General features: G+C 42.7%; 8 protein-coding genes and 1 long non-coding RNA gene across 13 annotated transcripts in view; 6 read left to right on the top strand and 3 right to left on the bottom strand.

Annotated features, from left to right (window-relative positions):
* The first annotated feature begins 10,684 nt into the window (after positions 1-10,684).
* itga1 (integrin, alpha 1) lies at positions 10,685-47,483 on the top strand. Its single transcript, XM_084035338.1, has 30 exons — positions 10,685-10,901; positions 23,284-23,404; positions 25,634-25,743; positions 28,166-28,254; positions 30,511-30,625; positions 33,008-33,135; positions 33,670-33,818; positions 34,256-34,406; positions 34,624-34,798; positions 35,487-35,560; positions 36,781-36,928; positions 37,486-37,631; positions 37,972-38,118; positions 38,224-38,475; positions 38,690-38,820; positions 39,311-39,486; positions 39,581-39,732; positions 41,139-41,249; positions 42,351-42,427; positions 42,573-42,699; positions 42,792-42,869; positions 42,973-43,049; positions 43,181-43,270; positions 43,822-43,924; positions 44,032-44,148; positions 44,223-44,321; positions 44,438-44,542; positions 44,625-44,720; positions 44,814-44,927; positions 45,416-47,483. Exons 1-30 carry the CDS (start codon positions 10,865-10,867, stop codon positions 45,470-45,472), a joined length of 3,552 nt encoding a protein of 1,183 aa, XP_083891464.1. The 5' UTR covers positions 10,685-10,864; the 3' UTR covers positions 45,473-47,483.
* Positions 47,484-48,545: 1,062 nt separating this feature from the next.
* On the top strand, positions 48,546-56,256 carry kcmf1 (potassium channel modulatory factor 1). The gene is made up of 7 exons (XM_084034775.1): positions 48,546-48,731; positions 50,491-50,658; positions 50,857-50,996; positions 52,955-53,056; positions 53,168-53,351; positions 54,151-54,445; positions 55,464-56,256. Exons 1-7 carry the CDS (start codon positions 48,716-48,718, stop codon positions 55,726-55,728), a joined length of 1,170 nt encoding a protein of 389 aa, XP_083890901.1. The 5' UTR covers positions 48,546-48,715; the 3' UTR covers positions 55,729-56,256.
* Positions 56,257-57,976: 1,720 nt separating this feature from the next.
* LOC311030157 lies at positions 57,977-59,887 on the bottom strand. Its single transcript, XR_014598946.1, has 2 exons — positions 59,656-59,887; positions 57,977-59,590 (listed from the first exon to the last, which is right to left on the bottom strand). It is a non-coding gene; the product is annotated as an uncharacterized lncRNA (long non-coding RNA).
* An 83-nt stretch (positions 59,888-59,970) lies between these two features.
* Positions 59,971-72,561, bottom strand: ntrk2b (neurotrophic tyrosine kinase, receptor, type 2b). The gene is made up of 16 exons (XM_084035762.1): positions 72,348-72,561; positions 70,465-70,539; positions 70,257-70,328; positions 70,108-70,176; positions 69,856-70,007; positions 69,557-69,693; positions 68,473-68,605; positions 67,683-68,024; positions 67,348-67,376; positions 66,677-66,776; positions 66,005-66,193; positions 65,469-65,599; positions 65,207-65,379; positions 64,287-64,527; positions 61,875-62,033; positions 59,971-61,016 (listed from the first exon to the last, which is right to left on the bottom strand). Exons 1-16 carry the CDS (start codon positions 72,542-72,544, stop codon positions 60,831-60,833), a joined length of 2,385 nt encoding a protein of 794 aa, XP_083891888.1. The 5' UTR covers positions 72,545-72,561; the 3' UTR covers positions 59,971-60,830.
* Positions 72,562-76,748: 4,187 nt separating this feature from the next.
* Positions 76,749-89,014, top strand: hnrpkl (heterogeneous nuclear ribonucleoprotein K, like). Of its 5 annotated transcripts, XM_084035632.1 has the most exons (16): positions 76,749-76,941; positions 77,622-77,670; positions 78,492-78,601; positions 79,263-79,360; positions 79,464-79,520; positions 80,362-80,405; positions 81,693-81,765; positions 82,507-82,620; positions 82,716-82,844; positions 83,010-83,317; positions 83,663-83,716; positions 83,983-84,035; positions 86,620-86,652; positions 86,786-86,853; positions 86,965-87,134; positions 87,898-89,014. In XM_084035632.1, the coding sequence occupies exons 3-16, from the start codon at positions 78,541-78,543 to the stop codon at positions 87,926-87,928; spliced, it is 1,293 nt and encodes a 430-aa protein (XP_083891758.1). In that variant the 5' UTR covers positions 76,749-76,941; positions 77,622-77,670; positions 78,492-78,540; the 3' UTR covers positions 87,929-89,014. The 5 variants fall into 5 exon arrangements, with proteins under 5 accessions (XP_083891758.1, XP_083891757.1, XP_083891760.1 ...); XM_084035631.1 differs by lacking the exon at positions 77,622-77,670 and having other exon boundaries at positions 76,749-76,937; positions 78,495-78,601; XM_084035634.1 differs by lacking the exons at positions 77,622-77,670; positions 86,620-86,652 and adding an exon at positions 85,071-85,083 and having other exon boundaries at positions 76,751-76,937; positions 83,983-84,022.
* A 163-nt stretch (positions 89,015-89,177) lies between these two features.
* Positions 89,178-99,512, top strand: LOC311030085 (guanine nucleotide-binding protein G(q) subunit alpha-like). Its single transcript, XM_084035635.1, has 8 exons — positions 89,178-89,556; positions 89,684-89,840; positions 92,736-92,920; positions 95,097-95,251; positions 95,547-95,675; positions 96,634-96,763; positions 97,307-97,460; positions 98,038-99,512. The coding sequence occupies exons 2-8, from the start codon at positions 89,705-89,707 to the stop codon at positions 98,226-98,228; spliced, it is 1,080 nt and encodes a 359-aa protein (XP_083891761.1). The 5' UTR covers positions 89,178-89,556; positions 89,684-89,704; the 3' UTR covers positions 98,229-99,512.
* A 1,651-nt stretch (positions 99,513-101,163) lies between these two features.
* Positions 101,164-108,141, top strand: LOC311030086 (guanine nucleotide-binding protein subunit alpha-14-like). The gene is made up of 7 exons (XM_084035636.1): positions 101,164-101,430; positions 103,909-104,093; positions 105,670-105,824; positions 105,961-106,089; positions 106,371-106,500; positions 106,587-106,740; positions 107,388-108,141. The coding sequence occupies exons 1-7, from the start codon at positions 101,310-101,312 to the stop codon at positions 107,576-107,578; spliced, it is 1,065 nt and encodes a 354-aa protein (XP_083891762.1). The 5' UTR covers positions 101,164-101,309; the 3' UTR covers positions 107,579-108,141.
* A 559-nt stretch (positions 108,142-108,700) lies between these two features.
* On the top strand, positions 108,701-118,746 carry prune2 (prune homolog 2 with BCH domain). Its single transcript, XM_084035637.1, has 11 exons — positions 108,701-108,985; positions 110,616-110,682; positions 110,775-110,975; positions 111,454-111,630; positions 113,532-113,634; positions 115,100-115,231; positions 115,338-115,424; positions 117,230-117,328; positions 117,442-117,480; positions 117,921-117,974; positions 118,101-118,746. Exons 2-11 carry the CDS (start codon positions 110,628-110,630, stop codon positions 118,126-118,128), a joined length of 975 nt encoding a protein of 324 aa, XP_083891763.1. The 5' UTR covers positions 108,701-108,985; positions 110,616-110,627; the 3' UTR covers positions 118,129-118,746.
* A 9,173-nt stretch (positions 118,747-127,919) lies between these two features.
* pcsk5a (proprotein convertase subtilisin/kexin type 5a) overlaps positions 127,920-129,718 on the bottom strand; it is a 24,469-nt gene continuing 22,670 nt past the window's right edge. The window contains exons 36-37 of the mRNA XM_084035622.1: positions 129,546-129,718; positions 127,920-128,731 (exon numbers count right to left, since the gene is read on the bottom strand). The exon at positions 129,546-129,718 is cut by the window's right edge and continues 47 nt beyond it. Of these exons, the coding sequence (XP_083891748.1) occupies positions 128,253-128,731; positions 129,546-129,718 (652 nt within the window). The 3' untranslated portion in view covers positions 127,920-128,252. The remainder of the gene's footprint in view (positions 128,732-129,545) is intronic.

Raw genomic sequence — 129,718 nt, 5'->3', positions numbered from 1 at the left:
TGGAGATTTCTTCTCCAAGTAAGCTGAGGATTTGTGTTGGTTGTTGTGGAGATGTGATATTCTGAATGGAAGCTGCAGCGAAACCACGTCTGTAAGACCTTTAGTCAGCTATCTTTTGCGACTGCGTATCGTGATGCTTTTGCATTGTTAGCCTTCGAGCTAACCTGGCTAACGTAAATCATTTTATTTTTCTGAAATTAAGGCACATCAGAGAATTTGACAGTGTTGATTATCTTCAAATATTCCAAAAATAAATGTCAAAAATGCAGCGAATATTCAGGAATAGCTGTAAAAAAAAAAAAAAAGTTAAGTTGTTTAAGTAAAAATATCCAACGATTTATTTTCATTGGTCGATGTGGAGCCAATTCCAGTTGATTTACTTAGTTTAACCATAATTGCATCATAGTTTAATATAAAATCTTTATTTGTTAAATAACGTATGAAGCTATCAAATAAATACTTTGAATTTTAATAGAGTATAAAGCAGCATGCAATGGAAACACTATTTTAGTACAGTTGGTTATATTTGACCGCTCTCCAAATGTCGTTATGAACATAAACACAAACTGGTTAAATAATCACCACTTAGTTTATCCTTGAACTCCTCCGAGACAAATCATGAAACATCACACACGGACTCCCAGTAACAAACCGTGTCTCCTCTGGCATGAAGGAGCCCGTAAGCGTGGCCCTAAAAATTCCTTGTAGAGATAATTCTCCAGACGGTCGGAAATATGCTGCGTGTAAACAACCATCTCCAGCAGCATCACGGCCGAGACGGTCGCCCGTCTCTGACCATCTAGGTAGAATACTTGCACGCCGTCCAAGATGCGAAATCATCCCGGCATCTGGCCTGGAATAAATCTAATTCATCGCCTCTCGCTTGAGTCTGTGTACAGAAGTAAAACAGTATAGACGTGTTTAATATTGTAGTTCCAGCTGAATCAGACAAACATTAATTATAGTTAACTCCAATAAAATGTTTATAAAAAGCAACCACATCTTTTGAAATGCAAATTTCCGACCAGACGTAAATCCTTTTTGACATATCAGCTCCTCTGCTACCCCTCTGACACTATTAATAAAGCTTTGGGTTCCTGTGACGCCTACCAGAGATATATGGTTTCAAATGCCCCCCCTCGACAAAACATCTGTATTTTTCCACTTGGTGCATTTTTTCTCACTGATCCTGCAGTTCTGGTCCTGACAAGAGGCCTAAATGACTCCCCGGAGCCTTAAAGCAGGCCACACACCCATGTTGGAGCCATTTCCTGTCTCTGGAGTGGGCAAAGGGTTGACCCGCAGTGCCCCCTCGATATAAAAGCAAGAAAACGCTGGCGTACACACACATGTGCACGCTGCTTTTTAAGACGACACCCCCACAGAGAGAACGGCAGGGAGTCACTTACATTGCACTGCAGTAAGTGAATTACAGAACCTCTCAATTGGACGCTGCGCCACATCTCACTGGAGAATAATGGCAGAGAAAATACAATTATATTTAATAGCTTGTGATATTCAGAAAGCCCCAGTGAATGCACGAGGGCTGAGAAAAGGCAGGATGGCAGATTTCAGGGGGATTGCACTGTATGAGGAGAAGGTCGAAAAATGAAGATCAATTTTCTCGCAGCTTGTTAGAATAATAAGAAACAAGATAGGAAAATAGACCAAAGTGTATGGAAATAATTGTAGAATAAAAGGTCACATCTGCAGATTTCTCTTCGGGGCCGGCGGGGAACAGAAGCTCGGTGGCGATTCCTTCCAAGGACGCCGGCCTGGAGGGCCAGGTGGGATGAATAAAGGCTGAACGCCACCGACGGCAAGAATGCAAACAAGAAAGAGAGTGAAATACAAAAGAACGACGAGGTGAAAGAAAGAAAGCAGCAAAAATAAAGTCTTTCAACATTCGCTCCGACTCGCCACAATTACGGGAAGTGTTTTGCCTTCGCCCCATTTACAGTGACGTGAATAATAAACATAACAGAGAGGTAATATCCACAGTTTATAACGCAAAAGGTCCTTTTAGTTTTAGTCTTTAGTCGTCATCTCAGAAAAAAACAGTTTTTATTATTTATAGTTGAATTATCACCTGAATCTGCAGCTCTGCTTGGCTCTATGGAGCTTTATTGTGAGTTTCAGCTCATTTTTGTTCTCATAGTGGAGCGTTTAACAGCCAAAGAGACTTCCTTCAGGAGTGGGTTGAGACCAAAAACGGAGCTAAAAGAGAGCGAATACCAGATTTGAGTTCTGATTAATACATACCAGATCCGGTAAGGCTGCAAAAACATGCAGTGATGCATTTTATCGTTTCTGAATTTCATTTAAAAAAATGAGGAAAATGAAGATGAATGAAGATTTCTAAAAAAACACCAAAGAAATGTGTGTTTATGGGGTTATATCGGTTCATGGGAACCCTCACTTTGTAATTTAGAAACCAAAAGTAATGATTATATTACGCAAACCAAAAAATGAAAATGTTCTTTTTTTCTATTTAGCCTCCACATGTCGTGTGATCCTCCCTTTCCTCTGTTCCCCCTGCTAGATTTCTGCAGGAAGCCTTTAACAATGGAACCCCTCAAGAGGATCTCAAACCCAGCTGTAAGAAACTACACACACACACACACACACACACACGTGTGACCTCGTTTATATACACACACATCTGCAACACGCAGCCATCCAGTAACTCTCTGTGGTTTGGATGATAGAAGACCAACATTATTCAGCGAGGAGACGTCTGATTAACGAGCAGCAACAGCTGATGGACCGGCAGCCTGCTGACCTCATACAGCCAACATTTGGTTTATTTGCTCAGCAGGAGTGATGGAGTAGTTAACGCCCCCCTTACTAAATGCATTTACTCAAACACTTCGAGGTGCTTGTTCTTCATGTGAGAAGTTGATTTTTACATGTACATATAATCTATTATACCAACTTATATCATCTCCAGCTTGACCAACACTTCCACATTAATGCATCAGTAAATATAGTTCATTAGAAGTATAAAGTTTATACAAATGTATTGCAATTTCATGATAATACCTCTTACTTCTTCAACACATTCATATTTCTACTGTTAATGAAGCGAAAAGATCTGGTTTCTCTTCTCAACCACTGAAAACGATGTAAAAGTGCCTCAAGTGTTGAAAACGCCCTCCTCCACCGCCGATTTAGCCCGTACAAGCTAATAATCCTGACCAGATGACTCCTGGTGCTGTTGTGGTCAGAGGCCAATCAGTGTTCAACCCCCGAAAAGAGGTGGAATTGTGGTTGAAAAAGTCAACGTGAACATGATGAGGAGGCGTGGAGACCTTCTGATCTTAATCATCGTCTCGTTACTCGGAGGGGAGGTCGACCGCGGCGGGGTCAACCGCCTACGAGCAGACACGTACTCGATATCCCCACCGAGCAGGAGATCTGACCCCCCGACGGCCCCCCGAACACAGCGTCCAGGTCCTCCTCAGCCCCTGAATTTCATATTCACCACAGGGGATCCCCAAAAACTAAATCTGTCAGAAATTAACCTCCTCGCAGTTATGACACGGGTATCCACAAACAAAAGGTTAACAGTTAAAGGCCTCGGCCTCTAGTTTAATAAAACCGTCTCTGATGTTTTTGCTCAGACGGTAACAGAATCTCCCGTTCACCGTTCTGTGCTGATACATGTGGTGCGGCTGTGTGTTATGAATATTTGGCTGACAGTGTTCAGCTTTACCGCCTGTGACGGCCGACAGGTAAACACGTCCCGTCTGTAATAAAAGTCAGGAGCCTTAAACGGCCCCACCTTAAAGAATCTAAACCATCACTATGATATTATACTGAAACCATATGAGGGGAAATACCGTAAACGTGCTGTTGAGTAACAGAAAGTACACATGTTACTATATATAATACAGGGTCGCCATGAAGTTGGAATCATTTGCAAATGTCTATTATAGCGCCAAACAAATGCATGAATTCATTTCTGGGTGATTGTGACACATAATGTAATCAAACCTGGTCAAACGTGATTACTGATGCATTTAAATAGGAAGAAACAGAGGATTGTGTCTGAAAACAAAGTATTCTTATTATAATATAATAATAATATATAAGTGTTTTTTCCTGGTTAAATATATTCTAAATAAATCAAAAATAAATATTGCATGTTATACATACTTTATAATCCTGCTGCCTACAAAACTGAAACATATAAAGCCGTTTCCTTTTTTTTTTCCAGAGCCACGTGGATTATTACCCCGGAGCTGCACGATCGGTGAATATTATTTGTTTGAACTGGAAGCTTCTGGATTTGAACGATGCACTTGAAATGTAAAACACCAATATGTAGCGTCTGTGCATTTTATGACAATAAGAGTTATTGGCCGCTGTAATCTTTCCTCCTCTCCCTATTGTTCTTTCTAGACGATGACTCCGATATGTCCTCTGTCCTTTGGCGTCATCGCCCTCAAACTAGAGGCCCGTCTTTAAATCACCATCTCTGACTCACGGTAAGTGTGTCGCTGCCAACTGAGCTGTAAATGTTGGTCATCAAAAGAGTGTGGACGAGGAAGTACAGGTGTTTCTAATAATATCCACAATGGCTCAATGCCAAATCCTGAAACTGAAGCAGCTAAATGGGATTCAGCAGTAACTGTATTTGTTCCACCTGTGCCTTCCCTACTGTGACATGTCAACACGTCTCCCATGAAAAAGGCTCTTTAAAGTCGAGCTGAAATGAAAGAAATGCCCCTTTTTAATGCATTTGTATATCGAAAACCAAATATCAAATTCCTTGTGCAACATCCGGCTCAATATTTGTAAAAGAGGAAGAAAAAAGTAAGTGTTTCACACGGTTCATTATGCTGAAGTCTCTGAAACATAGACTGAGCTTTGTCTCCATTTAGTAAATCATGGAAACGTCTGAAGGCTGGTAGGTGGACCACAGTGGATGACGTTAATGGTGGGGGTGGGGGGGGTCCCATGCATGCAGAACCCCCGTGCTAAATTGTGAACATAACTTCAGGAATCAATGTTGCGTGACGTCTCCTCCCGTGTCTCACCACGTTGTCGTGTCGCGTGTCACGCCACAGATCCCAGCGGAACACGATATCCTCCAATCACAGCGGACATTTCAAGAATGTCAACGCACCACATGCTGGGAGCAACTGCTCGTATCTGCACATGCGTACACGTCTATGAATAGCCCGTATGCTTGTCAAAAAGAGTAAAGCCGCTACAGAAACTTTATTTTGAAGGGGAAATTGGTGAGAAACTGCCTGCAGGGAGTGACTACAGTCCAGTATTTGGCACACATCACTCTCTAAACAATCCCTTCCAGTGAGCGAAGCCCCACCAAACTTCCTGTACACTGACACCAGGGTCTGGGGACAAAACCCCCATTCCTGTCATTGTTAGGGAGTCATACTCGTACGTAGAGAAAAACCCAGAAACATAATGGGCTCCGACGTTTGACTCAACTTCCACAACAATGCTGCTTCGTGTTGAGAACACAGGAAGAAATAAGAATCTATAGTCATGCTAGAGAGTCTGACACAGCCTCGCTTTGAGCTAAATGCTAATATTAGCAACACGCTCACGATGGCGAGGATAACATGCCGATGTTAAGCACATACTGGATCATCAGTGGATGCCATTAGTTTAAAAGTTATTACATTTCATCTCAGGGGGTCATGGATGTGTGCACCGAATTCAATTTAAAATTTCACTCAAAGCCGACAGCTGTCAGCCAAATGGAGGAATTAAAAAGTACGTGTCATCCTCTGGGGACAATGAATGGCCTAAGTGTGTGCCAAGACATTGGGGAGATTTTTTTTAACTCAATCAGTTTGCAGCCAAATTGCACGTTTCAACATCAGCAGCAAAAGTGTTAGAGGACATGAATGGATGTCGAGGTCTGCAGAAGATAGACCACGCCAAAGTCATGAGACGGCATCCTCTGGGGGACATGAACGTCCATACCAGATTTGGTCAATCCATCCAATAGAGACTTTCACTAATAGACAAACATGTCAACCTCATGGTGATGTCAGATCAGTAGGATGCATCCTCTGGGAACCATGAATGTTTGCACAAAAGTGGATTGTTATCCATTAATTATTACAGTTATGACCAATATGGTCAACCAATGTATTCCATGTGAAATATAAATGTATTCTTAGCGACATGGGGAAGAAATTTGGGGATTTTGATGTCAGAGGTTCCCGGTGAGTAACCGACACTTTGCCTCGGTGTTGACAGAGTCCAGGGGTCGGGACCCCGTGCTTGTCAGCAACGCAGATAGGGGAGATGGAAAACCCAGAAAGTAGGAGCCTGAAAAGAGCTCTAATTGCTGTCCACATGTGTCGGACTGTTGTTTTTGCCGGGGGGGAGGACTTTGAAGATAGTGTGCTAATTTCTACTCACATGTTCCCTTCAGAGTCTGAATTGTCTAAAAAGAAGAAAACATTTTTTGAGCATTTCTTGACCAGTAATTCACGCCCCCTTGTAATTTTCCACTTCATTGGTTTTGGAAAAACAGTTTTTATAGAAAAATGCACAAATGTTTATAGTTTAAGATGTGGTAACGTTGTGGCTGCGTTAGAATTAATATTAAAAAAAGCATAGTGTACCATGAGCTCTAATGGTCCGAGACTGGGGCGATGTTTAATTTCCAGGAAATAAAACAGAGAACCACATATTACATTGGTTTTCATTTTTTAAATTTGTATTATTATTATGAGGCATGTTTGTTGAAAGCCGTCCAAACATTTTGCAACGGTCAGAAGCAAAGAATAAATGAAAGAAGGAATCTTGAACCCAGTGAACAAGAAACAATTAGGATCATAGGAGGACGGGGGGACTTTAAGATATTTCCATTCACCCTCCCTGGTCTGGTTAATGTTGGAGTTTTCAAATGTTGTTCTCGTCAAAGAGGAATCAGTGAGGATGGATCTGCTTTCTTTCACACCGAGCTGGCGGTTCTAGTTTCCCTGAAGTTCCTCCCCAGCGGCGTTGCTAAGTCATGCTCGCTAACGGGGCTCAGCGCAATCTTATCTTAAACACGTCCATTGCCTTCGCTGTTAGTTGGAGAACAATGATCAGAAGCAAAAAAGTCACACTTCCTATCTAATTCTGTAGCCAATGAGCTGCTGCAACCGCCCAGCTGTCGACTGAAGAAACTTCCCCTTTAAATTTCTATTATGATTGTCCACTAATTTCCTTTATTCTAACAGCCGAATCCTCAGTAGATAAAAATACATTTATCATTTATACATTTAGCAAACAACCTTAATTTTGGAATCTGCTCCTCTGGAGGAGTCCGTGAAAACCAAACTGCCCGAGGTTGATGATGATGTCAGAGGTTATCTCAGCCTGAGCTCGCAAAGTAAGGATTTATAGCAGAAATCCTCCTTTTACAAAACTGGCCTTGTTAAAGTTGAACACCAGACTTCACCAGACAGGAAGGGTCTAATGAAACGTAGAGGAAATATGGGATGCAGGGTTATGAAGCGTCCTGTTTTTGCCAGATTTTTTACTTATTTATAATTTTCTTAAAGCTGCATTAATAGATGCTGTAGGACAGTTGAGGGGCGCAGCAGAACAAGCTGTAAACACATCACATTTTAGTGCTTATGTTTTTTTTTTTGCAAACAGCTGCCAATTCATGATGATGTCATAATATTGGCAAATCTTCGGTCCTCTCTTGTGAGGAAATCGCTGGAGTTAAGGGTTAATTTGTGACGAATATAGTCTCAGATTTCCAGGGATGGAATGAGAAACAGAGAATACCATACAGAGTATGTTTACTGTGAGCTGTCATCTACCTTTACACACAAGCACCGTCCTCTTGTGTACATTACAGATTCCTTAGATGCTCACTGTTAATAGCCTTCGCTGGAGGGAGGGGGGGTTGTTATTATCTACCGCTCCACTTTAGCATGACCCAATGATGGACTGCAAGTAAATATCGTGCGGCAGACTATATGCACCGAGCTAATTTCCTTCACTTAAGGGGATTTGCTGAGTCTGGGATGCACAGTTTGTCTTGATTACAGCACATAATGCGGCTCAGGAACGCCACCGCGATCGGAGAACGTTTATCAGAGCATCGGTTCAAAGAATGTGAAATTGAATGAAGATGCCTTTTTTGATTCATTCGGGAGCCGGAGAGCCTCGTGTCCTGTACGCCCCCTAATGCTCCCTTCCTGTCTGCATGCATACAGGCGGTTAAAGGGGCAGAAAACACATTACAATAGACTTCCATGGCTAATAGAGGAATATAGTATGTCAGGATGAAAGGAAGAGGAGGAAACCGTGAAAACGCAGAGACTCTATACATTATCACGAGGGAGAAAAGGCATGCGAGTGGGCCCGAGGTGTGTCGGGAGGATGAGGAAAGGGGGAGATGGGTGGGGAAGGGTATGTTATAGTGAGGAAATGCATGAACTAATCATTCTTCCTGCGTCTCAGGCAGATATGCATGAAGACAGGAAGGACTCCCGTAACAGGGAGTTCCTGAGACCCCGTCTGATGCAGACGTGTTGTCTCTCTGTGAGGCAGGACAGGATATACTGCATGGATAGTAAATGGCTCATTCATACTGATGGAATGATCTGCGTGTTTGGGATACTTTAATGTATACAACATGATATTTACACCGGATACAGGCTTGTTTGAGTGGGCGTACTGTTACGTAACAAGACATTTAAAAAGCTACATCTCTGTAGTTTGTAGATGGTGGTTGCTGAGTAATCGCTAGGGTGTTGCAGCATATTTAAAGTTTAAACCAGTGGATATAAGGTGATTATTTCATGGGCAAAAAAAGTCAAATCTGCAAATTGTTCTTTAGCTTTTTAAAAATGTTTTTAATTATTTTTCTTCCAACCATTGTTTTAGAAAAGCCCTCTGAGTAACTAATACATAGGCCAACCAAACATGGACGTCTAACATGTTCCTTCCTCGTTTCCAACAAACAGGCGAGGTCGGTTTTTCTTTTTAAAAGCATGATTACAATTTATTATTGTAACCATGACGCATGAGGTCCCCTTTTTAACCCAAACCACCATCTTTCCTTTAACGAGGGAAGTCGTTTCTGTGCCTAAACCTAAACCAAACCCTAATGAACTGATTTATTTCTCAACAGTGATTTGTAGCAGCGTTTCGAAGGCACAGAAAACCTTTTTTTATTTTTTATTAACTGCATACGTGGCACGAAGCAGCACCGACTAAACATCCCATCATGTACACACTGGTGGCTCAGGATGACCTAATGAAAAAGCATGAGTCAGCATGTGTGCAGATAGCAAGGAAGTCACATGGTCACAGGTGACATCACATGTAATATAAACAGAATCATGTAGAATACATCCAGCACCCTATTTAAAGAGATACACGTATTCTTTCTCCCTAGATAAAGAGTTATGATTGGTAGAAACGGTAGATTTAGCAAGTTTCATCTATTGATTATACTATTTGGGAGGGAAATACTCGCAAATACCGGTGGATGTTGGAGGTAATTGCAAGAAACCGCATCATCACACTAAGAGTGGTGTTTTTTTTACTGCCTCCTGTAGTTTGATGTGTTGTAAACCTGTCATCAGAGGATTTATATGTTCTACTTGTGAACTATTTCCATAAACGAGTGCGAAATCGCCGGGCTTTAGATAATTTTACAGCTCTATTAAAGGGTGATGGAAAAGGACTGTGAAAACGCTGCCCGGACACAGTTACTCTGTCGGATAACACTGTTTGTAATTAGGGAGATCTGCCCCCTCCTCCCTTTGCACCTTCCTATAATAATCCTGTAATAATCTGACTGGGATTATTCTCTCCTCTCCAGCTGTGGAACTCTGGAATTGGCAGCACTTATAAGACAATTTATAATCCTGCACGTCTTTGTTATGATATAAATCGTGAGCGACTGAGTTATGGACACAAAATGCATCACTCGTTTGCTTCTTTCCCCCTGAAAGCTCTGATTTTCATGTTTTAAATTGTTGTTTTAAGTTTTGGTGTCTGTTAAACAAGGCTATTAAATAAACTGTATTTATATAAGTATAACCAAACCAATGGGATATTCATCTTCTATGACATCATAAATAGTTGCAATAGTATAAATTGTGCATATCCTTATATGGTACTTAAATGATCAGCTGGCAGATGAGGAACATCTTTAAACTTGTGGTGATTTATGTCTAATGCAGAATAGTGACCCTTTCAACACAAAACCCCAGCTGGTAAATGAGAGTGGACTCTCTGGGAAAATACTTTTATTAATGTGATTATGAGAGAGGAAAGACCAACAATGTGGAGGCTACAGCTCTTATATAGTCACGTTAAAGTGTTACGATTTCAACCATGTGTTTTACCCCTCACTAACTCCCTGATACAATCACAACATGCCTTTAATGCTGCTCTAATACATAGAATATAACACCGGGGTGAGTGTCTGTGTTCTGCTCCAGCTGTTTCATGGCTGTCAGCTTGTATTCCGGTCTCCAGACATCACCGCGCTGCTGCTACTTGACTGGTAAGATTTTCCCATGGCCTGGCAGAGCCAGCAGCTTCTGAGGTCCTGTGCATGGGTGAACTCCTCACAACGCTCCCACCCCGCCTCCCGCCTCCCTCCCCCCTCCTCATTCTCCTCCTCCCTGCGTCTGCTCAGCAGAGAGGAGACGCGCAAAGCAACGCAGCTCATCCTGAGAGTCACTTTGAGAGCGGGACGTCAGACAGACAGTCAGACAGTGGATGCCGCAGCGCATGAGATGACTTGTGGACTCCTTTTAGCCATTTAGCGACTGGACTCCTCTTGTTTATCCGAGCAGCGAGTGCGTGAGAGGGAGGGAAAAGTGGAATAACTGCAGGACAGCTGTAGCGCGCCGGGATGCTTCATTTCACTTTGACCACAGCGGCAGTTGTTGGTGAGTAATAACCTCCAAACATGCATCTATCCGATGAGATAATGAGTGACAGCCGCCTTTTCTTTTGCCAACCGCGTTACGGTCTCCTTTGCGCATCCTTTGCGCATCCATTGCGCACACGCCGGACAGCAGCACCTCGCATCGTGCACTCTTGCATAATTGACCACCGAGCGACTAAAAGCATCCATTAGCGTCGCGCCCGTTAAAAGGTGGTGGCACCACAGTGTCCTCGTAAAACGGGCCCCTTAAATACGTTTAAGGCGCCCAGCTGTTCTTTATTGCGACTGATGGAAAACCGCGGAGCCTTAATTGTTTCTACGTGCACGGCCACAGCGACGTCGCCTCGTATAAGTGAGATCAATCAGCCAAAATTACCGTAAAATCCCGCGACGCTAATTTGATGTTGCGCATGGCAGCGTTTACGCACCAGAGGAGTGACGGGGCTGACTGGGGGATTACTTCGGGGGTGTTTTTTTTAAATTTTATTTTTTTAAAGTCATGTTTCTGCAGAAACTGATGATTTTATAAAGCATGAGTCACGTGGGATTGTGTCAGCAGGAGTTATATGAAGAATAAAACCCTCGAAAGAATCATGGATGAATATGCAGAAGGGTTGGATTCTCACGAATTAACTTCTGGGTCCAAGTTGTTCAAACATGATGGAAAGTTCCGGCATAGTTGAGCCCTCACTGAGAGAGAGAGAGAGAGAGAGAGAGAGAGAGAGAGAGAGAGAGGGAGAGAGTGTGTGTGTGTGTGAGAGAGAGAGAGAGCGAATCAAACAGTGCAAGTTCTCTCTCTTTAATTCAGATTCCTGGCTTACCTTGCATGTGATGCTGGCTTGTGATGTTCATTAGAGAATTGAGTTAGACACATGGAGACGTGTGTGTGTGTGTGTGTGTGTGTGTGTGTGTGTGTGTGTGTGTGTGTGTGTGATTAGTGGAACACATTTAAATCATTACAATCACATCATGGAAGTCAGGTTTACTTACTTTAGTCTCCCATGTCCCATCATGCACTCTGGTCCACTAATGGTGCCGGAGTCAGACGAGCTGTCGGAGAATGACCTCAGCTGGGTGACGCCGGTCTAGGAGAGCTATCTGGTGTGGGTCCGTGGACCGGGGGAGATCCCGTGTTGTGCTATCAGAGCTGCCTCAGAGGCCCACATGTGGTTATTGTAGAGGCAGCATTTAATCTCTATAAATTCCTAACAGAGATGGGGCTACAGGTGGTTTGAGTTTGGCGCTGGAGGAGGAGGAGGAGGAGGAGGAGGAGGAGGAGGAGAGGGGCATCTGGCTTCAATCAGAGCGGAGGGACCGAGCTTACTAAGGACGTGAACACCTACGCCGGAGACTTCAGGGCTAATAGTTATTTTAGTTATCCATTCATCTGTTGTTTTGCTGAGATTATTCATTAATTGGGTAGTTTATGATGTGTTTTTTTTAAAAGTGTGGGGGAAAAATGCCCATTTCATCTCCCCAGAGCCCGAGATGATGTCGGATAAAACAAGCGTTTCGTTTCTCTGGGGAGCTCTGATGGGCATTTTTCTTTCACACGTTTGCTTACATTTCAATGACTTCATGGTAATCAAACACTTTCTCCAAGAAAAAGTTGTATTTTAGAAAGTTGATCTGGTTCTTTGCTTGATTTACGACTAAAACAACACATTTCTTATAAACATTATCGTCGATTAGAGTTGCAAGCAGGATTGTTTTTATTGTAATCCGCTTGATTAATCAATGAATCATTTAGGATGATGTTAGTCAGGGTTTCATAAAAGATAACCAGCGCAAGTTCCTGTAAAACCCAAGATGATATTAGACATTAATTCCCAAACCCAAAGATATTTGGTTTACTGTCATATGACTAAAAACATGACCTATGACCTTTTCTGTCTTATTAATGAACTGATACGCGTTCACACACGATGAGATGTTGGTTTGTCTGGTTTGACACACAGCCTTTAGACATCTTGGAGTTCTTTAACGCTGCAGATTCAGACGGCTTGTCCTCACATCGAGGGAACACGGTGTCTATATTCTGGCTAACGTCTGCTGCAAAGATGAGGCCGACGATGAGAGGAGCGGTTTGTTGAACGCTAACTGATTTAGATTCCTCAACATTCCTTCAAGGAACTCCTGCAGTTTCTCACATCTCAGATTTGGCAATTTGTGTATTTTCAGGAGCTCGTGCGCTGCGTTCCACGACCGTAGTCGACGGTTAATTCATTGAAGGGCTGTAAGGTCAAGGCATGTAAGTCTTCTCCCGAGTTAAATTTATGAGTCTGAGCAGTGAACTCGGCCATCTCCGTCATTAGCAATATGTCTCCTCCTCCTCCTCTGGTTATCATGTGAATCATAAACGGTCTGCAGGCAGATTCACTGGACTGGTATGTAATCACCATCCGACTGTGACGTGAGTTTATTGTGCATCTTTAATAGGTTTTATTATAGCATCCTTATTTTTATGTGATGACTTAAGTGTAACTATTATCTGAAGCCAGTGAACATTGGGTTTATTGTCTCGATGGCTGCATGATGAACCCGTCTGTCACCCTCTTCAACTAAAACACTCTCTCTGGGACGGATAGGCACGGCCTTTTGGACAGAAAATGAACGGGACTTTGCATTTTATACCTTCAGCAAGGAAGCAAGAATAAATAAGCAGAATGAAGTCGTTTTCTCTCGATGACAAACACTCTTGTTTCCTGTCAGAGGAACATCATGTGCTCTCTTGCAGCACAGCAGCATCCTGCCCAGTTGAAGATATGCTTTACGAGCTTGATGATAAAACTACCAAGAAGTCACAAAACGCCGTCCTTACTTAAATCTCTTAAATGTTTGGCGGGTCGTGCTTAGCGCTATATGCGATGTGGTCGAGGTTCTCACACTTCCTATAAATAAGAATGTGTGCATACTAACACTTAGCTCACGGTTTACATTTCCAGTTAGTGTGAGATAATCTGTGGCTGTGATAAACGGACTCACAGCGATGAGGTCACCTGTCTCACCTCCGGCCCGGAAGAACACAGCGAGTCCCTAAAGATTGTAGATGATAGTGACTCCGTGAACGCACCTGCAGAACTGAGACTCTTGGCTAAATTTTTATTTTAATTTTAAGGCAGATCACCATTTAATCTGAAATGCTTAACTTCATTTAGCATCACATGCTCGTGCTTCTGGAGTGCAGGCGGAGGCGACTGATGTCGGGAGTGACAGGAAGTTTCATTCTGTGGGTAAACAACAAAAAAAAAGAAAAGCAGAAGAGCATAAAACTCCTCGTTTGAGGTTCAAAGATTCACCCTCAAGCCTGCAAAACCACAAAGGCCACCCGCGTGACTCTGTTTCATACTCGCTACAGATGTGCAGCTGCTGTCTCTGTGGCCACAACGAAACTATGTTCAAGGTGAAGCTGATGTGTGAGATCCAACAACCAGTGGTGTTTGGTTTTAATGGTATTCAAATTAACCACTTAGCCTTAGTTTTACAGACTTCTGTCTCTCTTTAGCCTAATTTCTGCATAAATTTAGACTTCAGTTGGTTAATTAGGTATGTAAAAGCCACTTTAACAGCGATCTGTGATTGGCAAACAGAGAAAAGGCAAATTAAAGCTCTTGCTTGCAGGTTGAATGTGCTATGAAACATAAAAATAAACCACAGACAAAGAATAAATAGACCTTCCTTCCACTCACTCTTCCTAAAAGCAAACCAGAAGCGATGCATTCTCCACGGTCGGGCCATCTTGGAGTCATCATGCAGCTGCTGACGGATAAACAAAGGTGGACGCGGTCGACGTTAGCCTTGTCTCGTTTGAAGCTTTGCAGGTTTACATAATTCTGCCCCCAAAACCAGTTAAAGCTGGGATACCTAAACCCATTAAAGGCTTACTGGTTGCAGTTTGACACTCAAGGTCTTTGTGAACTTCACTTATCCACGGATCTTTAAAAACAACACTGTCATCAGGCCAAAATAATCATTTTGGTTTATCGATGCAACAATTTTCTTTCCATAAACTCACTGGTTTACAGATTTGCTAATGCGACCAGACCCTTTCTATAATTTGAAAATGAATAATCTCTTATTTGTGTATTAGGGCCGTCAGGGAAACGCACTCGGTTTGGGTTCTGCCACAGAACTGAGTCATCGTTGAATCACTATTTTCTGTCTGCTGCCGTCACTGCAGACGAGGAAGTGAGAGGGAAATAAAAAGGAAACTGGAGGTTGCCAAGGTGACGCTTGTGCCAAACCTGAAGGAGCACAAGTCTTCTAGCAGTCTTCTCATTCATGAAAACTGTGTAGAATATAGTGATGTGTGAATAGTGAGCAGTTAACATGCTGAAATCTGTATTTCACCAGCAGGGATCTTCCTATAAGTGGGGCCCCTAAGCTCAAAAATAAACACGATAGTGAGATAAAGTGGTGAATAATCCCCCGGCTTCACCCGACAACGTACACACACTTTGCAAAAGAAACCGATATCTGTCAGAAAAGAGCTTCAAATAAACGATAATGGAAGGTGCGACGCTGCATGTCGTTTCAGCTTTCATGGGTCTTAACCCCTGAGGGAAGGTCAAACCACACACAGACACACTCACACATGTGTAAACACACGGAGGCATTCTGTGTGTGTTTCACGCTTCCATCACTTGTCACATCTTTTCCTCACTGTTGCAATTTACGCCTTTTTTTTTTTCGGGAGCCTCGTCTGAAACCAGTTGCGAGGAAATATTGGAAGATTTGTCAGAAACTTAGACCTTCGTTCGATCAAATCACGTTCTCAAATATGAATTTCTATCAGAAGCAGTTCCATCTTCCTGCAAACACAGAGTATCACATGTTTATATGAGTTCATGTCTGTTTCTTCAGGCTGCCACACTGTCATGTCTGCAGATTTTTTGTGCCGAGGTATTTATTGGTCATGTGACCTCTGGCACCGCACAGTTGTTGTGAGGCATCGGGGGCAAAGAGGAGGAGGAGGAGGAGGAGGCAAAGGGGAGAGTGTAACTGAGGTCTTCGGGAGAGGAGAGCCGCCAGGGAGACGATAGGGAGTCGGAGGGGGAGGTCCACTTCAGAGAATCTGTGGAGGGAGGAGATTGCATTATCTACAGTTTGAGCGAAAACAAGGAGTGAAAAGTGCAGAGGTTAAAGAGAGCAACAAGCGCCGCTTCTGTTTTTCAAACGGAGAAGACGGTTAGTCATCTCTGCCACGTCTTTTCTTTTTTTTTTGTCACCAAATTTGTCGGCGCCTCCCAAAACATTCACTCTGACTCACAGGAGCTTTTTGTGATCCGCCACCTCTATAGTTAAGTTGTTGTTGTGTTGGATAAATGCAACTTGTTTGGGTTGGCAACGCAGTTTTATAAGGTTCTCCTCCTTTGATATTGAGGGAGGAAAGTCATGCTGGACCGATGGAGAACCATGTCTACTCTTAGACTCCTTTTATTTCTTGGCTATAACTTTTGTTTTGGGTGTAGTTTGCGATAAAGTGATATTGTTTTTGTTAAACAGGATTTAGGCCTGCCTCGAGTGATTTCCTGGTTTTTGCCATTGTGTGCCGACCCAACACCCCGTAACTTCTCGCCAGGAGAAACACATAAGGAATACTCGTGCACACATACTTGTACTCCTCCGGGATGCCCTCTACCTGCTAAGTGCTGATAGCCTTAGATCCTGGATGGATGTCTTTCTGCGTGTGCAACCAGAGCAGTGTTGCATCTGTGCACCAGGCCTATCCACACCCCCCCCCCCCCCCCCCCCCCCCCTCCCCTGTTACTCTCCCAGGCCTGAGCTATCCATCAAACTGGCATCGTACAGGGAGCAGTGGAGCTGTGGCGTCTGCCTGGGGCAACGTTCACATTAAGCTCTCCAACGAGAGGCCGACACGAGCGTCACCGCCGGTCCTGATGCTCGTCTCCCAAACAGTCATGTTTCACTGTTACAGTCTGCTGCCACTTACTGATCCTTCTTCTACTCTGACTCATGTAGGAGCATCAGACTTTAACATTTGGGATCTATACTAGACTTCAACACTTTAATATCGAAAAAAAAGACAATTTTTTTTCTGTAGATGTAAGAATATATGATATTGATAGGAGGTCCATGTCATCAGATAATCCATATTTAATGACTCATATTGGAAATTGCAACAAAAACGATTGATCGTGAAAGAAGACGTGAATATATACACATACAAGCAGAAGATGATTTATTCATTTCTAGCCTGGGGAAGGGAACTCGTTTTTGTTCGTTTTTTTAGAAGTATAGAAGTGTAGTTTGAGATTGGAGGACGGGATTCTGAGAAAAAGGTGCAATTAAAAGTCCGTCCGCTGCTTCAGCACCACGGACAGTGGCATGGATTAATCGATAACCAAGCAACCCATCTCGCCTGCACTCTCTCTGCTACTTGTTACTATAGAATCATCTATTTGTGGTTATTACCTGCAAGAGGAAGACACATTTTTCTTTGGAAAATACTCAAGTAAGAGTAGGAAGGTCCAATATCAAATGTTCACAAAACTTCATGATGTTTTCCTTTACTGTTCTCGAGCAGCCTTGAAAAAAAACAAACCCCAGTGGCGAACCCAAACATCAAGGGGAGTGGTGACCCTCGAACACATCTGCGTGTTTGACATAGCGAGGGAGTGTGACGACAGGAGTCGGATTCACCCCTTCTGAGGTCACGTCCATGCAAATGGGGGTTTCTCTTTCTTTGAGCTTCAGCTTGAGTTTTTCACCTCTAAAAATGCAAAAAAAAAACCCACATTTTTTTAGCTGATTTATTTCCCCCATAGATGTCAGTTTATTTTCCCCACATTTCTGACAGAAAGCAGTGAGCAGTGGATGATGGCATGTTTAAGAATGTCGAGGTGCAGCTGGACTGTGAGCTTAGATAATGAAACAGTCGTGTGTTGTGTGCTCACACCTGCTCACTGGAATACCTTCTCCATCAGCAGTCAGAACATATGTTGTACATGTATATATACAATACATATGTTGGATTACATGTTACAGCGGGGTGTGCTCTCCAAATAACACTGTGTTGCGAATCCGAAGCATGTTATTGTTCCTCTTTTATCCTTTTCTTTGTTCGACAAGTGATATATTTACAAAACATCCCAGCTAACAATCAGATTAATCTGCGGCCGAGATCCACTCCAAACAAACATTTCAACACCTTTTTAAAGGATTTAAGAAAACGCTCCCTCCCTGCTTCCAGTCTTTATACCAAGCTAGGCCTCACTTCTTTCCAAAGAAAGCAAATAAGTGCTGAATTAGTTCTTTTAAAAGCAACATATTTTCCAGAAATGCCCCATCAGCATGACAGAATGAAGAAAAACAACACGAGCACAAAGCAAATTCCCTATAAATGAAGCGCATCGATCCAGGTGATGGAGCTGGAAGCACTCCCTGCATTCTTCTACCGCTAATTAAACTTTAAGCAATAAAAGTGGAGAGTACGGGTCAATGATTGTCGGTCTGTTAAGTAGGAGTCTGGCTAAGCCTCAGTATCATTTATTATGAACACACTAATCATAATTGTACTGTAAATGTGTATTACAGTTGTAGAGCTTATTTATTAAACAAAGTGTGTTATTTCAAATGAGACATAATTAGTGTATTATTATGTAGAAATTGGTACATAGATGTTTGATAACTGGCAACAAACTACTACTTCCTGTTCATTGGATTCACATTTGTTTTCTTTAAAGGTTTCTATTTTCCTCCACAGACGTTGGAAAAAACAAATAAGCGTGGGAGTTTGAAGAGTTGAAGGAAGGTTGTAGGATTTGAGGCGTGGCGTGATTATTTTTGCACGTTGCATATTGATTCAGGAGGAAGGTCATCCTTTGACCCGTGGGTGTGTGTATTTTTAGTTCATTTCTAGAGGTGTTTGATCTATCCCAGAACCCCCCCTCCCATCCCAGCTGCTCCATGTGCATTAAAACCGTTTCGTTTAACAGAATTAACAGACGTGTGTGTGTGTGTGTGTGTGTGTGTGTGTGTGTGTGTGTGTGTGTGTGTGTGATACGGTTAAGAGAGTGCAGTGTACCGAGTGACTTTGGAGGGGGATGAAAGCTTTGACAACCGTCCAGGGGGATGATGTCATCCGTGGGGTCTCCACTTTTAAGCCCGCATGTTTTCTGCAACAAAAAAAAAAGAAAAAAAAATCTCCAGAGGATACATCTGGAAGTTTCAGAGATGGAATCCGACACCGTCGAGCCGACGTGTTCAGTCAATGAATGAAAGGGTGCATGAGGAGCGGAACGGGAGGTGGGGACAAGGATGAATGGAAGGAGGAAATAGTAGAGAGATGGATGACGCTCTGGAGGGACGGAGGGATGGGAGAGTGAGTGAATGAATGGGTGGAGGAGAGGAAGCAGACTTTTAATGGCGTGGCTCTATGGGAAGGTCTTAAATATCTCAGCAGCCATTGGACAGACCGGCTGACGAGACATTCTGAACAAATGTTCATGTTCCCCAGCACATCATTGTTGCAGACAGTCATGGTCCCCAGAGGATGAAACCTACTGCCTTTACCTCCAGCAGGTCAAAGTGTTTTACTCGTGGAATTTGATTGATCGACTTTTGGGATCAGATGACATTCATGTTCATCTAACATCTTTGGCGATCCCCTGCCTTTTTATCCAACAGCATCATCAGATCGGATACTTTTCCTTCCTATTTATCCTTCAGTCTCAACTGTAATTTGTGTTTCGTGCTGAATTATATGTTAACTTAACGCTCAAATAAGATGGCAAGCACAGCAAACATCACAACTGCTAAACTCTTAACTAATAAACAAAACACCACACTTGGGACCCGTAGAAATATGTGGATTTAGGTCTACGATCTGAAATTTAGGCGTGACAAATATTCATGAATTTGTGAAATGGGGCCTCCAGCCTGTTAACTTTGTCATGTTGAGCATGTTAGCGAGCATTTAGGTTAAAGCAACACTGTACAGCCTTACAGAGCCTTTATTATAGCTGCAGACCCACAGTCATGTTTCTAGCTTCTCCTATTCGCCTTCATCGTCCTCTGCCTACAGACATTAGCACTAAATCTTGGAATTTGGCCTTTTACATTCCCCCGTGCATATGAAGACATAAACACGCCTACATTCATGACCCCTTGTGTCCACTGGCACAAACACACACACACACACACACACACACACACACACACACACACACACACACACACACACACACACACACACACACACACACACACCACATAAGAAATAAGCAGCAACTGAGAAAACCGCCATTTGAGGAAATTGTTAAAATCTGCCTGAAGTTCAGCTCATGGTTGATAAGCATCCTTTAATGGTTACAGAGGATGATAATGTTGAAGTGCAAAATGAAAGAAACAAGAAATTGGCTGAAACATCGACAGTCAGAGGAGGGTAATGGAAAAGTAAGAAGCTGAGAACGAAGAAAACATTCATAAAGAAAAAAGAACAAAGGGGGAAATATGGAAATATTTCAGTTTTATAACCTGAAGTATTTCAGTTTTATAACCTGCCCACGGCCATGCCAGGGTATGAAGTCTCTCTCCTTCGCCAGTAGAGTCTGTTGTGAACCACCAGCCCATGGTGCAGGAAGGTCCAGGTCCCACCCAAAAACCCTTCAGGCTCTGTCCCCCTTAAAGGGTTGGACATCAGTCCATCATTAAAACACATTAGTTCTTTCACCCAGTGAACTGTTTGCTTTCTTTAATTTGAGAGTATTTAATTTAAGTGCCTGTCTTGGATTAACTTAACAACTGTTTCTTACTACGGCTGATTAAGGTGGAGTTTCACGGTCACTCATCGACTCCGTTGCCTGGAGGTGCTGATTTGCGTTGAGCTCTTAAAGCTGATTATATGGCTGGACGTGTTACGGATGAGCAGGTGCCAGTCGGCCGTGTGTGTGTGTTCGGCTGAACGAGGCGTCGGGGCCCACAGGTGCTGATTTGGGGTCATTTTAATAGGCGGGTTTGATGTTTCGCAGGCCAACAGGTGCTGGTCTGGGATCCCCTGGTCTCCTGGCTGTATCAGATCTGACAGTGGATACCTGGTTTGATGTCTTGCAGAATTGAATTTCAGAAACGCTGAAATGAGAGTCGTTTTTCTTTGTTTTTTGAGAGCTGTAGCCGAGAGGGCAGCGAGGTTTTTTTATTGTGTGTTGGTGTGGCTGACGGACTGCCAAGAGCAATCGGGACCACATGGGGCTTGACCGAAAACAGATATTGGCCGCTAGTTGCCGTCTCAAGGCTGTGATATTTCAGCCAATTTAGATTTGAAACTTCTGGTGAGAAGAAAAATGAGATTTAACTTATGATAAACAATGACATACACGGAATGTGTTTTATCTGCCGAAGTGCCTTTAACTTGCATTCTTTGATAGCCAGCAGGGGGCGACACCTCTGGTTGCAAAAAGAAGTCTGTTTTTAAAGAAGTATGAGGAAATGACCCTGTTTCGCACTCTTTAAGTCTTCAACATAGCATGATGTTCATCAGTGAATTATGGTCCAGTAATTGAGCGAAAGAAACCACATACAAATAAAAACACCAGGGTTGATTTTAAGTTTATGAACATTAATATATAGTCCATGCAATTTGTTTTGGCAGCAACGGAACAGAAGTCAATTAAAGTTCTCACAGTTCCATCCAGTAGTTGTTGTGATATTTCGGTCTGGATCAAAGTGCTGGACATGCTGCCATGCTGCTAGCATGACTGTAAAAACCTCCCCCTGCTCTGCTCACCATGTGTAATAGAGCACAGAACCCTCCAGACAGTGACGGACAGCTTTATACGCCGATACCTCGGAGGCTCACGAGGCCATTTCCATCCGCAAAGGGAGAAGTCAGTCCCCTTATTGGTTTTCCAGGGGCAGATGTTAGCCCGGCTCGCAAAAAATAGCCGGTTGCGTAACTCGCTGGTTTTGATTTTGAGCCGGGGCAGAGCCAAGGGGGACACCGAATACAGAAAAAAAAGGAGATTGCTGTACACAAAAAGAATGTCGGCTGACGGAGGACGTTCATGTGTAATTTACAGGCCGGCGTGTGATAAATGGTAAAAGCCTGCGTGGCCCAAAGCCATGTTAAATCAGCTAAATGAGCTGGGTGTGTGTGTGTGTGTGTGGGTGTGCACCTGTGGATTGGAGGGGATGTCTATATAATCAGGTTAATAGGAACAGGAAATGGAGCTTCTCTGAGAGATGGAGAGGGGCAACAGAGGAAGTAGAGAAATGAGCGAGGGAGAGACCAGGGGGATAATATTTCTTGGCTGGGATTCCAGTATATGACTCTGCACGTCTGGTTCTCTTTCTCCGTCCGTCTTTGCCAGAGCCTAACGGGGGGGGAAAAAAGAGAAGTCTGAAACATGACGGGATGATGACGGGCCGCAGTGTGTTTTTATAAGTCCTGTTTAGAAGAAAGTGGTGAGAGGCGTCACGGTCCCGATTGCATTGACAGTCATTCATGCACATACACGTTAGCAATGCCTGTATTCTACCAAGCGTGTCCCGCTAACATGAGAAAACACCACCGAAGTGTTTAAAATCCATCCTGACATGTTGGGCATCAAGTTGCTGAGATATTTCACTCAAATCACAAACCCAGAGGAAAAGTTAGTGGATCACAAAAGCAGTTAAGATTCATCCTCCAGGGACAATTTCATAGCAATCCGTATAATACGCAGTGACATATTTTGTGTCTAAAAAAAAAAAGTCTAATTACTTTGGTCTCCAGATAGCAGCTCTCTCTGTTTCTCCCTTTCCTTCTGTCAGACACATTAGCTCCGTAGCATCGTCATCAAACAAATAGCTGCTTTATATTTGTGTCTCCGTGTATGTGGTCCCTTTCGTCTACTCCTCTGCATTCCCTCAATTGAATACATTAGACTTGAGGAATTCTCTGGCACGGTGCGTATAAAGAGTGTCATTGTAGGGAAGGCACAATGAGACATGGATGGATTCATACATCGAGCCTCTGTGATATAAAGTCTGCTCGGCGACGGACGCAGTGAGAGAGGAAGCCATTGTCCCTGGACTCGGACCAGAGTGCTTCACACTGATGGTAGAAATTCCTCTGGTGTCCTCCGAAATGACTCCGTGTGTGTGTGATATGTTCACAGTTCATCCATCATATAGTAGAGTATATCTCATCAGAATTATATAAATATTGTGACAAAATGACCAAGATGTTGATTATTTATCTTATTTATGAAGTTCTTCTATTACTTGTTTAATCCGGTTTGACTTCAGTCTTATTTCAGGACTGGATTATTTATGATTCCGTTAGATTATTTATTCTAAACTCTCTGCGGAGATCAGTGCAGTAGCCAATGGGAAGTCTCTGGTATTCTGTGTGACCTTTGCCCACCCCTTCCTTCCCGCAGCGCTGCTGTCCTGCGTGCTGACCTTCAACGTGGACCAGAAGAACGGCCTGTCCTTCGACGGCCCGCTGGACGACATGTTCGGCTACACCGTCCAGCAGTTTGAGAACAGCGAGGGGAAGTGGTGAGTGTCATCAGCGCCGTCGTTTTAACCGTTTCCTCTGACGGATGATTGGTTCGACACCATGTTCGTAACTCAATTGAATGCAGATTAAACACGATCTTAAACAGAGTGAAATAAAATTGTGATCTCTATCACTCAGTTATCATCTCTTATGTATCTAAATGATGAATGTAGTACCATTTTAATGTCTTGGGTTTTATGGGTGATCTGTCTTTGACATTAAACACCTCAGGCAGATGTTTGGACCCACAAATTGCATTTCTATCCAGCAGTTTTATTTTTATGTGCATTTTAATTTGCAACCCAAATGGAATGGAAATAAAAAAAAAAGAATTGTTGCCGCAATGGAAGCGAATTGCAACAAAATGGATTAAGCCCCTGAATCATGATGTATGAAGCATGTGAAATTCCTTTTATTACATTATTCTCTTCCCTCTGTGCTGGTTTTAATGGCACCTAACCGGAGAATAGCGCCACCAACTGTTCTGTTTCTTTAATTATATTTTCTTTTTAAAGATCTTCTGGAAATTCAATGAATATTCGAGCTGCATTTGGATGCAAACCCATCTACGCCGTGCAGAGGAAGTTGTCTAACGAGCAATATCGACTCTTTTCTGGTGGTCCTCGTTATTGTTTTTTCAGAAAACTCCCTGAGGATTGTTTTGGTAGAGGCCGGGCCAAAAAAACCCAGTTCATGCGTACAAACATTCAGTTTTAATTCAAATCCTCAACATTAAGAAAAGCGTAAAAAAGCCCTTTATTAACCTGTAAAACTAAGTGAAGGGGAGCGCTCCCCAGCTGCAGCTGTAATGAGGCTCCTTGCCTTTACTGTTGGAGCCGTAAACCTCCCACCAGAGTATCACATAGAGCCTGTAAACACACCGGAGCCAAGCATCCGTGGCTCCTTGCTAGAACCCTCTTTTTTTAAACCTTGTTAAACGCTGTTCGAGTGTGGTTAACGGCTCCGTGTCTACATCTCTCAAGCTTTTTATTACCCAACATGCTTCTCTCTCTCAACCTGTTGCGACGACCAACGTATCGATCTTATGGAGCTCACGTGAGATCACCTCCGATAATCCACTCCCGAAACGTGACTCTCGAGATATCGCCGTCTTCTTTTGTTCCGGTTCAGAGGGACGTGTTGAGGTCTGAGCGATAAGGGCGCCCAACGACATGGGTAAAGCAGTTAACGATCCGTGGCGTGAACGAGAACAGATGTAAGAAATGAAGAGATGAAACAATGAGGGAGAAAGTTTGCAGGAAACGAGGAGAGGGGGCAATAAAAGTGATGTTGTGTTGCATCCGTGTGGGGGAACGTAAAAGGATGGCGATCCTGAGTTGATGCAACACGCCAGTTGCTACGACTGATTAGTCACAGATGTCCCCCCCTTAGCTCCTCGGTGCACCTCAGCAGCGTTGAAAGGTGGATCAACCACACAGAGAAAATGTGTTACATGTGGCGGGCGGTTCAGAGAGAGGCAACCACATATCACAAAATTGCCATGTTGTCGTTGAGTGCTGCCCAAAAGAAAACCCCTTCTAAAAACAATCAACTTGTAACTTCTAAATGCAGAGACTCCTATCGATTATCCTGGCATCAACCAAACATCGGCCAAGCAGGAAATCTAATCCTGTAGTCAAAGGTTTAAATATCATACATCATAAATAATCAATAACGTTGTGGTGTTTCTCGTAGACGAGTCGTTCCACTCTGTGTCTCCTTTTAGATGACCAAGGGCCCATTAGAGTCCAGGAATGTTAATAAGGCTGAGTGTTTTTTTTAGGTTTACTGACGGAGCGACACGACATGTTGTGAAACTCACACATGAACACAGAACATACATGTCAGACACACACGAAAACTCTACTTTATAATAAACAATGTACCGATCTGCAACGCGTCAAGCATCAGCATATAACGAGGTGATAATAAGGTTGTTGTTTTTCTATTCCAGCATAGTTTCATACCATCGTTTCTGTGATATCAGTATGAAAGCCACAGATTCATTAGCCAATTATAATAATAGGCTATAACAGCTTTATCAGCCAATCTGAACCCTCTGTTTATGTTTAAGCGCAATTAAGGGCAAATCCAAAGTCACCGCTTATTTTCTGCACTAACATTTTGAATTGCGCTTGTTATCCTAGTTGTAAAACTGTGACGCTGGCGTGCGGTTGGATTTTCCAAACCAACCAATCCCGACCCTCCGTCTTTATTTCTCCCTTCAGGGTTCTGATTGGATCGCCGCTGTCGGGCCAGCCGGCCAAACGCACGGGAGACGTCTACAAGTGTCCGGTGGGAACGGGGAACAACACGTGTGTCAAACTGGATCTTCCTAGTAAGAACACACACTGTACTGTAGTGTGTGTGTGTGTGTGTGTGTGTGCTTCTTTTCTCACTTTCAATCTAACGTCTTCGGGTTTTTGGACAAAACAGCATTTTGAGGACGTCACCTCGGGCTTCAAAATAATCACGAGGCTCTGTGACGATATTGTGTGTCTGAGTCTCGATCTGACCGGGTCTCACAGGGAGGATGTTTGGCCCATCGGAACAGGAAGACAGTCAATAAACAAGGTTTTTTAACCAATTATATCTTGATTAAACAGATAAACGCAGCCTAGCTCCCCGTCTGCAGAGTCCTCTACGAAGAGTTTGGACTGAGAGCCGGTGGATTTCAACACAGCTGTTCACTCCTCAGATATCAAGTTACAGGAGTTTCCTGCAGTTGGTAAATTATTGGGTGATAATTTCCAGTCAGGGGCTGGAATGATATGAATCACCAGAGAGATAGTGCTTTGTTTGTTTGTTTGTTTTTATCTCGGATGAGCTGAAATCTCACAAACTCAAGTTCAGTCTGGAAAACATCCAACTGGGAATCGATTGAGCAACTACATGATGACATCAACGACGATGCTGTATTTTTTTTTTATCTGAAGTAAGACTTAGTTATTTACCTTAGATGAGGAAAGGGTTCGTCAGTCCCGCGGGAGTCACTCCCTGCAGAGTCACGGCGGACTTCGCCCCAGTCTGTCTCCGTACAACATATGCCAAACCACAATGAGCAAAGTTACATTTGTGCGGTGTCGATGTTGTAATCGTTAACCGCGCTTCTGTCCGAAATCTAACGGCGGTCATGCCGGCACCATTATGTGTGATGAAGTATGTGGATGTCTGCTAAACAGCACTGCAATAACTTTGCTTGGAAAATTGAATCCAAATGGCAAACAGTAAACAGAAACGGTTGGCTGCGCTCACAATGGCAAATTATAGCTGATGTCTCAATATGCTGACGATGTAACTGTAACATATCGAGTAAAACATATGCAATATTTTATCCATGTAGTGTATTTATAATATGTTTTTCTAGTTGTGAAAAGACTTCGGAGCATTAATATGAAAGCAAACAACTATTTTCTATATATTAAATATGCGTCTCATTGGCTAGCTCCTATCTGCCGCTCTGCACTCCAGAATAATGCACATAATATTATTACATCATCAGTAGCGATGCATTAATGTTTAATGTTGCCGCTCGTAAAAAAGTACTTTATGTACTGCTGGTTGCTCATCTTCTCTATAACCTATAATAATACATCAGAATGTACTTGTTTAACTTGTTTAATTGTACTTGCTGCGAAGTAACAAGCGAAGGAAGCAATTAAATAAAGGTATTGGAAGAAATTTGGACCTCAAATTGTGCTGCTTTTGTACTTGAGGTATCCTTGCTGAACAGCTACCACTTAACTTGTTTCTGTCTGTCTGTCTTTCAACAAATGTACTTATTGTAAGTCGCTTTGGACAAATGCTAAATGCACGTAATGTAAATGTACATGGAATGTTATGTACTTGAGTAAATGTACTCACACACATTCCACCACTGGTAATTCATAGCCGCCACTTAGTAAATAGTAGCTTTTCATTGATTTCCAAGAGGTCACTGCAGACGGAGACACATTGTGTGAAGTCTTGATTTGTTCTGATGGCTATCTGGGGTTCAAAGTTCACCGGGGACAAAGCGTGCATTCTCCTCCACAGATCCAACGCTGCTTTCAGTCGCACGAGGATGGATGGATGGATGGATGGATAGATAATGAGTTTCATGCATAAGAGATGCAACATGTAGCATAATAAGATCATTTAATTACGTGTTTTCTTCTGAGGTGTTTTCTAGCGTGAAGACAGGAAATAGGAGGTCTATAGGGAGAAGTCAGGCATCTGTATTCACACAGCGATGAAGAATAGGGCCAAACTTAAGCAATTAAAGGTCGTTCCGCCACATTACTAACACTGTTTCAAGTCGGTTCACAGGACGTCACATTGCTGGCTTTTAATGAGAATCAGAGATGGTTAAATATCTAAATTCCCTCACGGGGGATTGGTAAAGAGTTAGATTCTGGAGTTTGTGAGAATATATGCGGGGTGAAGAATAAAAGTCAAACACATCCAGGGCATTCCAACGTTGGTTTGTCATAACATGTTAATTTTAGCCACATGTTGTGATTGCTTCAGGATTCAAAACATTTTGGTTTCGGGGCGATGCATCCTTTTATTAATTGCTATAAGCTGCACGCGGAGGTAAAGGAATGGAACATGCTATATTTAACCACACGCCAGCGGGTTTTACTACAGCTCCTTGTGGTTGAAGTGAGGGAGGAGGGCGAGCAGCTCTCTTCCTATGGGAAAATACAGAAGAGGAATTTGTCCAGCTGTTCTTGCTCTCAGTTTGTCTCACTGTCTATTTTTTTTTTTTTTTTTTTTAGAAAATACAACAGTTCCCAACGTACATGAAGTGAAGGAGAACATGACCATGGGAACCACGCTGGTGACCAATCCCAACGGAGGGTTTCTGGTAAGGGGGAGGTGGCTCTTCATAGTATAGAAAACTGCTCTGTAGTCAGTTTTCCATACTGAACACCAAGACTGAACTTTGCATATTTCCTGCAAGAAACTGGGCAGCAAGTGTATGTTCACTAGACCTTTGGTCTCTATGGAAACATGTGGGCTTGACTCTCCCATGTTGCTCAGCTAGACTTCATGTCCTGGGAATGTAACGCTGTGAATCCACTGTAGAAATGCAGAAATGTAGGCTGTGTGTGAGTGTGGAGGGGGTTTTCTGGTTGGGAAATCCACTCAGATTGTGTTTGTGCACGGTTGTAGAGTCTGAAAATGATGGAAACAATTGATTATTGGTCAATACATACTTATTCCTGCAACTTATTTGGTCCGAACAAATAAAATGTTGGACTGTGAGGGCAGAAGTGTAACTCTTAACACTCTTAAAACATTTGATAATATACATCAAAGGTCTGACACGTGGATTCATTTCTTGCTTTAGTGCTTTTATTTTGAAGGCTGGTGTTTATCTAATGATATTCCCATCAGCCTTACTTATACACTGCAAAAATGGAATTTCAAGAAAGTAAAAAAAGCCTTGTATCAAGAAAATAAGTCTTATTTTTTGTCCAAAAAGAATATTAATCTTGTCAAGCAAGTTTTGCATTAGAAAAAATATCTCATTTTAAGAAAGTATGCCTTACTTTTTCTTGATAAGATATTCCAGCTAATTTTGAGCTAGAATGAACCAGAAAAAAGAGTATAAAAATGTTTTACGATCAAACCCAGCGGGGCACCAAGATTATTTGCCTTATTTTAAGAGTAAGACCATTTGCACAACATCTCAATTCAAGAATGCCATGAAACAAGGACAAAAGTTTTTATTATTAATATTTTCATTTTCATTACAGGACAGTTGCTTGGTGAGATTGAAAACCATATGGGATATTATGCTGCAAACCAGCTGCAACATGATGTTTAGTTGCTATGCTGCTACAATAACTGATGTATTATTATTTTGATAGTGAGGTTCAAATCAAAACTGGCTTTTCAATCTGTTTGATTATGATGGATCTGGAATGCAGAAGTGCCCTTTTTTTTTTGGATGTTGAATTGAGCAATTGTATTGCAAAGTTAATAAAAAAAATTAACTGGGGCGGTCGGTGGCGCAGTGGATAAGGCAGCCGCCCCATGTACGGAGGCTCAGCCGGTGGCGCAGTGGATAAGGCAGCCGCCCCATGTACGGAGATCAGTGGTTCGACTCCCGGCCCGGCAATCTCCTTCGCGAATGTCTTCCCCCTCTATCTCCCCTTTCCACACTGTCTCTCTCATAATACAAATAAAAAAGGCTTGCATGGCACTCCAGCCATAAAAAAAAAAAAAAAATTAACTGAGAAAGTTTCAAGTCAAGTATCTTGATTTAAGACATCACTTTTATATTTGTTATGCTGTTTTAAGAAATTATGTCTTATTTTAACTACTTTTATGCTCATTATCAATCCCAGATTAAGGTGTAATTTCTTAAATTAGTAAAGAGACTTAAATTCTAATTTTGAGTAATTTAATCTTGAATTAGTGTTTTTTTCATTGCTTGTTTTAGAAGAATTTGGATTAGTTTAAGATTTTCTGTCTAGTTTAAAGTCTCATTTTAGTCTTTCGGAGCTAAGAAATTTGGGCTTATTTTAAGAATTGCTTGTCAAGCAAAAAAAGCTTACCCCATTGGCAGATTTTTCTGCTTGATACAAGATAATTTGATTGAATATGAGAATATTTTACTTCTTTCTAGAAGGGCTGTTTTTGCAGTGTAGTTTGTGTTAATTGCTAATTAGCTGATATTGCTATGCATGTTAGCATTTAGCTCCGATGTGGAGCCTCATAGAGCTTCCAGCTAGTCGAACCCTCAACTCCAGTATTCCTCCCATTGAAGCACCGAGGTCGTGGAGTTTGAAGGGAAATCTGAGGAAATGAGGCTGAAAGATCAATAGATGTTAATCAGTTTTCCAGTTATTGTTTGGTCATTTTAAAGCTCGACTGCCTCGCAGGCTCAGTTTCTCCTCTTCCCTCCTCTCTCTTTTTCTCTGGAGGAGTAAAGTCTGTCGCGGTTTTTAATCGTCTCTGCGTAATCCTCCGTTTGAGTAGTTCTTTCCTCTTGGTTCACCCATGACCTCATGCTAGTGGAAAGCTAACCAGGCTACTTTCTCCAGCCACCAGCGTCTCTGTTTGTTTGAATCTGTGTGTGTGTGTGTGTGTGTGTGTGTGTGTCTGTCCACAGGCCTGTGGTCCTCAGTACGGCTACATGTGTGGGCAGCAGCAGTTCATCTCGGGGGTCTGTGCCAACGTCAGCGATTCCTTCCAGATCCTCAACTCTGTGGCTCCGACCGTGCAAGGTAACGCAGACACACGGCAACATCCACACAGCAACATCTATACAGCAACATCTATACAGCAACATCTATACAGCAACATCTATACAGCAACATCTACACAGCAACATCCACACAGCAACATCCACACAGCAACATCTATACAGCAACATCTACACAGCAACATCTATACATCCACACAGCAACATCCACACAGCAACATCTACACAGCAACATCCACACAGCAACTTCCACACAGCAACATCTATACAGCAACTTCCACACAGCAACATGCACACAGCAACATCTATACAGCAACATCTACACAGCAACATCCACACAGCAACATCCACACAGCAACTTCCACACAGCAACATCTATACATCTACACAGCAACATCCACACAGCAACATCTATACAGCAACATCTATACATCTACACAGCAACATCCACACAGCAACATCTATACAGCAACATCTATACAGCAACATCTACACAGCAACATCCACACAGCAACATCCACACAGCAACATCTATACATCTACACAGCAACATCCACACAGCAACATCTATACAGCAACATCTATACAGCAACGTCTACACAACAACATCTATACATCTACACAGCAACATCTATACAGCAACGTCTATACATCTACACAGCAACATCTACACAACAACATCTATACATCTACACAGCAACATCTATACAGCAACATCTACACAGCAACATCTACACAGCAACATCTACACAGCAACATCTACACAACAACATCTACACAGCAACATCTACACAACAACATCTACACAGCAACATCTACACAGCAACATCTATACAGCAACTTCCACACAGCAACATCTACACAGCAACATCTATACAGCAACATCTACACAGCAACATCTACACAGCAACATCCACACAGCAACATCTACACAGCAACATCTATACAGCAACTTCCACACAGCAACTTCCACACAGCAACATCTACACAACAACATCTATACAGCAACATCTACACAGCAACATCTACACAGCAACATCCACACAGCAACATCTACACAGCAACATCTACACAGCAACATCTATACAGCAACATCTACACAGCAACATCTACACAGCAACATCTATACAGCAACTTCCACACAGCAACATCTACACAACAACATCTATACAGCAACATCTACACAGCAACATCTACACAGCAACATCTACACAGCAACATCTATACAGCAACATCTACACAGCAACATCTACACAGCAACATCTATACAGCAACTTCCACACAGCAACATCTACACAGCAACATCTACACAGCAACATCTACACAGCAACATCTACACAACAACATCTATACATCTACACAGCAACATCTATACAGCAACATCTACACAGCAACATCTACACAACAACATCTATACATCTACACAGCAACATCTATACAGCAACATCTACACAGCAACATCTACACAACAACATCTATACATCTACACAGCAACATCTACACAGCAACATCTATACAGCAACTTCCACACAGCAACATCTATACAGCAACATCTACACAGCAACATCTACCGGCCGGCGTCTCCGGGAGAGGAGATTATAATCTGCTCATCTCAGTCGTGCCACCCAAAGACGCTGACATCAAACTCACCCTCCCTCGGCGAGGAGGGAGATAAGAGCTTTCTTCCCTAATGTAAACTTGCCCCCGCTCCTCTCTGGTCCCTGTTGCCGCGTTGCATGCCCAAGTTAGGAGACAGTTTACGGCCGTCACTCTGCTTCTCAGGAAGGAAACGGCCCAGAAATATCCACAGAGTAAACAGTCTACAGAAATGTTCTCCATTTTCACTTTCTCTGATTATTTCAGTATCGCAAACAAATACATGCAGACTGATCATATATACTGTTTATAATATTACATCTTAAATTAAAGAAGAACATATAACATCTGATGGATTGTAACAGATTGTGTTTTTTTCTGTACATAAGTGGTATAACATGTTAATTTGTGATCTTCAGATATCACCTAAAAGTATTAAATAAAAAATAAATATATATATATATATATTTAATATTTCCATTAAATGTTCTGTTCTGTTGATAAACTTCAGATTGAACCTGTGGGGGTCACGACCCCAAGCTTGGGGACCGGCCCCCGCTGCTTTACATTATTACATTTTCATCCAGAGCTACTGTTTGTGTCTCTCCTGTGGGCACAAACAAACAGGAAGTGGACTGCATGAGTTACGTAATCTAATTTCTTTCTTTGGAGGCCAGACGGTCCCGTCTTTGGAAAAGTTCAAAGATATAAAAAAAAAAAAAAAATAAAACGGATAATTTGTATAACATGAGACGTCAAAAGCCAAACTTTCCAATTAGATTAACTGTAATTTCTGGCTTTGTTCCAGAGTGTGGGAAGGAGCTGGACATCGTGATCGTTCTGGACGGGTCTAACAGTATCTACCCCTGGTCCAGCATCATTGATTTTCTGAGGCGTTTCATCGAGAACATCGAGATCGGACCGAAACTCTCACAGGTCAGTCACGTGAATAATAAGTTGCTCTTTGTCTACGGAGAGTTAAACATGAGGTTGTGGAATCAAACACGGAGGGATAAATTGGGTTATATAACATTAGACTGACACAGAAAAAGGATGAATGAAGGACTACATGTTTCACATTATATTTGATGGCTTAATTATTGACTTAAATTATGGAATTTTCCGACGTTGAAGCCTCTACAGTAATTTTAGCCTCTGTCTTAGTAAGTTATACCTCGAGTATATTTCTGTCTTGGATCGCTGCTGGATCGGGCGGTTCCGTTTTTATTATGGTTGCATTGATCTGGCCTGGAGCTTGTGGAGTTTTCCAGAGGGGAGACGCTTGGAAAAGTCACATCTTCCATGGCTGCTGGAGTCCTCTGCCTTCTGTATAAGGAACATTGTGTCACATGAAACCCACCAACCACATCCTCTGCAGACTGTCTGGGGAGGGAGGAACGGAAAAATGACTGTTAATGTAGGATAACGTTTATAAGAACGTGTGTGTGTGTGTGTGTGTGTGTTTTCCAGGTGGGCATAGTGTCCTACGGTGAGAATGTGACTCACCGCGTCAACCTGAGCCAGTTCGACAACACTCGCAATCTGCTGGAATTCGTAGAAGAGCTTCCTCAGCAGACCGGCTACAAGACCATGACCTTCCTGGGCATCGACACCGCCAGGTACTCGCCATTCGCCCGCCCGCTACATCATGAGGTCATCCCCGTCTGGCCGGGTTCAATCGCCACGTGAATGTGACCACGTTCCCTTCAAGTCGGCCGGAAAAAATGAACTCAAACAGGCTCCTTAGCTTTGAAGCCTTCCTATTGGTCAGACGTGTCATTCACTGTGCTGTTATTGGTCAGATTTCTCCTCACTATCCAGCAGAAGTTCTCTGATTGGTCCAACATGTGTCTGGTCTCGTGGCTCCAGACAGACACCACAAATTCTGATGGGTCATTTACAGCTAGTAGCGTAACCCCCCCCCAATCTGTGACCAAACCGTTGGTGGTGGAGTTGCATTGTGGGTAATGCGATCGCTAACATGCATGCTTTCAGCAGCTGCTCCATGAAGTTGTGTTCTTTTAACTGAATTAAAAAAACGTTTTGCACCGATCAGGGAAGAAGCCTTCACGCCGGAGCGCGGTGCTCGACCCGGGGTGAAGAAGGTCATGGTGATTGTGACTGACGGAGAGTCACATGACTCGTACAATCTGGACAAGGTCATCAAAGCCTGCGACGACGATGACATCGAGAGGTTCGGCATTGCTGTGGGTACAACCTGCCGTTGTTTTCACAGAATATAATAACGCGTGTCGAGGAAGTGAACGCTTTGTTCTAACAATAAGCAGAAAAGTTTCTTTGTTATTCATGAAAAGTGACATAAAGCTCAAATTCAATCAAGGGAAGGTGTTGATCAACCAGTTAGTTTCTCAGTGATACTTTTTAAAGCCCTGATGTGTTTTAATGATTCCTTGTTGTTTCCAGGTTTTAGGAGACTACAACCGACAGAACAAGAACGCAGAGGAAGTGCAGAAGTTCATCCGGGAGATTGCGTCCATCTCCAGTGAGCCGCTACAAGACCACTTCTTCAACGTGTCCGACGAGGTCGCCTTGTTGACCATCGTGGATTCTCTGGGAAGCAAGATTTTTGCCCTGGAAGGTAAATATTGTCCCCGTAAACCAGAAAACAAGCGTATTAATCACGTGAGCCGAGAGTTAGATCACAAGATTGATGCCAGCGAGTCTGGTTCTGTATCCAAAGTATTTAAAAACACATCACAGCATCTTCTATCGCCGTTATGTACGTGCAATATCTGACTATATAACTGTCAATTTGTACAATAATTCCTAAGTGCACTATCATCTTAAGATCCTACTACCTCAATACTACAGAATACTTCTAACAGCAAATACACAAACGGACCATATAGGGATGTTTTTTATATGCATACATTCTACATACATAACTTATTTGGTGTCATTATATAATTATTTATCATCATTATTTATCATTTATTTATTATTTGACTACTCTTACAGAGAAATTTCAATTTCCTGAGGGATTAAAAAAGTATTCTGATTTTAAATAAATGAAGTAATGGAGTTATTTCTATTCTACGCACTGCTTTGAGAAACATAATTTTTATTTATTTTTATTTACCGTGGCATGAGAGTTGTGTCAACCTTTTCATTTAACTACGAATTACATTCCCCACTATTCCTCTAAAGAGACAAATGCTCTCTCAATCATACAATTACTCATGAACGTCACAAACACTAACAACATTTCATCATGTGCTGTTTGTTTCTAGATTAAAAGATTAAAAATGTTCCTTTTCCGTCCTCAGCTACAACCGGAAAGTTCACCTCCTCCTTTGAGATGGAGATGTCCCAAGCCGGGTTCAGTGCACACACTTCCAAAGTAAGTGAATATACAAATACCATATAAGTAAGAGGCACTGTAAAAAGAGCGAATACCAGACGAGTGCATCAGATCTTCAGATCACAAAGTTCACGTGTCTGCAGGCGTTTGGCTTGAAAAGGGAACTGTTTATTTTATGTGCTTGCGTGCAAACCGGGATGTGTTGGCGTGGAATGCGCGCTCAACTAATGAACCCGTCCAGACACAAAGCCGCAGTGTTATCGCCGGTGCATCTCCAACCCGCCGGAGATTCACGCGGTCACCAGAAGGTCCCAGACAGAGGCGCTCACTGTCCTCTGCAGACTCCAGGCCGGTCGGATGCGATCGTGCGAGGCGGTCAGAGAGTCGATCAAAGGCAGAAACACCAGGAGCGTTGAATGCACAAGAGGCGGCGAGGGAGGTTGAATCACATGTTTGTTCACTACTGTAAGAACAACACGCTTGCTTTTACACCCCTGGCTCACTCATTAGGTATTTCCTACATCTATTTAAAGACACACTCCACTCTTACGCCCCTCTTCCTGCTTCTGACTCCCGTTTTTCTTGGATTCTTGTGTACACTGTCTCCGCCGCGGCTGCAGGGCCTCATTCAACCACTCCAACGCACTTCATTGTGACTAACCACACATGCAATGCCCTGTGAGAACCCCTCCCCTTCCTATTAGCTCACTCTGTTTCCTGCAGACAAAAATCAAAGATTGAATGACCTGTTAACCTTCTTTTTTTTTTAATGGCTTAATTGTTTAGTTCGTTAATGACATAGTGAAGGTACTTCACTTCCAAGGCGTTTCTTCAACATGCACGATTAATTTGGGAATGCAGAAGTAATGAATGCTTATTGATTTCCTGGAATCATTTATCAAAAATAGTTGATGATTCATTTTCTATTGATTGATTAAGTGAATACGTTTTTCAGCGCCAAACAAATGTTATGAATTCATTCATCTCACCTGGTAATTGTGACTGACTGGTAATGTGATAATTGGACCGGGTCAAAAGTGATTACTGATGCATTTTAATAGGAATAAACAGAGGATTGTGTCTGGAAACAAAGTATTTAATACTTAATAAGAATCCATTCTTCCAGAGCAGAACCTTTTCTTGGCATTTAGTTTTTCTTCCACCACCATAATATCATTTAATTGTACAACACTCGCTAACAGGAGTCTTCCAATGTCATATCTTGCTCTTCCTCGTATCTCCCCTGCTGTCTCTGGTAGGACGGCGTGTTACTGGGAGCAGTGGGAGCGTACGACTGGAACGGGACAGTGGTCATGCACATGGCTGGAGGAACAATCGTTCCGGGGATGACCCAGTTCTACGACCCGGAGACCGAGGCCGGGTACGAAGGGCTTGCCGGCTACCTCGGTGAGTTCACTCATAACATCTTGTTGTTTTTGTGCAGAGATAAAGAGATCTGGGAATAAATCTGTCAAGAGGTGAACAGCTGCAGAATAAATACAGTCTGCATGGAGGAGTAGATGAGATATGTCATTAGTATTACCCCGACAGCAGATGCTGTCCCTCTCTCTGTCACATAAATAATATACACAGGCTTCTCCCTCCGCGCTGCTGCCTTTTAAGGCTCCCAGAGCAACGGCAGCATCTTACTACCAAGTTATTTAATCAACAAGTCATTACAAAAAGCACTGGAGGGTCCAGGCTCGCGTACTGTAAACCCAGCTGGCACATGCTCACACGTAGCGGTGCGACTGGCCTCGCTGCATACGTAGCCTTTATGTGTGACTCTATGTCTTTGTGTTCCTGCCAGTTCCCTGTTAGGTTTTATAGTTTCCTCCACACAGCGAGACAACCGACTGAAGAAGCATGTAAAAATATCCTTCAAAGAGAGTCGGGCTTGTTTTTCTCAGGATGATGTTGTTTACGTGTACTGTGCATGGGTTTCTACTTGCGTGTGTCTGCAGGCTATGACGTTCAGTCGGCGTCCACGCCGGATGGAGTGCTGTACATCACCGGCGCCCCGCGGTACAACCACACCGGCCGGGTCGTCATCTATCGGCTGAATGAAGGGAACAACATAGTCGTCTCACAGATACTGAAAGGAGATCAGGTGAGTCGGTTTGGGGTTTCGGGGGAGCCTCCGCCCCTCTGTGGGGAACTTTACAGGGTTACAGCAGCAAAAGGGGATCAAATATCAAAAGCATCAGCAGATGCAAAATACAGGATACAATAATGGATTATGTACGCAGTATAAAACAAATTAACAAAAAAACAGACCTCTTTTAATCAATCAGATTAGATGAGATGAGACTCACATGTTAGAGGAGTACAGAGAGGGTGAAAGGTATAAAAAAACTCCTGTGGCCTCGATGTGCAAAGAACAACTTGGACAAAACACAAATAAAATATCGTAGAATGTTTTGTGAAATGTGGCTTTTTGTGTTTTGCAGATTGGTTCCTACTTTGGCAGCGTCCTGCAGACTGTCGACGTGGATGGAGACTCCTTCACGGATCTGCTGTTGGTTGGAGCGCCAATGTACATGGGCACAGACAGAGATGAGCAGGGACAAGTCTACGTCTACAAACTCAACACAACAGTACAGAACATTATTATAAATTTTTTTTTAAAAGGAAGAAAAATGATTGTGCATTTGTGTGTCTTTGATTCAGTCTCACTGATTGTTGTCGTCTGTGTTTACTAGGGCGGACAGTTCCAGCACGAGTTCACGTTAAAGCCCGTCAATCAGTCCTGCTGCACCGCCCACTCCGCCAGCTGCACCAATAAAAATTCGCCGTGCGGCGCCCGGTTCGGTACGGCCATCGCGGCGGTGTCCGACATGAACCTCGACGGGTTTAACGACGTGGCCATCGGCGCACCTCTCGAGAACGACCACCGGGGGGCCGTCTACATCTATCACGGCGACAAGACGTCGCTGAAAGAGAAATTTGTACAGGTGAGAACTCACTAAACCAAATACCAAAGGACCTGGACTTGCTGGTGAATGTCACATTTCCCATAAATGTGGCCTTTGTGGCCCCGTGGGTCATGTGAACTTTGCCCTCGCCTCCTCCGTGTTGACTTCCTGTCAGACTCACGTAAAGGCCGGGTTGAAATAAACCAGAATATTATCTGAATGTGCTCTAATCGGTTCTGGGTTCTCTCTTCAGCGTATCCCTGCCGGTGGGGACGGAGTAAAAGTGAAATTCTTCGGTCAGTCCATTCACGGAGTCATGGATCTTAATGGAGACGGAATCACCGATGTTACCATCGGCGGTCTGGGAGGAGCTTCGCTGTTCTGGTGAGACGATCTAAATATCCCCTCCTCAATCTCCACCCGTGTCCCCGGAGACTTCCTCTTACATCTTACATTGATCGGGGTTTAGACAGCTGCACGCGTCCCACTGGGCTCGTGGGCTTGAGACCAACAACTTCCTAATGATCTCCTTGTTTTTGTTGTTGGACTTGAACCTTGAACGTTTTTGAAACATCAGCCCACATCATGATTTAACTTCCCAGACAGACCTTCTCCCACAGTTTCTCCTGGCGGAGGCTCAGCTAAGCTGTGTGAAAACTCCATCTCCCCAGTGGCTTCCAGTTTAAATAGGATTTGGCAGCGGACGCCCCGGTCTTCCTGGACTGTTGGCTGTGTTTTTAGAAAAGCTCAACGGTTGGACGGAGAGACTCGAGGCCAAGTTTCTTGTTCCTTCCTTTGAGAAAGTCGATGATTGCGGGACACATATTGCACGTACGACCATTTTCAGGTTTGCATGTCCGTCTCATTTCACCAGGTCCAGAGATGTTGCAGAGCTCCGCGCCAACGTGACCTTTAACCCCGTCAAAATCAACCTGCAGCAGACTCAGAATCAGTGCGAACACGGCGGACGCAAGTCTGCATGCGTGACCACCGAGGTGTGTTTCGTCTACAGCGTCAAATCTGACAAAAAGGACGCGAACGCCGCCGCCGGTGAGCCAATCAGACGTTCCGTTCGTTTTTACGTCTCGGCCTCCTCACTGCCAACGTGTTTGTGTTTCATCGTTTTTCCTGTTGTGTCCCGCAGATATCCGCTACAATCTGACTCTCGATGCTCTGCGTGCGAAAGCCAGGGCTTCATTTATCAACTCGGACGATAAAAGCGATCGTCGGATTTCAAGGAGCTTCTCCATCAGAGACCGAGAGAGAAAATGTCTGCGAGAAACCTTCATGATGTCGGCAAGTTCTCTGATCTTTATGACGTACATGTGGTGTTAGTTATGCTCTAACATGTATGAAATCAACCCCAGATCTATATTTTGAACCACGTATCTACAAGACGGAGTAATCGCATCAACTGTTCATTCATGAATTATACATTCTCAGCCTGTAAATGGGGTTTTTGAGCCAGAAATGAGACGGGACAAGGCTGCGAGAAGTCAGGAAGACATCGGTTGTAACATGAACCAGACCGGATCAAAGCATGCCGAGGTCGGCCCCCGTGCTGCTCCCAGTGATAAATTATCTGGAGGCGCTCGGAGGGATGGGGAGAGGAGGAGACAAAGGAAACAAGAGGATGAATAAATGTGACAGGTCATGGGAGATTTCTACGAGTGGCCTAACGAGCACATTTGCATCCTTCGTGCAGCAGCGTGTACTACAGTACCATGTGACATTTAAAGCCGTGCGCGCCAAGTGTCTCGTTCCAGGCGTTCACCGCGGCAATGGATTTCTCTGATTAGCCGCCTCGGGGCGAGAGAAAGAGGAACCAATCAGCGGAAAACAGCTGTCGTCGCTGTGTGAATAGCTTCTCTATTCTAGGGCGCCAGTTTGTGCAGAGAAATTCCCACATCGGGAATATTTGTCGATCTCACCTGAATCCAAATGATATCACAAATGACCAAAACTGTGTGCTCAATGCCTCCTTTACATGTCAGTATCTGCCGAGGTCCAATCAGACATGTGTCTGACTAAAGTCGCGGCATGCTTATCCCCCTTTTCAGGCTGAATCGCAGTTTGGCACAGCTTCAACAAAGACTACATGAAAAGACAGTACGTGCGATACTGAAGCCATTCCTTCAAAATCGTCGTCTTTGGGTCGTTTAAAAGACTCTGCACCTCCACACAGGTTTTTCCAGTTATTCTGGTGGATTAGAGTTGATTTAAGCCATGCCAGCGGCGCGGTTCTAAAGGGGGACCGCCGGTCTCCGGGTCCACCTCTCTGATCCAGACTAAAAGGTTTTCTGTCGTGTACGGACTGCCGGACGAGGTGATTAAACACGCCGACGCTGGTGATCCTCTTCTGTGGTTTTTGAGAGGAACAACTATTGGATGGGTTTATTATAGACATCCATGTCTCCAGCAGGATGATTATAACATTACACCTGATAATGTTGGAATTGTTGGCGCCCGGTGCTCTGTTTAATCTAATTCTGTCTGTCTGCTGATATATTTAATATAAGTGGGAGATATTGCCTGTCTGAAAACTCTCATCACAATTCAGACATTGACGTTAACTTTTTCTTTCTGACTTGCTTGTTGCTCATATTTAATCTTAATGTCCCGAGTCAGGGGAATCATCCAAGTATGTGGGTGGATCATTGATCATCCTCTTCATCCACCTTCAACTCTGTCCTCTTCTCCAGGCCCGGCTTGACTTCCGAGACCCTCTCATGGTGTCCTTGGAGTTCGGACTCGCCAACGAAGACCAAGGTCCCGTCCTGGACGAAAGCCTTCCCAGATCCATCAATAAGACGGTACGACAGTTAACACTTAAAAATAGGAAGTGCCAAATCACAGTCAGCAGAACATTCACAGAGTCAACAGACGGGAAGGATTTGAACCCTCGTCTAAAACGTCTTCCGTCTTTATAATCTGAAGCAAAGTGTTCCCGTCTACATCAGCATCTGTAACAGCTGACTGGCATCCTTCAGTGTTTCCTCCAGACTGCATTAGCGTTTCAACACCAGCAGTCTTCCCACACTCCCACATGCATAGTTGTTCTAACGGGAGGATAATTGTAGCCATGAGTGATGCGTCCCGATAAAGAGGGGAACCATTACGTGAGAGAGTAACAGAGACTGCCTGGGTGTGTGAAACGGAACAGCCAAGGCAACACTTCCAAACACCGGAGCGTACCTGAAGTATTTACGAGGCTGTGATGTCATCATAGTAGCGATGCACGCTGCAGCGAGGAAGCGTTATAAGGACCTCTCCTGTTATTGTTATTGAAAGGAAGAGAAGCGACACACACACACACACACACGAACAGAAAGCGGAAAGTCATCAAACGGAAGTTTTTCTCTTGACGTTGTGCTGCATGTGATATTTTCTCGTCCCGTCTTGGGAGAGCAGACGCCGCCGGTCCAGTGGGAGAGCTTTGAGAATGGGAAACAAATTCAACTGTGACCTGCAAGCATTCTGGGAGAAAAAGGGAAAGGAAGTGAAAGGTCATCTCGGTGCGAGACGTTTGATCCGCGGTGCAAACAAATACGCAGAAACGACGGCCGCCTCGGACTCTCGTTCCTCTGCTCGTCATCGTTGTTCCAGTATTTTAAGAACCGCTTCCAACATGTATTTCATGCTTATGAAGATACTCTGCACTGAGTATTTATTTGTGTGTTGATTTCCCCCCCAAGAAAGAAGTTCAACTAACAAATCTTTGAATGACAAATTCTGCTTCTCCCTCATTGAAAAATAGAAAATCGATTAAATATGTTTTACCATCATTTCTTAAGTACATCGTATCTATGGGGATTCCGACTATACAACATAAATGATGCTGTGATGGTGGTCAGCGGATGCATTTAATGAAGAACACAGGTCAGATAATAGAAACGTGTGTTTCCGTGTTGCAGATTCCCCTGGTGGACTGTGGAAGCGATGAGAAGTGCATCGCTGACCTCTCCCTCAAAGCCCAGCCTAGTGTCAAAAAGTAAGTTGGCATCAAAGTGTATTTCCAAAGGCTGTTTAAACAGTTATTCTTATGTAGCAGCAAACCCTACCAGTGCATGACTGCCCCCCTGTGGGCGGAGATGTGCATCGCAGCATTGCTGAGCGTTTTCATTTGCTTCCCCCAGGATGTTGATCAAAGCAAACAAGGACAAGATCGACGTGAACATCAACGTCCGAAACAGCAAAGACAACGCCTACAACACTAAAGTCATCCTCAGCTTCACACCGAACATCAACTACGTCAAAGTAGAGGTGGGGTGTCTGGTGTCCCTCCGTGTGCGTTGTTGTCGTGTGTGTGCGTGGATTGAGATGTGCGTGATGACGTTTGGTTTTTATCTCGCCAGCCGGAGATGGCGTGCACTCTGAATCACACCAAGGTGGAGTGTGCTGTGGGGTATCCCTTCTTGGGAAGAAACGTAGAGGTTAGTTTCATACATTCATCAGGCTACATGCCACCTGTACTATATATTTATTATTATTAGTTATAGTTTTACTTGCTGATTGAAGAGGTGATGTCATCCACAGGAAAATTTCAAAGTGAAATTTGAAGTGAATCCCGAACATGTCAAGGAGGTTATTCAGATCAATGTGACTGCTACAAGGTGAGTCAGTTTTTTTAATATATATATATCTATATCTATATATAGATATAGATATATATATAGAAGTTGTTTGAAAAAAGCTGTTTCTGTTGGTGGAACTATAAAAACATTGAATAATTTGTTTCCCACAGTGACAGTGAAGAGCTGGCTTCGACCCTCCATGACAACGCAGTACAAATCTCCATCCCTGTGAAGTATGAAGCTGGCCTCATCTTCACAGTGTGAGTAGCCGCTCTCCTTACTCATATAGATATATATATATCTATATGATATAAAGTTGGAGTATTTTGTTTTCAGACACAATCCTCTGTTTATTCCTATTTAAATGCACCAGTAATAACTCATGAATCCATGCGTAACACGTCGTAAATAGTCTCTATAGTTCATTTGTGTCGGAGATGTTTCTAATAACATTAATCATAACCCTCTCTGATAAATGCATGTGATGGTCATTATTAATATTATTAGTTAAATGTGTGTTTGAGGGGTAAATGGATGTATGTTCTGCTATTCAGGACTCCAAACACAGAGTTCAAAGAGAGGGAACATTAAACTGGATATAAAAACGTTGACTCCTGATGCACGATGACGTTCTGTATCTGCTGGATGTGTAAAGACACAACTGCTGTCTAACAGGTTGATATTATGTCAGTGTTTGTTGTGCTGCCGGAGAACCAGTCGGTGCAGGTTTAATTAAGTCATTAGGGACGGCTTAAGAGTTTAATATTTCATATGTAAACAATCAGATCTAATATCTGTGTTTGTCTTTCAGGCGTCCCGTGGACGAGCACGTCGTAGTGAAAGAGGGCGAACAGTATGCCAGTGTGTTCAACGAGACCTGGATGATCGGAGAGGAGGTCAACATCAGCTACACGGTAACACAGAGGCTGTCTGGGGATTTCTTTGTTCGGTCGTCCACGGCGACGCTACGGCGTATTAATAAAATGGACGCCTCTTCTCTGTTTCCCTCACGTCTCTGCAGGTGGAGAGGTCGAGTGCCATGCCGTCTCCACTTCTAGACCTCACGGTGATGTATCCTCACCTGTCTCCTCGGAAGAACAATCTACTGTACCTGACGCACATCGCCACGAGCCCGCAGGTGTGTAAACAACACACACACACACACACACATCTAAACGGACCCACCTTCACACCTCTCTCCTCTCTTTCCAGGTGGAATGTGACGCCGAGTCTTGGATCAACCCTCATAAAATCAACCCGAATGTTACAAATCCCAATCCAAAGAAAGAAACGCTCAGTGTCTTCCTGCTGGTGAGTGATGTTGCCTCGAGACTGCCGACCCCCAAAGCCAGATTACTAGTGAGACCAGCATTATTTAACTTTAGGGAAATACCATCCTCACCCTCCATCCTTGATTCGCCCCGCAGAGCTGTGAAAACCTCCACTGTGCCTCGTTTAAATGCTCCATCCCCGAGGCCTCGCTCAGCCAGGTCAACGTCACATTCAGAGTGTGGAAACCTACGTTCATCAAGGTGGGTTCTAACGTCATACGTGGGTGCTGATTGGTTGATTTGGTTTGTCGACGGGAGAGCAAACAGCAGCTTTGTCTTCCAGGGCGAGTTCTCCAGCCTGTACATGCTGGTGAACGCCACGCTGGGCATCATAAACACGGACCTGTATGAGCTGAGCAGGAGCGACACCACCAGAAGTGTGAGTCACTGCATCAGTCAATGCTTGTGTGTGTGTGTTCTGCGTGTCCCAGTAGATTAACTCCATGTGTGTGTGTGTGTGTTTGCCACTCAGGTGAAGATCCAGGTCTCGAAGGAGACCTTAGGAGGGATCCCCATTTGGATCATCATCATCAGCATCCTGATAGGACTGCTGATCTTAGCGCTTGTGATCTTCGCTCTCTGGAAGGTAATATATGTAATAGTTATATATATTATTTATTAGCGTTAGAATATGACTTTAAAGGAGTAGTTCAACATTTTGGGAAGCGATATGATTTTGCTTTCGTGTCAAAAGAAAGATATAAAGATTGATGCCACTTTCACGTCTGTGTGTTTTAGCTTAGCTTAGCATCAAGACTGGAAACAGCTCATCTAACACTGGTTGATTAACTGCTTTCATCTCGTTTAATCCACACCAAAATTCAATTCATCGGTTTTTGAAGGGTTGTGAGCTGAATGAATGGTGATGCCGAGACTCCTGTCACCGCTCCCTCTGCCTCATAACAACATTCAGAGACTGTTCAAATAAATAACCCCATAAAACAAGCATCCAAGTCAACTAGCTGCTGGCTGTGGCTTCATACATCACAGACGGTTCTAAGAGTGGCGACGGGATAATAACTGTCAGCAACAATAGACGGTAAACATTCACATCTGAGTTTTGTGCTCCTCCAGATGGGCTTCTTCAAGAGGAAATCCCGGGACTACTCAAAGGAGGACATGATGGACTGAGGTTTCCAGACGTCCAGCAGCCATCAGGTCACACGGCGTGACAGGCAGACTTTTAAAAACAGCCAAGGAGACGCTGTGAGACCCAAAGACACCTCAGAGCTACGACTCCTTACCATTCAGCGTTTCCTGTTCAGGCCCGGCTCCAATACTGTTTGCAAATACTTCCCAACCCTTCGATGCCTCCGCCGGGGGAAATTCAGACGTCCTCATACACAGAGACACTTCAATAGACACTTTATTCTAACTGTATAAAGTTAGGAGTATTTGGAAATACTATTTGTTGTAGATCAGCTTCGTGAGTTCAAGAAGAGGAGCCGGGGAGGAGGAAGCAACCATCACTTACCAGGGCATCTGTTGGCACATAGCATATATATATAAGACATATATATGTACAGCAGTTTTATAAAAACCAAAAAACATAAGAGCTACAATGGCTGCACTCCAGCTTTAGAGGGGAAATGTACTCAGGTTTTTCTGTGTGAAGATCCAAAGTTGCTAAATCACCTCACACACACTTTCTGTGTCATCACATCAACGACGTCCTCGGGTCTGTTCGCTTCCCGAGACGAACTATATGTGAACTTTGCTCGTGTGGAAGCAGCCTGTCTGAGAAAGCCTAGTTTAATGAAACACTGTACATTTTTTTTTTTTTTTTTTTTTAGCATTTTTGGTGTTTTTTCTTTAACGAGGCACATCCTTCATTTTTCAGATCGTTGGCTAAAGACACTGACCTGAACGCCACATTTCTTTTTAAGCAAAGTTGCAGTCTGTATGCTTTTATTTTTTTAATACATTATTACACTACATTACTTAATGAACCAAAAAAAAAAAAACCCCAACTCTGTTAAATGTTTGGAATTACTGTCACCATGGTTACCGAGAAATACGGAACGCTTCGCCTTCAAAATCCAAATTTTGATTGTACTGTAAATAGAAGTAGATGCTCAAAAAATGATGTAAAGCTTTAAAATGTACATAATTGTGTTTGCTATAATTCGTGTAATTTAAGAAATGCGATCCATAAATCTTTAGTGTGTGTGTGTGTGTGTGTGTGTGTGTGTGTGTGTGTGTGTGTGTGTGTGAGATCAATGTTCAGAGAAGAGGGTTTTGCTCAGGTGACGTTAACATTTCACATATAAAAAAAGTTTTCTGGCCTCTCACAATTTCAAAGCTGATGCAAATATGTAAATATTGTTATATTTTGATGAGAAAATGAAATTATAATGATTCTGTACCGAAGACAGAGGGTTTGTATCCACTACTTTATTTTGAAAGCCTGGTGAGTGAGTGTGTTATTGTAGTTTCAACCTTTTTAATTTGCAAAATGGAAAGGTAAAAATGTAGAAACACACGCTTCACCGTTCACCAGCATTTGTCACGCCGTTAACGGGATTCACTGGGAGTTGGTTTGTAGCGTAAACAGACTGTAACGCGCACACGAAGCGTTCCCTTTCGGGTTTCCCTGTTTTTTTTTTGTTTCCAGAAGTTGCACAGCTACACGGTGTGATAAAAGAGATTATATTGTACGTCGGAGAGACTCCCTCTTTGCCTCTTCCTCGACTTTCTCCCTCACTGTCACACAATAAAGCCGAGGGACAGACGGCAAGAAGGGGCAGCCATTTTGACATTGAGATGCTCCTCAGCTCGCGCTCTCCACTGTTGACATGAAGCACATGTGATGAATTTGTATGCACAGAATGTGTGACTGTTGTATGGCTTCATCAGGCTTATGCACGAGGGTGGAGCCACGAGTCTCTTTTTGTTCCCTCGAGGTTGTCTGGGACTGTTTTTTTGTTGTTTTTTGTTGTTTTTTTCTCCTGATCGTACACCTCGTTAACTCCTGATCGGAGTAAAGCCCAAAGTGAGAGGTGTGAGCTCCACCCCAGCCTTCTACACTGCTGTGAAGTCTTCATTGTAATGCACTGGTTTGTCAGACTGTATGCGTCCTCATCAGCACAGAAATGGACTGAATCTTATGTACAAGAATAAAGACTTTTTACTAAAAAAAAAAGGACCTTATCGTCAATTCTTCTGCTTTTGTTTGGATCTAATATATGAAATAGACTATTTTTTTTTTTTTTTTAAATCACTACCACCTACTCTCACTGCTGATAATCAATCATCCTTACATGAAAAGAGTAACTGGCAAACATTTTCTCCCTTGAAATACATTAGCCGACAATGGAATATTTAATGACTTTATTAATCATTTAAAGAAAATATAGACTATGCATTGGCAGATTTGTAAGTATTTGTAAATGAGTATTTCCATTTTATTCTACATTGTACTTCCATTCTTCTTCATTTCAGAGAGAAATATTGTATTTTTTCACTCCACTACATTTATTTGACAGCTATAATTGACCCATGACCTCAACTGGCATAGCTAACATAGCTAAAGTGCACCTTCCAACAGCTACAACATTACAATACGTCTTATGGATGAATGCATCCAAAATAATAATGCAGTATAACGGTGCATAATGCATATTTCTCTTTTGAAAGTACATATTGCTGAATGGTTCAAGAGGGAAAATGACAACTGTAGGATCCCCTTGTATTATGATATTTTTTTATAATGAAACATTTGATTAGTTAATAGAGAAAATAATATTTGGTCTTTGGAGCTGAGACGTATACATTAGAAATGGTTATTTATATGTTATCATTATTTTTGTTAAGCAATTGTATATCTACTTAGAGTGAGTGTTTTTTATATTAAATATTTGTAGAAGTAGTCTTTATTTACATATTTTCCCCTTTTTGTGAAAGGTTATTATTTATGCTATAACTTCTGTAATTCCTACTACCTCCCCTCAATTAAAATATTCATAATGATACCGGAAGTTGCCGAAATAAATGCTTTGAGTAGTTTCAAATCTTCTTAAAGCTATTTATTTATCTTTTTTTTTTTTTAACCAAAGTTAATGAACCGAAAAAAAAACGTCGTCCACCACTTGGTGACCAAAAATCCTGCCAGGCAGAGAAGAAGGACAGAAAAACCCTATATCAACAACTTCACAGCCCGAGTGCGCCTCCTAGTGTTCACCCGCGGCATTTTTGCGATAAGTGACACTCTGGGAGGGGAAGCAGAACAAACTGTAAGCTGCTGGCGGATCCATCTTGCTCGAAAAAAGAGGCGAGGGTGAAGGCTTTTCTTTCAGTTTAGCATCTAAAATACTGCTTCGTAGCCTGCCGAACGCGCTGGGGAGCCCGAGGAGGGGCTGTGCCGCTGTTTGTAGGATGTCCCGACATGAGGGTGAGTTGATAAACAGGTCCACGGCGCCTTGGCTTTTTGGTGGCTACATTACCTGAGCAGCTAGCTCCACGGCTAGCTCCGCTAAGTGCTTATTCAAGCCGGGGGGGGGAGTGTTGCGCTTCTCGCTGCTCGTCTTCGGGCTTGTCCCGACACACTGCTAATGTGTTGTCAGCAGCCGGCGTGCGCGTATCTGTCACATTCTCTCAATTTAAGCAAATCATTGTGAAGTCCCAAAACCTGCTCGCAATGATACGGCAACATTGCGGAGCTTAGCAGTTAGCCGTTGCTAGGTGCTGCGTTACCTTGCGTTAGCCGGCGCTAGCGAGCAGGCTAAGTGTGTGTGTGCTAACGTAAAGGAGCCGTTGGTGTAGCTGCGACTTAATGTTGATTTTACTGGCTCTCGTGACACCATTGGTTGTAAACTAGTATAATGTGTCATTGTAGCTATACTTAGCTGTTGCTTACACGCTGAGTGAGGTGTTAATGTAAGAGCTAAGTAGCTCTAACGTTAGCGCCATACTGTCCCGTCTGGTCACATAACCTAACTTACTGTTTGTTAGCGAATGCACTGTCATCAAGAAGAAATGTCTGAGGCCTCAGACCACAAACCAATCACCAAGGCAGCTAGCTGGACGGCTACTGGCTAGCTAGGCTTATTTGTACTGTGTTTTTAAGTTGAAAACCACGTAAACTCGGCTCACTTCATACTCCACATAATGTTAGTTGTGGCAGGCCAGCCAGGAGGTTATATATCCTCCTCAAGCACCTCAGAAGGTGCTATTCTGCCATGCAAACACGAGTACTGTATAATAGCCCCAATAGTACTTACAGGTAAATGCTTCAGTAACTTTGCTTTACCTTGTTCAAAGTAGGACAAAAGACAAAGGTGCTTGTGACTGGTTGGACTGTCCCTAGTGGGTTGCCAGGTTTGAGATGGCAGTCCAAATTCCTTATGCGAGTGGAAGACAGGTTTTTTTTCCATCACTCGGGTGTCACCAATACTTGTGTTTTTGTCAGCCTCTGTAAATCTGGCTATGGTGCGACAAACCTTTAATCAACACACACACACACACACACACACACACACACACACACACACACACACACACACACACTGATACAAGCACATTACCAGTTGATTTGTTTGTTCAGGCCCAGTTTTGGTCAATACATGTGGAGAGTTTATTTTTGTTTGCAAGTCATCCGATCAATCTAAACATAGGAAATTCAAACCATACTTGCGTACCTAAAATCCAGGTTTGCAAACAAGGTTCCCCCCCCTCCTCAAAGGAAATGTCAGCCAGGCAGGAGTTGGAAGATAACTATGATGTCTCGCAGCAAAATGACCGGTTGTGTCTGCAGAGTAATGAGCAAGTGCTTGAAACAGTTCTTCACTGTAATAACGTAGTAAAGATTGCACCGGCAGATAAATATTTGATATGATGATGACTTGCATAACGTAAATAGCTATTTGGAGAGACTGTAGAAACGGCTGACGTTATGACTGCTACCTGAAAGTGTGTGGAGAGAGTGCTATAAATGAGTAACAAAAGCCGTAATGAAAACAGCTTTCAGATGGCTGTGGCATAACTCCGAGTTGCTCTTTGAGACCTTGCATGTGAAGTTCACTGGAATGTCAGTGTTCGTCATCGCTGGGAGTTTTTGGGTTTGGTGCCACACAACAGCACACGCTCGATTTGTTACTTTATTGTTCTGGTCTGAATATTTGACTTAACATTCCTCTTTTTCCGTTTTGCAGGTGTGAGCTGTGACGCGTGTCTAAAAGGGAACTTTAGAGGAAGACGGTTCAAGTGTTTAATCTGCTACGACTACGACCTGTGTGCATCGTGCTACGAGAGTGGAGCCACAACAACAAGACACACTACAGAGCATCCCATGCAGTGTATATTAACCAGGGTAGACTATGGTAAGGACCTGCCTGAAAGCCCAGGCTGAAAGCTGTGGGGTCCACTGATCATAACCTCATCATGCCTGTGCCATGATTGTTATTTTTTAGTAACAAGTTTAATTTATTCGGTGTTATATTCTTCTGAGGGTATTGCATTTCTGTCATTGATTAGAATATTGATATTGAACATTCCCTTGGTTTATTGTCCCCTTGCAGACTTGTATTATGGAGGAGACACTTTTTCAGTAGAGCAACCCCAGTCATTCACATGTCCTTACTGTGGCAAAATGGGCTACACGGAGACGTCCCTACAGGAACATGTCACTTCAGAACATGCAGAGACTTCCACAGAGGTGGTGAGTATACTGTTCACATTAAGGGACCACGGCACACCTTTACAGATTTTTAAAATTCAATAATGTCTCAACTTTGTTGCTGTAGATGGCTCCAGCAGCTTACTTTATATTGAAGTCACTCGACGAGGGATTTTTTTATTATTTTTTTGCTCTTGTCTGTCTGAATCATTACAGTTCGGTCTGCCATTTCTGTTGAGCGCTGCACTTCAGAAATGACTTCCAAGAACATGCAAGCAGATGACATTTATGGATTACTAGTTGTCAGAGAAGGATTTTTATGAGTTTTGTCCACTTCTGTCTGGACATCGGCAGCTCCATTAGAAGAGGGGGCGTTATTCTTTACTTCTTATTATCAACAAATCCATGAAAAGATCAGAAGCAACAATTATTCCCAGCCCTGTCTTTGCACTCGAGCCCCATGCCATTATTTTCTTTTGTGATATGCTCATAAATATAAAGTTTACTTTTTAGAACAGCAAGTCATTTCCTGAAACAGCTGATCACTGTAGTTTTTAGCAAATGTAACTCAAACAGGTTTTAATGGGGCATTTGTTTGGAACAGTTTTTAGCTGTAGATTAATTTGTGCATATTTGGTGCACTAATGAGTATAAAAGTGGGGTGGAAGTACAGTGGCGGTGTTCATAATGAAGAAAAGTGTCACCCAGTCCAACAGTGTGCTTCATTGATGTTTAAAATGGTTTTTAGACAACAATGCAGCTCTTTGGCACGGTGGAATAAGATATATCTTTACATTGACAGCGGCGGAAATCTGGAACAATGGTGTCCTTGTCTTTTTTTTACACATTTTCATCGATGAACCAAAAGAAAAAAGGTTAAAGAAGAAGTGGTGTCTGTTAACTGTTGCTGTGTTTATATGACACTTATGTAGACGGTATCATTTGCAGGTTTGATGCACAATAAGAACTGGTGTGTACAGTATGTGCTCTGATACAGACAAGAGAACGTGATGTTTAGTAATCCCTAAATGGACTTTATTGGCAGTGAAAAAACGTTTTATGGTCTGCCATGCAGAGTGCACAGACTGCACAGAAATGCGGCCTCTCCACCTTTTTTCAGTGCGTTTAATTAAGGGCTGTGATAAATAATTAATTATCGATCAAGCTACCTTTTTATTTTCTCAATTCATTGTTTTGTTTAACCCTACAGCCCACAATCATTTCTCCAGATTGCGTTTATTTATTTGTCTACTCTCTAAAACCTAAAGGTATTCGGGTTTTTACTAAAGTATAGCCGATTTTAGTCGATCGGCTAATCAGTTAATTGAACATGTCTTGCTAGTTTTATATCTACTATATTATATTACTTCCTACACAAAAGAGACAAGAAATGTACCTCTTTAAGGCATCCTTCAGTCATAGTTGCTCCAGTGTCAACATGCCCTTATTGTCCCAGGTACAATCAGCTCATGATGATGCGTTCCACTGATTTTACACATTAAAGTCTGTTTACAGGTCTTGGGGAGTACGACGGCCTACGTGGAAACACAGTTGTATAAAGCTGCTTGTGCCTCCAGAGGGAGCTGTGTGAAATTGATAAGTTGCCTCAAGCTGTGTCACTTGAGTTGATGTCATTTGGGGCTGAAGACGCAACAACATCAACAAAAAAAGTTGTGTAGTGAGAAAGAAGTGAGCTTTCTAGAACTCTGTAGGCTCGAGGCTACTTTAGCTGCTACTAGCGACACACAGCCAAATCTCTGACTGAACTGTTGGCAGTCGAGTTGCATCGTGGGTAATGTGGGCACCGGTTTTGAGTCAACAGAGACTGTTATTGTCGTGCAATGCAGAATCTAGCGCTCCTTTTTAGCTGACCTCATTGGGTATTATGTAAACAACCCTGTAGCATAAACTTTGAGAAAGTATGCACAACAGCAACTCTCAGACATGTCGCTTGTGACGATGCTGCAAACTCAAACGGAAACCTCTCACTCTGGTTTCAGATCTGTCCAATATGTGCTGCCTTGCCGGGAGGGGACCCCAACCACGTCACAGATGACTTCACGGCTCACCTCACACTTGAACACAGAGCGCCCAGAGATTTAATATCCTTTCTGTGTCTCGCCGCACTAGTAGTAGTACATGATTTGTTTACCACGTGTTTCAAAAATGTTGACACGACATAACCGCATTTACCCTTAACAGTCCTTTTTTACGACGAGTCCAGCAGCGTTCGACATGTACGCAGGATGTTCCACCCCGGAAGAGGACTGGGCGGCCCCAGAGCACGACGGACAAATATGCACTTTACTAGCGGCTCCACGGGGGGACTCTCCTCCTCCTCATCACAGAGCTCCACCTACACCCCCAGTAACAGAGAAGCAATGGACCCGATTGCAGGTGAGGATCAGGAGTATACTGGCGTTCTGTTGGTAAAAATGAATTACATCAGCGCGAGTGCAAAATATGTCAAGAAAAAAATGTCTCTGATCTAAAATGGCTAACCAGAAGGTTTAACTTTCCCCTAAAAACACATCGTCTAAGACCTGGGTCATATTTTAACATATAATTCATACGAAAGCAAAAGCAGAAACATTTCTTGTCTGTTCCTTAAAATGCATTTACTCAAAATTCTCCCCGATTGCAAAAAAACCCACACTTTGTCAAACTCAAACAAAAGTGAAAACACACTTTTTAATGCTGTACGTTTTACAGTTTAAAGTATTTTTTGATTTGAGCGTTTTGTATTTGTTTTGTCCTTAGGGGGCACCATAAATTCAATATGTCTAGATTTAATATAGTTGTTGTTTTGCAAATAGACTGTCCTCTCATGATGATGCCATACAAAGCAGACAGACCCGTTCTTATTTTGTCTTTTAACCCCAAAGTTCCTGAGTCAAGACAGTTTTATAAATCTGTGTTGAAATCAAATGAATGTTTGACACATTTTTCTCAGTGTTCAGACGGGCTAAAAACAGCGATTGCGTAGTCAGGAATATATTAAAAATAATCTACTTTAATCTTTTCTTCTCTCATATTTGGAAATATTTCAGAAATGATGTCAACCAAACCAACAATTGCTCATCATGTTGCTTTTCCTCTGCCCTTCACATCGTGTTAAGGGAATGTCTTGAAATCCTGGCTTATTAGAAGCAGCACAACAGTGATGCTTGTGTTGTTGTCGTCGTGTTTCCCACAGAGTTGTTGTCTCAGCTGTCAGGAGTGCGACGTGCAGCAGGGGGGCAAATAAACTCCTCGGGGCCTTCGGCATCGCAGCTCCAGCAGCTCCAGATGCAACTGCAGCTGGAGCGTCAGCAGGCTCAGGCGGCGCGGCAGCAAGTGGAGACGGGCCGCCACGCCACACGGCGCAGCAACAACCCCGGCATCGCCGGCACCGCCATCCCTCCACCCAGCACAGCCACTGCCAACAGCGCTGCCGCGGGTGAAAACAATCCCTCGTCTTCGTCCCACAGCTCCCAGTTCCTATTAGCACGGTGAGTGTGGCCAGTTTGGGTTGAGATGGTTAATGCAAGGTGATGGCTGGAAAACGAATGGTTGCGTTTAATTTCTGCTAAGATTTATAGCGGCACATGTTCATATGGTGACACAATGATTGGTTCATAATGACTCCTAGTAATATTGTGGTACTGTACTTTTATTAACCGGTGTAAAACGAACCATTAATAAGCATGTTAAAATGAACTTATAGACAGGGGAATCATCTAGCTACAGTTATTTGAGATATTCTTGTCAACTAATTCCACTCAGATCAATACCAGCTCAGCTCTCAGTACTTTCCAGCTTCCCTACTCTCAGACAAACCCCGTCGGTTCCTACTTAAAAACAAACATTAACTTCCCTTTTTTATTTTAAAGACAGGCTTAATAGTTTCCTGAACGGCTGACTGCTGTAGTTTGTAGCAAATATTACTCACACTGGAAAATTGCAGCATTTATTGGGGAATGATTTAATTCAATTCCGTTTATTTATACAGGCCAAAAACCACAAATGTGCCTCTAAGTGCTTTACGATCTGTAAACATACAACATCCTCCGTCCCAGGACTAAAACTCCCATAAAACCCTCAGGGAGGAGGGATCCCTCTCCCAGGGTGGACAAGCAATAGAATAAACAACGTAGTAATTACAACATAGTCAATCCGTATGACAGATATAATACTAATAATAACCAGAGCAGTAGTAGCAGAGAGCCATTACCAACGCTTTGAAAACAGTAAATTAAACTGTCTGTTTTAAAGGCTCTGTTAAGTTTCTCTCTTGAGGACTCCTGTTCCCACAATGCAATCCCACAACGTTTGGTTGGGTTGTGTGATTTACTGTGTAACCTTAACAGGCTATAGATGGAAAGAAAGAAAATCATATTATATTATTTATATTTTCCTCTGCTGCTGAAAACAGGTTTTCAAATCAGGTTAATAACTATCAAAATGAAGACTCAAGCTCATCCTTTTAATGGATGAAGTGTGACTTAAACGTTCCCTTTTCCCCTCCAGGTTGAATGAACCCAAGATGTCCGAAGCGGAGCGGCAGTTTCTAGAAGGAGAGCGCGCGGACCGAAGCCTGTTCGTCCAGGAGCTGCTCTTGTCCACGCTGATGCACGAAGAAAGCTCCTCCTCCGACGAGGACGAGCGTCGAGACTTCGCCGACTTCGGAGCCATGGGGTGCGTGGATATCATGCCTTTAGACGTGGCGTTGGAAAACCTCCAGCTTAGAGAGCGCAGCTCTACGGGGAAGGAGCCTCCGCCGCCGCCTCTTTGATGTCCGAGCATCAAGCAGACTGTGTCCTCTCTGCTGCAACTGTCAGTGATGGGCAGCAAACAGCAGCAGTCCTCCCTGGCCTCACCCTCCTTTTCTCTCCCTCCTCCTGTTTTCTCAGTTTGTTTGTTTTTTTTGTTCTGTTTTTATTTTGGTGATTGTAATTTCAGGCCTGTCACCATTTTTGTTACATTGTAAACAAAAATAAGTGAGAGCAAGTGGGATAAATGTGCGAGTGCGCGATAGCAACTGAGTGAGCGAGCGAGAGAAGAGAAATATATAAATATATATATAAAAATATATATATAAAATATATATGAAGTTGATAATCAATCCACATAACATTTCTTTTCTTTATCAGGTAAATGTTACAGGCAGCTGTGGCAGACCTTTTGCTTCCTGTGACATGCAAACGGCTCCGTATAAATACTCCACATTCAAAAGTCAAGAGGGCGTAGGCTCCTCTGATGAAGCTGCTGTGTGTGTTTATGAATATTAATAAATAAAAAGTGCTTGGATGGGTTACCATAACTACTGCATGCAGTTATTTGCAGCGTGCATGACTTTTAATGACCCTGTCATTAAAACCTTTTTAAAAATTACCCCAAAGCTTTCAACTGTTTTTCAAACACGGTGAACTTATTGGAAATCATGTCGCTTTCAAAACTCCACACGCAGAGTTATCTCGTTAACGCTGTGTTCGTTAGGTTTTCTTTGAACGGGTCTTTATAATGAAGCTGTTGGATTCTGCTCCTGATGGAAACGCCTCGGCGGCTCTCGGCTCCAGAACGCCTTTTCTCTCTCCGACGGCCGTCTGAATATGTCGATTGCTGCAGAACTACGACTACGTGAAACAAGAAAAAGAGTTTGCATCTGTTTTTTTTGTGTTTTTTTATCACCCTAGATCCTTATGTTAAGTGATAAGCTGTGTAGGCACGGTATACTTTAGAAATAAGTCAACTCCAGTGTGTCCACTGCTCCTTCACACTGGTTCCTGGTGTTTCCTCTGCTTATGTCGGCTTCTCAGAATTTTCTTTGCTGGGTTAACAGCAGCTTAAGACTTTCCACACTGCAGTTTGGTTTGGTTTTAAAGAGGAAGGCATTATTAATCATTATTTTTCTGCTAAGCGTTTTAGCACTTTCTATTTATTCCTGTTTTTTTCTGACTCTTATGAGCCGTGATATGACTCACGCCACCTTCATGCCTATACTTTCCCCCTCTGTAAAAGACAATGAGATGTATATTGAAACTGTGCGTTAACTTTCATAACGGTTCTAAGACGTGAGCGGACGTTCTTTTTGTTGTTTTTTTATTTTAAATGTACATTTAGAATACAATAAATATAAACTGCATACAGCTTTTGATGAAACCAAGAGACCCTCACCACGTTTGCAACTTGTGTTGTTGTTGTGATCTCGCAGATGTTTGTGTTCACGGACCGAAAAAACATTCACAACTCTTTAACTTGTGACCTTCCTGTTTAGCATTTATGAATACATATTTAATCGAGTCCATGAGTGCAGGCTGGTGTATAAATAAGTTACGAATGGTTATGTGGAAGAACTAAAGTAATGAGACGTAGTTATAATCCTTGACAAATACTGCACACTAATAAACACCTCAAAGGAAATGTGTTTACAGCTATATTATAACCGTTTATTAAGTATTTAATGCTAAACGTCCTGATCGGTACAGTGAGCAGAAATCTGGTTAAAAAAAACAGACACTGAGTTGTGTTTTGGGTTCGTAGAGCGGCGGCACAGAAGGGCAGTTCTACTTGATATGATGTTATTCTTCCTGCAGCAGAGACACCGAGGTGACCCTCCATGATGGACAGACAACACCAGTCTGAGTGGACTGGAGCTCCTTGACCACCAACACTACACCGAGGTACGTTAACTTTTCAGTCTTTAAATGTGTGTCGACTGTAAAATACACCTCAGCACAATATCTAGAGTTAAGTATATGTATATATAATGTGTGTGTGTTGGGGGTGTTTTGTCCAGCTGTCCTCGTCACTCCTCGGTGGTTATTGTTAGAAACAAATGGGGCCTGTGAGATACCTTTCATGACGCCTGTTGGTTCCTTTTAAAGTAGCCCCGCCCCCCCAGAAGCCAAACAGACGGGATGTCAATCAAATCGGACACAGACGAGCTGATTTAACGTCTTCACTCGAGTATCTTAACATTACATCAATGCTCTGACTGTCCTATAAACCTGCGTAGACAGAGGATTGGAGGACACGAAGCGTATTGTAAGACATACCACCTTTATTAAATGCACAGTATCACAAGGAACATTTCCATTAATTGTGGATAAGCTACTCACATGATGCACAAAGCATTGAATTGATTGATAGAACTGGCTGATTAAAGCAGGATTAAATCTGCCAGGAGAGCACACACACACACACACACACTTGCATACAAGCTGTATGTGCAAACGCACACACATCATCTCAGAGACATAAGTCACACACACACACTCTTTGTATTCACACAGTAAGTAAAATTTGTTATCTGCACAGGAATGAAAACTGTCATTTTTTTTCATTTACCATATATTTACAAAAAGAAATAAATCATTAACCCCCTCCCCCTCGAGATAGATTACATTCAAAAAAAGGTCCCGACCCTTCTAGATTACATTCAAAATAATATACTATTCATGATGCAAAGTCACAGTTATTCATCTGAAAGAGGATCAAAATAGGCTACAGTCAGTCAGAGGTTGAGCGGCGGGGGGTTTTGGCCCCGGGAGGTGACCTTTGACCTCCTCGCCATCGGGGCCACGCGTCTGCTGGGACGCCTGTCGGCTAGGAGGGATGCCGATGTCCAATCAGATCCAGAGTCTATGTCCTCCTGCAGACAGACAGCCTGTGTGTGAGCTCCCCATCACAGTGGAGAGGAAAGAGATCGTGTGTTTTTTTTTTCTTTTCTTGTCTTCAGAGAAACAACACATCGTTCAAATAAAGTCCTCTGCAGATCAAAAGTTGCCCCCCCCCCCTTCCCCAAAAAAACAAATGTTTTCTCACTGGTATTAATTATGAACGAGCACAAAGAAAGAATACAATGTCGCACAAATAAAATCCTATTTACACGTCGTATGTATTGCCAGTGGCCCATAACACGTCTTCAATAGATGTCACACGGTTTTTGACATGATACCTGCTTGGAACAGATTATACTATTAAACATAGCCTACTATTGATATAGACAAATATCAGAACTGTACAGGATGGACAGCACTTTGTATGTACAGCAGACACTTCTATACAGAACTGAAACACGGAGGGAGACGGCATCGTTTTTCATCCGGGACCATGTGTCAGCGTTGCTGAAATGTGATTTTGTTTTGTTATTAAGTGCAGTTGAGGTCGAGGCGGGGGAGAGAGCGGTCGGCCGCTCCGGTTGTGCATTAGAGGGGGGGTTAAGTAACAAAGCTACAAAGTGCACTTAACATAACTTATAGTCTCAGCAGAGAGCCTTTCTGCCTCCGTATGGAGATACGTGATGGTTATTATGAAGACGTAATCTGCCAAAGGTTAATACAGTTTGGACTTAGACGCTCGGACACTTGCTTTTTTCTTTTCTTTTTTTTTTTTTAAAACCTCAAAACACAACATTTGAAGATCATTTTTTCGGAAAATGACAAGATTTTGAGAAGCTGCGTCGGTCACCACACCAGGCTGATGAAAACACCTCCGGGACACTTCTGAGTGCGATCAGACTCTTAATGAGTCCTTTTATGACGTCGGCCTCTTGGCCTGTTATTTAGAATGAAATATCACATCAAAGCAACAAAAATAAATGACAAATAAACGAGGAGCAACTTCAATACGTACAAAAAACACAAAAAAAGGGGCTGAAGACGAATAAATCCATCAATCCCTCTTAGAGATTTGATCTTCTCTTATCAAAACCATAAACACAATCCCAACAAACTGCCTCTGAAGATGCACACCAAACCACGTCACTTACAGATATGGGCCACCGAACAACAGAGATCTGCTAAATGGCATTGCTGGTGAATGAAAAAGTCAAATAAAAACTGTGCTCATCTTCTTCTTCATCATCTTATTTATTTATTTTTTAGCTCAACACCGCTGAGTCGTCGCTCTCTGTGCTTTAGATACGTCAGGTTAGAGTGTGTGTGTGTGTGTGTGTGTGTGTGTGTGTGTGTGTGTGTGTGTGTGTGTGTGTGTGTGTGTGTGTGTGTGTGTGTGGAGGGGGGGGTGTTGAGCACGTTTAAATCACTGCTTTGTAAATATAGCCGACCTGGTGTGTGGAGGTATTTACATAAAATATGGAAAACGATAATTCAAAAGAAAATGGTGTTCAATGCTGTGTGCCCTTGTGTTTTTTTTTACAACCTCAACATTGATTTTTTTTTTTTTTACAACAATCCTTCAGTGGACTCTGAGTAGGTTATATACAACAGACACGGGCATCTATGAGATTATAAATGGGTGTATAATAATATACACGTATGTTTCTGAATTCAAACGAGCAAAAAAAGGTGTGGATGAAAATCAAAACGGCTTGAATCAACGTTTATAAATTCTACAAATATTAAAATAGTCTGTGACATATAAAAGAAAAATCTTCAGCTGTAACTTGATGAGTATTTTTTATCATTATTATTATTATTATTATTTATTTTTTGAATCTTCCTGCAGAATGTTTTGCTCTGTGTGTTGAAAGAAGAGAAAAGCTCTATCTACAAAGTCGTGTCCACAGTGAGACACGTTATGTTCCCTTTCATTCACGGACAGTAACCCAGTAATCCAGCGTTCCCGTCTCATTTCTGTGCCTCTCACACGTGTTTATGCATTTTGGTTTCCGTTTGTGAAACATGCCTCAGTGACGTCTGCAAACCAACAAAGAAAAGCAAAGCAGAACGGAAAAATCACTCAAAATTTAAGGCTTTTCTCGATGCAATGAGGACACGGACGAGAGCATTTACAGGAACATTTACAGCCGAGGAACTGTACACACACACACACACACACACACACAACCTTCGCTTCCTCCACGCTCATCCACCCCCAGCTCACACACACACACACATGCACTCAAAAGTAAGATACGAGACCCCCGGTGCTTCAGCCCAGTATGTCCAGGTAGACGGGCGAGGCCTTGGCGAGGCTCTGGAGCATGCTGTGGATCTCCTTGATGTTCAGCCTCATGTAGGGCTCCCTCTGCCAGCAGCCCAGCATCAGGTCGTACACCTCCTTAGGACAGGTCCGGGGCCGCTGCAGCACCCGGCCCTGCGTGATGCACTCGATCACCTGCGGGAGGACAGGGTGACAGCAGGGTGAAGACAGGGTGACGGCAGGGTGACGATGCATGGTCTGCTCGTTTCTTACATTCATGCAGAAGTATCTCATCTTCCTTTTTGCTTTGTTCAAATTCAGACGGTTGCTTTTGCACCAAGTGAGCGTTCATCATTTTGGGGGACGAGATGGAACATTTCTGGCAAAATTTAAACAAATAAAAACGAAAGGGTGCTCTGGGGTTTAAGGTGATGAGGTTTAAGGCGACGATGAGCCACAATGTCTCTGATTCATGTCTAGCCGGCAACCTTTTGTTGTATTCATCTGTCTCCCTTCTCATTTCCTGTCACCTCTGCACTGTCACAGTCTCATTACCCCCCCCCCCCCCCCCAAAAATAGAACAAAAATATATTATATATGTTTATTTATTCATAGAAGATTGATTGATTTGATAATAAGCAGCATTTCCTTAACGTTGAGAGTCAGGAGACTGAAAATGATAAAAAATCTCCACAAAAAAACCCCACAGTGGATACTACAATTCCCACAATTCAGCATCTCTTACGCTGCATTCGTGTCATATTGGAAGTATCGTAATTATGAGATTCTGACTTGTATATTGTGCTCATCGATATTGAAGCCATGATAACAACTCAGATGGTCAGATATTTGGGTCGCTCTTAAAGTTGATATGTGTTTTGGTGATAGTCGCGTTTTAAAAAATATATTTCACCAGTTTCCGACTTCAGACTTTGTGCTATAACAAGATCACGGTGAGAAAAGTCTCTCCGGTGAGTAGGCGTCATTTAAAGTGTGTGTGAGGTTTGTGTGAGAGCCCGTCTGACCGTTGCCCGGCCGACCAGGTCGACTGACCTCGTTGTTGGAGAGCTGGTACCAGGGCTGCTTGCCGTAGGTGAAGATCTCCCACAGCACCACGCCGAGGCTCCACACGTCGCTCTCCGTGGTGAACCGCCGGTACATGATGCTCTCGGGGGGCATCCAGCGGATCGGCAGCATCGTGTGACCGCCCACCTGCAGAGACAGAGAGAGAGAGAGGGTGAGAGACATTAGAAACCAACATTTAGCACTTTGATCCAGACTGAAATCACATGAAAACTACAGAATGTATTGGCATGAAGACGGGTGCAGACGTTCATGGTGCCCTGAGGATACATTCTAACGCCTTTTGGTGTCCCTGCATCACTTCCCCCAGGTCCGGTGCTGTCCCCTAACCGTCCACTAGATGGCCTCACCTGACGTCCCCTCTCAACTACACCTGTTCCCAAATATGCAAATATAAACCAGCATTTTTCACTTGTTCCCTGTCAGATTGTCTCGTGTGACCTGCAGCGTTGGACTTCCTGTTTGTCTGCTCGCCGCCTCTATTTGTCGCCTCCTGTTTTAAGGTAAAGACGACCTTTTATCTCTGTCTGCTTGGACTTCAGGTCCTGCTTGTGTGTGTGTTTGCTCTGATCTCTTTAGTGGATAATAGGTTAAAGACGTCCGGGCACCTCGGAGGATACATTTTAATAACTTTAAGCACTTAGCACTGATTTATGACCAAAGAGCTGCAAAAGTAAAGAGGACCCCCATCATATATATATAAATGAGGCCATTTACCATCAGCCTCGGCTCTGTGTTTAGAGCTAATCCTGTTACCATTATACAGAAGGTCTATGATCCATAGACGGTCTTTGTCTCCTGGTGTTGGAAAATGTATGAAGACGTTGCAGCAACCGTAGCTTTCTATGTTATCACTCTATCTATTTTCTCCATTTGGTTTATCCATTATTTCCTCTCTCTCACCCTGTAGCAGAGGTGTCAAACGTCCAGACAATCAGGACATTTATATATGAGAACTCTATGTAAATATATATAAAAAAAAACATCCGCATCTGATTGGGAATCATTAAACAAACAAACCTTCATCAAGTCATCACCTTAAATCTAGCCAATCAGAGGCTGAGTAGCACGGCTGCCTGCCTCTTATATAACCCAATACGCTTCAAATCTGATCATCGTGTAACTAAAACCTCAACCTTGACTGCATTACCTTTACCTTATTTACCTAATAAACTGGCAACTGAATATTTTTATTTTTTATTTTTTTACAGCGAGGAATACGTTTCGTCACTCTGGCGTTCCTGAAACACGCTCGTTATTGCATCTAAACCTTTTATCCAGCCGGCGTCTACCTGTCTTCTTCCATCAGATATTTCCTGTCTACTAAATGCATCCCCCCTCCTCCCCCCTCCCCCTCCTCTCGCTGTCTCCTCTCATCTAATCACCATCCTTTCACGTTCATCGCCTCACCTACATGCTGTAAACATGCACCATCACCGGGATGTCTTCTATGTAACCGGCTTCGTCTCCAGTAAACGAAATAGTAATTCCTGTCATCCTCTAAACGTGACTTTTATGAACTCATATTCCCGCCTTATCTAATTTGATACGTCGCATGATTCCCTTTTTAAATGTGCAGAATGGAAGCAGCATCATATTGTTAGCAGGCTTTCTATTTGATCCCAACCGTTTGGTATGAGGAGTTGGTGACAGGCCCTCTCTCTTTATGGAGATCTTATCTGATGCATGGAAATGCTTTTCTGTGTGTGTTTAGAGTTCTGACTCCACTTCGGCCAGCAGAGGGCGCTGTGGGATTCAAACTGTAATTTGAGGCAGAAATGATGAGGGAATAAAAATACAACTGTTCCCCAACATGACACATTTTAGTCTTATTATTATTATTATTATTGTCCTGTATTGTAGCGTCTTATAACAAAGCATAATCTTCTCGTCAGATTATAAACTGCACTATAACTACGGTTTAATATGACGCGTTCATGCAGAGTGAAGGGACGTATTAACTCCTTGCCCTGTGAGAGAGAGAAGAAAAAAACCAGCCGATGCATTTTTTTTTTTTTGCACTGTTGGCCCTTATTACCACGGAAACAGTAATTTTATGCAGATTATAGAATTTGCATTTAAATGGTATTAAAAATAGATAAAAAAAATACCTCTGGTTAAAATTGACATTTCTGCAGCCACAGTTATTTCAGGCCAAAACTGGAATACAAATTCTGATTACATATTTGAGACTGTGTGTATGTGGCTACATTTCCATATTTCTGTGTGTGTGTGTGTGTGTGTGTGTGTGTGTGTGTGTGTGTGTGTGTGTGTGTGTGTGTGTGTGTGTGTGTGTGTGTGTGTGTGTGTGTGTGTGAGAGAGAGAGAGACTGAGGGCAAGACGAGGTGCGAATAGGGGAAATAATCAAAAAAAGGACTCACTCTGTAGTAGTCTGTGCTGTAAACGTCTCTGGACATGCCAAAGTCTCCGATCTTGACCAGCAGGTTTTCTCCGACCAGGCAGTTCCTGGTTGCCAGGTCTCTGTGGACAAAGTGCTGGGAGGCCAGGTAGACCATGCCAGCAGCAATCTGCTGGGCAATGTGCAGCATCTGGGACGAGGTGAGCTCCACCAGGATGCTGTGTTGCCCGTCTGCCATTAGCACTGCATCAGGACCGTGGGACCTGCACCCACAAACACTTGATCAGAGCTCCAATCAATCAAATACAACAACAACTTTTTTTTTTTAGCTATAAAGCAAACTATTTGTCAATTTATTAAAATGATTGTGGATGAATTTCCTGCCAAGCTGCTAATCGATTAATGGACTAAATCATTACAACATGAGTTATACGACTAACCAGACGGGAATGTCTGTTATCGGCTAATCTGATTCATTAAAATACCTGACATCCATTCAGCATTGCCATAAAACACATTTCACAATCGACTCTCAGATTATATCGCAATATCGCCGAGCCGTATCTTTCAGACGGTGGACAATTAAAGGAATATTTCGGATATTCGCTTTCTTGCCGAGAGTTGGGGAAGTGTAATCGATACCACTCGCTAAATATGAGGCGGCAGGCAGTTAGCTTAGCTTAGCATGAGGACTGGAAATGGCGGGAAAAGGTTAACCTGGCTCTATCCAAAGCTAACATGCTAACTCTTGCTTCCTTACAAAAACCGAAGGGTAAGAACCTTCCCTTACATTCTACTTAGATATAAAGTGATAATTAGTGCGTTTTAGAGGCGCTGGTAGATTTTTTTTAATCGTAAAGACGGCCGCGGTGTCCCGGGATCGGGATCGATCTTCTCATTTACTGCAGAACGTTGACCTTTTCGAGGTCAGACTGATCCTACCTGAGGAACTTGTTCAGGTCGCCGTGTTTCATGTACTCGAACACCATGATGAGCGGGTCGCTCTCCACGCACACGCCGTAGAACGTGACGATGTGTTCGTGCTGCAGGTTGGTGAGCAGCTCGGCCTCCCGGTAGAAGTCGGCCCGGCCGCTCTCGTTGGCCTCTTTCAGGGTCTGTCGGGAAAAGGCAAAAGACGAGGAGCGTCAGCCAACGAGGATGATAGAACCCACTCCATCGAGTTTTGTGAGCCGATGCCTCGTACCTTGACTGCCACGTGGAGCTTCTCCTGGTCCGGCGTCAGGTTGTAGCACTCGGCGAGGAACACCTTCCCGAAGGCTCCCTCGCCCAGCTCCCGCTTCAGCACGATGTTGTGTCTCTTGATGTGCTGGACGACTTGAATGCACAGAAGAGGACACGTCACCGTCAAGGTCACGGATATGCAGTTCAAATTACATACTGAAACTAAAGAATATATTCAATATTGATTGTGTTTAAGTGGAAATGAAATATGAATAAGAATGGTCACGATCTCACAGAGAACCCAAAAACTGAACATTTATCAAAATTGTAGGTTCAAGAAATTGATCCACTGCTTATTAAAATGTCTTGACGTTTATAAAAAACTGCATCTGAGAAAGAAAAAAAAACCCCACTCCTGCGTTTCTGAGCATCATCTTACTGTCCAGCAGTCAGTCTCCCGATGCAGCAGGATGCTGACATTAAATATGGCGCCCGGCTGTGACCCCTGCATGGATTTATCAGAAAAGGTCCGGGTTGCCGGGCGAGGCGGTAACTCACACGTGTCGGATTTCAGCATGCTGCCGGAGTTGCGGAAGTACTGGGGGTTCTCGATGACAGGGATCTTTGTCATCCCGATGATCACCGCGTCTGGACCCATCTCCGAGGACGACGGGGTGTTGTTGCCATTGGAGACGTGATGAAGAGGGCTGGCGGAGTCATCGTCATTACTGATGACTGAGGAGGAGCCTAGGGAGCCGAGGAGGAGGAGGAGGAGGAGGTGAAGAAGAGTGGATGGCATGTGGAGAGAGGAAAGGAAACAGTGGTCATAGAGGAGGAGGAGGAGACTTGTAAATACAAAATTATACATAATGACAAATAATCATACTGTCATACGATGAGCTCTATTTGAACCTTAATACGGGTTAAAACCCACTATAATGTACTTGTAAACAGATATAACGACACTGTATTAAGATATTAATATCATCTGATAAAACATCCATAACCAAATATAAATAGTTGATGAACCCTTGATGAATAATATGACATGTCTGAACTTTTGAACCTCCCCATGCATGATTTATACATATTAACAGCTAAGAAATGCTTTAAAACACACACAGTATGGACGAGCATAGCCCGCCGTTTACCAGTCTTTGTGCTAAGCTAAGCTAACCAGACATCATCTAACTCTAAATCAAACTGTTCCTTTAAGAGAATGAGTTTCACCTTTAATACCAAACTTGGAGTTTCTTCCGTATTTCAGGATGATCACCATCAGAACGCAGCCGGTCAGGGCGACTCCCGCGATTCCCACCACGACGTACACCTGGGAACAAAAACAACAACACACAGAACCGTCAACAAAAACATCCTTTTTAGATCCATGGTTCCCAACATGGAGTCCGGGTCCCCGTAAAGGGCCTCAAACTATAACGTGAGGAGATAATTTACATTATAGGAAAGTAGAAACAATTATGTTTAATTCCTCAGACTTTCCCACGAAGGTTATTGTTTTTTACTACAAGGTACATTTAGGCTAATTTAAACTTCTTCTTTTAAAGCTATGGTCTACAATTTTAAATAAAAAAAATCCATTCAGTCTATCAGCCGTAGGCCTGCATAGAAATTGACCAATGGGAGCCATTGGTCCGGAAGGCTCCCATTGGCTCGTACCCTCCATCCAATCCCGTCGTCTCCCCTGCTCCTCGTCATCCCAACTCGTCCAATCGTGGAACACTGAGGGGAGGGGTTTGGTTGGGGGGGGCCTGATGCTTTTTTCAGTCTCAGAGGCTCAACTGATTTTCAGAATGTAGACCGTAGCTTTAATTCAAACATACTGTGATGGAGGGAACCATTAGTTTTATCATCTGTTTTGCTTTATGACGAGCTCCACTTACTGCAACGCTGTCGTCCAGCGGAGGAGTCTCTGAAAAAAACAAAAACAACAACATGCTTTGTCACAATATTTGAAACTATGAAGAGCATGCAAACTGACTTTGTGCTGCGGTGTCGTGTTCCCACCTACCAGTGGTGTCTGGGCCGAAGCGACATGCAGGCAGAGAAGAAACACATGACGGGAGAGTTAATTTGAACTCCGTGAACCGTTATTATCAAGCTAATAAGTTGTTTTTTTATAGTGTTGAGTCATTACTTACAGTCGTAGAAGGGCTCTTCTGGTGAAAAGAAGAAAAGGCATAAAGGAGTTGACTTCCTGGACAGAATTGTGTCGTACTGAATGTGCTGTGAGAAACAGAATTAAAGCCACCTGTGTGGTCGATGTAGGGCGGGTCGATGAACTGGGCGGAGACCTTCTTCTCGTCCCGGCCGTACTGGTTCTTGGCCACCAGCCGGTACACGCCGTTGTGGATGTGCGTGGGGTTGGACAGCTGCAGGCAGCCGTGGTTCTCGCTCTCCGTGGACTGGTGGATCATGGTGCGAATGTAGTCCTGCTCCTGGAGGGCCATGTTCTCGTGGTACCACTGCAGCTCGGGCTTGGGGTTCCCCCTCACGCTGAAGGGGATGCACCAGTGGTGGTCCCGCATAGGCCCCAGCAGCTCCAGGATGGTGGGGGCGACTGACGGACAAGGAGGCGGGATGATAGGAAAATCAACACCAGGAGTGAAAAAAAGGCCAGTAAGGAAGGGGAGCAACATTTAAAGGCTCAGAGAGGAGATGCCGTCGGAAGAAGGGGGAAAAACACACAACATTCAAACAGCTGACATCAGGAAAACAAGGAGAATGAGGAGCGATGTGGCACTAAACAAGCAGAGGACTGTGGTAACGGCATGAGGAGCTTCACAGCAGGAAGAGTTATAGACAGGAAACGTGGAGAGTCAATAAGATCTGCCGAGAGACAGTAATGATAACAAACTGAGGAGCCTCTCGTGCCTCCACTGGAAAAACAAAAGGTTTAGAAGAAAAGCGTTTAAAAGATCATGAGAGGAAAATAAACTCACTAATAATAAACATCATCGCTAGTTTGTTAACATTTACAGCCCTACGATAACAGAAGAGTCCCTTACAGAGAATATTGAGCTGAAGGGTCGCCTCGGTCTGACCGACCATGTTCTCGGCGCTGCATATGATCATCTTGCCGTTATCGTCGGGAGACAGGCCCGACAAGGTGATGCTGCTCTCCGTATCCGAAGGGTCGATCTGGAAACAGTGTGATATAGGGGTGAGTATTGGCAAGAACCTCACGATATGTATCGCGATACTTTGGCCACGATATGTATCGCGATACTTTGGTCACGATACTGCCAGTAAAGGTGAAAACACAAGTACCTGTATATGTACATCAGATGATATTGATCAGAGGACAAATTGAGTCAAAACTATTTCATTCAAAACAGCCTCTCCATTTTGTTAATTCCCATGAAATTCACTGGAATAAATGAAAAAGGATAAAGTACTGCATTCCCAATGCATCTAAACATGAATCTTTTTTTTTTTAAACGTTCTTTGGAGTTGAAAAATCGATATCGTATTGGGCGGCAAAATATTGCGATATATTGCCGTATCGATATTTTTACCCACCCCTGGTGTGATATCGTATCATCATATCCTGATGTATGCATCCAGTACGTTACCCACCGCCAAGTCTTTATAAACGCTTCCTTTTTTACTTTGAGCACACAGCTGCCCTTACAAAGTACACACTACATTGTTGCAGCTTGACCTTTAACCCCTATTGCTCACACATATCCGCCGGACAGAGGATTGTGGGTCATAACAGCCTGAAAAGCATGCTGGCTTTGCATATTGCAAAATGTGACCGGACATCCTGCTATTTTATTTGGCATTCTGCATTTGACATGATATTTACAAGAAATACTAAATCTTTATTTCTGGCAAACAAAATAGGATTTTTTGTTGTTGTTGAGAACAATAGAGCTCTATGAAAAGAAGAGCTAAGCAGATGCTTTTTGTCAGAACTGGGATGTTTTGATGATTAGACAAACATAGAAGTCTAACTGGGGTTCAAGTCGTGACCTTCGAGTGTTTAAAAAAGATTCCTCATCTTGTCCGCTCCACTCAAAGAGCGAAACCTTCGTGTTTTTTCCTTGTGGACCCGGACTAGAGGTTTGAAACAGGCATCCGGCTCACCTCGTGGTGGGTGGAGAGCCAGTCGAAGTTCCATATGATCTCAGGAGGAGGCGACCCTGAGGCTCTGCACACGGCTTTCACGTTACTCCCCTGCATCAGCCTCACCATTTTGGGGTTGACCTCTGCTTTGGGAACCACTGCGAGAAACGAGCAACACAACCAACATCAGACATCCGAGCTGCAGAACGTATATCGTGGATTGATTTGTCCACGGGTGTATTTCCGTCTTTCCTGTCATCATCTCTCCGAACGGTCAATATCAGATACCCGGTGCTTATTATAACATGGTTTCACGTTACCGCAGTCTGGCGGCGTGAGCGTGGAGAAGGCCGTGGGCACGCCTCGCTCGTCTGTGCACGTCAGCTCCGGACTGTCGCTTTCCTCCAGGAGCCTCAGTTTGATCCACAAGTTCTCACAAACACAGTCCAGAGGGTTCCCGGACAGCAGGAGCCTGGAAATGATGGAAAACACAGCACATGAGACACTCGAGTGGCTGCAAACACACACGGAAAGAGATGGACTGAGACCTTCTCTGGACATGTGAGACTTACGGGTACGACGCGTTCATGTTCTGAAATGTTCTCCAGGACAGCGTGGACAGGTTATTGTCTCTGAGATTTCTAAAAGGAGGGGAAATGATCAACATCAAGGCCACTCCTGTGTGTTCATCAATGACAGAAGGTCCATGAATGCTTCTTACACATATTGGAGTCTCGTATTGTTGAAAAACGCATCCGATGATATAGACGTCAATCTCGTCTTCATCACTGTTCTGTTGAGAGTGAAAACGTGGAGTTATCTGGGGGCTCTGTAACGTGTGTGTGTGTGTGTGTGTGTGTGTGTGTGTGTGTGTGTGTGTGTGTGTTTGTGTGTGTGTGTGTGTGTGTGTGTGTGTGTGAGATACTTACAGGTTTTGGAGGTTGATATAATGCCTCAGACTGTTGTCGTTGATGTCAAACAGTCTGTTCTGATTTGTGATGTATCTGTTAAAGAAAAAAAAAAAAAACGTTATGACACACGTGCAAAAATCTATCAGGAAGTAGATAAAGGCTTTTAATACCATGTTTTTTTTTCATTTTGTAGACAAAGTCGGCTGAACACAGCTGTTGTGTTGCTTTACTGGGCGAATAGTGTGAACCAGTTTGCTGCTGATATTGTTTGTGTCATTTAGGCCTAATGATGCCACTAAAGACATGTGATACAAATATATAGCTCAGTTGGCAATAAAGACAGTCAATTAAATAAATACACAGATCAAAACTTAAAATCCTCTTTTAAAAATGGACATCAACTAAACTATGTTAGTATTTTGTTCTAGGGTGTGATAGAGCAAAACAGTTTTCTTTTTCCAAAATAAAGGTTTACTTGATCAATTAGAGGAAGGTCATTGGAGATTTAAAAACTGCATTTTGCAATCATCGTTCCAACATGTTGCTGAAGTAAACAAACATTTCACGGCACCGGAAAAGCACTTAGTTGTGTTTAAAAACCTGACAATCAGTTTGAAAACTACAGCGTGTTGTTGTGAAAGCTGCTGGTGGGGAGAGGACACTTTTGTTTACACGTGGATTCTTCCTTTAACCACACAAAACATATTACAAGAGGAAAGTCTCCTCAGGAGTTCCATCATTATTCCCAAGTATTAGGCTACAATTGTTATTTTAATAATTGTTAGGTTTTCTTTAGAAAGTGCAGCTAACAAGCCTTCAAGGTGTTTTTAATTGTGATTTATTTGCCAAAGCTTAAATACTGGGGGAGTAAAGATGTTCTAAAACACTTTCATCATTTGGAAAATAAAGAAAAGAATAATGATTTACACTACAACGCCTATCCCACACACACACACACACACACACACACACACACACACACACACACACACACACACACACACACACACATTTATATATAGTCATGGTGGGTATGTTGCCAGTCTGTCTGCCTCAGTAGAGCTCACCCAGTCTCCCTCCTCTCTCCACTGGGTGCCATGCAGTTGTACTTGCGCGGTTGTAGCAGGTACACTCCGACACAAGCCTACACGCTGACGCAGATAAGGCGAACATGACCGTGGGAAGCCTATCGCCGGCTGCACACACAACCGATTTCATCTCGTGTATAAACCGCCAACAATGTGCTCATTTTTTATTTATTTATTTATTTTTTGTGTGGAAATGTGGAGGTTAGATCGGCACCGCCGCCCAAAAAAAAAAAAAAAAAAAAAATCTCGGAGGCTGCGTCGGGGCCTGAACGTTTACTCCATCACCACCTCTGGAGCTGTTTTGTAAAAGGAAACACCGACTAATCCAAATAAGCCTGACGCGCACTCTCACCACCATTACGCACACACACACACACACACACACACACACGCGCGCGCGAGCGCACACTATCATCGTTAGTGGCACGCGCGACCTCCATCGCCACATATATATACACGCGCACACATACACATACTAGGCTACATGAGCTGACAAACCCTATTGGTTATTATAAGAAGAAGGAAAAAACCACACGTTTCGTGTTTGACATGAAGCGCAGACGGCGGATCTGTATCGATCTGTGATCCACGGGGGGGATTAATACCAGGCCTGCTTTATTAATACTACTATCACCTTTATTATTATCATAATCCTAGCCCCCGGGTGTTGTTAGTGCGACCTACGATCGAAGGGAGCTCTTTACGCATTGCATCCTGATAAGTTCATACGCTTGTCATTTTTTCTCTCTCTCTCTCTCTCTCTCTCTCTCTCTCTCTCTCTCTCTCTCTCTCTCTCTCTCTCCATACACTTACATCTCGGTGATGTTTTCCATGTCATCTAACGTGAGGACAGGGAAATCCTCGATCCCCGGCACGGAATCAATACAAACAATCCTTGAGATGCTGCAAGTGCAGGATGCGGGGCAAGCGTCGCTGAATCTCCACAGCCCCATCAAAACCAAAAACAATCCGAGACGAGCCATGCCATATTCCCCCGCGCTGGAGTCCATCGCAGGGTCCAGTGATGATCCCACGAATCTCTCCCCCACCCCCCCACCACCACCACCACCACCAACACCACCACCTCCTCCCCTCCAAAACAGAATCTGGTCAAATAGAATGAAGATTTTTTTTTTCTCCCCTCCCTCTCTCGCCTCGCTTTTATCTGGCCAAGTTAATCCTCTCGACTCCGCAGGAAAGATGAAGAAGAAGAAGGAGAAGAAAAAAAGAGAGAGAGAGACTACGCCGTCGGTGAGGAATGCGCAGAGGAGCCCACGGTTTTTTAAAATCAAGATGCCATGGACTGGCCTTCCCGTCTCCGCAGAGCTGCTATCACACTACTGCATATCGATGTCGTGAAGCAAAGGTGTCAAGTGGTCCGTCCTGGTGCTGCTCTCTCTCTCTCTCTCTCTCTCTCTCTCTCTCTCTCTCTCTCTCTCTCTCTGTCTCTCTCTCTCTCGGGCACGCAGCAGACGGTTCGCCTCTGCCTTGTAAAACAAATATGAGGTGTTCCAGATGTTTAAAGATCAATAGGCAGGGCCCCCGCGAGCGCGACGCGTCTCCTGCGCGTGTGGCGATGGGGAGGGAGAAATCAGAGGAGACGTGGAGTAAAGGATGCGTGGTGATGCTGCTGCTGCTGCTGCTGCTGCTGCTGCTGCGTGTGTCGGGAGGAAGGCTACCTGCATGCGTCTATCGATTATCGCCCGCCGAGGACGAGCGCACCCTCCTCCCCCCCTCCCTCCCCTCAGCCATCGCTCGGGATCCGGTTTATAGGGGGTGGGGGGGTGTATTATTTTCTGACAAGTTGCATTTATAGGAATTTCTTTGAGGTTTTTTTTTTTTTTTTGATCGTGCAACAAAAAAAAAAACAACAACCCTCACACATGATCACATGCTGCAGCCTCACCGGGCTGCACAGGCGGCCTGTTTTGCGGCGATGTGGATGTAAACGCTTGCGTTGTAGTTGCTCAGGAGCCATGCATTGGATGGAAGCAGCGCCCCCCCACCCACCTCCACCCCCCACCTCCACCCCCTCCACCACACCGACACTGTTGTACGGTTGTGTGACGTACGGTTGACGCACAAGACGGGGTGCATCTATGAAAAATAATTACCTCTACTATGTCTGCAAGCTTCAAATGGGTCTCACTCCAATCACTGGTCAGTGTGCGATGCAGGGGCCAGAATAATAATAATTATAAAATATAGAATTATAAATCTTTCTGACAAAAAACATTTTGTGTATAAAAAAGCTGATTTTTCCACTATTTGTTTACAACCCACTGCAATAATGTGGAAATATTGTATTTGCAGCACTGGCTTGTTTTGATTCAAGCTTAATAAAACCCTGACTTATTAAACATATTTTAATTTCTCAACCATATTTAAAAGGCTGACCTGCAAGCATGCACTCATCAAATGTAAATATTATTAATATAAACATCACATATACATGAATTGAAACAAACTGTTTTTTTAATAACCTTTAATGACCCAAACTGAGCAAATCAATCATCATATGCATCCTTTATTTTTCAGTCCTCTGGGAGTTACAGTGCTCAAACATCAAGGTGATGATGTGTTTCAAAGTGATCAAATGAAATGTGTTTACCAATGAATTCCTAAATTTCACTCATAATGAGGAGGCATACTCGGCTAGGACACATGATCTGTGACACAGCCTGGATGGTTAGTGTCGCTATGGTGACTTGCTTTTTACAAATAGCGCTGACAATGTCAAGTGTCGCTATGGTTGCAGATGAAAATATGTACGCAGGCTTTTTTTTTTTTTTCATGAGAAACATCAAGAACTGAATTATATCTGTCTCCATGGTAACCTCAGAGTATAGGAGAGGCAAGAGAGCTCTTTATTTTGCAATAGATCCTCGCCTATATTTGAAGGAGCAACACTACGAGAGGGGGGGGGGGGGGGTTAAAATAGTGTATGGACACGAGTCAGCCTCCTGAATTGCAATCAATGGGCAGTGAGGTGGCTCCAGCTGCTGGTGTCCGATTATCATCTGATCACATGACCTTAACATTTTAGCAAAGGGAATCTAGTGGCACTGAGAAAAGTAGATTAGTGCATCTCTGTGTGTGCATACAAATTCAAAGCATCATTTTGTTTATTTCAATTAATATCTTTTTAAATGTGCTATTGCTCGAAGCCGAGATGATGCTCTTAACTTTTTCCTGTTTGTTTGAACTTTGTCTTGCACCTGGCAGAATGAAGAGTTACATGTTTTGGGATTTTTTGAGATCTTCCTCCCCTTGTTCATTTAGTTCGGTGCCACTCCTCTGCTCCTCTACCTCCTCCTGATCCAGCTGGTGGCAGACTTGTCTCGAACCTCGAACCGTGACTCAGCCCGCTGATCTACATCCTGTATTATCTGATGTATACATGAGTGTATGGATTATGGGCACGTTGAATGTGTCTTCTCTGAGTGAATACAAGCAACAGTTCTGATTTAGATGACATTTGTTTTGCCTTCATGAAGATCCAGCATGAATATCGTGAGGGTGACATAAGCCTGGTGTTAGGACAGCGTCAGACGGGAACTGAAAGATGGACATTGAGCTGGATTCAGGAGGCCTTGCAGCCTGCGTGAGGGGAAAGGACCTGATAACAGCCCCGATAAGTCACAGAAACAGGACAAGAAAAGCCCAGAGGAAAAACACCCAAAAGAAGAGGAATCACAATGAGCTCATTCTACGGCCGTCACCAAAGGGAGATCCGAGGCCCAGTGAAAGGCAGGAAGCACACCAAGAGAACAACAAGGAGATTGATGTGAGACAGAAAAACATTCCAAATGCTAAAAGCAGGTGCGAAATAATAACAATAATAGTTGAATGAGTGTATGTGAATAGAAATGTGAGATTTATCCCCATAACAGATTGAATATGTAAAAATAGAAGTCCAACTTTAATGATAAAGAATAACGATTCAACTATTTGAAAGGTGGGCCCTCCAACAATGTGTTGGACAAGAGTGGCTGTTGTGAAGAATTCAGATTGCGACTGTGGAAATACACTTAAAATAATTAGTAGCGATGACAAAAAAAGGCTTCATCTTTAGTCTGATGACAAGGTCGCCTTGACCTTGCAGATCACTGTCTCCCATATGCACAAGGATGGGTGAAAATGCCAACTCGCTTTTGCTGTTTTTATTATTTTGTTACGATTTGTATCTAAGATATGCCCTGCAGGCAAAGTAAGTAAAGTTAATTCCACATTGCTCCATCATTTTATGTCATAATTTCTTCTCCAATAGCAACATATAGGATGCTGTCCTTTGACAAATCTGCCAACCTTTGTCTCTTTAGAAGCCCCATGGGTGTGTCTGCACATGAGGAGCTGCGGTTTATGCATCATGGGGTTAAGCACAAGTTAGCACAGTGAACCACGAAAAGTCACTTGTGGTAAAATACAAAGTGCAGCCTCTACTTACCACAGATGAATGTGGGTCTGCTGCTAACGGCTCTTTCACAATCAATGAATCAACTCATTATTGTATCCATTTTTAGTTTAAGAAGTATATAAGACATAGATATATATAAACATTCCAGAGCCCACAGTGACATTTTCAAATTTGTCGGAACAACAGACCAAAACTCCAACATATTCAGTTTACTTTGATACAAAACAGAGAGAGAAAAAAAGGTGTATGCTTGTAAATATTTATCCAAATATTTTAATTAAAACAGTTTACTGATGGGCTGATAACACTCCCTCGGTGTATGAATGTGTATTATGCTATACAAGTGGTCAGAAGACTAAAGACTAAGGGGCGATAACTGATTATTTGTGTTCCAACTCCACACACACCCAGCAAATACAACATATGTTAATAAGATTTAGATTTAATGACCAACCAACAGTCCTTTGCAACAAGAAGCGTCTCAGTGGGTGACTCACAAAAGAAGGACAACAAAGTAGGACATCATTATGTCACTTTTGCAATTTGAGTAGACGTCACGCTGTACTCAAAGTGGTTAAAAGTCAAAGGCAAGTCAAAGGAGCCCTATAAATAAATGTATGCTAACCTGACAGTCAACAGTCAGGGCAAAGAATAACGCATGTAACATGCGAGGGGGGCGTGGTTGAGAGCAGACGCTGCCTGCGAGCCTGAACTCGGGGACAACGATACCTCCCGATCACGGGAGAGTTTGATAAATCATCTGCGCGGACACGGCGGCGTAACACCCGATTCCTCTCCGCGAGCGCGATACATCTTGAGCTCCGCCCGCCCGCGCCGACTCGACAGGCGTGAGAAACAAACACCCGGGGTGAGTGTCGACGGCGGCGGGTCGAGCTCATCCACCACCACACAGAACAGTTGTCTTCTCTTCTCGTCCATGCCGAGGAGACAGCGGAGCAACCGCAGTGAACGTGGCTTTGCTGCAGGTTTGTTTTGCCTCCCCCCCCCTCCCTCCCTCCCATCTCTCTCACCGCTACATGTCCGTTAGCTCGGCGTCAGTTAGCGCGTTTGATTTGATTTCAGCGCTGACATTTACCAAACATTAGCCGCGGTATTTCTCGCTCGTTGAATGTTTTGTAACAGTCGCATGAACGTGTAACCCCTTTTACACTGTTAGCTAGAGGGACACGCCTTCAAAAGAACCCCCCCCCCCAAAAAAAAACACACGGAAAACAACTGGCTAGCTTAAAGCGGCGATGTTAGCTTAGCAAAGTCATGTCAACTTAGCAACGCGGCTAACGTTAGCAAACTAGCCTTTTGCAGACCGATCGGGTGAATCTTCCGTGTTAGAAATGTCCTTTTTGTGCAATAGTTGGTTCGTCTAGCTGTTTTTATGGGGATTAACAAGGCTATAGGCTATCACAATATGATAGTGCTTGATGAGCTTTCTCCATAAACTGCTATTTTGTTTAGCAGGAATGCACCCATGCATATGTAATTTATTTATAGGTGTAAATGCTTTTTTAATTGACACTAAGGTAAAACAAAGGTGCTGCTATTTCCTAATGTATGCAGGCGTTGAGCAGCACCTTCCTTATAATATAGCAAGGCCTCAGTACAGTGAGTGATGCCTGCAGAAGTCCAACCTGCCTTTTTTTTTTGCAGGGTTTTTAACTAGCAACAGTGGGAAGCGCATGTAGGCGGACCGAGGTCACGCAGGTTAGTTACAGACTATTTAAAGTGCCCAGTGCCAAGGCATGAGACGATATGAAACATTACCCTGCATAATATTGTCCTGATATTCATCCCAAAAACATATGCTTGAAATGGCACTAAAAAATAGTGGAATCACTTTACATCTTTTGTTAATAAACAATATTTTTCTTTTGCATTACAGATAAGACACAAAAATGAGCTTAAAGAAGATGATCATACAGTTACTCCCTGAATAAATAAAGGATGAATACATTTTAAAATATAAATATTTCTTATTTTTCAAGTCACTCATGATGTTTATGATAATCCCGATAAAGGAAGCTCACCACGATTACCATTTTATTAGTGTTTTTTTTAATCGCGATACACAATAAAGTCCTATATCCTTACTCAGTGCCAGATTCTGATGGACAACATTTATTCAGCCACGTGCACACATCATTTCATATGTGTTGTCTTCATTAGACTCATTAGAATTGGGGCAGCAAAAAATAATAATGTGCAATTACTTTAACAATTGATTTATTGTTTCAGCCACTTTCTCTCTTTCCAACTTGTAATTTGTAAGAATTGCCTGCTCTCCCTCATTTTATGTGGAATAGACTGAATACGTTTGGGATTTAGACTGTACGAGACATTTGAGGAACGTGACGGACATTTTTCACTATTTTCTGATGCATTATAGATCAAAGCATTATTGAATTTCTTCAGGAAATGATGACAGATTGACAAATAAAAAAATGCCAGTTGCAGCTCTCCATAGATGCATCTTTGCTTGCGTCGTATGCAGCCGGGCTGACGGTGTTATTTCCGCTTTCTTTTAGCAGATCCAGGGAGAGGAGCCTGTTTGCATTCCACTGCAGGTGCAAAACAATGGAGGTGAAACTCGAAGAGCAGGACGAAGATATCACGTTCGGCAACACTGACACTAATGGTAAGATCACGCGATGCACGTGTTAAATATGATCACCCATTTTTTACTTTAATGTAACGCATAAAAAGTTAATAAACGCATTAAGTAGAAAATGAATCGGAACCGAGCCTGTGTATTGTTATATCCTGCTTTAAATACAGGGTGTAGATGTGTCGGCAAATTAGTTCACTCGAGGGAGGGAAAAAAACTGGCTTGCACTACATAGCATGTGGACATGTCAGATGGTTGAGGGACTCTTCTGTCCAAGATACTGCTGTTCGGTGGGCCCTGAGCAGATCCGCCTGTCTTTTAATCCAGGAAGGGTACATGGTGGTGCTGGGTAAAGTCCAGGATACAGTTGGCTGCTGAATGAAACCCACTCTTGGGGTGGAACATAGCACTCGCCATGTATTTATATATTTGTCAATTCTATTAACTTTCCAGTGGATGTACTCATCATTTGTTTCCCTTTGGCGTTCCCCCCCTTAAATATGACAGTGGCACAGTCCTAAACATAAGCGATCATGTGTTGTGTTTTTATGTATTTATAGAATCAAAGACGTCTTTTATTCTGGCGTGCCAGAGTTGGAAATGGTTTAATTCTACAGAGTGGTGTTAAAGCTATTGCATGTGTTGGCGATTCGTACTTCAGATTTGACCTGAATCGTCTTCCCCCTTCCAGGTAAACGCCCGGCTGAGGACATGGACGAAGAGCACGCCTTCAAACGTTCACGCAACGCAGACGAGATGGTGGAGCTGCGTGTGCTGCTGCAGAGCAAAGTAAAAACACCCGCTCGCACAACGGGCCGCGTTGGTTGTCTCTTTGTTATTGATCAAGGTGATATTATCATTTCTGAGGAAAAACCTTCTTTTTGCTTCACAGAATGCTGGTGCCGTTATCGGAAAGGGAGGCAAGAACATAAAAGCCTTGCGCACAGACGTGAGTAAATATATAAAATGCGGCTAAAATTCTGCAGCCGAGGAGCAACTTTTAGTTGGCTAATAAAATAAAAAAGGATCCAGACCTAAATTAAAATGAATTCAAACACCAGATTCATTGGCTTGCCACTGAAACAATCCCAGACTTCTTTCCGGAGGGTTGGAGATTTGACATGCACATGTTAGTCAAAGATCAGATTTCTGTAACGATGAAGTTGCCTTCATGTGGACAGAGAACGAAGGCCTTGTTAGCCAGACCTGTTGGGATTTTGTTCCCAGTACCTCATTGTGAGTTTCAACCTGATTCCCCTTCAGTGTTGAAGCAAAGTTTGACCTTGAAGTGACAACGGATGCCTGAAATCCTGAATGGATGTAGTCTCGGGATGTAAATCTCCAATCTGTTTCTTTTTTTTTTTTAAATATTTATCTTTGTCCAGGTCACTTCCTGTTCACTCACCACAGTTTCAAGTCTCTCATTTCACTTTTGGGACAACGTATAGCGTGTATTCAATTAAAAATGTATTCCTTCTCCCCCCTCTTCCCTTCTCCTTTTACTTTTTTGTTTTTATTTTTGGCCACCTTCCTCCGTTGCCCATGTACTGGATCGACATGCCCCTCCTGCGTTGCCCACCTTGACGTTGGCCCAACCTCCGCCCGCCCCTGAACGCCCGCCCGCCCGCCCGCCCACCTGACACTCCCGGTTGGCCCCGCCCATAAACCGTGCCCCTCCTTAAACGGGCGCCTAACTTGACATCTTGTGATTGAATGCCCCCGCCCAATGCCAACCTCCTCCACCACAACCACCACCACCACCACAACCACCACCACTTCGGCCCACGCAGTACAATGCCAGTGTATCAGTCCCAGACAGCAGTGGCCCAGAGCGGTATGTCCCACCAGTTATTGCCTCACTGCCTGATTAGAACAGTGAAACACATGTCTTTTGATAACCTGCCTTCTGTTTCATTTGAACATTTTTATATACATGACAGTTTACCCCCCCCACCCCCTCCCCTCCCCCTCAAACACCCCTCCCCCCCCTTGCTCCACTTGTAAGACACGTGTATTGTTCCTTTTGATTTTTATGTCCATTTTAAGCATCTCCATTGAGTTGGACTTTTTTGTCATTTCTGTCACTGACAACCCAACCGCCTAGTCTGTGTTTAATGGTTAGCAACGCAGCTGTTGGATGTTGTTTTCCCCCCCTTGCTGTGATGTTTAATTTTTTACCATGAAACTTGTGGAAAGCAGACATCTTTTTTCTCGCTCTGTCCTCTGTGGCCCACCTGGCCTTCCTCCACCTCCCCACCCCCCCCCCTGTTGTCAGCATCACTGTCCATGATTTCTGAGAAAGACTTTTCTAGAGGCTCCGTCCCCTCCCTCCCCCCCTTCTGTCACTCATTAATGTTGTGTCTTTATTTCATTGTGCTGCATCCCTTCTGTTGAGTTTTCTCTCAGGTCGCATCGGATCAGAGCTGCCTGCCAAACCTTTCATAACCCAACCCCAACCCCTCCACCCCTGTACCACAAAGTAGTTGGTCACCACTCGCATTTCCTTCCCCACCTCAACCCCCCTCTGCTCTGTTACTCTTTTCTATTGGCCTCTTCGTCTCCTCCTCACCCCAGCCCCCCCAAGCCCCCCTACCTCCCCTCCCCAACCCCTCCCCTCTTCCACAACCCCCCCCCCCCCCGGTCACAATGAGAAGGTGTGCTGGTGGCGCAAATTTGTTATGGCAAGCTTATGTTTGAGTTTGTTACATTCCTTTTCCCCAACTTGCTGGTGGTGGGATGGTAATAAAAGGTATCTCACATCCCCCCTCCCCCTCCCCCCAACTCTTCTGTGGTCAGTCCCACGTTAATTTGAGTTGCTCTGAAGCTGCCCATCCTCCCAAGGCTTCTCTTACATTGTCAATGATATTAGATGCGAGTGCATGTCAGCTGCTTATTTGATTAGTTTAGTGTTGGGGAAAAGTTATAATCGTGCATAGTATGCAGTGGTCTTAATTTTTTACTTTTTGTAGTTTTAAACGTTTCGTGTGTTTGTCTTTTACTGTTTGTTGGACTGCTTCTCATGTATTTTATTTTTTGATTGGGTTTTTTTTTGCTTTGCGTTCTACTTTTTGTCCCACTTGTAATGCCTTGCTTCCTTCTGGGCCAAAATGGTTCCTGACAGGATCCTGAGTGTGAATGCCAGCATCGACACTATTGGGGAGATTCTGCTGAAAATTATTCCGACTCTAGAGGAGGTAAGCCACCATGTTGATTACCTTGTTAATTCTGTGGACATAAACGGAGGGCAGTCAAAGAAGATTGATTATGTTGCCTTTTTGAAATATGCCACCTTTTTGGAATTAATAGGATAGGAAAAAAAGAAGCATCATGCAAAATTGAAGGTACGTTGACACCGAGATTCTCCTCCTGTCATCACCGAATCAGAAATGGAGGCAAAATAATAATATACGAATATACACAAAATGATCCTGCAAATAAATACAACTGATCCAGCAATTTGAATGCCAATTATTTGCTGTATTATTCAGTCACCCTGTGCTGTGCTATTTGACTACTTTTTAGTAGAAAAATATTTCTCGGGGCCTGAACGACGACTACAGCTTTCTAAGCAGCTGGTGAGGTGTGGTGCTAATCCTGAGAAATGATGGTTGTTGATGAATCCCAGTATTATTATTATTTTTAGATGTGGGGCACTGGGTTTGGCCCTAAACATGATATGTTTTCATTTATTTTTCATCAAAAACGGCAGGTGTCAACTTGTATATCGGTTCAGTTATAAATTAAATTCAAGGAAAGTGAAACGAAGGTGAATTTCCAAATAGATCCCGAACTTCTCCTGAAGAGAATTTCACATTTTATATCACATTTATTACACATTTCCAATGTATAGTATCTAATTGTGTAAATGCTTTGTGGGAAGAACCTCGGGTTCCACGGCGTACTGACATTCCTGATGTCGCTTTGTGTTTCCGTAGTACCAGCATTACAGCGGGATTGATTTCGACTCGGAGCTTCGCTTGCTGATCCATCAGAGCTTGGCGGGGGGCATCATCGGGGTGAAAGGTGCCAAGATAAAGGAGCTGAGAGAGGTAGGCCAGAGTCCAGATTAGCGGGGAACCTCGCCATGTTGGCCTGCAGACGGATTGTTTAAATCATAATACTTATTTGTATTTCCATGCACTAGAACACCCAGACCACCATCAAACTGTTCCAGGAGTGTTGTCCACACTCCACCGACAGGGTCGTCTTGGTGGGAGGGAAGCCAGAACGCGTCGTTGAATGTATAAAAGTCATCCTGGAGCTGGTGTCAGAGGTGAGTTGAAATCCTCAACATACTTTCATATAATCATGTGTCCCATGTCATGCACATGTAAGTATATTTGTAGGACCATACGCTAAAGTTTAATTTGATATATATATTTCAGAACAGACCAGTCTTCTACAATCTTCTTTTCTTTCACTTCCTTTCATTCCGCAGGCGCCAATCAAAGGTCGTGCCCAGCCGTATGACCCTAACTTCTACGACGAGACGTACGACTACGGCGGTTTCACCATGTTGTTCGAGGAGAGAGGCAGACGACCCATCGGCGGCTTCCCCATCCGCGTGCGTGGGGGCTTTGAGCGCTTGCCCCCCGTTCGTGGCAGCCGACCCATGCCTCCCTCCAGAAGGGACTACGACGACATCAGCCCCCGCCGGGGTCCTCCGCCGCCGCTGAGCAGAGTTGGACGGGGGGGCAGCCGAGCGCGTAACCTGCCTCTTCCCCCGCCGCCGCCGCCAAGAGGAGGGTAAGGAGGGGCTCACTCGTGCTCTTAGTTTCTGTCCGTCAAAAATGATCTCTGGTTCTCTGGTTTGGTTCGTGGCAACCCTCCCGTAATACTAAGATACAAAATGCCCGTTTCTTCCTGTTTTTGTCTGTGCAAGTCAGGTTAGACAAATATTCTCAAAGCTTTTGGTCGGTTTATAAAAAGGTCAGTTGGACCTGTGACCCAGATCAGAACTAAAAGGCAACAATGGATAAGTGTTACCTTCATCCGGACCAAATGAACCAAACAGGTGTGAAAGCCCTCTTCGATACTCGATTGTTTTTATATTTAATTTTTCAAACCCACTTTTCTTGTCATTGTTTGCAGAGGAGACCGATTCTCACACGGCAGCTATCACAGCAGCATGGACGACAGGCCAAGGTGAATGCAAGGCGGGATTGTCAATAATTGAATCTCTCTGAAAAGCGTAGTGACAGATATCGGTGTAAGTTGCTCAGTAGAGAAATGTCAACCCAAACGGCCCTGATTCAGAGTCTGATCACAGGTCATCTGTAGAGCCTGCGTGTCCTTTCACACTCACGGCTTTCTAAATGCCAATCTAACAGCTAGACGCTGTCTTGTGTAGTGTCCTGTAGAGCACACAAACTATATTAACGCTTTATTTTTCTTCTTTTTTTTGTCTGTAGCGACAGAAGAGGCCGGGGAGGAGACCGTTACGACAGCATGGTGAGTGTCGTCTGTGTTTACGGGCGCTGCTGTGATGCCAGGCTGCATGTTTGTAGCTTCCTAGTTGAGCGTTTGTGAATTATGTTTCAGGAGAAAAAATCCTTTTTTCCGAGTGTAGTACAAGCACGGAGGCATGGACACTGTGCAGCCTTTTTTTTTTTTTTTTTTTTTTTTCAGTGTGTATGCACACTGATCTAGGCCCGTTGTTGCCTGGCAACAGTTGTCTCCGTGGTTACCACAGAGCAGCTGAGTGCGTAGACCAGAGATCAGCTGGGCTAGCAAATGAACTTGAGCAATTCTTGAACAGGCTTCCTTGGGGGTCTTAGCTGTAAGCAAATAGTTTCAATAAGAAAGCAAAGAATACATTTGCTCAAGTAGAGACCAATAGATGTCAGTTAATGAGAGATTTAAAAACAAACCGTATGCTTCAGAGCAGCATGAATATATAATATGATAAAGAGGTGGCCTTAGATATTAAAATAATCTTAGCACCTTTTTCACTCATCTGAAAGCTTAATAAATACATGGTTTTCTGTTCTCAACTAACTTAAAAGCAGAAATGTTTGTTTTTATTTATTACGGGTATTTTAATTGTCAATGGCTTTATGGGGTTAATTCAAACCATGACTCTTTAAATGTCCTAAATATAAGCAATTCATTCTTTGGTTAAATTATCATGGCTTACTATAAATAAATTAAAAAAAAGTCATGTCCCAGATTGTTTCTCAATCCTTTAGCTCTAAAAAAAGCTCAAGTACTAAATACGTTTTAATAATTTGACCCAGTTTCAAGTTTCTTGATGTCCTGATGTCTAAGTTTCCACCTGTGACTAATTTAACGTGACAGAGTTCAGTGACACGTCCTCTTTTTCCAACCTTTTTATCTTATCTATCTTTATTATCATTATTTTGTGTTTCAGCCAGGATGTTCTTAGTATAATGTTTACAGTGTGTTGTTTATTATTGTGGGCATGTTGTGTCATTGTGTTATTATATTATATTATGTTAACCTTTCTTTTCTTTTTTCTCCAATCCGTCCTGAAATGCAGAGTGGAGGATACGGTGAGTGTTTTTATATTTATTATTTCTATCAAAAGAAAATCATGTTTTTTAAGACATTGTGTTATTATAGTGTCAACCAACGTTTGTTAAGTAGGGCGACCACGTACAGTAGTCGGAGTCCTGCGTTTTCACGTCCACGGTTGGATCTTAACGCTCAGAGTCCAATGAGGTCTGAGAGACGAGGATAGAGAGTCCTCAGATTCTCCTCGTGGAGGAGCAGCTACAGCTGGAGCTGTCCTCAGTGCTCTCTTAATCTTAATCCTCCGCCCACGGTAGCGAGAAGATCTCGGCTAAATAAATGTTAAAATTACATTATTGCTGGAAAAAATAGCAGCAAAACAAGAAACCCTGCATTAGAGACATGAGCTCCGTCTTCACACACACACACACACACACACACACACACACACACACACACACCCACACCCATCCCACTCCTGAAAATGCTTTATTAGGAAGTGCTTTTCTTTTAAATTAAAGTAACACCAGTGAGATGTTGGTTGGACCAGAACATTAGAAAAAAGTTAAATGAAATTGGGCCGGTTTAAACATTTTCAAACCGGTCTGACACTAAGCCAAAGACCGGACCGAAGCGGTTATACCGACCTTTCCCACTAGGCGTCACACTTGCCATAGCAGCCCCTCCTGAGTGATACATTAGTTTTTTTTTTACGCAGACGATTGCGCCGTAATCACGGAAAGGAGAGTCAAAAATATGCCGAGATTGTTTATAAATAGCTTTTCTTTGCTGCGTAACACCGCATCGCTTTCTGTGACGTATTCAATGAGCGTCAAGTAGCCCGTGGCTTCAAAACAACTGTGTCAGGTGAACGTTTGCTCGTCTTGCATATTTACACGACTCTTCAACAAGTTGCTATGCATCATATACGGGTTGCTGATACACCGGCAGCTTTGTACGAGCAACTAGCGGCTTTTTAATCTTCTTCGGATCTACGTTCTCAGCTCGTTAAAAGCTCCGATGGTGCGGTAGGGTTAGGGTCGATGTAAACAAACACAAGGTACTGCGCGTGCATCTCCCCTCCCACCTCGACTGAAATGTGATCTCTGTCTTTCGGCCTCGGCTCGCTCGGCAGCCGGGCGGCTGCACTTTACGCACCGATCCGTTTTATAAATAAACACAATATTATTTCGATGACTTGTCATTATTGCTGCTTATTACTAATGAAAGACATGTTGGATTTAGTACCGTGACACCGTTGGCACACGTCGCTGATGTTTTTAATTTTCCAGAACATGTCATAAGGACAAATGCCGGTTCAACCGGTTTAGCCCCGTACACCGAACCGGACCGGTGAAACCACCAACCCTACCTCTCAGTTTAAAACCTGTCCGGTTGCCTCGGCTACAGGTTACGACATGTCAGCACATCCTAGAAATAACATCAAGGAATAAACAATTTCCTTTAGCCAATATGTTAGAGCACACGGGGGGGTCTTGTTTACTATCTCTTGTCTTTGTCCCTGGGGTGTATTTTCATATTTCACTTTCTTGTTGCCTTTCCAAACGCTTTCAAAGACAACAATTCTTCCTGGGAGCACTTTCAGTCCGGTGAGTGGGGGATGGATTATTCTTGTCCCCGTGTCTCCTTTTCCTTACCCAAAGGGATCGTTCCTTCTTGTTGCATGCTTCGTAAGTTTAAGACAAATTCACCTCAAATGCTCTTCCTCACCTCCGACTTTAGGCGGTCGAGGCTCGTACAGCGACATCGGAGGCCCAGTCATCACAACACAAGTCACCATCCCAAAAGATGTAAGTCGAGACATTGATTCACTCTGAAAACAAAAAAACATGACTCTTTGCAGTGAAGAATGACTGTTTGGACTCCATTTCCAACCGGCCCGTGTGTGTTGTTGTGTGCAGCTGGCCGGCTCAATCATCGGTAAGGGCGGTCAGAGGATCAAGCAGATCCGCCATGAGTCTGGGGCATCCATCAAGATTGATGAGCCACTAGAGGGCTCTGAGGACCGCATCATCACCATCACAGGAACACAGGACCAGATCCAGAATGCCCAGTACCTGCTGCAGAACAGGCATGTGCCCCCCCCTCTCCCCCCTTCAAACAACTCCTCACTGGAGCTTCATGGTCTGGTTAAATAAGTTACATTTGGTTGCATCCAGGTGAAATACATGCAGAATTGATAATTAAATGCATATTAAATAACAGACTGTTGCCCATGTTGCAGTTGTGTAAATGTTTCTATTATGACGTCTTCCTGAGTTTTTGGACCAGAAGTTAAACGGCAGTAACAAAAACCTTGAAAAACAATAAGTTGATTAATTGATCAGCTATTTTAATGACGTGTTCCTCATTTTCCTCAACGCTTATCAGATGTGAGGAACTGCTGCTTTTTGCCGTTTTATATTCGTCGTTTTTTGGGCTGAGAAAACAAAAACTCTTTGAAGATGACACGTTGGAAATGATATGCTTGACATTTGACTAAAATCATTGCACTGCCTTCGACAAAAGTTCACGTTTTAACCATCCAGAACATAATGGAGTTTTTTTTTTCTTTCTTGCACCAATATTTCATCTTCAAGAGCTTTTCAGTTCAGACACTTCCTCCCCCTCCATCACTAAATGGCTAATCTGGTCTCAGCAGTCATACTTGCTTCTTGCAGACATAATTTATTTCCAGCCTTGACCTCGGCTTACTTTTTATACCTTACAATTGTGCTCCACGCTAAAAACAGCGTCTTTTCAGTTTTGAGCATCAAGCGTGTCAGGTTCTCGTCCATATAAATATTCTTATTGTCATCATGACACTTACCTTCTTCGCCTGTCTCTCATTTCAGCGTGAGGCAGTACTCCGGTCGCTTCTTCTAGGAAGACGGACACGAAGAAGAGTGAAGCTACGCTGCCGTACTGTTTTCCTCCTCCTGTTCGGAGCCTCCTCGCCTTGCTGTCGCACACTACGCCATCTCTCTGTAAAATCTCAAATTTTGATTTCGAGGACTTTCGGGGGGGGGGGATCTTATGCTGTCAAAACGGCAAATGTGAGTCGACAGCGTGTTTCCTGTGCTGGTGTAGTTATTTTTTTAAAGAGAATCTTGTGGTGTCATTGGAGTAAACTCATCTGTGTGATAACTTTTGGTGTTGTGAGCCGCTCCCCCCTCATTTCAGTACAGCATGCAGAATGTAATCTTTTTGTAAGGAAAATTAAGTGAGTTTGTACCCCCCCCCCCCCCAAACGTATAAGCACACTCTAAATGAAGCTGCATGGTCTCCGACGGATAAAGAACCATTCAAAAAAACGTAATTTTTAGGTGATATCCGATATTCTTTTTGCACTTTCAAATGAAGTGCTTTTTTCCCTTTTTTGAACGATTGTCTTTTTTGTTTATTTGCATTCTGGTGGAGTTAAATGAGAAGATCAATGTCACCCTGTGTGTGTGTGAGTGTGTGGCTAGCTTTGCCATCCGTTTCTAGTCTTTGTGCTAAGCTAAGCTAACCGCCTACTTCCCATTTACCAAAATGTCATACTTTTGCTTTCAGTTTGGCATACATGTGCCACTGTGATATGACAAAGAGGACATTTTTACGATTTCTTTTTGTTTGTTTGGTTTTTCATAGAAAAACAAAGAGCTGTAAAAAGTGTGTGTGTATATATTTACATAGAAACCGTAATTTCATGAGTGTTTAGATTAGAATCTACTTTCTTGGAAGGAGATGACGCATAAAGACAAGTTGGGGAACTTTTTCTTTTTCTATTTTATTTTATTTTTTTGCCACTCGTGACTCGCCATATAGTGCAACCTTTAATATCTGATCTGTTTGATCCATTTATACTTGCATTAGCATTTTTAACGTTTTTTTTTTTTTTTTTGGTGAGTCATGAGTGAGTGTTGTAATCTCATATCTGTAGTGTCCATACCTGCAGGTGTTTAGTAAATAAAAATCTATGTCACGGTTCACCAAGTGTGTGCGCGTGCGTGTCTGCGCGTGCGTGTATGTATGTTCATCTAATTGTGTTTGCGGCCATAATCGGGTTTCCTGTGAATGTGTGTGTGTGTCGAGCCTGTTGCTCTAACCGTCGCTGACATCCGTAGTTTGCTGGTTAACACCCGGAAATCTGTTCCCATAATGTAATATCGGTGGTGAAAGCGCACACACGACTTCCCATCAGAGCTCTGCCCCTCAGTCACGTGGTCGAGGCCCCGGGATAGAGAGCGCAGCGGACGGGACCAACAAAAACAAAACAAGGAGGAAAGACGGAAAAAACACAGGAAACCTGGCATCCCGCCGTTTTTTTATTTTCTCAAACCTGGTGAATGACTTTGCCGGGGTTTTTTTTGTAGCGCTGTGAAGTGAAACTCCGCCATATTCGGCACCTCCGCCGCCTCCTCCTCCACCACCACGCCCCGGAGCAGAGCGACCCAAGAGGCGAAACCTCGCCGCTTCGGTCGCCCCCAAGTTGTTGCCATAAACTTAAAATTGTCCGGAAGAGCAACGAGGTAAAATTTGAACTCCCTTTAAATTTGACATGTATGATTTTTAAACTTCCATTTCCAACTCGGCTGCATATTTTTTTATGTGCATTATGCGTATTTCTTGTAAAACCAACATTGTGTGTGTGTGAAGGTGAAGCGGTATCCGGGAGGGATGACTCTGAGCTCCGTGGGGGCTTGCTGCCTCAGCCCGGAGGCCAAAGAGGCTCGCAGGATCAACGCGGAGATCGAGAGGCAGCTCCGCCGGGACGAGAAGGACTCCCGACGGGAGTTCAAGCTCCTTTTGCTCGGTAAACGCTCTTAATACTGCAGTCTCACATGCACTTAAACACTGTATCTACTGATGTAGCACACTAATACAAATAATTACACTGCATTCAACGTATAAAGTAAAGTATTACAAAAATAAAGTTGGTCATCCTACATGTACTTCTAAGAATGGACCTAATTTTAAGCATTTGATATACAGTTTAATTTATGTCTAAGCATTATTTTATAAAGTGTGTTTTGTTTGTAGAATCCTAATCTATAAAGTGTAATAATTAAGAATAATGGTTGTTAAAATGAACGTAGGCCTACTCCGCATTAATAAGTACAATCAATATTTTCCTAGTGGAGTATCAAGTAATGTACCTTAAAAACCTAACTGGGTATACAGTTACTCTCCACCACAAAATACCGGTTCCACATGGATGCACCAGTTCAATAAACAATATTAGAAATATATCAATCTGAATTGATTAATATGTTGTTTTTAATGAGTACTTATACTTTTGATGCTTGTGTACTTTTGAATACATGCATTTTACTTGACAGGTGAGTTATTTTCATTCTAAAGTAAAGCAATACGTCCTTCCAGCTCTAACTAAAGGATTGAAATGCAGTTAAAGCTCCTCACAAATAAAAAGAAAATAAACATACGTACAAATCCTTCATGTAAGTGGCCTCAAATGTACTCGAGTGTGTAACGATGCATTGGCGGTTGAAATATGAATTGTTAATGCGTGCTGCGAAAATGACGCCAGCTCTGTCTGGTAACATTACACCCCAGCGTCGAAAAATATTATTATTATCATCACAAGCGGCTTAAGAAGGATGCAGATCATTTGCTTTCAGGTGAGACGCAGCACAACGTTAATTTACTGAAAACAATTCAAAGGGAAGTACTCTTGAGTTATTACATCTGTTATTGGATTGTTATTACTTATGAGTCAATGTGCAAGTTGAATTTTACTCGTTGCCAGTTGTGGAGGAAATGATAAATAATAATAATTGAGTGTTTGGTAGTTATATCTGTAACTACATCATATTTCATAAACATTTAATATAGTTTGTGTTGCTCTGTAAAGTAACTTCAGCTTTCAGATCAGTACAATATTTTTCTCTGCAAAGTGACGTCATAGACGCATAAAGTAGCAGTAAAATTAGCGATATTAATAATAACAAAATGAGCATCTGTCAGTGATAATTGGGGGTCGACTGATTATCGCGCCGGTAAAATAGTAACTGCGCTACTTTTTATGTTTTAACTTTATAAAACTTTCAGGGAAGTATTTCATTTATTTACTTGTTCAATTCATATTAATTAATTAAAAACAGCCCCCTGCATGTTTTGTGTTCAGGTCGCGTCGAAAGGTTCTGTGAATTAGCTTTTAAGGCAGAGTAGGTCATTTGGAAAAACCACAGAGATTTTGACTTTGAACGCATCGCCGAACCGAGAAAGTCCCGCCCCCTTCGTCCAACCTCTGTTCTAAGCCAATTATTTTCTCCGGCCCGACTTCTTTGATTGGACGAGGGTTTTTACAGTCCTGCCACGTCCACAGATGACATTTTTTAAAATGTTTTTATGTCGGAGCATTTAATTTATTCATTGCTATCGGTTTGTTACGAGGATTTCAAGTAACATAACAAAAAGTGTTTCTGAATAGAATCACCTACTCAACCTTTAAGGAGTTTCAACAAAGGTTTGTTATTCTAAATGTCTCCTAGATTAGTAATAATCTGAATAATAAAGCCGTATCGGTCGACTCCTACTGATTATACCTGTAAACACATCGGGTCCCAAACTGGTGTATAAACATTGGGAGTTGTGTCATCTTGGGAGGCCACGTTTGATCCGCGTCCTCCAATGCTGTGAGTGAGTTTTAAGGTGGTAACGTCGGTTATGGCTTCAAGAAAATGATTGACTCACGTTGAATGTGTAACCTCTAGGTTCAAAAGTCACATGTGTAGCTTCGGTGCTTTCCAAACAATGACCACGTGTATTTTTTTCAAATACAAATGATTCCGTATAATCACATCAAGTGCAAACTCTTAAAATACGGTTAGGGTTGGCAATAAACGCTTTTCCTTTCAACTTCGTCCTCTGCGAAGGAGGGGTGGGGTGGAAATGCTGCAACGTCTCCTGGTTCTGCCTTAAACGGGCGGACACTGGGCGAGATGACTAAACACAACGTATCTCAAAAAGATAAACATAAAACCCTCAAGGGCGGAGACTGAGATAACTCCCAGACTGTGGTTGTTTGTGGGCAGTAAATCCCCAAGATTACATAAGAGTGAGAGGTGACAGTACGTCAGACATGACATGCTCTGTGTCACCATATGTTGTTTCATATGGATAAACGAAGGAGATCAAGCTTATTTCTCTGCCGTAGCTCTCCATTGTGTGTGTGTGTGTGTGTGTGTGTGTGTGTGTGTGTGTGTGTGTGTGTGTGTGTGTGTGTGTGTGTGTGTGTGTGTGTGTGTGTGTGTGTGTGTGTGTGTGTGTGTGTGTGTGTGTGTGTGTGTGTGTGTGTGTGTGTGTGTGTGTGTGTGTGTGTGTTAAATGCTAACATTAGCATGCTAACATGACCACAATGACGAAGCTAAAATGCGGACCTAGAGCGAGCTTCATGTTTAAGTGTTGGACAAACTGAATTACTGGAACTACATGAAAAATGCACTTATTTTATTGTTTTTTAATTGTTATCAAAGCCAGCCTTCCTTCATTTAAGGAGTGTGTGTGTGTGTGTGTGTGTGTGTGTGTGTGTGTGTGTGTGTGTGTGTGTGTGTGTGTGTGTGTGTGTGTGTGTGTGTGTGTGTATGTGTGTGTGTGTGTGTGTGTGTGTGTGTGTGTGTGTGTGTGTGTGTGTATGTGTGTGTGTGTGTGTGTGTACGGTGATTTAATGCATCTGCTTGTCGTCCAGGAACTGGCGAAAGCGGGAAGAGCACTTTCATCAAGCAGATGCGGATCATCCACGGCCGCGGCTACTCCGAGGAGGACAAGCGCGGCTTCACCAGGCTGGTCTACCAGAACATCTTCACGGCCATGCAGGCCATGATCCAGGCCATGAGCGCCCTGAACATCCCCTACCAGTGTGAAGACAGCAAGGTAGAGCGGACGCTTCTTTCTTTGTCTTTCTTGCAGAGAGGTTTCTTGCAGAGAGGTTGAGAAACGTTTTTTTTTTTTTTTAACCACACGCTGCCCAAAAGGAAGCGTGCTCATGGTTTACTGCCTGACAGAGTCTGCACTGTGTATCAAGGAGAAGTACTTCTGGTAATTTGCGACAGTGTTTAGTTTTGCAATCCTGCAGCCAGAGAGGGTTTTTTTCTGCTTACAGAAGACTGTCTGTTGGAAAGTACAGATGCTGTTAAACTGCAGGCATGTAAAGACAGGTTCGATGCTCATGAGCCAAAGACAATTCCCATCACACTGACGACAGGAGCTTATTAATCACGCACATATGGTTTGTTCGTCAAAGTTTCAGGTAACGATCAGAAGACACTTCCTGTGTCATGTGACGGTTGGAGGAGGGGCGCGTCACGTGGCTGCCGCGGCAGCATTAGCCAAGTCTAGAGTCAGCATGTTGGCCTACAGTGTTTTTGTTTTTCTGTGCGAGCTCACAGGATGATGTTTTTTCACCTGGCATGCAGATATTACTACTGACGGTTGAGTGGCTGGAGGTCACAGAGGTCAAGAAGACAAGTGGCCGTTCGCTAATCAAACACCAGAGGGCTTTTAATTTGAAACACAACAGGAAGTGTTGAGTTGTATTAGCAGGATAATACAGCCACAAATATTTAACAGAGCGGGTCGGTCTCTATTATACAGTAGGCCTGGTTCCCTCTGAGTTAATTCATTACTGCCCCACTATTTGATCATTTACGGTAGGTGCTATGTGAGCACGGGAAGAATAAATACATATTTCCAACTATACGTTGACTATGTTTACGTGCATGCGCACAAATGTGGACTGAAGACAGTAGTTTGGAGTAGTTGCAGACCTTTGTTCAGGGCTGAGCGGCGCCCCACGCAGGCCGCTATGTGAGTAATAGTTTAGTTATTCGGAGCTTAAAGGTCGGAGAAGCTCGTGTCCGGAAGGTTTACAGTTAACGTCCAGTTTGTTAATCGCATCGAACCGAGCGTGAAATTATATTTCCTTACAACTATTTCACATCAGAAACGTGAGTCCGCAGGTTCTTTTTATCGTCAACTTAAGAATGTAATTGTGTATTAGAATTATAAAATAAATCAATCCATTGAAATGTGATAAATGATCAAAGAATTATCACCAGGCCCTAGTTGAGGAGGAAGACTGAGCTTTCAGTAAATTTGATTGATCTCATGAGGTCAGAAAAGGGAGTGAAAAGAGATTTTTTTTCTTTTAAACAGTATTGGGAGGGGAAAAACAGGCTGGCACAGCAGCTTCTAAAGATCCCTTTAAATGTACATTTCTCCAAAGAGAAGAGTGGAAGCATGAAAGTGCTGAAGCAGGAACCATGAAATCAAGTTTAAAAGATGCACAAAAAGGGAAAAAGGCATTTTGAGGATAAATATATGACTTCTCCTCCCGCAGAAATATAAAAAAAGTAACTTAAAATAATAAAATAAACTGCTCAGCTTGTTTTGAACACACATACAATCTCTGGTACCAAACCAGCCAAACAAAAAACAGGAAAATCTTCTGTTATTATGTGTCGAGACACGACGGCAAGCAGCTCTTCGGATGGTTTTTCCCAATAGTAATCGACCAATCGTATCTTCCCTCTGAGTGGGCGGGATTTGTTATCGCTAACTTTATGACTGTGTGGGCACAGGAATCTGAACTTAATCTAACGGGGTAAAAAAATAGCTATATTTTACATTTTAAGCGTAGTAAAATGATGATAGCAAAGTCCGAGGCAGCAGCAGCTGAGAGTTAACAGATGTGGGAGTAATTGTTTATCCATAAATAGCCATAAAAAAGGTTCCAAACAAGGGTTTTACGATGCAGCAGTCTGGGAAATATGTATTATTAATAATCGGACCTAATTTAGGGCAGTGAGCTTTGTGAACAAAGAAGAACTCAGTTTTTAAAATGTTTTTGTTTTGCTCTTGGTCTCTATGAATGCTAATGAAAGACAAAACCTGACATCACAAGTGAAAACAGTTGTGGAGGCTTGTGGTCCAGGATTAGCTCACTAGCTAGGAGGAGCTAGTAAACTAGAAAAACAATCACCATGTAAATCCAAGTCCATAGATACGGAAAGTGTGACTGATTTCAGCCTGTCGTTCTGTCGTTGCCCAGGACAACGCCGGCATCGTCCGCGCGGTCGACGTGGAGAGGGTCACGACCTTCACGAACCGTTACGCCGACGCCATCAAGAGCCTGTGGAGGGACCCGGGGATCCAGGAATGTTACCACCGCAAGAGGGAATACCAGCTCTCGGACTCGGCCAAATAGTGAGTGTAAACAGAAGCTAACGACCCCTCAGACGCTGCCAAATAGTTTCCATTGTTTCATCTGCCGGGTGTCTGTTGAACGCACCCCGGAGGCTGCGTGGTTAACGTCGATTTAAGGTTGTTGACGAAAGGCTTGAAAAGCAAAGAAACACCATTTTAAATTCTTACTTTGTAGTGAAGTGGAAGAAACAGAAACATCCATGAATATTTATCACAACGAATGTCTCCTCGGTACTTTTCCTGCTTTTGAATCATCTGGTTTTCATTCTCCTAAACTCTCCTCCCGTGCTAACAGCTATCTGGACGACTTGGAGCGGATTTCTGATGCTACTTATCTGCCGTCGCAGCAGGACGTCCTGAGGGTCAGGGTGCCCACAACGGGTATTCTGGAGTACCCCTTTGACCTGGAGGATGTGGTCTTCAGGTCAGTGTCATATATTACCTTCTATGTCTCAATGAAGGTTGGTTCACACGTCCCCTCAGGGTGACCTACAACACTAAAGGAATGGAGCACGCTTTATGTGCTACTAAATGTTAAATATTAGCATTTAGCTCAAAGCAGAGCCGCTAGCGTGACCATCTTGTTACTTCCTGTGTCCTCTGAAGAGACTAAACAGCATCAATATGGAAGTAGGAACACAAGGAAGCCATTACGCCTTGTTAGTCTTTAATAGTCTTGTTTGAGCACACATGGACCTCGTTTCCTTATTATTTGTCACAAGTCCATGGTTTTGTTTTGCCCTTTTGTTCTGTAGTTTCACAAGTTTCACTATCAAATAAGTAAAATAAGGAAGTTGATTTAGTTTCTGCGTTAGTGAATAACATTGAATTGGTTGCATGAACGTTGCTGAATCGATGATTGGGGGGATTTGTCTCCACATGGCGCCGACTGAGCCGGTGGCTTGCAGCTAACAGTGCCAACAGCATGAAGAGTGTTAATCTGTGTGACCACAGTGCAGAGAGGCGGCTTACAACACTCACTGTGTCCTGCAGGTTATTTGAGGAGAAGAGAGTTTCTATTCCCGTAATTTAACCGTGATGGTTTCTGGTTGTCATGGAAATGTACCAAACATGTATTTTAATGGCAATAATACAGATAAAATATATGTATATAATGTTAATATTGTGCTTTTGATGTAGTTCTCTCTTTTATTGTATTGTAAAACAATCTCAATGTGTTTTTTTTGTTTTGCTGCTCAAATGATGCATTAGAGGGAACTAATGACACATTTCTGACTAAAAAGAGGAATTCTCACAAACCATCATAATATGTACATTAATATTTGTAATGGAATGAATCACCATAAACCAGCCCTGAATTCAAATGATGGAGCTGGCTTTGAACGGGTCCCATGATGCTGTGTTTGAAACTGTGCCTGCAGGATGGTGGATGTGGGCGGCCAGCGGTCCGAGAGGAGGAAGTGGATCCACTGTTTCGAGGAAGTCACCTCCGTCATGTTCCTGGTGGCGCTCAGCGAGTACGATCAGGTCCTCGTGGAGTCCGCCAACGAGGTGAAACAATCCGGAGCCGATCTCTCTCTTCAGTATATCTCGTTAGTGCGTACGTGGGAAAGAAAGGGGCTCACTTTGGGGACAGTCAAGAAAATGAGTGGAAGGGACACAAAGGGACATTGTTTCTTTTGTTTAAGGCCAAACCTGTGAGGTGGTGATGATGACCTAGATTTCTAGAGTCCAGCAGAGTTTACTGTCTCTCTCTCCCCCTCTCTCTCTCTCTCTCTCTGGTCACAATGCTGAACTTCATCTCGTCCTTCGTGGCAGTGCGTGTAGTTCACCTGCAGGGGGAGCTCTTTAGTCGCTCTATTCAGCAACATGCACCACTCAGAGAGGCTTGTTCACTTGATGAGATTACAGCCAATAGAATCTGCTCTGCCCTGTTCCATACTACTGACAACATATTTCTGTTAATGCTTTGGTGTGTGTGTGTGTGTGTGTGTGTGTGTGTGTGTGTGTGTGTGTGTGTGTGTGTGTGTGTGTGTGTGTGTGTGTGTGTGTGTGTGTGTGTGTGTGTGTGTGTGTGTGTGTGTTTTTCCATAGAATCGCATGGAGGAAAGCATGGCCTTGTTTCGCACAATCATAAACAACAAGTGGTTCAACGCGTCCTCCATCATGCTGTTCCTTAACAAAATTGATTTACTGGAGGAGAAAATCATGCATTCGCATCTGGTCGACTACTTCCCCGAATATGACGGTAAGAGGAGAAAGTGATTATAGTGCTAAAAGAAGAGTCCATCTTCCTTTTTTTAATGGATGAAAAGTTTAATTCATAAGCAATAAAACATACCAAACCTTGTAATTACTTGAATAGTCGGTTCGCTTTGGTTAGGGTCTTTTTTGGCATTTAACTTTTTTTTTCTTTTAAGCAATATTTTTGTTGTTTTCTGTGTGTGATCCTGTTCTCTCTCAGTCAGGCTGCCTAATGGTGAAGTCTTTAAATGCAAATTTGAGTCGAGTCAGTATTTGTGTACTGTGCAGTAATATATATATATTATATATACGTATATATATAATATATATATATATATATATGTACAGTATATATACAAAATGATGTCTAATAAAAGCCATCAAAAGGCTTCTGGTCATACCGGAGTACACCTGGCTAGCAGCATGTGATCAAGTGTGTTCATTATTGGTTTGGAATTCAACTTTTCATTTGAGAAATTGCACGTTTAACTCCTTTTTTAAAAAAAAAAAAAAAAGTTTGGTTCCACTAAAAATGCTCTGGTCTTTACGGTCTCGGTCTGCCCTCTGTGTCTCGCCGCCAGGCCCCCAGCGGGACGTCAAAGCAGGAAAAGACTTCATTCTGGACATGTTCGTCAGCCTCAACCCGACGGGGAGCAAGGTCATCTACTCCCACTTCACCTGCGCCACGGACACGGACAACATTCGCTTCGTCTTCAGGGCCGTGAAGGACCACATCTTGCACATCAACCTGGAAGTCTACAACTTGGTTTAAAAAAAAAAAAAGAGAAAACGGTGGCGTCGCCGCGGTAACACAACCGGCTCCTTGAAGCTGGCGGGCCGGCCGGTTTGCCTCGCGCTGCTGCTGAAACACTATAATCCACAACAGGAAATTGAGAAGCTACAGAGAGCTTGTCGCCAAATGACTGTACTACTGATGTATTTCACATTTCCCCGTTCCTCCCGTCCCTCTCCAGCCATAACGAAGTGTATCCTGACAATTAAAGTGCTGCCTTAGCCAGGAGTCTATTATAGCATGCACTCTGAAATTTATGGAGCACTTTTGAGGACTTTTTTTTTTTATTTTTGCGGTAACGGTATAAATGCACATGGATGAATTAAGAGGGGAAAAAAGTATTTCTGGTGCCTCAAAAGCCCCCCGAGGTCTTGTAATGCACTAGGTCTCTCCTTCAGGGAAGCTGTGGAAGTGAATGTAGACTAAATGCAATGCAGCACATCGCACCACTAACCCAAGTTGGTCATAATTTATTACTATTTTTTTAAGTTAAGAACTGTTTTAAATACTCTAAACACGTAGTTTGTGTCTTGACTTAATGGGGAAAATGAGTATTAATTAACACTAATGACACATTTACTCACTTGGCTGTTTGTGTGTGTGGGTGTGTACTTCACTTAGTTGGGTGTTATTATTTCCACAAACTCATTTCAACCTTTCACGAGACTTTTGTACACTGAACATGTGTCTGTGACGGCATTATTCAGTCTTTAAACCACTTCTTGTGAGCACAGTGTTAATATATATTTGATATACACGACGTGTCTTATTGTCGAAGCCCTAGAATCAAGTGTTCCTGCCGTTCAGGGACGATTTGATCGGAGGTTCAAGCAGGTTTCTTGTGTTAAAATGGTTGTGGAGCTTGCCTCATTATTTATCTGAATGCATATATTAAATATCACACGGTACATTAACGGTACGCATTTCTCTCTTTTGCTCGCGTCGAGGTCAGTGTTGAAAGGCTAACTGCTGAAGAGAGAACGCGTATGTTTAATAATCTCTGAGGCATTAAACTAGAGCATTTTTGATCTTTTTTTTCATAAGCTGTTCAAAGGTATCAAACGCATGAATAAAAATCTTAACGAGAGCATATTCACGGCACTAATGTTTACACTTTTTTTTTTTTTTATGACTCCTTGGGAGAAATAACTCCAGCCTAATTTGAGCGGTTTCATTTTACGGCTTCACTGTCACTGCCATCTTAATGCAGTCTTTAATTGTTTTTAATGTGATTCGATAAATAAACAGACAGTTGCTGCTCCAGTTTTTTTTCTCTCACGCCCCATTCTTTCTCTTTGTTTACTAAACCAGTTCCAGCAACTCTGTTGGTTTTGGCATTCGAGTGTTTGTCTTCTTGGCTGCTCCGTCGGCTCATCTGGTCCAGAGTCAGTCCTGAAATCCTCCTCCTGTCATACATCCATCTGGCTGGAGGGCTGCAGCTCCACTTCTGCTGCCGGGGTCTGCAGTTTCCCTGTCCTACCGGGAGATGTAGTGTGGAAGAATGTTTTTTTTTTTTTTTGGAGGACAGATGCTGAAAGTTATGTGGCAGCAGCAACACATGGCACGGGAAACTGCATTATTTATAGTTCAATTATTTATTCACAAAAAAGGAATGCTGAAAATAAACACCTTTAAGCATAATATAAATGAATTACTGTTATTTGTAACTTCAAATCGCCTACAGACTCCTGGACAGAGCCTTGTAAAAAAAGCCCCCTCAGCCCAACAGGAAAGACCTCCCAGAATAAAAGACCAAGTGAGTACAACCAGCATGTGTCTTATTTTGTAGGAGTCTTGCATCTGTGTTGTTGTTGTTGTTGTATGCAGCCTTATTATAATATATTAACTTTACAACCAATCTGTTCTTAACTTCTGTGGAGTTGACGAGCGGTTCTTGGCAACGCTGTAAGCAGCACTTTTGGGGGGGCCAAGCAGTTGGCCCATTTTGAAGAAGCACACGCCCCCAAATTAACCAATAACAAGTTATTCTGCCTCCAGGGAATTCACCAGGTTCTTTTGAACCGAAACCCAGAAACCCTGTGATACAATCTGCAGGGTTAGAATTTGAAACATGTTGGCAAATTAACGGGCGGCGACCTCTGGTTCTGAATAGTGAAGCCATCTGCGTTCTGCCTGCTGGCCATCAGGGGGCGACTCCTCAGGTTGCAGAAAGAAGTCTGATTGCATGGAAGTCTCAGCGAAAATGAGTAAATCAAGTTTATGGCCTCAATCGCTTGTTTCTTGTTTCTCGTGATTGACAGGATGCTGCCACGACCTCAATCCTGCCGCTAGCACGCTCCCAAAAATCCAAGATGGTGGCGGCCAAAATACCAAACTCGACACTTCAAAACCATATTCCTAATATACAGTCTGGCAGGCAAGGAATGAAAGATGCTGTTGCATGATGGGAAATGTAGGTTTGAATGTGTTATACCCACAATAGGCACCAATAATCCAAGATGGCGGCAGCCAAAATACCAAACTCGACGCTTCAAAACCATATTCCTAAAGTACAGTCTGGCAATTACCAGGCAAGGAATGAAAGATGCTGTTGCATGATGGGAAATGTAGGCTTAGGAACTAAAAGTCATGATTGACCTCTGCTTTAAAAAAAAAAAAGTGTCCCCAGAGTTCCCCAACTTTCTAGAAGTGCTGTATCTCATATAAATGGTCCCTGAATGACTTCATTCGGGGTTTTGAAGTAGATCTAACTCGTATAAACAGAGTAGTGGTTCGTACAAAGCACCTGCCTGTCCTCCATTGTGTTCCCCCTCCTGCATCCGTAGGGAGAAAGGGACCTGTAAGCAGATACACTCCAGCTAGTCTACATAAACTCGCCTTTTCAGCCGCAGCCCGCCCGCCCATCCGCCCGCCTCCCAAAGAATGTGGAATGCACCTGAACTGGATCCTGCACAAGGAAGAATGACTCGCCGGGCCACCTGTTCCGAGACAGGTAAGAGGAGGGGGGGGGAAAAAGTCATTATCCATTCATTTGACAATAATCCCCGTCAGCCGGGACTCGCAGTGAACCAGACGCGGCTCCTCGTAGACTTGTGAAGGATGGACGAGTGCTGCCTGCCCGCCGAGGAGACGGAGAGACTCCGGATCCACCGGGAGATAGAGAGGCAACTTCGTCGCGACAAGAGAGACTCTCACCGGGAGCTGAAGTTGCTGCTTCTAGGTGAGTGTGCGACTGAAACATGTCTGGAAATGATCAACCTTAAAATCTCACATATTGCATCAAACTTTGCTTATTACTATTTCAATGTAGCCAAAATGCCATAAATGTACAAAATCACTCAATAATCCTATCAATCACAAATGGCAATATTCTACATTTCATGGTTGCAGCTCAGATAAATGTAATTACAGCGACCAAAAGAGCGTTGTTTCTGTGTCACACTTGTTTTTCAGCTCAATGTGATGGTGAGGGTTAATTTCATGAGTGGTTGAACTAGCCAGCAGGTTTGGGAGGAGTCTGCATGACTTGATTAATGAGTTTATTCAAGAGAAACAATTAGATATTTTACCGGCCAAGATTTCTTTTCTCAAACACAAACATTTTAAATATATATATTTTTAAAGGGAGTGTGTAGCCAACTGAGTGGGACGCTGCTTTGAGATCCTCTGCTGTCTATGAATATAATATAATAATAATATTATAATCATCAACACAGAATCCTCAATCGAAGCTCTTATTTGCCATTACAAGTTAAGTAGGGCGTTTGGCTCGAGAGGCCGTCGTGTGAGCCCAAAGCGTTTGGGGAAACACCAACACACAAGCCAGAAGAACTTTGGCAATACCTCTGATTGCCTGTTGCACCACTGACATCTGATTGGCTGTTTGCCAAGTGCTGTTGTTGTCATTTGTCTCGAGGTTGGCAGAGGCTTGTGTTTCTTTTTAAGAAGATAGTCGCCGTAGTCGTCAGCAAAGATGTGAATCACGAAATTTGAAAGTCTGTTTTTCTTTAACCAGCTGCAGGGTCGTGAACAAAAATAGCTGCTGTCAACCTGAAAGGAATACTCAGCCCATAAAATGACCATTTGTATATCAGTTACTCACTCGGTCTTCGTCGGACCTCGAATTCTTGAGGAAAACTTTGTTTTTGTGCCTCGGCGCAGTGAAGGAAAAATCTGAACCCGGTTGGAAACTGAGTAAATCATTGATGAACTGAAGTAAACGGAGGCAAAACTCATGTACTTGCGTACATCCAAATCTTACCATTAGAAACACTTCCTTCACTGCCGTCTACAGATTTGCAGCAAACATGCAAACATGAGATCGCAATGATGGAAGATTTTGTCAACAAAGCATTTTCTTGTGTCCATTTCTTGGATTCTCTGTTCACCCTAGAGGCACGCAAAGAAAAACGGGTTATTCAAGGTAACACGCTGCAATACAATTATACATGAAAGGTGATTTAGCGGGTGAAGTATTCTTGTAAATTTTGACAAATCCATCCAACAGCTGTTGTGTTTCACCAAAACCCAAAAGTTTTGCGATCCTTCAGTCCAGACAAAAGTGCCATTGAGCTGTAATGTGTTAGCCTGAGCTAACAAACCCAGCAAATACAAAAGTATGTGGATCAATAGATAGCAAGGCTTTGTTATGTGTTCTTTGATTGCACGGTGCGTTTTTTCAGAGCAGTTACAGGTTAACTTTGCATTCCTTGAATAGTTTGTGAAGCCCAGCTCTATGGTTTACTAACAAGAGTCTCCGATAATAACGCTTCATTGTAGAAGCTTTAGGTCCATACAACGGATGCGGCCTTGATTTCTAATTGTTTTTTTTGGTGCAAAGCCACATTTAACCACCAGTTGTATGAAATGCATCGCAGCTTTCCGTGAGCTCTTTTGACCAAAAATCCATAAAAAAAAGCCACTTAGAAACAACTTGACTGTTGGGTCTGTTGGAAACTACGCACGAAGGACTTTGTTTAAAGGTCAGCACTGCTTTAAACTTCAACTTGAGTTTGCAGATTGAAAAATCCTCCTTGAAAGGTCAGTCTAATGGTTAACATTTTTAGGCAATTTAGGCGCTTGGCTGACACTGATATCGGGAGTAATTAACAACCAGACGGCAGGACGCCGTTCCACTCAAGGGCACGCGGCTGTTGATGGATTTGCATGGACCAGACACAAACCTTCTGTGTGTTTTTTTGGTAATTCATTTATATTGTGTTTTAGTCTTTTTCATAATTAGTTTTGGTCCACTCTGTGTTTAATCATTTGGGTTTGTTCTCAATCAGTTTTTGTCATGCAAATACGTCGTAAATCAAAGTAAATGAGTGTGTGTACCTGCAGCTATGCATGATGTAATATCTGAGCAATGACATCAGTCATTTAGAGAAACAAATCTCTAAATGAAGCTTGGCTCATACATCTGAAGAAATCAAGTAAATATACACACATTCAGGTACGCTTACTCACATCTACAGCTTGGGGGGGAAAAACCTCAAATCAGTGAAACCTCTGAGAATATTCTTTCATTCTTAAGAATGCAGCTTTTGTTGTTGTTTATTTGCTGAAATCCTGTTTAGCTGCAACCGATTGAAGTTTAGATTCCTTCTATTTTTTTTTTCTTCGTGTCCTATTTCTGGCATTGCTTTGATCTCATTCCATTTTTCATCCTTGGGTTTCATTCACATCCTTTGCCTAGGGACCGGTGAAAGTGGGAAGAGCACTTTCATCAAACAGATGAGGATCATCCACGGCCGCGGATACACCGACGCCGACAGGGAAGGTTTCACTCGGCTCGTGTTTCAGAACATCGTCGCGGCCATCCAGGCGCTGATCAACGCCATGGCGACCCTACAGATCAATTATGTTGACGACCAGAACATTGTGAGAAACAACCTTTTTGTGTGTGTGTTTTTCATAGCATTCCATGTGTCACTGATGGGATAACAAGACCAACGAGCGTCTGCAGCCATGCTAGCAGCTAAATGCTAACGTTGGCGTGCTAACGTGCTTATACACGATAACATCTGGTGATTACGAAGCATTAGCATTTTGCAGGCCATGAACCAAAATATTATATGAATTAACATTTTTGACCCGATGATGGCGCTCAAAACTATGAATAATAACTTTATTTATTGATAATAACTTTATTTATTGATAATAACTATTTATATAGCACCTTTAAAAACAGAAGTTTACAAAGTGCTTTAACACATTAAAATCCATACACATACATCACACATACACACATATACATCACACATACACACATATACATCACACATACACACATCACATACACATATACACATACACATCAAACATATACAAATCACACACATACACATCACATACACATACACATCACACACATACACATCAAACATATACACATCACACACATACACACATCACATACACATATACACATCACACATCACACATACACATCAAACATATACAAATCACACATACACATCACACACATACACACCACACACATACACATACACGTATATACATCACATACACATATACACATCACACACATACACATCACACACATACACATCAAACATATACACATCACACACATACACACATCACATACACATATACACATCACACATATACACATACACATCAAACATATACAAATCACACACATACACATCACATACACATACACATCACACACATACACATCAAACATATACACATCACACACATACACACATCACATACACATATACACATCACACATCACACATACACATCAAACATATACAAATCACACACATACACATCACACACATACACACCACACACATACACATACACGTATATACATCACACACACATATACACATCACACACATACACATCACACACATACACTTCACATACACATATACACATCACACACATACACATCACACATATACACATACACATCACACACATACACATCACATACACATAAACACATCACACACATACACATCACACACATACACATCACACATATACACATCACACATACACATCACACACATACACATCACACATATACACATCACACATACACATCACACACATACACATCACATACACATACACATCAAAAGAGCAGGAGAAACGATGAGCTAAAAAGACAATAAGATTAAAATAAATAAGATATACAAAATTAATAAATAAATAAATCAGCAAGCCTTATGTCCACCTATTGGTGGCGCTGGAGAAAAAGAGTCATCATTTGGAATTTATAATCTGGGGACCATGAATGCCTGTGCAAAATATCCTGGCAATCGATCCAGTAGCTGTTGAGGTATTTCAATCTGGACCAGAATGGTGGACCAACCGACCAAGTGTAGACCACTTTGACCACATCAGTCCTGTTGCATTTCTCACCCTCCTAATAGTCCAATATGTCAGTAATATGTGTAATTTGTGTCAGATCCACGCACACAAGCTGAGCCAGGTGGAAGCGGACCAGGTGTCCGTTCTGGAGGTTTGGCAGGTGGACGCCATTAGACGAGTGTGGAACGACCACGGCGTTCAAATGTGCTACGACCGCAGGAGGGAGTTCCAGTTATCCGATTCCGCCAAATAGTAAGACTTCTATATAAATCCCAGGCTTTTCCAGAGAAAACAAAGCTTTTTGCAGTGTGAGGATTCATGCTGACAAAATAATCATTGTGCATATTTCTGGATGATGATGATGATGGATTTATTGTTCACTTTTCAGTTACTTGAGCGACTTGGACAGAATCTCAGCCCTGTTCTACATCCCCACACTGCAGGACATCTTGAGGGTCAGGGTCCCCACCACGGGGATCATAGAGTACCCCTTTGACCTTTCAAAAGTCATCTTCAGGTAGGGAACCACAGCAGAAATCTAAGGAAAATGAAATGTTCTGTAAAAGGAAGAAGAATTGTATTGTAGTGACAAAAAAAAACCAAATTTATTTAAGACTTTTTGGTAGTTTTCTGTTCCCCCCTGCTTTGCAGCATTTATGCTAAGCTAAGCTTTAGCTTCATATTTAGCATCTTCTCATCTAAATCTCAGCAAGAAAGCACATATGTATACTTCTTAAACCTCACAGACTGTTCCTTTAACAACTTAAGTATTGTTGTATGTGGCTGTGTGTTGTGCAGGATGGTGGATGTAGGCGGTCAGCGTTCGGAGAGGAGGAAATGGATCCACTGTTTCGAGAACGTCACTTCCATCATTTTCCTGGCGGCCCTCAGCGAGTACGACCAAGTCCTCTACGAGAGCAAGAACGATGTACGGTAGAAACCTGTTCACTCCGCTTCAAACTGCTGATTTGAGTTCCTGCATTCACGACTTCCCTCCTCCTCCTCCCGCCACAGAACCGACTGAGAGAGAGCCTCGCCCTGTTCAAGACCATCCTGTCGTACCGCTGGTTCCAGGAGTCCTCCACCATCCTCTTCCTCAACAAAAAGGACCTGCTGGAGGAGAAGATCACACGCTCTCATTTGGCGACCTACTTCCCGGCCTTCACTGGTAACTGGCGTTTTATTTGATTCGACTTGTCTGTCTTTGTTCTGAGCAGAGCCGAAGCCCTTTAATAGATTTGTCGACAGAAAATTGATTTCCTTATTGTTTTGGACTGTTGGTCAAACAAAACAAGCAATTTGAAGAGATCGCTTTGGGCTTTGTCAAACTGTGATTGTTTTAAATTTTTATATTTTTTTTAATTTAAAGGTACTTTACTTGAGTTTTGAAGGGGAAATATTGTACTTTTCCATTCATTACCATGATGCACAGCCACTAGTTAAAACACAACAAACACAACATATAAAGAGCTTTTTAAATGCTTTGTTACACATTAAACTACCTTTAAACTGTATATGCAATGGAGTCATTTTACTTTTAATTCTTTAAGCTCTTATATTTTATTGACATACTTTAACTTAAACATTTTGAATGCTGGACATTTACTTGTAACAGAGTATTTAAAGTGTTTTTAAGTAAAGGATCAGACTGTTTCCTCACCACTCCCATGTTGTACATGAACTGATTAATCACGAATATAATCAGCAGATTGTCAGTGTGAAACCCCACAATGGAACAAAAAAAATAAATTTGGGTAAAGAGTGAACAAAGGTGTGATTTCAGACACAACCTTCTGACCTCTTCCCCCTCCACAGGGCCTAAGTGTGACGCCAGATCTGCAGAGAAGTTCATCCTGCAGATGTACGTGGAGAAGCACAATGGCCACCCTAAATGCCTTTACAAACATTACACCTGTGCGACGGACACGGAGAACATCAGGGTGGTCTTCAAAGCCGTCAAAGACACCCTCCTCAGGGAGAACCTGGAGAAGTTCAACCTGGAGTGAAGACGAAAAGGACGGTTTCACCTTTAGGAACGAAGGAGGCCTCACACGTGTCACACTTATGGACATTTTTATTGTATCAGTTGTGTGCTGTCAGATGGCGGAGTCAGGTAAGGGACGTTTATCTCTGTTATGAAACATAACGAGAATGTGCCGTTTCTTAATAAATGCTAGAAATGGATATTTTCTGTCGCTGCAGGAGAAGAATGGGAAACTGCAATCTCAGTTAATCGTCGCGCTGAAGCGCTCTAACAGAGGGGTTTCCTTTCATATAAGTGCTGTTTGATCGACACTGCATGGTATCAAACCGGTCTATTAAGAATGCAACCCTGCCTTCCAGCTCCGGGAGGAGTCAGTAAAAGAATAGTCTGTAGGGGAACTAGAGTGCCTTTAGCTTTATATTTATACTGATGTCTGTTTATGTATGCGACACCCATTTTTAAATATAGATATATTTAAAAAGCATGTAAGTTGTAATTTGGATTCTTCTACATTGTCACTTTGCACAGAACCTTTTTTTTGTTTTTAATTTTTATTGACATTAAAAATATGTATATGACAAAGAGGCTTCCCTGCATAAATGTATGATCTCGTCTGCTAACATGCTGGAGGGAAACCAGGCGTGGCAACCTTTGTACTTAACAGTGGTCAACAATGTGCAAAGGTCTGTCTTCCTGTCTTCCTGTCTTCCTGTCTTCCTGCTGGGACTGAACAGCGGTGAGTGAAAGGAGTGAGAACAAACAGAGAGGGGAAGAGAGAGACTCGAGGTGCTGTTGATTCTATCAGCCGTACAGTAGATTACTTGTGTGAGGGGTTGAAGAGTTCATGCAGAATATAATGGACACATTTGCAGCCTTGTAGACAGGCCAATAGGGGAACAGGGTAAGCATCACATATTTGCTTCGGATCAGTCATTATTTTCTTACAAGTGTGTTAAAATCATCAGCACACGACAATGTTCTCATTTCTGATTGTTATTGCTTTTTTCTTTCTTTTCCCCCCAAGGGGCTAATATAACCTTGTAGCTGCAAATCTACTGTCAGGCGTTAACAACAGCCCCACATTACTGCCCCCCCCGAACACACACACACACACACACACACACACACACACACTCTAGTGGAGGATTATAACCCACAGATACAACTCCTCCTATATTTCTCCATTCAGTTGCACTGCCTGAGGAAGTTGCTGTGCAGAGAGCCGTTACAGCAGGTGATCGCCCTTATTTGGTAGTGGCCCAGATCACGTGACCACAAAATGGTGGAAGCTGTGAGCTGTTTGTAAGCTGAGCATCTCCACCGAGAGGCTGGAGAGAGAGGGGAAAAAAAGGGAAATAGGCGGTGAACTTGGAAGTACATCCATGCTCTGAGACACCAGGAGGACAGAGATTCCCGAGCCCCGGCACTGGTGAGTACATTGTGTTTATTATAAAAGATAAAAAGAAGAGAAAGGGGTTTTTGCTCTTGTATTCCCCCCCCCCTCTCCCTCACAGCCGGCAGACAGGAAGCGAGAGGGAGGGAGGGGCTGCTGTCATCAGCACTGGGCTGTGGAAGTGGATGCGAAGCAGCTCAGCATCCTCCATGGAGGATGCATAACAGCTGATGCTTCATTTTATCATTCTGCTACGTCGGAGCGTGTGTGTCATTGTGTGTGTTTTATCTATTTATTCACATTACTGGACATGTTGTAATCTGTGAATTGTCAGCATGACGTCATCAGCCATCCAGGATGTTCCTACATCAGCTGTTAGAACGATCACATCTTCCTTGTTGCAGGCAGTCCTCCTCCTCCTCCTCCTCCTCCTCCTCCTCCTCCTCCTCTGAGGAACACGGATGTTTCGTTTTCATGCACACGTGACTCACCGTGAATTTGCATCTCTGTCCAATCTCTGCTCATGCCAGCGTGCACGCATTCATTTTGAATCAGCACTATAAAAAGACAGCGAGGAGGGGGAGGAATGAGCTTGTCATGATGTAACAAGCCCCCCCCCTCCCCCTTTTCTCCCACCCCTCCACGTCCTCCCCCTCCTCCAGTTTGAATGGAAGGATTATTCACAGGGAGAAGATGACCTTTAACCTCCCCCCCCCCCCCCCCCCACCTTGTTCTCTGGAAGTCTATCAGTAAAATAGATCTATAGATCAAATCAATAGCGTCCTTCACAGTGTGTTAACACGTGCTGCATTCATGTACCGACGCTTTTAGTGTGCCAGCAAACTAAGGACGGAGGCCAATTAGTGATCTTAATTGATGTTGGCCCGTGGTAATCTTTCAACATGAACACGAGATCCATAATGGTGTTCATACGATCGTTTGTTTGTGTTTTGTGTTTTTTACAGATTCATACTAAGCTACAAATTTGACAGCTAAATAAACTTGCCAGTGCTCTCTGCTGGACAAACTATATCATGGTGACACTGTTTCTAAATAATCTCAAAACAAGCCCATTTATTGCTCTAGCTCTGCTATTTCTAGTCCAAACAATACATTTTTGAATTATGTAAAAGTAATATAATATACTCCAGTATAAGGAAAAGATATGCATTGGAAATGTCATTGAAGTCAAATATATGTATGTAAGTATCGAAGTATATAAGTTCTCGCAAAAAACCCCGCCTCCTATAAGTGTTCTACTGTTATATATATTTAGCATTATTATTACTGATGCATTCATATCTAAGTCGCATTTTACTGTTGATCAAGGTCATTTTAACTATTTTACATACTGCTGAAGCAACAATGCATCATAATTTACAACTAGCGTATGTTTTATACGTCAAATGTCAATTTGTAAAGTAATTTGGATTAAAGCGATCAAATAATTGCAGTGGAATAAAAAGCAAAACAAATGTAGTTTGGCACAAGTGAATTCAATAACTGGTCTTTCTCCCTAAAAATGAGATTAGGGCTCAAAAGTCTAATTAAGGGTTAAATAAAACCATTTAAACAGAAAGGTCTGATGAAGGATCCTCAGGTAATAGTCTGGATTCTCTCCAGATTTGTTGTGTCATGTTTAATAACTGTGATGATCTTCTTTAAGGTCCTCCTGGGGATGGACCCGGCATCAGAGAGCAAAATGAACTCTGAGGGGGGCGAAGGGAGACCAGGTGAGTCTGAACCCACCGTTAAGAAATGTAAATAATGATAAATAAAGATCCAGGAGATTGACTGTTTGTGTGTGTTTTTGTTGTTGTTGCAGTCCCTCCAACCTCTCTTCCCTTACAAGGGGGTCCCAGCCAAAGGAAGAAGCTATCGGCCCCTCGTATCAGCCTGTCCCTGGACCAGAGCGAGGACGACTTGGGAGAGACGCCAGACGATCTGGACATTAACGTCGACGACCTGGACACCCCCGATGAGGGGGATTACCTGGACTACACGGACCATGAAATGGACTGGGAAGGTGGGTCCTTCCAGACGCAATGCCAGTTTGACTCCCTGTTATTATAACGCATCGGGTTTTATATCATGATTCTTTAAGCCTCCAAAGTCGACTGAATTTAAAGAGAACATTTTCAGTATTTGTACGTTTAACATGCATCATTTTTGGAATATATTAAATTTTCCCTTTATCTGAATCACTCCATTTTAAGCGCTTTTCTATTGAAGCCCCGCCCCCTGCAAGAAGTCGTGTGCAGAAATATGATCCTGCATGTAAAAAGTTAGTTATGTCCTCTTTAAGTCTCTTTTATCACTGCAGACATTTTGACACGTCACAGTAGGAAAAGCACTGGTGATAAAAATAATACAAATTTAACGGCTGAATTCCATTCAGCTGCTTCAGTTTCAGGGCTCTGGTATTGGTATTGACTTCCTGGACACAGCAGAGACATCAGTCGTGATGTCAGTGACACCTGTGCATCATTTTGTTCTCCCGTTAGACCCCAACGCAGCCAATAGGAGCGGGGCAAGCGAGCCTTACAACCCCATCCCGACGTACAGCGCCGAGGAGGAGCGCCAGGACGGGAAACTGTGGAGGACGGTCGTCATCGGGGAGCAGGAGCACCGCATCAACATGAAGGTCATCGAGCCCTACATGAGAGTCATCTCCCACGGAGGTGACTATTAAACCTGTATTTACACAAACAACATCCTCAATATTGGCTCAGAAATCATTCTTAACGGGACGTGGTCCACATTCGTTTCAGGTCTGACTTAAAGGAGAACTCACATACCTGCAGTATGTGAAAGGGCTTCATTTCTGCTTGGAATAGGGGGGGGACATGTCCTCTTACTTTTCAGAACCATGTTTGATTAATTCACTTAACTCTCTCTAGAGTTTCCTCTTAATGTCCAGCCACTAAAATTAAAATGGGATCAGCCGAGTTGATCAAAGTGCTCATAAATTGCCTTCAGTATTACGGTGCGCTCACAGCAATTAAGCTACAGAGCAGTTGCGAGTGATTTGCAGGCTTTTCTTAGCAGGCAACATACAGGCCTGAGTGTTTTCTCAGTAGGAGGAGGAGGAGGAGGAGGAAGAACCGCAGACACAAACTCGCCTACGCCTCATTTGTGTTTTGGTAGTAAAAGAGATTTAATTTCAGTTTTTATTGTCCTTAAAGATGCTAGAATGTAATTCCAATCTAATGTAGTAACTCTTTAAGGTGGGAATGGATACTTTTCATATAAAACATAATTTGATTGAGTTTAGGTTCATTATTGATGTAGAAAATAGAATGTTTGACAAAAAAAAAAGGAAAACTTCTCTTTTTTTTTTGAAGAACACATAATTGTCTTCTTGATTTCTCTAACTGAAGCCTCCTATCTACAATTATAGCAACACACACACACACACACACACACGCATGGGAGTGTTTTTTAAAGATACAAAATGTGAACCTATCCTTCAATACTTTCCCTACAATGTCCAGTGTTCATTAAAAGTCCCGTTCTATGAAGTCAGGGTTGCAGGCACAAAGACGCGGAAGTAAACAACCAGTTTAATTACGCGAGGATTGGAATTGTTCGCTAAACATTTTCCATTCCAGTTTACAGCAGGCCGGAGGAAGGTATCTGATTCCAGAAGTAACAGCATATTATAGAAAGTCATAATCTCCCGTCTACTGTATCACAATCGGCTATTGTCTTGGAGCTGGCGCCGGCCACTTCTTAGTTAACGAGATGGCAGGATGGTTTCTGGTTTTGGAAAGTGCTTCGTCTTACCTTGGCGGCGGGCCAACACCCCCCCGAACAGAAATGAGGAATAACAGACTGTAGCTGGAGCCAGCTGATGAGTATTACATAAGCCTGTCGGAGAGGGAAGTCTCCACGTCAGGGGTTTTGTTTTTCATCTGTTGACTGACGAGATTAACACCTTGCTTGGAGGGTCGCTGCTATGAAGAGCTAACGAGCCTCCCAGCTCTGATGATGACGATGCATAAAACAGGGTTGATCCATACATGCAGAAACTCTCTCGCTCTCATCTGTCCGGGAGAGTCAGCAGCCTCTTTTCCACCGCATCAATTAGATATCTGCTCGGCTGCCAGCTGTGTGCGCCTGTCAGGGTTCCCCCCGCTGGATCGCCGGTCTGATGTAACTGCATTGAGCTTGATAGAGGATGAGGGCCATCTAAAACCCTACAGGGCCATGGCCAGGTAGTGCAAGGTCTTCTTTTTTGGGGTAAACAGAAAAAGAAAGTCTGTCCCTGAAAATATTATGAGAGCTGTCATTTAAATAATAGCCCCTCTGTGTGAGTGACACCAAATCTGGTGATGAATGGGCTGGTGAATGAAAGGAAAATGACATTAGTCTGAAAAGTACTGAGAGGAAACGAGAGCGAGAGAGACAGTCGGACAAAAGAGACACAGATTGGCAGATAAATGGAACAAAAAAAAGAGGGAAATAAGGGAGCAATCAAATAATGAAAACTATGCTAATTAAGGCTATAAGCTCTCATCCACAATGGAGCAAGGTCAAGTTAACCCTTTTTGCTTTTGTTTTTTTGTGTTTTTCTATCAAGGCTACTATAGCAACGGAGTGAATGCCATCATCGTGTTTGCTGCCTGTTTCCTGCCAGACAGCGACAGAGAGGACTACCATGACATAATGGAGAACCTTTTCCTGTGAGTTTTGTCCTGAAAACACACTCATTTTTCCAACACTTTATATACACTGATCCACTTTTTAAGTTTTGTCTAATATACAGTTTTGGTCAAAACTCAAAATTTAAATTTTGACCTGATGTGTCAGGTGAAAGGTTAAGGATCAGCAAAGGTTCTGCAATCAAACCTGCGGGGAGCATGAATGTCTTTCATGAAATCCATCCGCTAGTTGTTGAGACATTTAATTTTGTCCCCAGAGGACAAAGCTCTTACTTTGGCGATCTCACCCGGTGACATCATGAGTACTAAAGACACTCCGCCTCAGCTCAAATGTGCTTGTCGTGTTAATTGACCAATCGTTTACTCATGAAGACGCTAAACTTAGTCTGTGAACATTCCTGCTCAACATCAACATGTCAGCATCATCGATCCGATCTTTGCAAGTAAAACTCCCAAAATAAAGTGCTAGAAATAAAGTGAAAGTCTCGGCTTGTTTGCGGGGAGACCTCCCGTGTCGGTGTCTCCGCTGTGATGCTGGCACGGTTGCATTTCATGGTTGGACAGTGCGATTGGGATCCCACAAGCTGTTCTGTGAAAGATATTGAGTAAGCTGGCATATCTGAGAGTTTTGGAGGGAAATGAAAGGAGGTAAACCATAGCGTCTGCACTTTCCTGTGCCAGATGGCTCGGGGGGGTCCGAGTCCTTGCGAGGAGGAGTTGACTGTAGCTGGGGGGTGAACGGTTATGCTGCTTGATGTCAGTGGGAGATGATCGCAGTGGTCACGAAACCGAGTGGATCAGCCGTGTTGATTTTGTAAGCTGGAGAGCGACGTTGGGCGAGAGTCGGGAGTGAGCCCAAAGTCGTCCAAGTTAGAGGAGTTATGGAGGGAACTTGAGAGGACTGCGCTCGCTGAGAATATTGTCAAAGGAGATGAAAATGTTCTCTGCTGAGGGAGACGGGAATGAGAATGAGATAACATTTTCTTTGGTGTGAATCGCAGTATTGGATTTTTAGAAAAGGTGTAGGTCTGATTGAGCGGCTGAGACGGATGCAGGAGAACAAAAGGAAAACAGCTCATCCACGAAGCAACGTTTGAGAATCCAATTTCTCAAAGCTGATCTCATAGGAGAGATATTTCTTAAAATAAAAATACAAGTATGTGTGCTCTCGCAGCTCACCATTTTGACAAATATATTGTTAAATGTTTAATGCGCTTCATATGCTGGTTGGTGTTGAGTGGTCGAGTGAGATGTAGAGGGAATAAAGAGAAATTTTATTTTCAGAAAGCAGCAAAATATGAAGAGAAAAGTTAGATGTCACGCCACCACCACACACTTATTAATAATGATACCTTTTAAAGACTGACATTGTTCCTGAAACTCTTTCCCCAAGAGTTTTTCAAGGGGCATGATGACGTGATGCTTGTTTTCAGAACTACAATGATATTGTCCTCGTTGATCAATTGCTTGTGTTGTGTGTGTTCAGCTATGTGATCAGCACACTGGAGCTGATGGTGGCGGAGGACTACATGATCGTGTACCTGAACGGAGCAACACCTCACAGAAGAATGCCCGGCCTCGGTTGGCTGAAGAAATGCTATCAGATGATCGACAGGAGGTCTGTTGTGTGTTAACGCCACCATCTTGTGACAGATTTTAAAAAAATGTTAAAAGTGCAATGTGGCCATAAATGCACCCAACATGTGATATTGCGTTTTCTTCAGGCTCAGGAAGAATTTGAAATCCTTCATCATTCTCCATCCGTCGTGGTTTATCAGGACTATTCTAGCCATTACCAAGCCCTTCATCAGGTAAAAACACCCTGTTGTCCCTGTGACTTTTTTGACATATTTAACTATGATTTTTTTCATTACTTTTTTCAACAAAGTAAACTGACTTTTTTCCTAATTTTGTTTTATACAATGACATTTTTTTTTAAATGTTCTACTTTTTTTTCAAAATTTTACACAATTACTTTTTCATTCCTCTTTTTTGAGATTTTATATTATGACTTTTTTCATGACTGTTTTCTTCATTTTATACAATGACTTTTTTTCACTACTTTTTTCGACATTTTATACGATGACTTTTTCGAAATGTCATACTGACTTTTTTCGAGATTTTATACTGTGACTTTTTTCAAGATTTTTTTTTATACTTGTACGACTTTTCTACGTACTATACTATTACTTTTTTCCTGACTTTTTTTTACATTTTACACAATGAGTTTTTTTTTACATTTTACACAATGAGTTTTTTTCAAAATTTTATACCATGTCTTTTTAGAAGATTTTATGCTTTGACTTTTTTCATGACTTTTTTTCTAAATGTTTACTATGACTTTTTCATTACTTTTTTCAACATTTTATAAAATTAATTTTTTCGTGACTTTTTTCTAAATTTTATACTGACTTTTTTTCAAGATTTTATACTTTGACTTTTTTCATGACTTTTTTCGACATTTTATAAAATTACTTTTTTCATGACTTTTTTCATGACTTTTCAACATTTTATACAATGACTTTTTTTACATGACTTTTTTTCAAAATGTTATACCATGACTTTTTTCAAAATTTTATACCATGACTTTTTTCATGACTTTTTTTCTAAATTTTATACTATGACTTTTTCATGACTTTTTTTCAACATTTTATACAATTAATTTTTCGTGACTTTTTTCTAAATTTTATCTGACTTTTTTCAAGATTTTATACTTTGACTTTTTTCATGACTTTTTTCGACATTTTATAAAATTACTTTTTTCCATTACTTTTTTCATGACTTTTCGACATTTTATACAATGACTTTTTTTACATGACTTTTTTCAAAATTTTATACCATGACCTTTTTGAAGATTTTATGCTTTGACTTTTTTCATGCCTTTTTTTCTAAATTTTATACTATGACTTTTTTCAACATTTTATACAATACATTTTTTCGTGACTTTTTTCTAAATTTTATACTGACTTTTTTCATGACTTTTTTCAACATTTTATAAAATTACTTTTTTCATGACTTCGACATTTTATACAATTACTTTTTTTACATGACTTTTTTCTAAATTTTAAACTATTACTTTTTTTTTTAGATTTTATACTTTGACTTAAAAAATTTTTTGCCAAATTTGATACTATGACTTTTGCAAGATTTTATACTTCGGCTTTTTTTAATGACTTTTTTCGACGTACTATACTATTACTTTCTTCATGATTTTTTTACATACTATATCCCTCAACTTTTTTCAACATTTTATACAATGACTTTTTCATGACTTTTCGTTGAAAAAAGTCATAGTATAAAGTCATGAAAAAAGTCACAGTGCAGTACGTCAAAAAAAGTAATGAAAAAAGGTCAGTATAAAATGTGGAAGAAAGTCATGAAAAAATTCATAGTATAGTATGTCGAAAAAAGTAATGAAAAAGGTCATAGTATAGTACGTAGAAAAAGTAATGAAAAAAATCAGTATAAAATGTCGAAGAAAGTCATGAAAAAAATGAAACTGACTAATTGAGTTCTTTTTATGCCAAGGTGGTTAGTTTCACTGCACTTTTCATGTTCCTGCCATTGCACTTATTTTTATGCTTGTGTGTGTGTGTTCATGTTGCTCTTGTCACAGCACCAAGTTCAGCAGTAAGATTAAGTACGTGAACAGTTTGGACGAACTACAAGAATCCATCCCCATGGACTCCATCCAGATCCCAGAATGCATCATTAGGTGAGTCCCCTCCAAATCCCCAAAACGCTGCAGCAATCCCACCTTCTCCGAGCCCCGACTCGTCTTATTAAATGACTTCATATTCATCTTCTCATTTGAACTCTCACCTCCAGACTTGACAAGGAACTGAAGGAAGCTGCAGAGAACTCAAAGTAAGCATCGACTCCCGTTATTTCCCCTCTGCCTTAGTTTTATCCTTGGCTGGAGCGCTCATTTATCAGATGGCTCACTTTTAGATCACGAGGGCTCTTCTGCTGGCTGAGGACCAACTGGATTTGGCTGTGGTTCCAATTACAGGAAGGACACACAGAGAAAAAAAAAAAGTTGCCAAAGATGCTTAATGCATAGTTTCCATCTAATTTATCATTAAAAGTAAAAATAAATGAGCAGGTCCTTATTGCAGAGTGATCCATTACACTTGATATTTAATGTTGGAACGACACCGTAAATTCACGCTATTCTCCGGCTGATTAATTGAGCCTTTGAATCCCAACGGCACGTCTTCAAATTCACCACACACACCGGCGCATTGCAACCCGTCACGGCAATAAATTCTGCTCTAACAACCACTTTACTTTTGCTTTCATTCAAGACGGAATAGTTTCTTGCTGGGACTGGAGCCAATAACAGCAGCAGGCAGAACAGAGTGAGTCCTCTAAAGATGTTTAAGTTCACGCATGGAAGAGTAAAAAAAAAAAAAAATGGCCCTGTGTCAGCAGTCTGTCACCCACACATAAAGTAACCCATCTTTTATGTTTTTGTTCCTCCCCAGCGGACCAGCCGGTGCCAGCAGCTCTTAAACCCAAACATCCTCAACGGGACGCGGTTATCTCGATGTTTTGAAGTCACTGTCGTATTGTACGGGTGTAGCTGGAAATCAAAGTGCAAGGCTTGTAAAGGTGGATGTGTGTGTGTGTTTTTTTTGTTTTTTTGTCAAATAGACACCGGAGTTGTCATTCTTTACGGCTGCTGTAGCATCGGTACCTGTGACACCTGTGACACCTGTAACACACAACTATATAGTGAAGTGCGACGCTTGGCAGCAGCCTGCAGAGTAGCATCGTCGTTCACGGTTATGGAGTAGGAAAAGCAATTACACACAACAGTACACTGCGCAAAACCCGTCTGTAGAGTCTATAGTGTTGTTGTTGTTGTTGTTGTGTGCACGAGAAGCAGTGAAGCAATAATATCACCCTTTACTGGTCGCACACTTGCTGTTTAGATAAAGAGGAGACTTGTGCGTCAGCAATCTACAATAATGGTCGGCCCCCCAAAAAAAACAACCTTGTGCCATAGATGATGACCAACAACTGCATTAAAACAATCCTCTGTCTTAATATGTTCTAAAACTGGAAAAGAAAAACATCGATAAGTAGCTATTTTAACTTTATATTCCATCTGAAACCAAGAAGGGATCATTTAAATAAGAAACCAAGTTATCAGTGTGATGTAGAGCATTTAGCTCTGTGTGTGTGTGTGTGTGTGTGTGTGTGTGTGTGTGTGTGTGTGTGTGTGTGTGTAAATCAGTGTGTCAGAAACTGGGAATCAACTCTTCAGCGTCTCCTGGATCATCAGGAATAAACCTCAGAGTCAATTATAACGGGATTTCTGTAAAAGCACAATATCGTTCGTGTGTGTGTGTGTGTGTGTGTGAGTGTGTGTCCACATGCATGTATGCGTCTGTGCATGTCCCCTCATAGACAACCGATAGTCCTCTTACCCATGAGTCCTCTGTGGTGTATCGAGGATGTGAAAAAGAAATTATGGCTCACTGTCAAGTAATTCAATAAAAATGGACTGAAGTCTGAACATTGTGTCGTGGTTTTTTGTTTAGTTTTTTTTTAACTGCGATTTGGCAGCGGTGCTTTGATTTGTCGTCTTGTCGCTTACTATTCATCACATATGCATTCTTTCCAACGCTTTATTTGAACGGAACACATTTTCAAATTAAAATTTCATTTTCAAACGAGCAGTGATAACAGGCCCTCGCATGGCACGTAACTCGGTAAGTGCTACGACCGCCTGACGTGTCGGACCGCCTGGCCTGGCCTGGCCACCGCCACGGGGCGGGTCGTCCCAGGCCACCGCCACCTTGCCAGTCGTCCCTGGTCGTCCCCGGCCGTCCCCGGCCACCGCCAACGCCGCGGGTCGTCACCGGCCACCGCCACGGCTGGCGCCTGTCCAGTGGCGGCGCCAGAGTATTTTTTCTGGTTCAACTACGGTGGGGCTCAAATCAATGTCAGAATTTCAATGTGAATATATAACAACACCCAGTGGTGCTGCCAGCCGGAATCCAGTACGCACTGGGAGGACTTTTTTTGAAGGTGGAAAAAAAAAGTTTTGATGCAGCTGAACCGGGCCGGATGCAGCCGCATTTGAGAGGACGATCGCGCGTGTGTGCGCAATTACGCATAGCGTGTGTTGGCCCCTCTCCACTACACAATACAGCTCGGCTCTAGTCTCGTCACCTCTCTGCTGCTGAGCACTGTGGGCCGAGCCGATGCATGTCTCTCTCCCCGGGCCGGCAGAGTTATCATACCGTACTGTGCGTGCGTGTCCAAGCGTGTGTGTGCGTGCGTGGAGTGCTCACAAGCGTGCGCTTGTGTTTAGGTCGGGGATGGAGGGCACAAAAAACTATTTGCAACGGGGCCTATCACCATGATATACACTACTGATTTCACTGATACTGAAAACATTAGATTTTGTCTTAAAAAAGTATTTTGCCATTTGTTGTTGTATTTGCCGTTTCTGTGCGTACATTGAAATTGAATCCTGGCGGCGGCGCTGACAACACCCTCCCGCAGCTATAAACACGCACACTGTGAGAGAGAGAGACAGAGACAGCGAAACGTTAATAGTTACGTTAACAGCCGGGACCCGAGTGGTCATCTTCCCCTGCAGGTGTCAACGGTGCGTCCGTAGTTTTATCCAACACGCCCGCCACCGCCATCTGTTGTTCCGTCCGACGACGTTTAAAAACAAATGTATCCATGATCAATTTTGACCAGCTTACTAACGTTAACTTAACGTGAGTGACTATAAGCCGCTAACGCGAACTGCTAGAGCCAGGTAGCTTACAAACTAGTAGCCTGCTGTCTCTGTGTCGAGCATACACTAAAAGCAGGCTCACATGAGTGACGTTGACGTACGGACAGTACAGTCTGTTAATGAACCCAGATCAGTGACAGTTGTCATCGCAGCTGCCTGAATGCCGTTACGACGTGACGTGGTGGTGCTGTTGAACTCCGCACTTTTCACATGGGAGAGAGAGGGAGATGTGACATGTATCAAAGGATCTCCAGCCGGGATTCGAACCTGAGGCTGCTGCATATATGCAGACATGGGTAAATGGCATGCACTCTAACCACTCAACCACCTGCCTGCCTGCCTGCAATAAGCCTTTTTATGACTGTTTTCGACTCACTACACTCAGATTTTGATTGACACGTGATATAGAAGCATATGTTAGGACTTTTACATCATTTTTACAACATTTTATGAGTTTTGTCGATTTTTCACTTTTTTCCCGACATGCTATAGTATGACTTTTTTTTTCCCTGAAAAAGTTGACCATGGCTTTTTATGGCTGTTTTGGACTCACTACACTGAGACTAGGCGCGTCAAGCGAGATGAGCGATTTTTATGCCTTTTTAACAATTTTAAATATTTTTTCATGAATATATCCTGACTGACTTTTTCGTGAATTTTCGACATGCTATAGCATGACCTTTTTTTAACAATATGATCAAGGCTTTTTTTTTTAAAGATTATTTTCTTGCATAGACACCTTTGTATTTAGCGGTGGATAGAGAGGAAACATGGGAGAGAGAGGGGGATGTGACATGTATCAAAGGATCTCCAGCCGGGATTCGAACCTGAGGCTGCTGCATATATGCAGACATGGGTAAATGGCATGCACTCTAACCACTCAACCACTTGCCTGCCATGAATAAGTCTTTTTATGACTGTTTTGGACTCACTACACTCAGATTTTGATTGACACGCGATATAGAAGCACATGTTAGGACTTTTACATCATTTTTACATTTTATGAATTTTGTCGATTTTTCACTTTTTCTTCGACATGCTATAGTATGACTTTGTTTTTCCCTGAAAAAGTTGACCATGGCTTTTTATGGCTGTTTTAGACTCACTACACTGAGACTAGGCGCGTCAAGCGAGATGAGCGATTTTTATGCCTTTTTAACAATTTTAAATATTTTTTCATGAATATATCCTGACTGACTTCTTCGTGAATTTTCGACGTGCTATAGTATGACTTTTTTTTTGGGGGGGGGGGGGGGAAGATGACTAAGCCTTTTTATAACTATTTTGCACTCACTACACTCAGATTTTGATTGACACGCGATATAGAAGCATATGTTAGGACTTTTACATCATTTTTACAACATTTTATGAATTTTGTCGATTTTTCACTTTTTTTTCGACATGCTATAGTATGACTTTTTTTTTCCCTGAAAAAGTTGATCATGGCTTTTTATGGCTGTTTTGGACTCACTACACTGAGACTTGGTGCATCAAGCGATATGAGCGATTTTTATGACTCTTTAACAATTTTAAATATTTTTTTATGAATATATCCTGACTGACTTTTTCGTGAATTTTCGACGTGCTATAGTATGACTTTTTTTTGGGGGGGGGGGGGGGATAATGACTAAGCCTTTTTATAACTATTTTGCACTCACTACACTCAGATTTTGATTGACACGCGATATAGAAGCATATGTTAGGACTATTACATCATTTTTACAACATTTTATGAATTTTGTAGATTTTTCACTTTTTTTTCAACATGCTATATAGTATGACTTTTTTTTAACAATATGATCAAGGCTTTTTTTTTTAAAGATTATTTTCTTGCATAGACACCTTTGTATTTAGCGGTGGATAGAGAGGAAACATGGGAGAGAGAGGGGGATGTGACATGTATCAAAGGATCTCCAGCCGGGATTCGAACCTGAGGCTGCTGCATATATGCAGACATGGGTAAATGGCATGCACTCTAACCACTCAACCACCTGCCTGCCATGAATAAGCCTTTTTATGACTGTTTTGGACTCACTACACTCAGATTTTGATTGACACGCGATATAGAAGCACATGTTAGGACTTTTACATCATTTTTACAACATTTTATGAATTTTGTCGATTTTTCACTTTTTTTCCGACATGCTATAGTATGACTTTTTTTTTCCCTGAAAAAGTTGACCATGGCTTTTTATGGCTGTTTTGGACTCACTACACTGAGACTAGGCGCGTCAAGCGAGATGAGCGATTTTTATGCCTTTTTAACAATTTTAAATATTTTTTTATGAATATATCCTGACTGACTTTTTCGTGAATTTTCGACATGCTATAGCATGACCTTTTTTTAACAATATGATCAAGGCTTTTTTTTTTAAAGATTATTTTCTTGCATAGACACCTTTGTATTTAGCGGTGGATAGAGAGGAAACATGGGAGAGAGAGGGGGATGTGACATGTATCAAAGGATCTCCAGCCGGGATTCGAACCTGAGGCTGCTGCATATATGCAGACATGGGTAAATGGCATGCACTCTAACCACTCAACCACCTGCCTGCCATGAATAAGTCTTTTTATGACTGTTTTGGACTCACTACACAAAAATTTTATTGACACGCGATATAGAAGCACATGTTAGGACTTTTACATCATTTTTACATTTTATGAATTTTGTCGATTTTTCACTTTTTTTTCGACATGCTATAGTATGACTTTGTTTTTCCCTGAAAAAGTTGACCATGGCTTTTTATGGCTGTTTTAGACTCACTACACTGAGACTAGGCGCGTCAAGCGAGATGAGCGATTTTTATGCCTTTTTAACAATTTTAAATATTTTTTCATGAATATATCCTGACTGACTTCTTCGTGAATTTTCGACGTGCTATAGTATGACTTTTTTTTTGGGGGGGGGGGGGGGGGGGAAGATGACTAAGCCTTTTTATAACTATTTTGCACTCACTACACTCAGATTTTGATTGACACGCGATATAGAAGCATATGTTAGGACTTTTACATCATTTTTACAACATTTTATGAATTTTGTCGATTTTTCACTTTTTTTCCGACATGCTATAGTATGACTTTTTTTTTCCCTGAAAAAATTGATCATGGCTTTTTATGGCTGTTTTGGACTCACTACACTGAGACTTGGTGCATCAAGCGATATGAGCGATTTTTATGACTCTTTAACAATTTTAAATATTTTTTTATGAATATATCCTGACTGACTTTTTCGTGAATTTTCGACGTGCTATAGTATGACTTTTTTTTTTGGGGGGGGGGGGGGGGGGATAATGACTAAGCCTTTTTATAACTATTTTGCACTCACTACACTCAGATTTTGATTGACACGCGATATAGAAGCATATGTTAGGACTATTACATCATTTTTACAACATTTTATGAATTTTGTAGATTTTTCACTTTTTTTTCAACATGCTATATAGTATGACTTTTTTTTAACAATATGATCAAGGCTTTTTTTTTTAAAGATTATTTTCTTGCATAGACACCTTTGTATTTAGCGGTGGATAGAGAGGAAACATGGGAGAGAGAGGGGGATGTGACATGTATCAAAGGATCTCCAGCCGGGATTCGAACCTGAGGCTGCTGCATATATGCAGACATGGGTAAATGGCATGCACTCTAACCACTCAACCACCTGCCTGCCTGCCATGAATAAGCCTTTTTATGACTGTTTTGGACTCACTACACTCAGATTTTGATTGACACGTGATATAGAAGCACATGTTAGGACTTTTACATCATTTTTACAACATTTTATGAATTTTGTCGATTTTTCACTTTTTTTCCGACATGCTATAGTATGACTTTTTTTTTCCCTGAAAAAGTTGACCATGGCTTTTTATGGCTGTTTTGGACTCACTTCACTGAGACTAGGCGCGTCAAGCGAGATGAGCGATTTTTATGCCTTTTTAACAATTTTAAATATTTTTTTATGAATATATTCTGACTGACTTTTTCGTGAATTTTCGACATGCTATAGCATGACCTTTTTTTAACAATATGATCAAGGCTTTTTTTTTAAACGATTATTTTCTTGCATAGACACCTTTGTATTTAGCGGTGGATAGAGAGGAAACATGGGAGAGAGAGGGGGATGTGACATGTATCAAAGGATCTCCAGCCGGGATTCGAACCTGAGGCTGCTGCATATATGCAGACATGGGTAAATGGCATGCACTCTAACCACTCAACCACCTGCCTGCCATGAATAAGCCTTTTTATGACTGTTTTGGACTCACTACACTCAGATTTTGATTGACACGCGATATAGAAGCACATGTTAGGACTTTTACATCATTTTTACAACATTTTATGAATTTTGTCGATTTTTCACTTTTTTTCCGACATGCTATAGTATGACTTTTTTTCCCCTGAAAAAGTTGACCATGGCTTTTTATGGCTGTTTTAGACTCACTACACTGAGACTAGGCGCGTCAAGCGAGATGAGCGATTTTTATGCCTTTTTAACAATTTTAAATATTTTTTTATGAATATATCCTGACTGACTTTTTCGTGAATTTTCGACGTGCTATAGTATGACTTTTTTTGGGGGGGGGGGGAATATGACTAAGCCTTTTTATAACTATTTTGCACTCACTACACTCAGATTTTGATTGACACGCGATATAGAAGCATATGTTAGGACTTTTACATCATTTTTACAACATTTTATGAATTTTGTCGATTTTTCACTTTTTTTTCGACATGCTATAGTATGACTTTTTTTTAACAATATGATCAAGGCTTTTTTTTCTAAAGATTATGTTCTTGCATAGACACCTTTGTATTTAGCGGTGGATAGAGAGGAAACATGGGAGAGAGAGGGAGATGTGACATAATAATAATAATAATAATAATAATTCTTTATTTATATAGCACTTTTCACAGCACAGAGTCACAAAGTGCTTCACAAAACATGATAAAACCACACAGCAAAGTGCTTCACAAAACATGATAAAACCACACAGCAAAGTGCTTTCACAAAACATAATAAGACAAACAGTGTATACAAAGATGAAGAGCAGCCAAGAATAAAACAACGACAGTAATTAACTGCCCTGCAGTTCAAAGGCCTGTCGAAACAGGTAGGTTTTTAACTGCGCCCTGACAGTTTCAGACGACGCAGAGGCTCTCCAGTCTGCGGGAAGGGCGTTCCAGAGTTTGGGGGCCACCGAACGAAAGGCTCGGTCCCCTTTAGTTTTGAGGTTGGTTCGGGGAAGAGCGAGGAGCCCCTGGTCGGAGGACCTTAGGGACCGGCTAGTGGAGTAGGGCTGGAGGAGGTCGGAGATGTAGGCCGGGGCAGACCCATGCAGGGCATTGACATGTATCAAAGGCAGTGGCGGCGCTAGAGTATTTTTTCTGGTTCAACTACGGTGGGGCTAACTCATACGACGGTTCTGATCAATGTCAGAATTTCAATGTGAATATATAACAACACCCAGTGGCGCTGCCAGCCGGAATCCAGTACGCACTGGGAGGACTTTTTTTGAAGGTGAAAAAAAGTTTTGATGCTGCTGAACCGGGCCGGATGCAGCCGCATTTGAGAGGACGATCGCGCGTGTGTGCGCAATTACGCATAGCGTGTGTTGGCCCCTCTCCACTACACAATACAGCTCGGCTCTAGTCTCGTCACCTCTCTGCTGCTGAGCACTGTGGGCCGAGCCGATGCATGTCTCTCTCCCCGGGCCGGCAGAGTTATCATACCGTACTGTGCGTGCGTGTCCAAGCGTGTGTGTGCGTGCGTGGAGTGCTCACAAGCGTGCGCTTGTGTTTAGGTCGGGGATGGAGGGCACAAAAAACTATTTGCAACGGGGCCTATCACCATGATATACACTACTGATTTCACTGATACTGAAAACATTAGATTTTGTCTTAAAAAAGTATTTTTCCATTTGTTGTTGTATTTGCCGTTTCTGTGCGTACATTGAAATTGAATCCTGGCGGCGGCGCTGACAACACCCTCCCGCAGCTATAAACACGCACACAGTGAGAGAGAGAGACAGAGACAGCGAAACGTGAATAGTTCCGTTAACAGCCGGGACCCGAGTGGTCATCTTCCCCTGCAGGTGTCAACGGTGCGTCCGTAGTTTTATCCAACACGCCCGCCACCGCCATCTGTTGTTCCGTCCGACGACGTTTAAAAACAAATGTATCCATGATCAATTTTGACCAGCTTACTAACGTTAACTTAACGTGAGTGACTATAAGCCGCTAACGCGAACTGCTAGAGCCAGGTAGCTTACAAACTAGTAGCCTGCTGTCTCTGTGTCGAGCATACACTAAAAGCGGGCTCACATGAGTGACGTTGACGTACGGACAGTACAGTCTGTTAATGAACCCAGATCAGTGACAGTTGTCATCGCAGCTGCCTGAATGCCGTTACGACGTGACGTGGTGGTGCTGTTGAACTCCGCACTTTTCTTGGTTATTTTGTTGTTGTTTTTTTCTTGGTGGTTTTATGGTAGGGCTACCGGTAGGGCTGACACAATTCTTGATGGGGCTATAGCCCAACCAAGCCCCTCCCTGGTGCCGCCACTGCGCCTGTGGTCCCCGGGCACCTCCACGGCGTGGGTCTAAAATGGCTGATTAACTGTAGCGCCCCCGAGTGGTCAATTTTGATAAAACGTTCAACACATCCTGTAAGTTTTGAGCAGATTGGACATTGTATGCTGAAGTTACAACGACTTCCTGTACACTGGCAAAAACGTCACGCACTGGCCACGCCCTTTGACTTATGCAAGACCTTTTGATGATTTTGCATCATTGAGGCCTCTAGAACAGTCTCAGCGAGTTTGGCATGAATCGGATCAACGCTGTAGGAGGAGATCGTTAAAATATAAAGCCTACAATTAGTTAAAATGGCCTAAAATGGCCCAAAATGGCTGATTTACTGTAGCGCCCCCGAGTGGTCAATTTTAATAAAACTTTCAGGATATGTCCCAGGGACATATCTCAACATACCCTGCAAGTTTCGTGATGATTGGGTTAAATATTGTGGAGTTATGTGTATTGAATTCTAGAGCCCCGCCCCTCTAATGTTCATTGGCTTATAACTTCTGAACGCAACAATATTTGTTTTGATGACACACAGCAATTTTGGTGAGAATCGGATCTACGTTTTAGGAGAAATTAGCAAAAACGGGTTTTTCAAAAAAATTCAAAATGGCGGAAAATTTCGGTAGGCGGACCTTGGTAATCCCTTAGGGTTTTTTGTAGAGCACACTTGCCTGCACATGTGTACCAAATTTTGTGTCAATCGGAGTTACTGTGTGAGGGGTGTGGCCTACAAGGCGCTAGGTGGCGCTAGCGAGCAACTTTTTTTGTGGCCAACTATGAAATCTCAAATTTTTCGCCAGTCCAAATGCGCATGGCAATTTTTTTCATCTTCTGAATATGACAAGGCCCCCAAAAAGGCCGTCGAACTTGCGTAATAAGAAAAAGAATAAAAATCCCTTCAGTTTCAATAGGGCTTCGCTGCCCGACGTTGTCGGCGCTCGGGCCCTAATGACAGCAAAGGCATGAGAAATTAGAAAAGGCAAAAAGGAAAACCACGACCAATCATTTTAAATGCTAATGCAACACCGCAACAATTAAAAAGATGAATAATACGATTAACGAAACTGTCAAAACTAGTAAAACGGCCATGAATAAATTATGTTATGTAGGATGTCGTCCAAACAAAGTCCAGAAAATCAAGATAATTTGTGTAAAAAGTTCTTAAGAATGCAAAACTTTTTTTGCAGCACATTTTGTAAAATGTAGCTCTAAATAAATAACTCATGTTTCAAGGCAGGAGGAGATAAAACAGCAGAGGAAATAAGTAGAAATGTTCCTTTAGAGAAGTTCTGGTACTTCACCGGAACGTGTAGCTCTCATCGTCGTACTCCATCTCGTCCTCGTTGTCGTCTCCCAGCTGTCCGTACCGGAACTTCCTGTACACGGTGCCGTCCTGGCCCATGTAGACGATGTCCTCATCTTCGTCGTCGTCATCGTCGTCGTCATGTTTATTCCCTGAGCGACGTCCGGTGACGTCAACCAACTGAGTCTCCTGGACCCGACCTCCGGACAAGCTTGTGCGCCCGCTGTACGACGTGGAGGTAGCGGAGCTGTAGCCGCCGCCTCCGAATCCCCCGCCGGAGCCCAGTTTCTCGTAGCCGCGGGGCGTGATGTCCGGGGGCGCTCTCTTGGAGCGGGAGCGCCTGATGAGGAAGACCACGGCCACCAGGCCCAGCACCAGCAGCACGCAGGCCACGATGAAGATCGCCAGGTTACCTCTGGCCTCCTCTTCCTCGTCATTCCTGAACGCCAAGTTGGTGCTGAGGATGCACTCGCCTAGAAACAGACAGGAAGTCTCAGACACGCTGTCAGCAAGCATTTCTCACTGCTGATCGCGTTAGTAGATTGATGAGTCATGTTTGTTTGTTCCAACCTCTCAAATGTCACATTATAGTGAGTCAGAAATGTAAAATGCTGTCGTCTAGTGTGTAATATTATAGTATTTCCTAAAATGTCATAACACAGTACAGTATGGCATGTCATCAAAATACCATTAAAATAGTTTTGTCATGAAATGTCTTGAAGAATTCAAAATCTTATTAATATGTCCTAAAAACGTAATGACATTAAGTCATAATAAAGTATATTATAAAATATCATAGTAAATAAAATTAATGAAATGTCATTTAAAAAAAAAGCATAGGAAGTCATAAATGCTGGAAAAAGTCATAGTTTAGTCAGAAAATCAAAAGGTCAGGTAAAATGTAAAAGTTGCCAATAAAAGGTCATAAATGTCACAATAGTTTTTTCTCAAAAACCGCAAAAGAAGTCATAGTATAATAATAAAATGTAGTATGTTATGACACAAAAACGGTAAAAACTTTCACAGTATAGTATGCCAAAATATTGTCATAGTGTATGATAAAACCACCAGTACTATATTTGAAGGTGCAAAACAAGCCACTCAAAGATTAGACCTTGGGCTCTGGGACATTTTTTGTTGGTAACAAATTCTAAAATAAATAAATAAATCAACAGATTAATAAATAATGAAAATGTTAATTAGTTACAGCTTGAGCTCCTTCCTCTGTAAAATCAGAAAAAGGTGATAAAACGAAACTGAATAAAAAAAAAAGAAGCAAAAACTGACCTCGAGTCTCGGTGCAGTTACAACAGTCCTGCTGCGCCGCGGCCGCCTCCTCTTCCTCCTCCTCTTCCTCCTCCTCTTCTTCCTCACGGCGGCAACAAAGCAGACAGCGTCCTCCAGCCTCTAAGATGGTCTGAGTGGGACACACGGTGCAGTTGGCCGACCCCGGCCCTCGG

Source organism: Eutrigla gurnardus, assembly GCF_963514095.1.
Source record: "Eutrigla gurnardus genome assembly, chromosome: 19".
In the NCBI taxonomy this organism is placed as follows: Eukaryota; Metazoa; Chordata; class Actinopteri; order Perciformes; family Triglidae; genus Eutrigla; species Eutrigla gurnardus.
The sequence above is the reverse complement of the archived record's forward strand: the minus strand, read 5'-3'. Positions and strand labels throughout refer to the sequence as shown.

Coding starts and splice junctions, on each gene's coding strand:
- itga1 (XM_084035338.1), top strand. CDS start 10,865: ATGCTTCATTTCACTTTGACCACAGCGGCAGTTGTTG. Junction 34,407..34,623: donor TCGAGAGGTTCGGCATTGCT/GTGGGTACAACC, acceptor TGTTGTTTCCAG/GTTTTAGGAGACTACAACCG. Junction 38,821..39,310: donor GGAGGAGCTTCGCTGTTCTG/GTGAGACGATCT, acceptor TCATTTCACCAG/GTCCAGAGATGTTGCAGAGC.
- kcmf1 (XM_084034775.1), top strand. Junction 50,997..52,954: donor CAGAGACTTCCACAGAGGTG/GTGAGTATACTG, acceptor CTCTGGTTTCAG/ATCTGTCCAATATGTGCTGC. Junction 54,446..55,463: donor TCCCAGTTCCTATTAGCACG/GTGAGTGTGGCC, acceptor TTTCCCCTCCAG/GTTGAATGAACCCAAGATGT.
- ntrk2b (XM_084035762.1), bottom strand. CDS start 72,544: ATGGACTCCAGCGCGGGGGAATATGGCATGGCTCGTCTCGGATTGTTT. Junction 70,540..72,347: donor ATGGAAAACATCACCGAGAT/GTAAGTGTATGG, acceptor TTTCTTTAACAG/ATACATCACAAATCAGAACA. Junction 66,777..67,347: donor CGCTGGACGACAGCGTTGCA/GTAAGTGGAGCT, acceptor TTTTGTTCCCAG/GTGTACGTCGTGGTGGGAAT.
- hnrpkl (XM_084035631.1), top strand. CDS start 78,541: ATGGAGGTGAAACTCGAAGAGCAGGACGAAGATATCACGTTCGGCAAC. Junction 80,406..81,692: donor GACAGCAGTGGCCCAGAGCG/GTATGTCCCACC, acceptor GGTTCCTGACAG/GATCCTGAGTGTGAATGCCA. Junction 82,845..83,009: donor TCCTGGAGCTGGTGTCAGAG/GTGAGTTGAAAT, acceptor TTCATTCCGCAG/GCGCCAATCAAAGGTCGTGC.
- LOC311030085 (XM_084035635.1), top strand. CDS start 89,705: ATGACTCTGAGCTCCGTGGGGGCTTGCTGCCTCAGCCCGGAGGCCAAA. Junction 89,841..92,735: donor GTTCAAGCTCCTTTTGCTCG/GTAAACGCTCTT, acceptor CTTGTCGTCCAG/GAACTGGCGAAAGCGGGAAG. Junction 95,252..95,546: donor CTCTCGGACTCGGCCAAATA/GTGAGTGTAAAC, acceptor CCGTGCTAACAG/CTATCTGGACGACTTGGAGC.
- LOC311030086 (XM_084035636.1), top strand. CDS start 101,310: ATGGACGAGTGCTGCCTGCCCGCCGAGGAGACGGAGAGACTCCGGATC. Junction 104,094..105,669: donor ATGTTGACGACCAGAACATT/GTGAGAAACAAC, acceptor AATTTGTGTCAG/ATCCACGCACACAAGCTGAG. Junction 106,090..106,370: donor CTTTCAAAAGTCATCTTCAG/GTAGGGAACCAC, acceptor TGTGTTGTGCAG/GATGGTGGATGTAGGCGGTC.
- prune2 (XM_084035637.1), top strand. CDS start 110,628: ATGGACCCGGCATCAGAGAGCAAAATGAACTCTGAGGGGGGCGAAGGG. Junction 110,683..110,774: donor GGGGGGCGAAGGGAGACCAG/GTGAGTCTGAAC, acceptor TTGTTGTTGCAG/TCCCTCCAACCTCTCTTCCC. Junction 115,425..117,229: donor ATTACCAAGCCCTTCATCAG/GTAAAAACACCC, acceptor CTCTTGTCACAG/CACCAAGTTCAGCAGTAAGA.